Raw genomic sequence first — 122888 nt, 5'->3', positions numbered from 1 at the left:
AAAACCTTCTTCTGGTTTTATGAATATTTCATGTGCTGCTGGTTTTTAGATCTAGTCTGTTTAGATATTGTAAAAACATTTTCATTATTGTCACACAACTCAATAATCAGTAGCTGTTTCCTAAGTCACTCCCTTGTTCACTCATTCACTGCTCCTATATAATAAACACTCAATTGTTTACTCACTAGTACGCAATAAGTTCAGATTCAGACACTTATCTGAGAGAGCATAACAAGCTTAAATGCTACTTCTTTAATTCAGCACATTTAAAACATGATGTTGTCAGGGAGCTCTGGTTGTAAATAAAACTATCTATTTTTTTAGCCTTTGAGATGTAAAATTTATATTATATTGATTTTGCGTCATACAGCCCAGATCTAAATGCTCTGTGAAAAATTTTATTTCTTATTCCCTGTATTTACATGAATTAAGTCTCAACATTTTCCCCTCTTTTGCCCAAAAGCAGCACAGCTACTTGAATTTTGTGCAAGCAAGCAGCTAACATAAAAAATCCAAGAGATGGCATCAGGAGTCATTTGGTACGGTTGAAGCCTCAGGCAGAATCTCGTACAGGGTTGATTAGCAATTCAGGGCTCATGTGTCTGGTCTGTGCTGATGCCAATCACTGTTTCTGACTCTGTTCAGTGAGGTCAGACGTCTCTCAAATCAAGGACTTTTTCTGGTAGCTGTGAATAATTTCCTGCAACACGTTCATTTACTTTCACATGAGGCTATATTTAAAAGCAAGACATCAATACCTATAAAAAGTCAGGAACATTTTTGTTCTCATTAAACCTTGTGAGTCACTGCCGCAAGCTTTGACACTGATTTGTCAAGTAAAGCTCTCACCAAACACTTGTGAATAATGCAGGCGACACGGGTATGTTTGTGCTTTCTGAAAGTAGATAACACCTGAGGTCTTGTCTTTCTTCACAATCCTGGAGAAAGCTGGATGCCCCTCAGGTGTGAGTCATGCTGCTGTTGTGTGTGTGTGAATGAGGTCAGCAGCACCTTACTGACAAAAAACAATCGGGGAGTGTTTGACTACAACCACCTGCCAGCCTAATGCTGATTATCCTAAATCAGGGAGCCGCCTTCATCGACTGTTCCTGTTACCCTGTTCGACAGAGGAAGCAAACTGTCCTGATGAAAGAGTGTATATGTGTGTCTCCCTCACACTGACTCATGTTCTAATACTGACGAGGGGTTAGCAAGCTTTACTCATATGGCTTGGATGCATCATGCTATCTGCTAGACAACACCAGCGTTTGTCGTGCATAGTGTCTGTGTCCTTTTTTATATAAATACACCAGTGCCGCCCGTCTGTCATGTCTGCCACTCAAACATATCTGTCCTGTGGTTTCTTCTAATAGGCATTCAGAAGGTATCACAACCCCCTACCTCCATGGCAGCGTGGAGACATCTGAGTGAGGTTGTTCAATTTCAAAAGTTAGATCAAACTTTGACAAGAATTTTCTTTATAGGGGTGTTTTTGCTTTTGAAAATACTTCAAAATGCAATCTTCAAATCAGTATGCAGGTCCTTAGTGATGTGACTGCCCCCCTCTGGAAGCAACAAGTATATTGTGTCAAATTATCTCAACTTAAAATGCAAATACTATTGAATAACATAAACCCTAATTGAAGTCAATTAAGAAGATGAGGCAAAAATAAAGACAGTCTAATTAGAGACTGTAATGAGTTTTTTTCAATAAAACTATATAATGGTACCTGCTCTGACTTCAATTTGGGTGTTATTTCCCATTAGATAACAAAAACAAAAATCTCCCCTCTTGGATTCTAATTTACTTTAGATATATTGTATGTATGTGTGGGGCGTTTACAACGTGCTGTTGTATTTCAGCTGGAAACGCTGCAAACGTAGAAAAGGCTTTTGAGATATTCAACAAAATCCATTTCAGTATCTTGTTTATGACATTTACTAACAAAGAAAGATGATAGAGGTGACGGTGATAACAAATACGATGAGAGAGTTGTTATAAAATACCAAGAAAACCTTTGTGTTGGTAAAGACTTTGAATGTAGCCTAAGGGAAGTAAAAGGACGAAGTCAGGTCAGAGCCATGTTGGCAAACAACAACAGTACATGTTTGTTACAGTGACGCACAGTGTGACATCTGCTCACAATCAGGCAGATGTGTACACACACACACACAGATACAGAGATGAAGGATAACTCAGGAACCTCAAAACATGCTAATCCAGTTTTCTTGAAAAACCCTCCCAGCTGCCATCAAGATACGGTTACAAAGGGGTGAAACATTAAGCTGTGGGGCAGAGGAGGAGAGAGGGGCACACAAGAGAAGCTCTGTTACCTCGTCAGCACTTTGAAATCCCAGGATTTACCACAGAGCAGGTTTCCTCTGGACCGAACCGCAACAAAGACAACAGGACAGTGGATTAACTTTAATCCTATCAGTGTTTCTTATGTAGGACCCTGTTAACCAACACCTGCATTACGAATTACCAGGAGGAAACGACTCCAAGTGAACCATGACACATGGCCTCTCTGGCCCACTTCCTCAGACAGTCCAGTAACCGGTTGGGTTTCTGCTGGTAACCACATTATCAGGTCTGCATGGAAGGCACATCATGGCCACAGCATGATGCAACTGACAAAAGAGATATTTTGCTGGACAAAAGCGGCTGAGGACGAACACGCTGAGCTGCGGGGAGATTTTCACAACAATGCCTGACAGAAGACGAAACCCAGGAGGAGAGGAAAATGAAAAGATCATCAACGCTTTGGACTGACACGCGATATTTCAGGCACCTGGATGTTTTTCTTTTTGAATGGTTATATCGTGAGTCACAGAGAAGTCCTTTTGAGGTTATAGGTGGACTATGTTGCTGTGCTTCGGGAGTCGCAGACGAGCTCGAAACCACCAAATCCAATGGAGTGAAAAGGACTGTTTGCTTGATGATGAGCCTCAGATCGTTCCAAATCCCTGCTTCGTAGACACAGGTAAAGGCCAGCACAGTGAGCTTTGACGGCTTAACTTTAGACCTAACTTCACTGTCAAGGCGTCTTGACATTTTACTGGTAATACTGAATACTCCCTCTCAGAAGAAACATCAAGATTTTCCTGATTGTGCGCATGTGTGGTTACAATGCATGCTTAAAAGTAAAGCACTGGGTTTCCTGGAATAATACCTTTTTAAATATTTTGAATAGTTTTCATTCTAACACACTAAGTCAGCTGATAAGAACACAAAAGGAAAACAATGCACCAAGAAACGCCTCCAATAGCAGTGCTCACAAACCCTAAATGGTATGAAATGGCAAAGGCCTTGATTCAGACAAGCTTAAACTAATGTCATTTTGAAGCATGTTTTTCCTTCAACCTGAGGGAATCAGCAGCGCTTCAGCTATTTGAGTGTTTTATGAATAACAAGTTTTTTTTTAAATCAACTGCTGGTGAGAATCAGCTTTTGGCACAAAGCTGCTGTGACACTCGCACTGCAACTTCCAGCTTCATGGTTACACTGGATTTCCCAGAGTGACGCACTCTGAGAATGGGCAGTCAGTGTTGCCATTTTGTTCTCCGGTTTTCTCTGCCAAAAACCCTCATGAGCCGTAATGTGAAATTCTGATCATGCACCTGTTTTCGGGGGTTTGTATTTAATATAGGAAATGTTGTAATGAGAGGTTTCAGTATGATATCCAAACATAAAGAGGGGTGTTCTGAACTTGTGTCATAAAAACATTGTTCAGGCAAATTATACCAATGTTAATGTTTGCCAAATCAGTCTAACCTCTAACCTAAATTTCCCCTAGTTTTCTGTTTTCTACCAGCCTACCCAGCATTTTTCTGTTTTTGACCACAAAGGGGCAGTGTTTCCGCCTTGACCGCACTGTAAATGGGGTGCTGCAGACTCGAGCAGGCAAAATATGGCTTGATTCAGATGATGCTCTTTATAGTACATGGCCCTATATTTGATGGCTCAATTTCAGCTCACTTGTGCATTATAGAGCACCACACCTCTGAAAACGAGGAAATGGAACAGGAAAATGTAAAGGCTGCTTGGTCCATTAAGCTTTAGCTCTCCCACTGTGTGTAGGCTGTGTAGTGGGAGCTACTGGAAGCGTGGTGTGTAGTTATGTGGATACTCCATGTTACTAACACAGATATTTGCATTTGTGTTCTCTTAGGTCCTGCAGTGAGAGGCAGGCATTTCTTTTATATATTGTATAATTTGTTCCCTTTCAAAGATATCTGAGTACAACTAAGCAGTGTAGTTATGGTAGACTCCTCAGTTTAATACAAGTTGGTGGTCACTAAAACGTGGATTAATAAACAAAGTGCCCATTCATGGCTGGTGGTCTTTGTTGATTACAACAGTGTGTAATCAGCTCAGTCTTCTCTCAAATCCATGTTCACTTTTGTCTGTTTATGTCTCTCGGGGCTACTAGCAGCTCTGGAGAAATCAGGAGGGCGTGTTTAATGCCTGTGGGATCCACTCCTTGTTTTCCATGTGTCCCGGGGGTTGGAAGGCAGCTGAAAGTTCAAACAGAGACTCACTCCCTCATGCTCTGCATGGCAAGAGCTCAGAGATTAAGGGGTTTGTCTGCACCGCCAACAACAAGGATTGCTCACAGTTCGTAACTTGCCAAAGAGGAAGGATGATTCATTGTTTTTTAAGTGGCAACTTTTGCAGCTATCACAGATATGACTTTGTTGCAAAACAAGCAGTGGATAACCAGTTTTTCTTTTGTTCATCTGCCTGTGCAGGACAGGTAGAACAAAGTGTGGGGAGAAAGTAGCTACCATCTAAATGCCTGTGTGAGTCTGCTGAGTAAAGGAGCCAGAGGATGCAGGTGGCAGCAAGGCTTTGCTCTAACTTGTTTGAAGTTTTTTTTCCCATGTCAAAGGTGAAGGATTATGCCTGGCATAGGAATTTAGTCATCAAATGAAGGACTTATGAGCTGAATCTCAACAACTCCCGTGCCGAATGTGAACATTGGCTTGTGCTACGGGCTTGTATTGGTGTGTGAAAGAGGATGTACTTGTGAATCAGTTTTAGTGAAGTGCCATGCTATTCCTTAGCAGTAGGACCGTGGATGCGACCCCAAGGAGTACAGCTATTGGCCAACAGCAGCAGGGGAAAACCGTTTACCACATCTCTGTAATCCTGAAAGAAACCCAGGGAGATGCGCCGGTGTCGAAGCTGGAAATGGGCCGGGTCACCCACACCCTGGTGGAGAATTGCCAGCCAGGAGGAGAGATGATTAGTGTTGTGCCAATGGAGAACAGCCCCAGGCTGGGTAGGGCACGGCAGGAGCTCGATAGGTGGCCCTCCCTCAACTGCACAGGTAGAGTTGGGAGGCAAAGAGAGGAGGTAGTTGTGGAGGAGAATGAGGAGGAGTTGGAGGAGGTGGAGGGAAAAATGAAGACAGACAGGTTTTTGAAACAGCCCTCCAAGAACTCAGGTAACTCCTCACAGCAAGACAGAGACGTGGCAGAGTTAGCTGCTCAGACAGACACCCAGGAGCAACACATTCGGAGTTCAACATTACGCTCTGTCACCGCTCATGCTAAAGGTTCTGTCTTTGGGGAACATGGCACTGTTGCAGGACACAGCTCTCTCCCCCGGGCCGTGTTGCGAAGGCCACGTCAGGATGAGGCCCCGCTGGGTAGGAAAACGGTGAGCATGTATGGCGAGTCAGTCAAGCAGCAAAGAGATTCTCAACCTGAGCAAGAAAGACGGCTGCGGAGGCCTAGGAGTGTGTGCATGCTGGCAGGCCCAGGCCCAGTCGTGTCTGAGCCCCAGACCCAGCACCCCTTCAATAGGGCAGGCATTTTAGAAAACAACCAGCAGTACAGGAGCAGGAAGGCAGAGTTGAGGGCTGTGGATGGCCTCAATCCTGTCGTGGCTCAGCGGCCTTTGGTCCCTGCAGAGGTGACCCCCAGAGTTCGCCAGAGGAGCTGGAAGCCGAGGCCTGTCAGTATGACAGTACTGGAGCTAAGAAAGGGGGGCTCTGATGATGACCTAGACAGCCAGAGGAGCTGCAGCCACACAGACAGCGATGGAGGAGGCTTTCTCAAAGGGGGCTTCCGTTGGAGGCTTTTTGGAAAATTACCTCAGGATAAGAGGAAGGAGAGGGAAGGTGACAAAGATGCAAAATCTTCTCCCAAATCCAGCAAATCTGATTCTCCTAAAGGTACACTAAGCTCCTTAAGACGGAGCCTCAGTCTGCGAATCAGGAGGACTCGGCCCCGGGACAAAGTTACTTTAGGGTCTGAAAGGGAGTCAAAGGAGTGCTCTTGGACTCAAAGTACGGCTGAGGAGACAACAATGCCTCCGCGGCCTTTCTCGTACCTTACAGGAAGAACACTTCCAACTTCCAGTGAACATATAGAGGATGGAGGCACGCAGTACATTCAGTACCACAGCAGGGGGATGGTCAAGGTAATGGAGGTACCCCTCTGTCCAACAAAACTGTCTTCCAAACCAGTGCAGGAAGAACCAAGCATATGGCAACTCATAGCCAGCCGTTTCAGGAGGAAAGAGCAGCCATGCAGTGGTAAATGTGAATCCCAGCAGTCCCAGAGCAAAGACACAGGCCAATATCCCCTGGCCGGGAATAATAAGTCACAGCCAGTCGCCATAGAGACTCTGGCAGGCATTGACTCCCACAAAGGTCAAGGTAAGACCTGCAAGATTGCTGAATTTATTTCTCAGCCCAGTTCTCCATTTATAGCCCCTCCTTCACTGCACAGAAAGTTACAGCTCAAGAGAAACAAGGAAGTTTTTTTTTAGAAGGACGGGCAAATGAAAAACACATGGGGAATTGTGAGTTTGGATGGCATTCAAAAACGTCTGGTTCCAGAGAGTCCTTTTGGAATTTCTATTTTGGGTGCTTTCTTTCTCCAGTGTTTTTGAGCCGCCTGTGTGTGCACTTACAAAGCAATTAATTTGTCTTACATAAGATTTTTGAAATTCTAAAAAATGAGTAGGTAAGTATAGTAAACTCAAATCAACAGTGACTGATAAGAACACATTATAAAGGCTTGTTTTACAGTGGTGTAACTGTGGTTTAACCCAGTCCCGGTACTGTATCTGTGTTACCCAGAGACAGGATATGGGAGTCTTGATAATGCTGTCTGTTGGCCTCACAGAGACACAGCTTAAAGCAGTAGCATTAAAGCAGTTAGTGGCTGTAATGGGGATGCGGTTGGCAGCCTAGCAGTGCTAAATTAAGAGGGCTTACATGCTATAATGATGGGGAGAAGAGAAGACGGCTTAAGCACTGTGTTTAAAGGTTAACTCTGACAGTGGAGTGTGTTTGTCCAGTTTCCTGGAAGAGCAGGCAGAGAGTGGCAAATATTTGTAACTATCTGAATTAATAGCTGTGATTTTGCTACGTTTTGTGTGTCAAGCTCCCAATTTCACACCTTCACATGAAGACCTAATTAGCCGCCCGTGACAACTTAATGACTTCTACTAATGTCAGGTCACACATATCGTGTATTCATTCTCATTAAGCCAAGCTTTGAACCAGCAAAGCAGACTTTTCATTCTCATGCTAGCATAATGCTCGTAATGGGTCCTGAGGTCAACCATGTTGATCTCTCCAGTCTATTTGTATTCTCACATGATATGTTACCAAGGATACCTATTCCTGTGGTGGAGTGTCGAGCAGTATTTGTCCATTTATTCTTCTGCAGAGTCAGTCAGTCAGGCATTAGGAATGTAGGTGTGCCGATCGGCCTGAGTAAAGTTAGGTGTTCAGTGCCCTGGGTGGGACTCTGCGCCTGTTGCTACCTGCCTAAATTAAATCCAGAAAGCTGAAGCCCTGCCCTAAACTAAACACACACACTCAGTTCAAGTGTTTCCTGACTTCTAAATCTTGTGTGTGTGAGTGTGAGTGAGGTTTGGGGGAAGGGAGATACAGGATGAGGGGTTTGAGGTGTGCAGACTGCGTCCCCACCCCCACCTGTGGATGAACAAAGCCACTCTGTCGTGCCCGTGGAGGCATGAGTGATCAGTGAACCATGTGCTGAGATGGTGCTGAGCTCTCTGGGGATCTTTGGGTTGGAGGAGGGGTGGCTGGTCGTGAGGCCTAGGTGGTCAGCAGTGCTCTGATCTAGTGAAGGTTGAAATATTGGGAATGGGACTGTAGATAGAACTCAGTATAAGGTGTCAGCGGGAACCAGCAGACAGAAAAGTGCTCACTGATGCGTATTTATTCTGACTTGCCTTGACTTGCCATTACCTATTGACAATTTGAAGAAAATCCCTCGTGTGTGATCCATCCTCCTTTATCTTGAATCTGACATAAAATGTATTCATGAGGATGGAATTCCCTTTGCTTCTTTCCCCTACTATGCCTCATTTGATACCACTTCCTGTGAATTCCTGCCAACAATATTTCCTGTATCAACTTTACCTTGTAGTAGAATTTAGTCTGCCTATGTCAAACTCTGCAGATTGAACATTAATTTAAAAGATGCATTTGCTTATTCCATTCATACCAACAGCGGTGACTGAGCCAAACTCCCAGAAGGTAATTATGTTCAAGACAAATAGACACTTTCAATAAAATTGAGACAAACGGTAACACTGTGATAATGCCCTCTCACCTGCTGCAGGAGAAACGGGGAGGCAAATATTCAAGATATTGAATAACCACTGAGTGATACAGTGTGAGCATGAGCAGAGGGAGATCTGTTAAGAACTGAATATAACTCATATTTGAGCGTCTGCCACTGCAAATCTCAGCTAGGGTACATTTTGTTCTTCAGGATTGTGGTTCAGGATGTGAGCAGCATCTCGCTGTTCTAGAAACAGTTAGCTTGTTACCAACAAGTCTACAATCTCTTGTTTGTTTGAAGTGTGACTTAGGGTCTACAATTTGTAGATCTTCCATAACTTTGTATACAGTTTTTCTCTTTAATTCATGGCTGATTGATTCCATCAGTTTGTTCACTTGCACTGTTTTGGGTCGTAGAAAAGAGAAGCTAAATCTGACACATTCTTCTCTTAACTCTACAAATTGAGTCAATCAACCTGGGCATTATACTCCAAGACGTCTCAGAACCAAATTAGCAAAGCCCATGTTAGATGAGAATCCTGTTTGAACCGGGATGTCCAATTTGTTTTTCAGGTGAAGTGATCAATGCCTGTCTGCAGACAACAACAGGCTTTAAGAGCTTTAAGTAGGACAGGCCATCCAGGCCGCATTAGACTGGCATGGCATAAGGATTTTTACCTCGTTCTCTGCCCATTGTTTGTCACTTACCTCCTTTGATCGAAATAACAGGTTGGTGTTTGGGAGCTCAGAAGAGCTCCGACAGGGTTGTTGGTTCTGGAAAGCACACAAAAGGAAGATGATATAGGATCATTTTGTCAAGACGGGCATGATAAAATTAGTCAGACGGGGAATGTTGGTTGGTCATGAGGTTGGCAAATAAGGGAAGTAGAAATACTGATTGCTAGCTAAATTCTCACTCTGTAATTTATGAGAGTGGGAAAGCACGGTTGGAAAGTCAGTCAGAGCTAGAGTGGAAATTTAGACCTCAAGGTTGTCCTCTCTCATTCCAAAAACCACTTCAGATTCACTGCACGTAGAAATATTCTCATGTATGCACACGCACACACACTCAAACAACCATATGCACTGGGTTTTCGCTCACATCGCATTTTCTTTTCTCATGAAATGGAATAAGTGGGGGGCGATTGTGCTTCGCTACCCTCAGACTGAATGGTCATTTTTATCTGAGTAGACATGAGCAGTGAAGTGAAAACCCTAACAAACAAGCTGGCAACGCAGTTTTCCCCTCGCAGAGACAAAGACACTGGTGTCCTCTCTAGCATCACAAATGCCGGGGCTTTCTGTTTCCATAGGCATTCTGGGACACAGTAATGTGGGGATGCTCATTTTTAAAGGATGACCTAACACAGAGCACATGGATTCAATTAGGGCTTTTTTTTTTTAGCAGGATACCAAAATGGTTGTACTGTATCTGCTCCAAGGATGGCAAAAGTTGGGCATCTTCTCTATGTTGCAATTTAGTATGGGTGTGTTCATGAGAGGGAATATATGATTTGATTATTATGAAAAGTGCACAGGTGTTCAGTCCTGTCCAGTTTTGTGTAAAAGCTTCTCATTTCCTCTTCCTTTCTTCTTTTTGGTGTTTTTATGTCCTTGAAAGCGTAAGTGGCGTTGTGATCAATAATAAGGGAGTGTGCTGTTCCAGAAATGCGGCTCTCATCAGAAGCCAACACTCCATTTCTATGTTGGCCTTTAATGACATTTAATTTTCCTGCGTGGTTATCTATGGATTGGCCTTCATGTGAATGTGTCCCTATTATGGAAGTTTGATTATGTATGTGGACAAATGTGAGGAGTGCATCTGGCTGCTTTTTTCTATTTCTGTTTCTGTTTAATTCTCTATTCACTGATTAATTGGTAGTTATGACTGTTATATTTTATCAACCAGAAATAACATAATATAAATAAAAATCATCATATCAAGTACAGAGAATACATCTGGAAATAAATAGGTCTGTACAAAACAACAGGGAATCCAAGAAAATGAGGTAACAACCTTATCTGATATCGTCTCAGGGCGCTGTGACCTGCATTTAGCTTCCTGCACTGAAAAACTGAATCAGAGTGTCTTCGCTCATGCTCTGACATGTCAAACCCACACTGAGAGGGCTTAACATGAGGCGTGCTGTTCAAAGACTACTCTGCTCCACACAATGCTTGATGAAAGGCCCTTCTGTTAGGGATGCACTTTTCTCCTCTCCCACAACAAGTGAGACATCCAGAGCAGCACGAGGCTCTTTGTAAATGGAGGTCAGAAATAAGTAAACATTTTAGCTGAGGGGCTATAAATCCAATTGTTGTAGGTAAAGGAATTTTTGGCCTATGTTTGCTATGAGTCATGTGTGCTTTTAGCATACATTTTCCAGAGAAAATAGAAACGTGTTGCTACCTTACAGTTTATGCTGTCATTCTTTTCATTTTAGAATCGCCTTGGGCACGAAGGGAAACCACCATTGCTTCAACAAACAGGCTTACTGTAATAATGACTCCCTGTTTTGTGTGTGAGCGCTTTAATTGTTATGGTTTAAACATGGGGAGGGAGTGTAGGGGGTTCACCTGGTATTACACACCTTGTTGCCTGGAGACGGGGAGTCTACACTCCCGTATTAGATATGGTATCTGCTTCTTGGGGGGTTCAGATGGTGAGAAAGCCATGATCCAAAGATGGAAGGTGGTCTTTGTTCTAATAGCTGTTATGACACATTGTTGTGTACTTCCCATCTCTGTGGGAAACAGGCACAGCTTGTGGAGTTGTCATTTGTGTTCTTTAGTTCTGAGAGTTTGTATTGTTCCTCATAGTGCTCTTTCCCACTACACGATTATCTAGTCAAAGTTTCCAAATGTCACTGGAACAAACAAGTTGTATCAAGCCTGATAATGGCTGTCTTTTAACAATGGAGTAGCTAAAACCCGTTCAGGATATCACCGTGTTGAAATAGCCTGCATAGATTAGACTTACCATAGGTGTTTCACAATTTCTTATTGGCAGTTATGTGTTTTATAAGTACAAAACAGGACATGAGCACATTTGAGAAATCTTTACTGACTGGTTGTTTATTATTTTTGGTCGCAATCAATGATTAGTTTCAATTTACCTTCTCGACTAATTGTTTGATTGATAAAATGTCAGAAAATGGTGAAAGATGCCCCAAAAATGAACATAAGCAATCTGAATAATGGGCTGTGGAACGAACAACTGTCCATAATCCAAAGTTGTTCTATTTACTATCATAGAAAAATAAGAAAACCAGCCAATATCCAAATTTCATATGGTGAAACCACTGTTGATTGACTAATTGTTGCAGCTCTAATGTGTTAAGTTGTTTGTTTTTTGATCATATAGTTTGAATATTTGGGGGGGAGGGGGGGGGGGGGATTCAATGAGAACTGGGAAAAGAGCAATTTCCTCGCCCTTAAGGTATGGCATAAATATAGGTCAAAGTTTTTCCAGTTTGAAAGGCTATAACTTTCTAACCATTTGACCCTTTTAACTTCAGTAAGCTTCAGCACAGTACTGAACATCTACACTAAACTCCAAGTTTGACACAAGTTTTGTGTGCAGGAAATAAAAGATGATTGAAAGCAAACTAGTTGAAATGACACTGAACATTCACAGAAATCGATCCCCCAGTAGGTCAAATTGTAATAAATACCTGACCAGACTGTAGGCATTTGTCATATCTATACGACAGCTGCACAATCCATCATAAAACATGTTGCACACTCTACAGATAGTCAATAAACTGTAGCTGTAAAGTCACTTTGCCATCATCCAATGGGACACAAACAGATCGATTACCTTTCAATGCTTCTGGACTTATTTTGTTTTTTTGTCTTATTTCTTTTTAGACTCTTTCGTCAACAGCCAGGAATGGACATTGAGTCGGTCAGTGCCAGAGCTGAAAGTGGTGAGTAACTTTTTTATTTCTTAACAGTCCCTCTGTTGACTCTGCTTCATCTTACTTATGGATCTAAATGTCAGTGGGAAAGCATGTTCTGTCCATGTAACACTGGTTTTGCATTTTACATGAGAGGGAACAGTTGAGGAATTGGCTGGACTTTTCTCCCTGGCATGTATTGAGTGATTTTTTTTTTTTTTTTTAATGAGATGCGTTGGCATGGAGATGCAGGGTGGCTTGCAGCAGGACGCGAGATGAGTGACAGTTCTGGGCTAGACTAGTGACACATCCTGGGTCTGATCCCACCCGCCAGTGAAGCGCGCACACACACAGCCGCTGCCAAATGCACAACTAACATCCTCACATGATTTACTGTCTTCTACCCATAAAGACTAGCAGCCTTGAAAAACTGCACTCCACCATTCTGACAGATGATATAATGTTTCCGTGTTAGGTGAATTCATTGTTGTGGCACGTTTGCAAAAAGAGAAAACTTCAATGGAATGAAAAGGGGAGAATTCACAGGGAGCTCAAAGACAAACTTGCTTTTTTGGCTTCAAACACTTAAAATGCGTCTGTTTCCCTTTTTATGTTTCTAAGGTGTTAATTGGCCGCTTCCACACAGGGGTTTGTTAAATGGACCTGGAAAGACCGAATTAAGTATCTCAAAATATCTATCATGCCTTTCAAAATGTTCAAAGAATTGCTGTTGAGCAACAAGGTCATTCTGAAAAGAAGTTGGTCATGTGCCTCAGAAAATCAGTTCCTCCTTTCTTGTGCTTCAGTAATAATGACAGGAACTGGGGTCAAAACATTTTCCTACAGATTAGTGAAATCATGATAGGGGAAGGAAACCTCTAAAACATCTGCTACGACAGTGAGCTGCTATTGTAGTTTCTAAACTGTGGTCAAACCTTATTTTATTGCCATCTTTTGATCATCAAATCCACACTCTTTAATAATCCCAGATCAAATCTAAACATCTACAAAGAGGAGTGGAAGTGCTTTGTACTGGAGTAGTGCTGATACAGCCATCTGATTTCATGAAGGCTATATACCAGCAGGTCACAAAGCCGAACAGTTAAAACAGCAGGAACACTGCTTCAGTGGTACATTCAAAGTCGATTTTTGTTGACTCATAGCTTTCACTGCACACAGCCTACAACTTTTGCTAACTTAAAGCTTATTCATAGTTTATTCTGCTGGGGTACCTCATGGTGTGTGTGTATATATATACTTCAATTATAGAGAGGGTTGGCTGGGAAAGGCCTTAAACATATCTTTTCTCTTGTGCCTCAAACGTCCCTATAATTAGAACCATACCTGACTTTAACACCCACTAATGATCTAAAGAAGAAGAGGGCGACGGTGGGTAGAGGAGGAGGAGGAGAAGAGGGAGGAGATGAGGCATGTTGCAGCCTTTTGTTCTTCCCAGACATGCTGGCATCATCAGCCCACCCTCCGCCATGCATCACCCTGAAGGCGCTGTAGTTAGGTCTGGTCTAGACACCAGGGAGAGGAAGCAGGGGGAAGATTGCAACCAAACCAATGTATGTTGGAGGACTTTCCTCGCAATGTTTCAGTCTGCGCAAAGGACCAAAATCGTTTTAACTTAAAACCATATGAATTCTCCATTACTGCCCACCATTTTCTAAGCACACCACAAGTTTTTTTTATTTGATTTTCTACCTTCCAGGCAGCAGCTTGCTTCAGTTCACACCAGTATGAAATTAAAATCTACTTACAGAGAAGCGACCCATCACAGGGAAAATTGAGTCACCTTCCTTTTTTTGTGTGACAGTTGCATAACTTTGCATGGTAATTACAGCCCCACCAATACTGCGTTTTTGTAGCAGATACTAATATAATATAGTTTAGAATATGAATGGAGCCAATATTCACTTTACACATTATACACATAAAATAATAAATAATTATTTTGGGATAAGAATCCCTTAAATTTGTTTGTTAAAGACTTGTGAATAAGACATGTACTGAGTGGGACATTTTACAGTTCATAAATAAACTTGTCTGTGCTTAGTGACGGCTACTGAAAACATTTCTTCTTCTTTATACAACAATTTCTTGTAACTTAGACTTATACAATCATACATATGCGCCAATATAAATATGTTAAATAAAACTAATATAAATCAATATGTCTATATGCCTTTGAGTTATCAGTTGGGCTCTAATGCTGCTGTGATCAGGAAGTGTTTTGAAAACTTTGCCTGCGTGGTGCATTCAAAGAAACTCATACAACTAAGATTTGATACTTGTCAGCCAAACAGTAACTTTTTAATGAAAGAAACTACCCAATGTCTGTTATTCTTTTCACACGGCCAGTGGGAAAATTGTTTTGTTGGCTGTGATAAAAAATAAACTCTTAAAAATGTTTTAGATAATGGGCTAAAACCTGAGCTTGAAGATTCATTCTTAACCTTGGAAACAAAAAACTCCACTAACCTTATATTTCCGAAGCTTTCAACCACATTTTGTGGCCTTACTTAGCAGATGGAGTTGCTGAGTAAGTTTGAAAACTACGGAAACACAAAGCACGGGGACCATGTGCTGAGTATTTTTTTGTCAGGTCGCCATTACGGCCCTTTAAGTCTACATATGCTAGTGGTTTGTACCTGTCATGTCATGCCTGTCAGTGATAATCACAGTGTTTTGCTCTTGACCTTGCAGGGCATTGTGGGAAATCTGTCCAGTGGGAAGTCTGCCTTGGTCCACCGGTACTTGACAGGCACATATGTGCAGGAGGAGTCTCCTGAAGGTAAGAGCCTGCTGTTGGAGGTGTGGGTCAGGAGGTGATAATAAACATGTCAGATCCTCAAAGAAAATCACAAAGATTAAAGCAGCATGTTTACTCTGGCTCTCATGGCCTTAATGTCACACTGATAATTTACCTCACAACTTGTCATATAAAATGCACAGTCGCTGACGGGTGAGAATAGTGTCAGTCTCGCACATGAAGAGAAGCCTTGTTATTAGCTTGATGACAATCTGATGTGTTTTTAAAAGCATTTGATAAGTGGAATTATGCAGAAACCTGCTGGCTGGTAAATTTGCTTTCTTAGTTTTTCACATGAAGATAATCAAGCATGTTGGCTCTGATCGCTACGCTGTACAGAGGGATAACCATTTTTCTAATTAGTTTGTATATAAAAAAATGTTGTTTGATATCAGTATTCTGGATGGCAAAAGTGATAATTGGCTGAGTTCATTTCCTTTTTACTCCTCCACTAAAACTGGCCAGATAATGAAAAAGTATAACATTTCCAGTAAATTAGTGCTGTGAAGATTACTCATTACTCATTGTTAATGAAGCCGCATCATTTCTCTGGGAGAAATTTTATCACAGTTTACTTCCTGTCCTGATGGAGAATGAGCCAGTTTACCATGTTTTAGGAGGGTCTCTCTCCAGAAAAGGGACCCCTCATCATTTTAATTCACACTCTGAGATTTGAAAATCAGATATTCTTGAGTTTATCAGCAGAATCATAATGAGAATGCCCCCTTCTGGCCTGAGAGGTAAGTTCTCCTCTCAGAAATCCACAAAGATGTTGGCAAACCCAGAGTTAACTGATGATCTTTGAGGGGTTTTGCAGTGTTTCATTTTAGTGTAATTATGGTGAGGATGAGACATGAAGCGCATAATTAGTTTTCTGGCATTTTGCTGCAACAAGGGAGAAAAATCCTCATAGCTTAATTAGTCCTTGAGAAATCAATGCTGGAAATGCTGGAAAAACAGGACGAGCATTGTTGCTGTAATCAAGGAAACATGTCAGCTCAAATATGTGTTGCTGAGATACGACATACCTGTCTCATGATTAGCAGCTCCTCAGGCTCTCTTTGTTGTGTTGTTTTTATGTGCTTTAACACTGGCTCGACTCCAGATCGGGTATTTACATTGCAGAAGAGTTGCCCGGCAGAGTAAGGTTCAGCGATGGCTGTTTCTTCAGCGTTTTGTTCCTGGGCTTTTGCTATGATATCTGAAAAAAAAGGTACTGGGGTGTGTTGCCATGGCAACACCGGATGGAGCTCCATTGGATTGTGGCTCTGTGTCAAGGTCTAAGCCTCCGTGTAAGCAGAGTATGCTTACTGCGTGTTAACCATGCCTACCAACTTACTGTCTCTCTCTGTAGGCTGTCTGCAAGGTTATTAGTCGTCTCTTTTTTGTGTAAGCTTGAGTAACACGTTCAAATAATTCATAATTAATTTTCATCAAGATGAAGGAAAGAGTACGATAGTCTACCTCATTTATTCACAGGGTTTTTTCTTTGGATGCATTGTAGCGGCTCTAAATAAAGACAACAGCATCCTGGATGATTATGTAACTGATATGTTTACTTCAGATTCCATCCATGTTTTCACCCGAGCCGTATGCTTTCATTACCGATGCTGATCTCTGAGAGACTTTCCATAATCTGCTCTGGCGTATGTACATGCTGCCAAGCTCCATATAAACTCTGCATTCTGATAAATCTTTGGTTTTCAGTGCCGTTCTGATCCAGTCTTTCTCACTGTGTAATGAGATCCTGCTCATCTCTTTTCCCTTTTTTTAAACAGGATTCAGAGACATCCAGACACATAGTTTCTCAGTCATTTGTCTGAATCTCCAAAGCTCTGTGACTTTAGTTTAAAAAAAAAAAAAAGCTGGCTGGTGGTACGTGAATCTCTCTCTCTGTTACACAACCAGCATCCAGCAGAGCTTGAGAGCCTGTGCTAAAGGCTGGAAGAATCCCCTATTTGCCAAGCAGGCTAAAGTGGACTTAACAGGGTGGAAGTGTGGCTCAAGTGGATATGTATTGCTTGCTGAGACAGGAATACTGTCCGCCTATTAAAAACTACAGGGCTACTGTACAGCCCTTATAGCTCTTCTGTGATGTGAGATCTGTAGCTCCTGATATGCTGGTTGAACAGCATGCTCTCCGACGCTCTATTATCTAATCATATGAAGTTCTTAACCAACATGTCTGCTTATGAAACTCACAGTAAATGTGTAAAGTCTAACAGGTGTACTTTTATTCTGCGTGCACGTCTGCTGTCTTCAGCATCATTTTTTTTATACATTTCATGATCATTCCTAGGCCTTCTCAAATTTGTGAATTATTCAATTTAGTTAGCTTTCAGCATATATTCGTATTCATAAGTCACCGTTCTCACTCCCAGGGACATCTCTAGCCTCACTACTTTCTCATTTGAATGTTTTTAATCTCCACAGTATCTCAAACCATTCAAATGATATGCGAAATCTAATTTACTGCGTAGTTCTCCCATTGGTCTCCTCTTTATCTGCAGCCAGCTTTGCTAGCGGCAAGGAATATGCATTTGTATTAGAAAAGAAATTATGAAAATGGGAGAGAAACTCAAGGCTGCATGGGGACTAAGTGTTGGCTCCTTACGACCATCCTGTGGACATGGTGTGACCTAAGGCACACCAGTTCGGAATCTTTTTTTTTTGTTATCTCCATTCACTTCCTTTCCTCTCTTTCAGTCTCTGTGCTAAAATTATTCTCCTTGTCTTATCATTTCATTGCAAAGCATAATGTGTTCATGTCTTTAATGTTGTGAAAACCAATCTTCGACCCTACCGTAGCTCATGCAGTGACATGATGGAGACTGAACGTGCAGTCTGATAATGGTTTGCGAAGGGAAAGTTTGGCCTTTCCAGGACTTGTGACAGTGGCACTGAACTTGTTCCCTCAGCAGCTGTGTATTAGACACACTAAATGGCAATTTCTCGCCCACATAATTGGCTCCAGAGAGACCTGGTTTCCTGTCGGCATATGATCCTAACAGCAGCACATTCAGGAGGTCTAAAATGAGAACTGTGTTTTGATGCTAAATTTGGTTTATCTGGTAAATCCTCAGTGCTTTTATGATTATTGAGTGCAAAATGTGTCTGCAGTCTTTTTCTCCTTGGGAAACCCCTGGTGCTCAGTCATTATTATATCTTAAGAAAGGCAATTTTCCATTATCATCTTGTACCAGCACTAGACCGGACTTAACATGTTACAAGAATGACCTTGGAACAAACTCAACTGAATAAATGTCTCTTCCTCAGGCGGACGGTTCAAGAAAGAAATAGTGGTGGATGGACAGAGCTACCTACTTCTGATCAGAGATGAAGGAGGGCCTCCAGAACTGCAGGTGAGAGTGTTGATCCTTGAAAAAAATAGGACTCATCTTTACTCTAAAGCTGCAAGATGCGCCAGACAGAAACTGTCACGCAGACAGGAAGTGTTTAGAGACAGACCATTACTTCTCCGCAGGACTGTTTTGAAGCAGTGTGACGGCACTCTGTGGTTGTTCTACCAAAGCACTTAAGGGGCAGCAACAGATCGATGATTAAGCCTAGCCAAAATCATTTCCATGGTCAAATGGACCACGCAGCACCTAATCGCCCTATTATGTACTTTGGGAAATATGAAGAGTAATGGAGCTACTGTTTCATCCAAAGTGGGCTTTGCTAAGTCTTCACAAGTGAACATGCTTGATATTCTGATACTGAAACTCTGTTCTTAAAATAAACCAAACCTAAATAGATTCAATGAGGTATTAGAAAGGATTCAGATTTAATAAGCAGATTCAATAAAATGTGAACAAACCCCAACACTCGCGTATACAAACAGACTTGCTTCTGGCTTCATTCATAAGATTCTATGTTTCTGGTCACATGTAAGCTCCGTGTAAACTCACCATGCGTTTCTAATGGCGGCTACTGATACCTGGCTTGGCAAAGCTCTGATTTACGCTTGCATTGCGCTCTGTGACATTAGGGAATAGGAATGAGTTTGTCTCAGTTGTCAGCTGCCTGTATAATTAGTGGCATGATTAAAAGCCTCTGTTATATTCACACTCGCAGGAAGCTGAGCAGAGTTGTGGCTCAGAGGCTTGATTTTGCCATTCATTCCCTATGGGGGTCTGGGCGAGATGCGAAAGCTGAATGAAGAAGAGGGCAATACGGGGGAATAGTTATCACTTGATTGTCACTGTTAGTACTGCTCTAGCTTCTGCTTAGCTTCTTTCCTACAATGGATGGTGATTAGGATTGATTTCCTCTACTCGAGGGAAACCTCTCTCCCCCGTTTGATCATAAACTACGCAGAAATAATGAATGTATGTATGTATGATGCAGCAAATACAAAGATTCCTAGATTATGATAGCAGTGGGAATACTGAAAACCGATAAGGATGCAGTAGTAGAGATTAATCATTCACTGTCATTCCACCTAGTGCTGGTGCTTTGCCTGAAAATGAGACACTCAGTGGACTATGGCTGTTGCTACACTGCCCCCTTCTGTCTGTATATATTAACCTCAAAAGAAGTACTGCAACACCTGACAGTAACAACACAGCCTATTTCAGGGATCCACTATAAGAGCAAACTGTATTCATTAAAAACATGGTTTAAGACCTACAAATATTTCTAATTATTTGTCTCTCACATAGTTTGTAGTAGAACTTCAATTCCCTTGTTAAAAATGTTTAAATTTACAGTCCAATTTCAGTTTATGTGCGCTGGAGGTTTCAAGTTCCAACATCACACCTGTGTACGTCGCATATTGGACTTGGATTGGCTTCCAAACTAGTCGTAATGTCAAGTAGCTGTTGGTGCGCACAAGTCTTAAAGTCAGATTTAAGGTCAGCACAGAGAAACTTCACCTCACGTCATTCTGCACAGAGATCAAACATCCAAGTAAAGTAACAATAAGCCAAACACAATTTTGAATGGAGGGTACTTTTAAGTTCCAGGTGCAGCCTATGACTAAAGTGGAAGCAATGGTTCTGAGGCAAAAAAAAGAAAAGAAAGGCAGCTTATATTTCACAGTGCTTCAGCAAACCACCTCTGCTCTGTCCTCAGTTTGCTGCCTGGGTGGATGCGGTGGTTTTCGTCTTTAGCCTGGAGGATGAGATCAGCTTCCAGACAGTCTACAATTACTTCTTGCGCCTATCCAGCTACAGGAACACAGCTGAGGTCCCCATGGTCCTCGTTGGAACACAAGGTGCTTGTCCTACATTTGATATATATTGTATGTTTTGTCAAGATATTGCTTCCTCCAAAATGGAGTTACACACTTTACACAGGAAGTTCTCTATGTTCTTACACTGTCTTTACACTTATTTATTCAAATGTTATTAAAGGATAAGTTTGGCATATTAAATGTTTTTCTTACAATCAATGAAGCTCATGAAAAGACCATAACTAAATCTTATGTACACCATCCTGCTGATCTCACTGTTCTACTCACTAACACATCAAGTGTGTATTAATCCGCCACTGAAAATAGTCCTGAACAAATGTACTATTTACTCCTGTTTTATTGACGTTTTTAAAAAAACTACAGTGCCCAGCTGTTTTAGGAAAGGATTTAGCCTGTGTTCAACATGAAAGTGTACAGTTTATTTGTGACTTGTTGTTTTTTGGTCTTATTATTTAAATGAAATGTTTGAGCACTATGGTTTCTTACCCTATTCTCTCAGATGCAATCAGCGCTGCTAACCCCAGAGTGATTGATGACTCGCGGGCCAGAAAGCTGTCAAACGACTTGAAGCGCTGCACATATTATGAGACCTGCTCCACCTATGGCCTGAATGTGGAGAGAGTCTTCCAGGACGGTGAGATGGGTGTTAAAAAAAAATGTGTTAGACAGGAAGTACATGGTGCTGCTTGAATATGATGATGGTTTAAAGTACAGCCCACTTCCCTACTGGCACATGAGACGTATTTGACAAGTTGGCTGTCCTGAGCTGTATTCTTTCCCTTTGATTGGCATTGCTTTCAGTGGAACTAAAGTTGATTTACAGATTATTAATCTGGAACTATTCTTATACTTGATTAATTTAGGTAATTTGTAAAGGAAAAGTGCCAAAAACAACCAATGTTGGGCTGAATAATTGGTTGGTTGCAGCCGAAGTCTTTTGCCTCATCCTCATGCCTCACTCAAGGCTAATCCAAAGGCTGTATTTATTAATTGATCAAAATTATTGCCAAGACTACAGGGGCAAAAGAGCAAACAAGCAGCATTTTGTGTGAATGATTCAAACACAACTAGGACTCTTTTCACCTTCTTCCCATTTCAAGAAAAGTGGTCAAATTAGGTCTAACTTAGATGTGCAACAAACTGGAGTAATTCATCAGTTATGCCCTCTGACAAAACATTAGATCTACGCGATAATCCTGGAGCAACACTTTTCTCTGACAATGTCTGTGTGCCACTCTAAAATTCACTAATTATGAGTTTCGGTCCTCTTTACTCCGAGCTAATTGTAAAGTGCTTCATGCTGTTCATGAGTTATTGCTAGCAACATGCATAAATGCCTGTGCAAGTTTGACTCATGCAGAGGGGTGTATATACACATTAATATTTTTATGCTGTGTGCTCAGCAGCTATGATTGGCAGTATACTTTGTGAACAGTAGAATTAATGATACAACAGGCATTTTAAATTGTCAATTGTGTAAAATCATGATGTAGGATTTCGCACAACGTATTCATAGAGGACCAGTTAAATTATTCAGTTGTGTATAAATGGTGAAATACCATCTTAATGTCCTTTTTAAAAGTATTTGGAAACTGAGTTTTTCAAGGAATCCATAATTGAAGTCGTGAAACTGTCATTTGGAAACTCGGCTGCTTCAACCCTGGCATATTATCCCCTAAGGCTGTAGCTCCTTTTGAAAAGCCTGTCATCCCTTCACAATACATCTGAATATGTAACACAACGTTCACTTTGCATTTCATTGACTTGATGCGCGGGCACGTTGTCTTCCCTCCCTGCCTTAATTGCTTCCTGAAGCCCAATTTGAAATAATTAAAGGAGATGAAGGAGTGTTGGCTGTCTGGAGAAGTCGCTCTGTATCACTCTTGCCTTCTTTCTCTATTTGCCATGCTGCAGCAGGCAGCCGGGCGTTATGGTCCCAGCTGTCAGCGCAACTTCAAATCATCTCTCTTTCCCTCGGTGCTAATTCACGTCACGCAGCCATGAACATCACCTCCCTCCCTCCCTCTCCACACAGTCCCTCATTCGAGTGTGCCGTGAATTAAATGATGGGTTGCACCAATAGCATAGAAAATCAGGTTCAGATTGTGACAATAGCCTCATTTGGCTAACATCACTCTGTAGAGCTCCGTTCATAACAGAAAAAAATTGCAAGTATCATTTTGTGTGATTACTTTTCTTGGAAATAGAGGTACCTTTTTCCCCCAGGAGATATGCATAATCCACCTTGCAGTATGTTGCTTATTACCTGACTGGAAAACAAATGGCTCGAGGTGGTTTGTGATTATGTGCTCATATGCCTCTTTGTCTATCTGGAATTAGCTTTGCTTACTTTGTTGAGCTTCATTTGATTAGTGCAGTGTTAGTGTTCGGTTCATAAAGAGAACAATCATATCCTCTCTCTATTTTAAGGACTTTATGAAGGCTTTATTGACATGTCCTAACACTATGTATACCTGTAAACCTGCAGACATAATATGCTCACATCTACAGCAGCCTTAAATTAAGGTAGCAATTGTCATCTTTAAAATATCCCATATGCTCTGTTAGTTACAAGAAAATGCAAAAAATCAGGCAGCTTGAACATTTTGTTTTGTGTTAAAATAACAGTGGGATGAAAAATGTTAATATACAGGCTACCGTCACACTGCATTGACTGAGGCTACAGATAAATATGTTTTCTACACCTCTGAAGCCTTTTGACGATACCACCGGCACATTGTCTCATAGTTACCCAAAAGAACATAAGAAGTACTTTTAAACATCTGTGTGTTCCTGGCAGATGGTTTACACCAGTCCTCCATGCTAACACTTACCAAGCAAAGTATGAAATGGGCCAGTTCACCCAACTTATAACTAACTTATTCTAACATTGTAAATAAAACCAAAACCTACTTAAGCAATCTTTCTCCATGGCTAGTTACTAGAGTTACATAAGTCGATATGTTATTTGGGTGAGCTGACCCTTTTAAGTGATGGCTATTATGTGATTTTATGTTGGAACTGTTACTGCAAAGTTGCTTTTACACACTAGTTGGAACAACCACCTGCTTATCTACTGTGTAGTGATTTTTGTCTGTACACTCACCACATTCATTTGTCAGGAAAACAAAAGTCTTTTGGAGAAGGAAGATAGTTTCCGGTTGTTAAAAACATTTTATTTTAGCAGTTTTTGTTGAATAAATGTGTCCAGTCTCCGACCCAAGAATAACAGATGCTTATTATTTCATTATGTAGCAGGTTTGTAGCTGATACAAGTAGTGTTAGTCTCAAAATGGAGCAACATAACTAACAATCTGTATGTATAATTCTAGTTTCTATGTTCTCATTGCTTAATTAACCAGAAACTCTCTGAATTCCTTTTGCTGGGAATGATTCATATCAAGAAGATTTTGACAGATTAATGAATAATCCGTTACTGTTACTTTGCCACTCTCCTCTTCTCCAGTTGCCCAGAAGGTTGTGGCCATGAGGAAAAAGCAGCAGCTCTCTATTGGTCCATGCAAATCTCTCCCCAACTCTCCCAGCCACTCATCGGTCCCCGCTGCATCCATCCCCTCTGTTCACATTAACCAGGTGAGAGCCACATCATCAGAGACAGCACACTGTTTTACTTAGTGATCATGGAGTTACTTTGAATATTAATAAGAGCTTTCTGCTGTTATGTAAAGACATCTCCAACACACTCGATTTATGTAATTCTTCTCATAATCATTACTTCTTTTATAAGTGTAGGAACATGAATAGAAAGTCCCCTCATTATAAATCTACAGTATCTTAAATTAACCTGCTTGTTCATTGTTTTTATTCCTTCTCCTTTTCTGTCTCTCTGACTTTACAATCTCTCTCCTCTCTCTTCCTCCCTCCATCTCCTCTGATTCTGCCGCTTCCTCTTAATCTCTCTCGCTCCCCAGGCGGCCAATGGTGGGGGTGCATTCAGCGACTACTCCTCCTCTGTTCCCTCCACCCCCAGCATAAGTCAGCGGGAGATGCGCATTGAGACCATCGCTGCCTCCAACACACCCACGCCCATCCGCAAGCAGTCAAAGCGCCGCTCCAACATTTTCACAGTAAGTATGCGACAGCTGATGCAAAGCAACACCCACTCACACTACTAGAAGGCATGTTGCCAAGCACACTTTGTCCACCAGAGGGAGACAGGTAGCTCGAAAATGCATCAAAGCCACCTCTCCTGCCTCCGCTGCAGGCAAAGAAAGCGTCTTGTTCACACAGCACAATGGGCAAAGGAGAAAAAGACTAAACAGAAATTATATTAGATCCCCGAAATGCTCCAAAAAAATAAACCCTTCTTCTTTCAAAGCAAATATCAAAGATAAACACTGTGGAAAAAAACATCTTTTCATGTCCTTTTTCTTTTCTAATTGGATGTAGTAAGTGCGCATGGATTAAGTTTCTCATCTCACCCATGACAAACTAGGCCCTCTGCACTGTCTAAATCTTTGACCTCCCTCCCCCCACCCCTCTTATTTTTTACTAGATCCTTTCTTTGCAGTGACTTCCCTTTTTGGGAAGAGACGGCATCAACAAAAACCCGCCAATGCTTCTTCTCCTGCCCGACCAAGCTAAACTAAAAGTTCGAGCCAGCCAATGCCCTGTTTACACGCTGCTAATAACGCATGCCCGCACACCCTCCAACACCCCCCAGCTCTAGATAGAAATGCTCACCCAGCCACTAACCATCTCGCTGAGTCTAGACAACTCCCCAATCCTTACCCCATTTACTTATACTGTGGCCCAAATCCCAAATCTCGACCACCAAGATTCACTACCACACCAGTATCCCGACCCCTGTGTGCCTGCTCTTTACCCCATGTCCTGTCGTATTTGCCCTTTGCTCTAACCAATAGCATATGTGTGCACTAACCACTCTAATTTCCTTAGCTGTCCTAAGCTTGTCTTTTACTTGTAGCCTCTGCCCTCTTCTTCTACCCAGCCTGCTCCCCCCTTTCCTCCTCTCTCTGCCCTCCTACACCAGCCTTCTTCTTTGCTGCTAAGCCTTTCCTAATCTCACACAGCCAGACCTCTGCCTCTTCAAGCTCAGGGAGGTCTGCAGAAATGCTACCAAAAAATGGCGTTGTTATTCTTCAAATCAGTGAAGTAATTCTGTTTTTACGTGTGTTTTCAAACTCACAGCTAACTGAATGGCCGAGTCAGCTTTTTCAAAGGTTTAGTTATCTCAGTTTTTTCCAGCTTTTCTCGTTTTGTTTTTTTTTTCCTTCTCCAGAACTTTGTGAGCTTTATGAGACCAAGATCAGACTATGTGAGATTACTTCTTCCTTCCCTGGTACATCTACCCAAATGTCCCTCCTCCTCCTCCCTCTCACCTATTTCCTCTGTTGCCCTCTCACCCCTGTCTCCTACCTCCTGCCTTCTTCTCTCCCCCATCTCTTTCGAACTAACTCCTTCTCTAACCTCCCTGTCTACGCCCCCACCCCCTCCTCCTCCTCCTGCTCTATTTCTCCTACTGCCTTCACTCTGTTACCCCAGCTGCTGTGGAAGCCGCAGGCTTTGTGGCCTCCGAGCAGTACAGGCTGTGTGCTAGCTCCCCTTGTTGTCTCCCTTCCCCCCTGCTAGGTAGTGACTAACCATGTCCACCAGAGAAATGAGCCTCTCCCCGTCCGCGTCATGGAGATGCCGAAGCACGCCACCTACCCAGTGTGGGTGCCGGAGTGGCAAGCCGAGCGGGAGTTTCAGCTCATGACCTTCTGAGGAGCAGCGAGCCGAGGGTGGGAGGAGGGAGGGAGGGTGAGGGAGGAAAGAAGGAGGAGAAGGAAGCAGAGGAGGAGAAAGAGGAGGAGAAAGAGGAGGAGGAGAGTTAACGGGGCGATGTCGACATTTCTTCAGTGACACTTGAAGAGTGCAATGGGCTAAGGAGAGGAAGACTTGCAGTGCCAACCTTTTCGCCATTTTACAAAACAACAGAAAGAGAAAATATTCCATCAACTCAACAATATCGAGGATGTCCCTTTCATAGCTTTGTCTGTTTTTAAAAATAAATTGACATCTGTGTTACACAGTAAAAGTTCTCTAAAAGTCCTGCTACTCACTGATGGACAGCCATTCAAAAAGCCTGTCTTGTTTTCTAACCACACTCTTGTAAGTAGTGCATTTTATGTTGATTTGGGGAGTTTGAAGAGAAATACTCAATGAAAGAAAATATGCCTTAATGTCATCAGTAGACAAGCTTTGACAGACCAATGTCAGACTCCCTTTAGTCATTACACACAAGGTATTTTGTTCCAATATTACAGAGGAGAACATTTCTGCAAGAAATGAATCTAGTCCAGTTTGTAATCGGATATAAAAGTAATATTTGTCACATTTGTAGCACTGGCATTGGGAAATTTAAGAAAATCCCTTGCAGTGTGCAGTTTAGTTAACAGTGTTGGAGAGTAAAAATAATGGGTTCAGATTTTTTGGCCCAAATTTAATCTGACTAAAAAAAACATCAGTTGTAATTTATTACAAAAGCCCCTTGAAATAGGTGAATCCTTTTTTAATAATACATTAGTTTGGCCATTTTTTGAAGTAAGCAAAGAAAACTCAAAGCTTTACTACAGAAGATCTTATCACTCCGTCTTTTCACCGCCCTCACAAATCGATTTCACCAACCACAATCATTTCAAGCCGGTTTTTACCATAACTGTCCTCGGCCACTAGGTGTCAGCACAGTACACATTATTCTTTCCTAGTGCTTCCATGGTCAATAACTCTAAACGATGTGTTTTGTAATCTGTCTGTGGATCCCTGACGTCTTCAGGCTGTCTGTCCCTTTTTGTGTTGAAAAGCACACTGTTTAGGAATTTAGATGAATACTACGGCATTTTTTATACTTAACTCCATCCCACTCATCCCTTCATATTCATTTAATCCGTTTATTAATGTCTGCCATTCGGTGTTTCTCCCATTTCATGTTTTTAGTCCCTTGACTTGTTACTGCAACTCCACGTATGAAACAAAACATAACCAAAACAAACAAACAAACAAAAAAATAACCATTTGACACTGTTTTTCAATATTTGCAGATTTGTGCTTCTGTTTCCAACCTTTCTTCAACAAAAAGGGCTTTCCAACTCCTTCCGAATTAGAAGAGCATGATGGTTTAAAAAAAAAAGAGTCCCCCTGCTTTGCCAATCCTGATAGAGAGGAGAGTATTTATTGAGGACGTACGGCTTGTCGCTGCTTTACCCTCTGTGCTTTATCGCATTTAGGGTAATGCATAGAACTTGCACTATACGGAAACCATAGGACTTTTGCGTCAAACGCTGCCTAAAGTCGAGTCCATTTGAGTGTTTGAGCGCACTCAAAGTAGACTGTCAAATATCACGAAGTGAGACAAACTGTAGGGACTCTTCTGGAAATGCCCCGTCCACCCCTGCCCGACCCCCCCCTCTCCCTCCCCACCCCCAACTCTCATTCAGACATCCCATACAAAAACATGCTGTACAGTCAAGTCACTCTTGGAACTGTTATCCAGCCACCCAAAGGACACGACCTTTCCTTACATGACATCACACTGCCTTTTGCCATAAATGAGGACTCAAGGACTAGAGGTGCCAAGTTGTTTTTTGTTCTTCCTTTTAGATTTTCCTACATTCATTTGATCCGTTTTTAATTGATTCCTTCTTATTTTCCAGGGAGTATTGAAGTTTTGAATGGAATTGAAAATGTGGTATAAATGTCTTTATCATGGAGGTATTTTAGATCAGAGTAACTTGGGGTAATTTTATGAAGGCCTTCATAAAAATCAGGGTAGAGTGTGTCAGGGTGTTGAGGTATTACAGAGCGATATTATACTGAAAGTTGCCAACAAATGAAACTGGGTTGCACCGACTTGTATGAATGTAGTTAAACTTAACATTGGTTTTCCTTTTTATTTATTTTAAGTTATTTATTTTTGCACATTCAATTGTTTTTTTGAATTCATTTATTTATTTTTGTTTTTCTCAATTTAGGTTTGGTACAGAGATTATGAACTCTTGCATAATCGCTTTTCTATCATGAACGGATTGACGAAAATATAGACTGCTGTATATCTTGTATTGTATTTTATTTACAATGGTACTCTATACAAAGTACATACATATAAGGAGTATATGAAATAATGCCTTTATTGTCCATCCTATATTTTGTGGGAACTGCAATGTTTGGCTCAATCTGTTGAATATTTTGAAGTGAATTTGTGACTTGCTTTGTATGGTGTCTGTATAGAAGCTAAACAAGTCATCATTAAAAAAAAATAAAATGTTGGAAAAAATATAAACACCAGAGTTGGTTTACTTGAACTCAGACTCTACCTCTCCTCCATTGGTGACTGGACATTTCTCATGTTCTGAGTGAGACCATACACACTCATGTCTGTCCCTGCCTGTATCTCATCTCTTTATTTGTTTTTGGGGTGGGAAGGTTATTTTTAAATGATTTATTTCCATGTAAGGGTTATATTTACTGTCTTAACCATTGTTTCCCTACACAGGCACGACCAGAAACTTGAAATGTTCATGAAATGTTGACACTTAAATTGTTTGATATTTGCCAAATAATTGTATGTCCCACCAGGTTTTTGCAGGTCAAAGGTCTGAGGAAGCTACTTGAACTGAATTTTGTTTTAAAATAACCATTTTCCCTTCTCTCCCTTTTTAACCTGTTGTGAACTTTTAATGTATTTATCGTGCTGTAAAAGCGCTTATCAGTGCAACTATGCTAAAGGCACAGCTGAAGTGTCACTGGTATAGCAGCAGTTGGTCTGCAGGTCCACTAAGGGCCCGCTCTGGGTCTCAAACAGAGGGAAGGATCCCCCAAAGGGTTTCAGGGCTGAGTCATGACTCAATTTGTGGTCGTCCTTGGTCTCCTGTGTTGAAACGTGTCTATTGTGGTCTTGGTTTGGTCTTTTTTAATTTTTTTTTTTTTGAACTTGCACGTCGGTGTTACTGCTGTTTGTTCCGCTGGTCTGCTTGTCTGTTAATTTCGAGCTTCTTTTGAGACTTTTATTTTGCAACGTCGAGTTCCTCCACAAATACTGCAAATGCTCAAAACACAAACCCTCACCTCCCCCCTCTGACCCCCACTCTCTCTCTTTCCCTCACACACACTCACCCCGACATACACAACTATGCCCAAAAACTCATCTCACACCCCACAACTCCCACTCTGCTTTGCCGTCAGTGTGTCGTTTCTGTTGCTGACTCACTTTCTTGTTTTTTTGCAGTCACGGAAAGCCAGTGAGCAAGCAAAGAGCGTTGACAGTAAAACAGACAGCATAGGCAGTGGAAGGGCCATACCTATCAAACAGGTAAGCAGATTTTCTCATTTTCACCCTACATTTCTCATAGTTACCTGGGTAAGTATGATCCCTTCTTGTGACATTAGATGTTCTGTTCTGTTTAATGTTGACATGCTGTGTTAAACGTTTAATCACAGTGGCTAGGCAAAGTAATGTGTTACTGTAACCACTAGATGGCGACATAATACAACATAACAAATGTACCTCAACAGTACAAGTGTGGCTGAGCAGAAGTACAAGAGAGGAGAAGGCTGAGTGTTTAGACATAACATCAGAAAGGTTATAAAAGAAATGGCCCTGTTTAAGAATAAAAAACAGAGAGGTTTTCATTAAAAGGCACAATCGGTTAATTTCTGACCTCATAAATTGTTATCTTACGAATAATAACAATAAACATTTTGTGTGTTTCTATAATGACCACAACTGAAAATATAGGTTTGTTTTAATTGTATGTTTACAAACATGACCAATGCAAGTAAACTTATCACAGGTTCAGAAAACACAATACATTTGTGGACTTTTTAGCATTATTGCGTAGTATTGTTAGTCCATTTCTTCAAAGTCATGTCAATTAATTTGGGACAGATGATTCCAATCCTGCGATCAGTTTTGATAATAATCCTACATTTTGGATCATGGATTGCACCTTTTAATATAAAAACGTTTGGTCCCTGTGGAAATGTTATTATTGCTCGTAAGTGTGTGTGTGTGGGTAGTATTTTTGCATAAAAGTTAAGTCATGCATAGCCTTTATAATCTACTTTGACAGCTTTGATCAGCTGAAATTTATATTAGATATCTCAAAAGACATAATTGTCTTTACCCTGGCTATTTGTTTTTGAGGTAATTTCATAATCTGTTACACGTTGTTCCATTAAATATTGCACACTTCCTGACATCACAGTGATTTCTATTTTAACATAATTACATTTTTTTCCCATCATAAAAGTCTTCTTTATTATTTTTCTTTTTTATGTATTCATGCATTTCTTTAAACTACCAGTTGCATAGTGCAGAACACTGAATCACACATCTGAGCAGGGATCATTTCTAAAGGTCCGACTGTAACCGAAGGAGAGGTAATTGACACATTGATTAGTAATCACTCGTGATTATATGAGGGCTTTTGAAAATGGGTCAGCATCTTTATATTATCCTCTTTACCTGCCAATGATAGAAGATAATGTCCTTTTAGGAAAATGTTGAGCCCGACCTTCTCATTCCCTTTGAAAGAAAATTGCCACTGCTTGGGTCCAGCTGAAATAATGGCAGGGTGACGCTTCCAAGCCCCCTCACTCAATCAGAAAATGGCGCTTTGGGGGAACCAGTTTATCAGATACAGTATCTGTCGCTCGACCTGTCTGTCACTGATAGTAGACGTTCACGTAACAGATACAAACTTTTTTATTATATTATGAAATTAATGAAGCAGTGTTACGTTTCTTTTACATCAAAGTCATACTTAATTACACGCCAGAAGTTTAAATTATGGAAAATGGCAAAGAAATACCAACAAAAAGCAACATAGAAATGTAAAGCTTCATGGTGGCCATTCTACCAGCATGTAATTTCTATTTGATCTCTGTAAAGCTCTTGGTTTTTATATAGATTAGTGTAATTCCCTGCAGAAACTGGCAAATCTGGTGAGTGCAGATGAGCAGGAGGTTGGTTTTTAGAGATTAGAAAAGAATCCCCTCTGAGCAATCTTTACTGTAAACTCTCCCATTCTTATCCAACACATTATCTGAAGTCCTGGGCCAGTTTCCCTGAGTATCATGGCAACTTTTGACAAGATAAGCCACCCCCCTCTTTAATCTACAAAGGGTCTTTTTTGGGGGGGAGGGGTTGGCTATACAGATGTGGAGGGAGGGATGGAGGGGGGTTACTGGTGTGACTTGCTGATCTCCAGGCCAGTCAAATGCACAATCAAGGAGATCAAAGTGTCAATGTGAGCTTAATTACCCCCCACCCCCCCACCCCCTCACCCCATCAGGCCAAATTACACACCACATGCCCCCCCCCCCCCCTCCTACCGCCCTCCCATCTATAAAAATAGTGAGTGAGGGTAACAATGCACTCAGGAGCTGTTGGCAGCTCCTCAGCAGTGCATTCTTGCCCCATCACCGACACCCCCCACCCACCTCCAACCCAACACACAGACACCAACACACACTTTTTTTCCCCCCCATGTCACAAAAGACCAGCCTATCAGTCAGCCACAGTGGCAGGATGCAGCCTTTCTCCTGGTCGTCTGACAAAAGAAGGGACAGACACTATCTCCTCTGTGTAGATATGACAATTGTGTGGACACAGAGAGCGCGTCTGACGATCGGCCTGTTTCCTTATGTCGCCCAGGCTGAACACACTCATCTCTTTATATATGTGTGTGTAGGGAAGCACAGGGCTCCACACATGTTGCCGTTTGATGTCACACAATCATGTAAAGAGCACACTGCTCGATCCAATGTGGCGAACGATTGAACAATTATGATAAATTATCTCAAATCATTTGTCAAGCTTCCAATTACTGGAAGTCACGCTGTATGAAAGATATATCACAGCCATAACGGGCAACCGTTCAGATGAAACAACAGAAAAATGAGTCTGCACGTGTAAAGATTTTCACATTATTGTCTCAGTATCTTTATTGATCTGCTTCGCATTTCTGATAAATATATGAAGCTCCGCACTGATTGCATGTATAGATTTATCTATGCTTCAGTAAGGCCACGAGATGAGCAACATATTTGCTTGTAAAACATGCATTATAAAGTCGCCAGAGGCCCTGTGACTGGATCATTTACTCTGTATGATTAGAGAGCCATTTAAAAAGTGTTTACAGTTCTTTTATTGACTAAATTGAGAAGAGTCTGGGCAGTCAGCAACTTATTGATAGAAGGACACAATGTTTCTTCCTGAGAAATCATCACAAGTGTCAATAGATAAAAAATAGTTCACCAATCATTTAAATGCATGACTATTACTTTTGATCATGGTCTTTTTATTAAACAAAATAGAGACAACATATCAAATATACTTTCCTGCCCACAAGGACAAGATAATTTCTCTTTATTCTCTTTATTTTATTGCAATGCCCAACAAGTTATACTACTAATTACTACTAATACAAATGTATTAAGCTTCAGCTACACAGAGACAACAGTGATGTTGCTCTGATTCTCAGTGGCCTCTAAAGACTTTTTTTTTCCATTTTACGATAAGATGACAGTCTGCAACTTGATTTTAGTAGATTTTAGATGTAGTTGAGTAGATTTAAAGAAAATGTTTGAGCCATATTTTAAGTCCCGTTCTAATGAGAAGCTATAAACAGGCAGGTATATAGATACGATATGAAGAAGACCAAACTCTTGAGTCCCAGCATGCAGCCAGCAGTCAGTACTTGCCCCCCCCCCCCCCCCCCCTCTTTTTTTTTTAGATGAATCAGGGTTCGGATTAGGATGATTGTCGGCAAACAGCCTGGTGCCCAGGTCACCGAGGGTCAACTCTTCCTGATGTGTTAATCAGGATTAAAGCCTGCAGGATGGGCCTGGCTAGCAAAACTACCCCTTTAACCCCCCCTTTTCAGCTCACATACACACACACACACTTGCAGGCCCTGGCTGTAAAAGCACAAACATTGCCCCGGCTTAATCCCCTAATTAAGCGGGCCCCTCCTCACTATTTAACCCCAGAGAGCCTCCTGGCCCTTGCACTCAGCAGCGTTTGGTCACCTCCAGCTGAGGAACTGCATTGTTTACCAGTGGATTTACTCAGCAGATAAGGAAACCATCTGAGGCCCCTAAAAGGCCCCAGAAGATAAAGTAGAATAGAATAAGAGCCGAATGGGCTTTGAAGAGGGGAGATCACACTCCCTAATCCCAGGATTGAGAGGTCCTCCAGAGTTCAGCATGTTATGTGTATGAATGCAGGGAGGAGGTCTGGCAAATTGGATTGTCTCTCCCTCTGAATGGCCTCTGTGCCGGAGGAACTTGGCCAACTTTGGAGGTTCAAATGGTCACAATAGATAAACTAACATATCATTAAACCTGTCAGCCAACAGATTACAATAAAGAATGAAAGTTTAACAATAGCACCTTCAGACCACATCAAATTCCTTGTAATGTATGTTACTTGGCAATAAACAGTTTCTGATTCTGATTCTGATTCTGATTTAAGGGGATTTCATTACTATTACCGTTGGGTTTTCATATTTCTGTATGTAATCACTTCCATACTGTTTCATAATTGTCACTTAAAATGATGTTTGTTTGCTTTATGAGTCACCACAAAGAAAATGCTCATAAGGAATCTGTAATAACAATGATAATAATAATAATGCTGTTTTATGGTATTTAACATCCATAATGGCTCATATCATCCACCATGCTGCTTTGAGAAGAGCATATGCTCACCGTGATGCCTTGTCTCTTACAGGGAATCCTTCTGAAGCGAAGTGGCAAATCCCTCAACAAGGAGTGGAAAAAGAAATATGTCACACTGTGTGATAATGGCGTCCTTACTTACCACCCCAGTTTACATGTGAGTCTCAACCTCCCCCCTCCCCCTCCCTCTCCCTCTTCTTCTCTTCCCATTTCTTTTCCAATCGGCTTTATGTGTTTGTTACACTACTGTTTGTACTCAAGGGTGCTGCTGGAGGTTTTTAATGTAGGACTTCTTCAACCGCTGAGCGCGATTCTCTTGATGCGATTACACTCACCACAACTGCTGTAGTGAAAACTGGATTACAACCATATAGGCTCACGATTTCTACAGAGACTTATCACTGTATATAATAGCTATATTAGCTAAGCATGTGACTTTAAGCTTAGTGTTAAGAAACAGGGTGTCCTAGTGGTCATCTCCGCCGCCCCTACTCTGTGGTGCCCATCCCCGGTGCCGGGTAATGGAGACATGGCTGTGCTGCTGCGTGCCCGCTGCGCCCAGACTCCACGCTGGCTTGTATTTATAATGGTTCTCACCGCATGGCAGCAGAGCCTGACCAGCCTCCCACATCCATCTTTGTCAGAATCCCGCTGGGCCGCTAATACCTCTTAAACACTCGGCTGGCTGGCAGCAGACAGCTCAGGAGCCCGGTGCCACACTCAGAAATGCCCGTCTTTCTCCAAAAAAAACCCTTTCAGTTCCCCAATCACTCTCTGATTCTTTCAGTCATGTGTTTTGAGAGGTAATTTGGCAAAAGTAAAATGAAAGATATTGGCAACATCTTGTGTCTGAGGAGACAGCTCAAACTTTGAACACAAGCCCAACAGTTAGACGTGAACCTTGTGTGTGGCCTTGTTGCACTGACAGTGTGTTAGTGGTTTAATTTACAAGCGGTTATTAGTAGAGCAGTGCTGTGCTACAGTGATGTATGTAATTGACTGAACAGGCTATCTCTTGATCATTACAGCTATTACAGGTCATCAGGGCAATCTATGAATCTATGAATCTGTTGACTTACGGAGGGAGGTGAAATAAGGGAGACAGTTACATTAGCGCGGTAACAGCTCGAGCTCATTTTGAGCAGCGGAGCAGAGAAAGAGTAAGAAAGGGGAAGAGAGATTGAGGAGAGGAGAGAGGGAGGAAGAACGAGGGAGGGAGGCAGACTGAGAGTGGAAGAGGGGAACCTTTAATTTCGCAGTCAGCCAAGCCATCCACACAATCACCTTCTGTTAATTCTATCTGCTACATCAATTAAATTGTTTGTAGAAACTAATTGAATGTGGCTTAATCACACATCTTAATAGCTTTGCACGCTTCGATCTGGCTGTTAATTCCAGCAATAAAATGAAATGAGAGCGCTCACTGGGTAATTAGCGAGGAGGCTTGGGAAAGAAATGAGTGCTTTATGACACGGTAATAAAGCAGAGGAGCCGGTGGGGGGACGGCAAAGGCCGAGCTCGCCTCTATCTGGGTCTTTTTCTGCTGAGCCCAATGATTTTCACCTTGGCTTCCCACATTTGGGCAGTAGTCGCTTTAAACCAAATCAAATGCCCAAATTGAAAGAGAATGAGACTGTTTGCATTCATTAAGCCTAACATCTCGCCATTTGGAGAGACGGCGTGGGCACAGGTGATGTATAATGACTTTACAATCATTTTTTTTCCCACTATCACACACCCTTAGTGGAAGGTCTGAGATGGGTTGTGACTAATGGAGATGGAAATTGAATAGTCTTTTAATTTGTTTTTCTTCCATAATTCCTGGATTCTTGTTGGTCTGCTGTGTATAATCAGCTCCCTGAATTGAGGGAAATATTTGGAAATATTCGGACTCTTGAGTAGAGGGCAGACCTTTCCTAACTATTGTCATGTTCTTTTTTCCCACTTTCTATAGGACTACATGCAGAATGTGCACGGGAAAGAGATAGACTTGCTGAGGACAACAGTCAAGATTCCCGGGAAGCGACCCCCCCGAGCCGTGGCCACCGTCGCCCCCACTGCTAGTCCCAAAACCAACGGGCTGACCAAGGACCGCAGCACCTTGCAGCTGGGCATAGGAAACACAGGTACGGTTTACGTCCTTTTATTGTAACAGTGCTTCTTTTGTAATTTTCGTATTTAAGATACAGATTAATGTACAATTTAAGATGTATATTTTATTTTTTATATTTCTGACACTTCTGCCAATGTTATTTCTTGAGTGATTTAACAGGATTGGGATTGGTTCGTTTGTTTACTGTTTTAGCTTCAAGTTAAGTCAGAAAATATAAACTAGGAAATGACCCCACACGAAATATATGATTATGGATCCTTTACCGCCGATAAGAACAGCGCATTTTGCTTCATCAGTCTTGTGAAAACATTCGATGCGTCAAAGGCTTAAATGTGAAATGTGAAAACAACAGTTTGTGTACTAATTGCAGAAAGCACACGGGTGTATATAAAACAAGCTCGACAATCTATTGTAATCAGTAAAAGTGTCATCAAAAACAATATACAAAATATAAAATGTGAGCATGATGAAGAGCTGAGACAAACGTGCTGCTCTTATCAGCCCATAAAAATATGGAATCCAGGATACTTTATTTATACTGAGTGTGTTTTCACCGTCATAAACACGTGTGAGTACATTTTTTTGAGTGCATGTTCATCTTGCAGTTTCCAGCACCTCCAGTTCTGTAGTTCACATGGTGCTTTCTTTTTTACTTTCTCACTTGTAGTTGTGGTATTGAAATGGATACCACATAATAATAATTCAAACTTATATTGGTAAATTGAAAGGATGGACATATATTTCATTTACTACCCAAAACAGTAAACAAATCACAGGTATAATATATAATGGATACTCAATGATTATTACTGTAGTCATTTTCTATGTCCTCAGTTCAGAATTAATCATAAAAATGGCTCCCAACAGGTTAATTATCTACTTTCTATATGGTTCCTTCATGCAAATTAGCTGCCTCATAGTATACACAATGATGACTTAATGAGCGTCTATGAGAAATCTATTAATTCTCTAAATGACTAAAGAGGGAATTAAACATGGTGTTTAAACATCATGCCCCCGTTAAAAAAATATCACAAAAAAAAATTGAGGTTTGTTTATGTTGTACTATTACAACGCTGACCTAGTTATTTTTCATCCGCTATGGTTGTCGGGGTCACAGCAACAAAAACCAGTTTGGTCCTGAGCCTTGTGCCAGGGTTTCTCCACCTTTCAAGTTTAAAAATAGAGCTTCTTCTCCCAGCGAGCTGTGCCACCGGAGGCTGCAGAGAGTCTGGCAGGCTTATAGAGGGGAAGCCAGTGATTGGATTTAGGGGTTAGGATTAAGAGTAATTAATACTAATTAGCAAAGTGATCCCCGGAGGGAGGCGGGGTCCTTCATCGGCTGTGAAATGGGCACAATGTTTCCATCACTCAGGCTAAAGCTAACTGCCTGAGAGTGGGTACAGCGCCAAAGACGGGTCAGCAGGGACCATTAACACTGTCCAGGCAGGTTGCTGTTAAACCTGGCCAAGGTGCTGCAACTGCTGAACGGGTTAATCAGTCAAAAGTACAAAGATGTAGGAGTTTACAAAGCAGAGGACGCTGGATCGAGGTTGTTCCATCCCACAAACCGTTAACCTTGAGCGCTGGGTTGAGGGGAGTCATTGGGGCAGACAAAAGGGCCTTGAAAAACAGGCCAGACCAGGTTTTGGGGAAAGCAACACCAACTGTTTTGTTTTATCTCTTTTTATTTTTTCCAACCCAACAATGTTGTCTCCTCCTGTTGTTCGTTTCTTGCTCTCCTCAATGACAAATTCCCAGCATTTTCAGTTGCCATCCGTTTGTGCATCAGGGAACAATGTGAGGGAGATTTGCCTTAATCTCCACTTAGGAAAAGAAAGGTTACAAATCACATCAGGTCTATCTCTGGGTGGAGGACCCTCTTCTGATTATGTGATCGGGATTTTGATTTCATTAGACGTGCAATTGATGAAGGGAACAAAGGGGTAATTTTTCATTCACGGCGTCCAAATCACAAGCCTTGTCTGTGCCTTTGGTAATTCATTCATTCCTTAGATCTAAAGACCTTTATAATCACTGGGAGAAGAGGGATAGCGACGGAGAGAAGGAGGGGCGGAGTGGATGGGGGGGGGGGACGGGAAGATGAAGAGGAGAGGCTGAGAAGACAGAGAGTAAATGAGAGAACGCATGCGCCCACGAGTTTGCCGAGCGGGCCAGGTTTAATTCCTTCACTGGGTGCTGAGCGGAACCATTTTAAATATGATCCTCCCTGTTAACACGCATCCTGCCGTGTCACCGGCGACAGATACATTGTATCAAAGTATTAATGGGCCCAGTCACTTTGAATCAATCCTGTGGGGGAGAGAGAGAGGTGCATGTGGAAGAGGTGGAGGGTTCAGGAGAGTATTTAGCTCACTCCCTCCTGACTCTGTACCATAACGTCTCCAGCTCTCATCTATAGCACCGTAGAACCAGTGGAACCAGTAGCCACGTACTCACTGACCAGCAGGCCCTGCCAGTACCAGCACTGGTACAATCTGGCCTCTCTTTAGCACAATAGAGTAGTAATTCCTTTATACATAACCAAGTACTCATCCACACCACCCGTCATTTTGAACTGATTTAAAACAGTTTTTTAATGATATAAAAGTGGATATTGTTACAATAGTTATTGGATTGTCAGTGTTTTATGGTTATTATTTTTTAATTTTGTTTTACAGTAGGTTTGGTTGAATTTGTACTACTACCTGTTGTAGTGATAGAAGCTGGATGTTTTAACCATTTATCCAGCACTTTTAGCTGTCCAATTTCATAACTTTTATTTCAAATTACCTGAGCTCTACTCCTCAATCTTTCCATGTGCCCCCTGACAACTGTAGAAGTACCCCCGGGGGTACACGTACCCCTGGTTGGGAATCGGTGGTATAGGGTAATAGTTTGTATCAAGATCTGTTTTGTCTGCAGAAATATTTGTTCTAGCTTCAATTTTGTTTTTTTAAATTACCTAGCTTCATCTCTGAGGAAATGACAGCAAAATTTCATCAAATTCATAGTAAGAGTATGACATTACAGCAGTTATGTGCTGGAAATGTCTGCAAGCATCCTCTGACAATATGAAAACACATTATAAAGCCTAAATGAAGAAAAACTATTCTTCTTAATTTGTCCAAAAAGCAACATGTCTAAGAAAATAGGGTGCAATTGCCACACACAGGGTTAAAGTAGAAATCCTAAAGCTGTTTTAATGCATACAGTTTGTACATGAACGTCTGAGTGACTTATGTGGGGACTGGCAGCAGCAGCAGTATCGGGTGGAGGAGAGACATCTGGGCGTTGGTCAGGATGATGATGGTGGTGGATTACACACAGCCGCAGATGATGTGCTGCCCGGCCCACATTACCATGAATGCTTCATTATCCCACTACTTGTACATAATGGCAACAACTCCACGGAGGGGTCAGGCCTCGTCACGGCTCATCAACCCACTGACGGCCCGGCCTAAAGAGAAATGAGAAGCAAGGCAGCGCTGCTCCCCGCTAATCCATCGCCTCTACTTAACACCCCAGCCCTGGATAGCCTGCAGAACTCACTATATGGCTTTTATTATCTCTTCATACACACGACAATACAGTCAGCAAGAAATGTCCATAATGGTGCTTTGTACTTTTAAGTTTTCATTCATTTAAAAAAGAATTGCAACAGTTAACTATGAAATGTTTTGTTTTAGAAGTATCTGTGCCTCCTTGATAAGAAAAGTATCAGTTTAAATTTAGTTGAACAGGACTTTCTCCTTCTTTAGTGATGTTTTTAATTACAGTATCAAGACACAGTGGTGGAAGAAGTATTCAGGAAGTAAAAGTAGCATTACCACAATTTAAAAATACTAAAAGTGAAAGACCTTCAGAAAAATGTACTTAAAAGTATCAAAAGTGCTCATTATGCAACAGAATGGCTGCTGTCAGTGTTATATCATTCAATATTAGATCATTATTACTGATGCATAAAGGTGTAAGAAGCATTTTAATGTCGTAGCTAGCCGAGATGTTGTTGAGTATCTATAAAAGACTAATCCTATTCCTTGTATGTAAATTCTTAATTTGCAAAGTAACTGGGAACTAAAAAATGAATGTAGTGGAGTAAAAAGTACAATATTACCCTCTGAGATATAGCAGAGTAGAAGTATAAAGTAGTAGAAAAGTACCCTTATAATTAAACTTGTACAGTAATTGTGTAAATTTACTTATTTACTTTATTCATCGTCTACATGTCCTGTAGTTTCACAGTAAAGAGCTCCATTGCTGTTTGAGTTTTTACAGCAACAATAATAATGATACATTCATCAATAGAGACTAGACAAAATTAAGGTTTGGTGTATTCAGAAAATTACAGGAAATCGTCAATTATGTTTCTGTGCCTTTGTGAAACGATGCTTAATGTTTTTGCACTACAAAAGTAACAGTCTTTTTTTTTTTTTACTAAAATGCTGCGTCATAGTTTTTTATTATTCCAAACATTTATTGCCTTAAAATGTAATAACGCTTGATGTATTTGACTCTCAAATCACCCATACGATCACTAAAGTTGTCAACGTTCAGTATTAAATCGAATGCTCTGGGCCTCAGTTTGCAGTTGTCAGGTTCGTCGTTGTCAGTCCACCATAGTGCCTCTGCCTCTGCTGTAAAACGCACTGGAGTCAGGCCTGGCTGGAGCTGCGAGTACAGTGCTCCTTTTAATGCCACAAGCTGATTATTTCTCCACTGTAATTACATTATCCTCCCCTTTATGCAGGAGTGGTCTCTGGGGACTAATGGATACAGCCATGTATAATTCATTAATCATTAGCATCCAATTTGACAATTAGACTTGATTGTTGAATTTTAAATATCAATCGAAGTTGCTTTGTAGTTATCTAACAGTTTTTTTTGTTCTCTTTTTTTTTAAGGCGTCAAAGAGTCAAACTGCACACTTTTAGGTGTCACACAATTAGGTTATTAAACATTTATCTGTATAATATGGGGTCTGTGCTGGAAGCAAAATGACACAAATCACATTTGTAAATATTCCTTCTTTTTCAATTCAGTAATCATAAAAGCAACCAAAAGCATTTTTACAGAGCTTATTTTATGTATCACTTTTAAAAAAAATAAAGTTTCATATTTTCTTTTCAGTACCCCTACTCCTCGGCTCTACAACCCCCCCCCCCCACACACACACACACACACACCCTCCTCCTCTTCCTCCTCCTCTGCTCTGATTTCAGCATGCTAATTTAGTCAGTGCTCCTCAGCATGATTCCCTCGCTCTCTCTCCCATTCTCGCTGCGATTCTGCTCCCTCCCCTCTGGGACCTGAAGATTAATATTCCTGGGCCCAACAAGATAATTACTGATACTAATTAGACATGATTATGTGAATTTGATACACTTATTACTCTAGATAATGAGTAGGACATATTATCCTAACAAGCACCCGTGCCGCTTAGTTTACTTTACACACGACCCGCACACTATATTTTCTGTTATTGTCACCTCAATCAGAAACTGATATTCTCTTGTAATTATTGAATAAAAGGCCTTGATGTGTGATACCTGTAAGATGAGAAAGCATTGTTGAGAAACTCAGAGATATGGCTTGTTTTCCAAAACAAAACATCTGAAATTTTAACCTTTCGGTGTCAAATCGAGGTCTATTTACCTCCATTAAATTTTATTGTTTTTAGGATGTAGTTGTACAGCCTGTAAAGGAGTTATTGTGTCAACTTTTAGGGAAAAAATACTGTGAAAATTAACTTTTTGGTGGCAATTTCTTTTATAAACAACCCATCTTTTCTTGTAAATATGTTCTCATTAGTGTAACGTTGCTTTAAATTCAGCCAAGCTTCTTTTCAGAATAAAATCACACAATTATTGGAACAAATAATTGTATTACGCAGTTATATTCACTTAGATGCATTTTAAAGCTTAACGAGTTCATCTGACTCCCCTCACGTGGAGGTGTATCGATGAGTTTTTCAGAGTAGTTAGGGATGTGTTGTAGTGACTGCTCGCGAACAGGAGGGAAGGACCCCACATGGCGCAGCCTAGCCCATGAATTAGTAAAGAGAGCCAGGCATCCGTGGCTCGCCTGATTGGAAGTTAGGGAGAGAACGCCTGCTGACGCCAGTGGAGATCGATGTGGCAGTCAGAGGGATGAGGCGAGATAATTAGCGTTCAGAGTGTATCTTGTTAATTAAGGGCTAATTAGAGGCAGAGGCGGAGGGAGAGGGGTTTTGTGTGTGTCTGTGTGAGGGGGGTTGGTTGACAGAGGGATGTGCACAAATAAGGTGGCAGCAGCATTGCAGTGCTGTAGAAACTACTAAAAACTGTTAACTCAATTACACCATTATCCCTTCTTTGCTCTTTTTGTTTAATAAGTGCAGAATTCAAATGACTGTAGAGAACATAAGAAATCAGGATTCATTTTCTTGTGTCTGTCACTTGTTTTCCAGGCGCTCCTCACTCCAACAGCAGCACATCCCTCCAGACGGGCGGGTCGGTGTTTGGCGGCAGTAAAGATGGCATGCACCAGCGCTCCTTCTCCGTGTCCAGCGCCGACCAGTGGAATGAAGCCATCAACACCAGTACAAGCAGCGGAGCCCGTAAGACCTCCACCCTCACTCACCTTCTTCACCTTCACAATGCATAGTGCAGTCAAAATTCACATATTACTCCTGCAAAGACAAAGAGTGAATTAAAACAAAAATGAAGGGATCTGATCTAGAGGTGTGGTGCGATGGAGATGCCAGGTGGAACAAGCCTCATTTTCATGATTGGGTGATCAGGGCGGTGATCGCTGTGACCTTTTCTGGCTGCCGCTCTTTGGTAGAAGCTCCGTGTTCAGAGGAGAGGAACAGTGAAGGTTAACTTTCTGCCATCGATGCATCTCCACTTACTGCCTCCGTGTCACATTGCACCTTGTCACTGTACTTGAGTGAAGTAAGATAATATATTCACCATGCATGTCTACACACCCCCCCTCCACCCATCCTGTCTTTACCTTCCATCTTACACTTATGCCCCCCCCCTCGTCTGTTTTCCTCTCTTTTCTTCCGAAGAGGAAAATGAATGCTTTTTGTGGGTACCATTCATCACCAGTTATTTCCCTCTCTTTGTGGTTGGCAGTAAAAAAGCACTTAAATGCACATCAACAGAATAACAGTCATTTCCATGCATGTTTGCACTCTGGTAGTTCTCATTAGCACGGCGGCGGCTCCCCCCCTCCCCATGGGCTCCCAGGGGCCCCGGCAGTTTAAAGAGCGCACTTTACGAGCGCTGCTGGAGTCCAACTGCACGGCCCTCGTGGTTCCGCAGACAAGCCTGTCTCTCATTTGGAGCTGCCAAACGATCAATTCTGCCTGGACGCAGGCACTTCCATCACCCCCTACCCCCGTCTCCCATCAGCAGCATGCCCAAAGCAGAATTACTTAGATTCGTGGGGCCCTCAAATAAATGAGTGCGAGTGTGTGTGTGTGTGTTCTCGCTGATTTTTTTTTTTGTGTGTAGCTGTTTGTATGTGATTTTTTTCCACAGAGCATGTTTGCGTCTGTATTACAATGTGTGTATGAGAGAGAAAACAGGCTTCATACTGGATGTTTGTGAACGAGCGTTTGGCGGCCGGTCTGCAGAGGACAAATAGGAATTCCTCAGCGTTGTTGCTGTGAAAATAAGGAGGCCCAGTAGAATTTCCCATTTTCATGTTTGGTAAACTGAAAAGCCCTCAATATTAACATAGCTCATTAACCAGCATCCAGTCTTCAACTAAATCAGATCCACAATTTGCTCCATTATTCTACTTTCTTCAATTATTTTCATGCTACTCTTAAGGTAACCACAAATGAGCTTGAATGGGGCAAATGAGCTGAAAACAATAGTAGAAACGTTGTCAGATGATAGATATGTTGCTCGTCCTCGGGAAGGAGTGTCCCTGTAATCAGTGCACAGTCAGTGCAGACAGTTTAAGGAAGAAGAAGCAACATCTTTGCAGCTCAAAAACTTTCTCTGAATATCTTGTTTTTACGTCTCCTAACAATTTAAGGACTTGAATTACAGCAGCAGAATATGTCTATAGTGTAAAGTGAGACTGCACTATCAGAAAGCATAAACTTGATTGAAATGCGACCCCCTTATCTTTTATCCTAATGTGCCTTCAATAATCAATAGAGGGTGTTCCACAGTGAAGGGTGCTCATATTTTGCCATTTGAATTGACTTGAACCAAAGCCCAATCACTCCATTATCCTTGGTGAAGGTTGCAGGTTAACATAAAATGTGATTCTGAGATGCAAAAACAGCAGATTGATGATTCACTGGAGAATAATGCATCTTAGCCAGGTAACCATTTCCATATTATTTAAAGAATGTCCTCATTTGTAAACCTATTGAGCAAAGGCAGAAGCAGAGGTAGTAACGTCTCTTGAATATTGAGCGCAGATTTTTGATTAAATCCCGGCCCAATTTTTCTATTGCTTGCATTCATAAAGACACCCATTCTTAATGCACCGGATGCTTGTTTAGATCCTGCTCTCCTTGGTACACCTCAATCTTTGAACCTGAATTAAAAGCAAGAGGCTCAAACAGTCGTCTGTGCAATGTGATGGGCTCGCTGATGACAATGACTTAAGTCGTGGTCAAACTGTGAGTGATGTCACATTTCCGAAGGCAAAAGATTACTGTAGATCAGTGCTCTCTGTAGGTAATGATTCAATAATTAATTCAATATTATCGTGAGAAGATTGATATATCTAGGTTCACAGTTCTCATGGCCAGAAAAATATACAACAAGTTAGATTATGCTAAACTCGATTAGTCATTTTTAACAAACATTCACAGTTTATTTTTCTATTTCACTGCATTTTATGGGGGAAAAAACATTAATTATGAAAATAATTGAGAGATTAATCCATGAAAATAATTATTAGTTGCAGTTCTAATAGGAGGAGAAATATTTGTTACTATATGAGTTTTAATACAAAACATCATTACATATGAATCATTCTGCGCTTATTGTTACAATATTATTTCTGTTCATATTGCCCACCCGTAGCCCTCCATGAAAAGTTTGCATCACTGTCTTTTTTTTCTTCCCATCCTCCACGACGTTTATGCTGCAACTCTGTTCTGCTTTGTGGTAATTTATATATAAGTGCCTTTTCTCCTCTAAGTTTGCATATCAGGACGCAGGTAGTTAACGCACAGATAGCCTTTTCCTGTGGCACCGTGTTTTATACCTTGGCCTCCCGATGCGAGGGTGATAGCATGTGGGGCGTTTGATTTCTACGCCAGGCCGTAATGAAGTTTGACATTTAGTTTGGAGAGAGCAGCAGAGCGCGATCAGGCCTTGATTAGTACGCTCTAATTGAGGATAATAAGGGGGAGGCGGTGATTGTTTCTAATTTTTGCCATTAATTGCAGCCGTTGGCTTTGATTGAGGACAGGCAGGGCTGCCATGTCAAGGGGCCTGGTGGAATCATAGTGCTCCTCACCCGGAGCCTCTTGAATAACAATGAAATGCCCCCCCCCCCCCCCCCCCCCCCCCCACACACACACACACACACACACACACCCCCACCCCTCCTCTGCCTCTCTCTCTCTCACCCTTTTTTCATTCTCATTCATTCTCAGTGTTGCATTGGTAAAGGCAGGAAGCTGTTAGCAGCCCCCTCTTTGTCTCACCCATAGTTTTCATCCTGAAGCATGTTTAAACTGTCATCCCCATGGTGGGAGTGTAATACACTGTAATCACAGGTTAGGCTGATACCTATTCTGCTGCCCAGGTGATCTTGGCTGAGTGGGAAAGAGACTCCTGATCCCCAGTGTGCTTCATTACAAAGCTTGGTCCTGATGGCCCTTGTACACACTAACAGCTAGCTAATAATGCCTTAGTGAATTCTCTGCTTGCAGAATCGGTCCAATTCTAACTTCATAATTCTCAACTTAAGAAATATAATCTACCAGTCATGCATAGTTTAGAGCTGAGAACCACTTAGGGGCAGGAGACTTTACATTATATACAACCATTAGGTTTCAGGTGCTTTGATATTATTGCTCAGTGATGTGTGCTAGTTTTATTTTCTTGCACCTATACCTTCATGTTACAGACTTCTTAAAGTCTGATTGGTGCAAACAAAGGGAGGTGTATCACCCCGTATATGTTTCAGATGCAGGAGGTGCAGGATGAGCAGGGCCAGGGTCATTTTCCACAACATTAGGGGCAGAAATTGATAATTAGAGGTGTTTATGACACGGTTGGGGCCCCTGAGGGGCAGCCCTCCCCTTTAACCTCAAGCGACATTAAACAAATGCTGGCTGTCACCTCGGAGGCAGGTTGGAGCTCAAGTCTTCCACCCGCCATACGGAGCTGTGCTGGCGGGACAGACGCTGGGATGGAGAGGGAGGAGGAAGCAGAGGGTGGGGTGGGGGTAGGGGGTGGGGGGGTGGGGGGCACATGGAGGACCCCTGTGCCCCCAGCTGTCTGAGCCAGCTAATGACTCGTCTCAGGGGGGCTGTTGTAAGAGAGCAGGGAAATTGAAACAGACGCCTCGACTAGGAGCTGCTACATGTGTGGCTGCGTGCTGCCATTCAAAACACCAGAGAGCTTAATGTATGTAGTCCAGCTCAAGCACCAATGTTATGTTTATTAATGTGATGGCATATAATCACTATTATTATTTTCCAAGTAGCACTTTGCTACTTATGCTGAAATATTACTACTATGTCTAAAGATGGTCCCTTATTTTCTAACAAATTAAAGATACCGGTAGTTTTAACTTTTTTTTTCCGGTAAAGACATTCTTGTTTGTATACATTGACTCAAAATTAAATCAAGATTAATGTCCAAGTCGAGTACAGGCATAACAGTGTGTGTCTCAGGTGTTGTCTCCTAGATTTTGCCCACGCTCAGACAATGCGTCCCGGGGCCCTCTGAGCTCCACTCTCCCCCCACGTTAGCATCTTCAATCCCCTGCTGAGCCCATCTTACTCCTCCAAGACAGCCCCATCTCCCTAAAGGTAATGACCGAATTAGGCCTAATGTTGTACACTGGCTAATGGCACAGTGCCGCACATTATAGCATGTGCAACTGGCAACGACAACAGCAATAATCCCTGAGCCCCTTGTCCTCCTGCACTCCACCCCTGGGGCTGGGACGGTGCACAGGGAAATGAATGGAGTTTGCCACACTACAATGAGCTTTTGATGGGAAACAATGGAGGAGGCTGCCAGCGCCACACAGGGTGGTAAGAGGAGAGCAATATGGGGCCCATCTACCGGCCCTCCCTCCCTGCTTCCCCAAGGCCCCTGGCCCCCGCTCCCAGATTCATAATGGCATCCGGAGGGGGAAAGAAGGGAAAGTGATGTCAAATGTCAGGAAATCAGAAAGATGGCAAGCTGACAACCCCCTCCTATCGTCCCATCCCTCCTATCCCTTTGCCCAACGGTAGCACAGGTTAATATCACATTTATAAAATCACTTACAAGAAACAAAGCCGGCTCTTAGCCCCCTGTCACTCTCAGACAGTCATATAGAGAGCTTTGCCGCAGGCTAACTTAGGTAACCATTTGTTCACTGATAGCCCCATACCTGTCCTTCACTCTGTCTAAAGCTGGAGCCGCACAGTTACTTTTGGAGCACTCAAAGCCATTTCCAACTCTTCCTGCTGTAGACACATTTTTCGGATGTGACAAGTTTGCCTCTGCTTTGCATGAAGCTTTCAAAAATGATGATAATGTCATTCATTATTCATGGCTCAGTGTCATTTCACAGTGATTCATGCATTCATACATTTGATACATAATGATACAGACCCTCTTGGATTAAAGTTAAATTGAAGCTGCCAGTTTAGTTGTTTTTTTTTAAAGGAACAGTTTCACATTTTTCAAATTTGTCTCCTCCCGTGTAACACATATGTGGTTTCTTGCAGCTTCAGTTAAAAGCAATTAATGCAATTAATAGCAGACTAATCAACAGTCCTCATTAAGCACTTAAAATCATCCAGAGCCAACATGATGCTACAGCACTCTGCCAGAGCAATTTCTATTCTGTTTTTAAATTGGGCAAATGCTCTTCATCCATCTTATGCAGTTCTTTATGGTTCGTCATAGCAGTAAATATGACCCAATTAACCCTAAGTTTCTTTATTTCAGTGTTTCCCTTCATTTTTCTCCTTGATAGTTTTAAAGTTAGACAAAACACGTGGTCATTGATTCATTACTTCCTTGTTTCTAAAACTCTTAAAGCTTAAAGTTAAAGTAAACTGTCAAATCCAAGTGATGTTTTTGAGGACAGTTTTCTACATGCTTCCCTGCCTAAAAATGTTTCAGTGTTTTGAAAAAAGATCTGGTCTAGAATTTGATGGGTCTAAAGAAAGCTTAGTACCCTTGTAAATATGACTCCATCAATGGGATAGGTGCATTTAAAGAGGTTTATATAACTTTTATATAACTACTTTAATTCACGAAAGACTCCTGTAGCATCATAATTGCTTTGGTGTGTTTTTATGTCACCGAGCAAAGCTTGTGGATTTGTACCCAGTTAGTATTGAACTATAAATACCAAGCTGAAGCTGTGACAGTGACACTTAGCTACATGGGCAGTAAATATAAAACAGAGACAAACTTAAAAAATCCAACCTACCCTATTTATTTAACATAACAAAAATACTAATTGTTTTCTCTGTCTGTGTTTTTTCAGCCAATGGGATGAGTGATCCTGCAAGTTCCAGTGTGGGCAGCGCCACGAGTCCTAAACTTGAGCCACCTCCTTCGCCACACGCCAACCGCAAGAAACACAGACGGAAAAAGAGCACAGGCATCACAAAGCCAGACGGCTTATCTGCAGGCAATGAAGGTACAACACAATCACTCTGCTACAGTACTGACACGACCAAACTCTCTATAACAAATAGGAAATTGTCCAAACATTTACCTACCTATAGGTACGTTTCCATCCACCTGTCTTTATGCACATAATGCATAAAAATAGCAGCAGCTAGAAACATCCGATCTGTGTGGATCACTGAGGAGGCTGTAACAATCCTCAAATTAATACATGAAATGCCATATTTCCATCACATTTTCTACATTGTTTTCCACTGTTCCACTGTGGTTTGACCAGCGCTCTAATTACACTATCCCATTGCACCATTCTCTTCTGTAATGGTTTAATGGCACCTGACTGATGAATAAATGCCACAAGCTGTTAATCTCAATGAACCAGCTCCTAATATTCACATAAAAGTGTTGGTTGGAAACCCACATTAATAAGCATTTAATTTGGTTAAAAGTTGTGCTAAATTGGGATGAAAACGTGGCTAATGTAGAGGCCCAAGTTTATCTGAATTGATTTATTTATACGTTTCTATGTGCTGCACAAAGGTGTAAAGCCTATAGATGTTTCCACTATTTGGTTGTGCTTGCCAACCAACAAAATTAGCATTTTTTGCTGTCGGGAAGCCAATGAGGGATCACAGCCGTGAAGGTGCACAAGCAACTCCTATTGGTTGGTTTGTATGCCTGCACAGAGGTGGGTGGGATTCTGTGAAGCTCCTGACTGGCAGGTGAAAGGAAGTGGTAGATGACATGTAGACTCATGTAGCTGTCTTAAGGCAGGCTTTAATGCTGTCATGTTACGTTCTATGCATTTACTCATTTGTTATTGAATTAAAGATATGTCAGCCATAAAGCAGCCGCACTCTGACTCAGTGATCCACTTCGAATTCAACTTGTCACACTGATCAGATTTCTCCAGTCGTTATGACAAAAGAGCACATGATCTTCTATATTCTGATTGAACATGCCCATGAAGTACATAAAGGTGTGTAGTTTTGTATCTCTATGTGGCCCCCTGCACAGTGCACCCTCACAGCACCCCCATTCCTTTTACCGCCGTCTGAATGGCCTGATCTCCAGAAGCCGTGGCCCTCCTCAGCAGGGGAGTGGCAGTCGGCTCTCCACCCAATTAATAATGATTCTCCAGCCCAATGATGAATGGAGTGCCCTAATTGGATGGCATTGTGAAAACACTGGGACGCATTTCAGAGGCCATAAAACTGATGTCACTAGAGTGGGATGATCAATCAACAAGATTGATACGCTGGATAACAACAACAATGGCATTGACGCCTCCTAAATGGGGCTAAGCATTTATAATCATTATACTTTTTTATCATGGTCTCTGACAGCTTCTCTTTAAAGTCTCAATGGGTCTGTTGACCACATTGTTGTTTAGAGTGAACATCATGAGTGGTGCTGTTTTTTGTTGTTAGAGTAGTATTTGGTCACATCAGGATACTGGTGAAAGTTAATCTCAGATCTGATCACTTTGTAGTTTCAGTGTGCTCACTCACAGTTGCAATGCATGTACAGAAGCAGCTGGCAGCTCCCAGCTTAGTTTTAAAGTGCAGTCTATTCAAGATGTCCATTACTTCTGTTTTATTTGACATTACTTAGCTCTTAATGGGACTCTCCTGGCAGAGTTACACAGTCGCATTAAATCCTTGAATGAGCGATGGCTGGCATTATCAAACATCATCAAATCTCATCTATGAATGCCCTACACAGGAGTAATTTAAGTCCGATTACTCCTGGACTTCCTGAGGAGGAAATCTAAGAGTAATCAGACTGGAGGAGGCACACTCTGAATGTTTCTCACGTCATCAAACACGCACATTGTTTTCTATCTCTTTCGTGGTTCTCTGCAAGGTTTTCTATTAGCATCACCTTGTCTGTTCTGCTGAATGCTCTGGAATACAGACATATCGCTTAAATATTGGACTCACCCAAGTCTGGGATGTGTCTCCTAAACAGAAGAGAGAGAGAGAGAGAGGAGAAGAAAGGAAAGGAGAGGAGAGGTGGGATCCTTGAATAAATTGCTATCAGTTTATCTCATTTACGGGGCAATCAGAAGCGTGCAATGCAGGCTGAAATTGAATTTTAGTAGTTGTGAAGCATCATAAATCAAAACAGCATGCACGTCTTAAGGTGAGAAATCATTTTGGTCAACGTGGGACGTGTAGGATGTAGGAAACTGTTGCTGCACCATCATTTCAAATATGGTACTACAGTACTTAGCGAAACTCTTCTACATGGCCGCTGAAATAGGAGAAAATCTTAGACATATTTTATAACCTCAAGTTCATTACTGTGATTATGGCTAAATGACAAACAGAAATAATATATTTTGAGTAAACTTTCAAGTAGGCTTTAGTCAAGCTTTAAAATCACACTTGTATTAGCTTTAAAATGTATTTATTTCTAATTAATTTAAAGCCGTATTTGGATAATGTATGAATTCTCCGTTATGTCTACGGTGCTACACTTCCATCAAGGATATGCACAGTGGACACAGTCCCTAATATCCTATGCACTATCAGAGCTGTGTGGTGTAATGAACTTCTCATGTGCTTAAAGAATGATGCAGGATGCATGGCGAGACAACTGACAGCCCCGTAATGCGTTTCCCAGCAGCCGCCCGGCGACGAGCTTTCTCGGTGTGTCGCTCGCCATAAACCCACTGGAAAATCGATGGCCGATAAAGAGTTGTGTTCAGGGGGAGCCCCCTCTGATTAATGCAGACTGTCAGGGAGCATCATTAATGTATTTCTCTTTTAAAGAAAGTGTATCAAATGCTCATTGTTTTGGGGTTTGTAGCTTTTCCAGTGTGAGCAGAAAGGGAGGTGCAGCAATGGAGGGAAATAGTGACGAGAGGCATCTTCCTGATGGATGAAGATATTTACTCGTGCTAAGGTCACAGAAATCAAGGAGAAGACAAGAGCCAAGTGTTTGTCTTTAGTGTAAATCTTTATTTACATCTCCATCACAAGATTTGATTCGAAGCAAGTCTATAGACAGAACCAAATCGCATCAAACTACTTGCATTTTTGCACATTTTGAGCAGAAATGCAACAAGCCTACAGTTCTAGAAGAAGATAACAAACTAATGGAAGCTTTACTCGTACTGCAAGGCATGCACTCTCTGAGCTGCAATGAAGTCTGCAGAGCAGAGTGGGGTCTACATTTTTTTTATCAAATATCTTAAATTGGTTTATATACCACTCATTTAATGAATTTATATTCAATAATGGATTTTAATCAAGTAGTTTTAAAGTTTTAAATTGATTTGATTTTAAAGTGGTTGAAAGGACTCTATCAGCAATTAGAGGAGGACAGTGAATTTATTTTTACGTGTAGAGAAAGTTAACTCCTAAACTTAAAACAGAATCCTAAAAGGACAGCGCTAATGTTAGATTTTTGTCACATAGTAGCTGAGGAATACACGATCTGCCACTGTGAAATCAGCGTAAATAAAAAAAGAACTAATTTGCTCAATAGGAATAAGATGTTGACATTAATGCACGACTGTAGTAGGAGGAACACTGGTGGAATGTGACCAGACATGAAAGTCTGTCCATGACTTACTGAGTGAGTTACACCGTTGGTCGGTCGAGTGATGGAGTTTCCCCATTGGTCGTTGCTCTTTCAAAATGAACAGGCTCGAACGTTAGTTACGAACCGGAACTCCAGGTTATAGTATTATAGTATAGGCGTAGCCCTCTAAGCTGTGGACCCCACTGGTTCCTCTAACTAGCTGAAGAAAAAGCTGTTTTGTAGAGCCGATTGTCTCAGCTAAACTCCTACACAAGGTGGGACCGAGGTGAGGCCCAAGTAAGTTAGCCTAAAAGTCTTCAGTGGTGTACGAGCGAGGAATGAAGCCTCCAGCGACAGCCACTCACTCTGACAAAACACTCAAAACCGCGTGACTCATAGAAAAACAAGAGACATCCTGCAGAGAGAAATGAATGAAAGAGCAGAGGCAGTTAATAAATTATTATAATAGTCATAATTAGAATTAGAATAAGTTCTCTTTCAAATCAAACATCTTAAGATAAGAGTGGAAAGTTTTGTCCTTGCAACTTTATTTATAACTTTTTACTCAAACGTAGCTTAACCATGTCATGTGATATTATACTTAAGTACACTTCAAGAACAAATATTACTTGGACAACTACAGAAAATTGCAGATGAACATTTGATATCCATTATAGACACCGCTGACTATCCGTGTAACAATTTGCACATTGACCATACATGGTCCGGCCATATAATAGGTTTCGACCTAGTCTTGTTTAAAATGAATGTCATGTCATTCTTCTGCAACTTTGCTGACCTACCAGTGTCTTTAAATGAACATATGAATATTAAGAATATAACAGAAATGTCTAAATAAGCAAAAGTTGAACCGTAGTTTGGCTTTAGTGTTTGAGCTCACAGTCTTCATCAGGATTACAGAAGATGGAAGCGGTTGGAAAACATAATTTACTAATAGATAAGGCCACATCATACACAAAATAATGTGGGTCCACTGGGATCAATGGTGTAACTGGACAAAGAAGAAGTAGAATTGTCATGTACAGAGTAAACACCACCTTAATGTAACAAAAGGAGGAGAGATCGCCGGCGACAACGCTGGTAATTTAATTTAACCAGTTATCTATTCATTCATTCATCCATTTATTTTTTCAACTTTTCTTACTCTACGTCTGCTCTTGGATTTTGTTCACTGCACTCACACTACATAAGTTCTGCGGGTTAATATAAGAAGAAAACAATGTTTGTTGTTGTTCCTGACTCATCTACAGACTGACTGGAACAAGGAATCGTGGTCTTTCTGCACGCACGTTACAGGTTAACCTGCATCGATCAAAAACAGTTAAGAGTTATCCATTGTCTGTCCAACTTAACCCAGTATCCTTTTGTCCTGCACCTTGGTAAACTAAGGGTTAATATCCTCTGGAGTCCAGCTGAGGATTAGGAAATGGAGGTTTAACTGCCTGTGCTAATGGTGGGTGTTTATCTCAATACTTTGTTTTGTCACTCCCCGACTCGCTCTCATTTCCGAAAGCTGTCCCTGGAGCCTCCACTCTTGTAATGGCTTAGCTTTCTGAGCGCCACAGTATGGAGGGAAAGGAATAACAAGATTCTCATTTGGGCTCCATACACACTGCCCACAGATACATGTATAATTGGCCCTGTTTTCATTCTGCTCTGTTGTTAAATGCACTAGCTATTAGCGTAGTGGTATTGGTGCTGATTTCATGTGTTTGTTTATTGTTGGAAGGTGTGTTGTGCGCTTTGTTTGTTTGTGCGTGTGCATGCAAAAGTGTGCAGAAGTGTGTGTGTGCGTGTGTCAGATAGATAAAGAGTGTGCTCTATCTCTCTCTCCCTCCTCGTTCTCGTCTTTCTGAGTTTGGTCGTGGTTCCCCTGGGGCCCCTGTCGCAGTAATGGCCTGCTCCTGATTGCTCTGATACAGGTTAGGAATATTGGCTTTAATGATGTGTAAAATGAGCAAGCAGTGCCTGTGACATTTACAGATGGCACCGCCTTGGCCTGTTCTTCCCAACTGCTCGTTAATTCACGGGAACGGCAAGCACTTCTTTAAGTGACTGCCTGATGCATGCATACGACACAACACAACACAACACATCCTACACACCGAAACAATAGCTCACCTCTGCACCTTGTCATCATTTCAGCCAAGTGTTCACACAAATTGATAAAAAAAACAGGAGTCCTCAAGGCTAAGAACCGTTTGCTAAGTCCTTTCTAAGGGTTCGTCACACTGGTCTCCAGAGGTCTTTGAGAGGCTTAGACAGAATAGATGCTGCGTTGCTGCCTTCCGTATAGACAGCACAGCTGGGCTCAGCACCAAACCCCCCAGGTGCTAATCTGGTCCACAGGTCCTCGGCGGTGCATCTGCTGCACATACACAGCAATAGAGGGATCACCGTCCTCAGGTCACCCTCCTTTCTTTCTGGTTCCACTTTGATTTTCAGGTCAAGCAAACACCTTTTAGAGGTGTTAACATTTGACGTACAGCACCTAAAAAAAGATTTAAAAAGTGGAGGACTTTCTTTTAATGACAGCCAGTCAGTGGTGGAAGGAGTACTCGTACAAATACAAATACACACCCTGCATTCAAAAGCCCACTTAAGTAAAAGTACAGAAGTATTATCAGCTAAATGAACTTAAAGTATCAAAGTAATTATATATGCAATTATTCGATTGTTAGTATTGATGCATCTAGTAGCATTTTACTGTTGTAGCTGGTTGCGGTGGAGATAGTATTTTATATACAGTTCTGTATTTTAGTCCAGTGGTTCCCTACCTAGGGGTTGGGCCCCCTCCAAAGGGTCACATGATAAATCTGAGGAGCCGTGAGATGATTAATGGTGTTGGGAAGGAGGAAAAACAAAGTTCTGCTGCACAAATTTTAATTTCTTTTTGCTAGCTTTGTAATACTTTGAAGTATTTGATAAGTTAGCCTCTTTGGGTCGGTTTATTTTATTTAACGGTTTACATTTAAATGAAACCATCTGAGAGGTTTAAAGGTGAAACTACTCTTTGGTTGAACTGCTAATAACTCATAGATACCATTGGTTTAATCCTTTACAATTAATTAATTTATAATTTTATAATCTTATATGTTTTTTTATGTAAAAAGTAACTAGTATCTATAGCTGTCAGATATACGTAGTTGAGTAAAAATTACAATATTTTCCTCTAATGTGGTGGAATATGGAGTAGTAGTATAAATTAGTGTAAAGTACTTTATACTAGTACAGTACTAACCCTTGAGTAAATAAGTGTAGTTTCTTTCACAGCAGCCATGCAGAGATGCATTTATCATCAATTTTTTTTTATCTTGAAGCAATCATTTATTATTGGTGAAACATTGTGCTTATTAAAGTGTTCCCGCTAGAAGCCGTCAAGTATCTGATGAATAACATCTGTAACCGAGAGATTCCCGAACAGTTTTATGATCCATGTAAATGGTGGACGAAGATGTGTATCTTCATCTGTTCCTTCCTCTTTGTAGCTCTGTGGCCATTACACTCTAATTTCCTTTTTATTATGCCATGTTAATTAAGGAAAATCATATTTTGCTCATTCTTCACAGTTGGTTCCTCCGTTGGCTTTAAATTGTGTTCTTCCTTGTCCGCCCACTGGCAGAGCTGTGTTAATTTATTTCTAATTGGCAAGAACTTGTTGATTGTAGGCTCGCAGATAGATTTGGTCAGGAGGTTAATGCTCATGTTAATGTGACAAGGTGATCGTTCCTCTGCTAGCCATGTGCTAACTGCGACCATTGAGCAATAACAGAAGCGCTAATGGCCCTTTTACAAGCTCATCATGGCAGGTGCCTGTAAGATAGCGGCGATACCTTTGACACATTGTTCATGCTCAGATTTACTGTCTCTGAGAGGACCACTTTGACCTCAGTATCATGCTTACATGCAGCAGAATTACTTTGGCTTATGGGGCTGAATTGCCACACTGTGGACGGCATTAAAAAGCAATATCAATGTACTAGAGCTGCATGTAATGACGATACCTGTATCACACACAAAGATTCCTGCTGCACATGGTCCTCTGTCTCTTTAGTGGCTACAGTGTGTCTTGTGTGTGCATTACTATGCATGGAGAATTAGATTTGTTTTCCCTTGTATACTCATCAGTTTAAGAAACCAGCCATCCGTTGCTTTTTTAATCTCCATAATGAAAGTGTTTTAATGCCTCCAATTTATTGCCTGGGCAGCCAACAGAATAATTAGCTTTGTTCGGGTTTTTTAAAAAGATGAAAACACAAGTATAACAGCGTTTGAGTCCGGGAACCACAAATTATAATCAAATGCATTAGTTATTGTACCTGAAGTTATATTGGACAAGAAACAGTTTATCTCTACTGTATGTATTCCTATTAATAAAGCTTTTTTTATTTAATTATTGCTTTTATTTTCACTTTTAGGTTCCTTTTAAGTTGACCATTTTGATTCTGTCATATATATGTTTGAATCCCCAGTGCTTTAAAATGTCACACCCACATAAAGACTTTTTCACTGTAAGTCTAAATAAAGGGGCTTCCAAGCCTTTATTGATTCTCTGTGACCTGTAGTCGATTCCACAAACTAAATCAGATAATTGAAGTTGGTGTCGAGCTAATTGGATTATTGCTTTCCCCCTGAAGAGATGGCCCTCCGCCGCAGCACAGGGATTGCTACATTAGTGGCGTCCGTCAGACATCTGTCATTTAACAGCACAGGGCTGTGTCTCGCACCAAGGAGGGCGAATTGATTAGAAATATAAAGTGTCGTCATTTCTTTGATTTAGATTTGTCTGAAGATCTTCTCATCATCAGATTGGCATCATTTATAACTCATACAGTGTTGATTTAATGTTGAAAATATCACGCATCAAATGTCAGAATGGATGACAATAGAAGTATAAATATATTTTGTACATTCAACTCATGTTTTTAATATTAAATATGTAATAATGTTTTTAATATTTAAACTTCTATTAATGATTAGTAAAGAGCTACACAGTAAAAAGCATTCCCCTCATGTCTACTTGCCTCCAGTCCTCCAAACATGGTTTATGCAAATGAGATGACTATTTGCATAGACATAATTAGGTAATTACAAATCATTTGGCTATGAGCTCAAGCATGTGCACAGACCAGAGATGTTACACGAGTCACACTGTACAGTACGGAGTTAATGAATTGCTTCTGAGCAGCAGAGGCATTATAGCATGTGTTGGAACATATGTCGTGTCAGACCTCTTGTTTGAAAACGACAGGTGACATTTTCATGATTCTTAGTTAAACACAAAGAGTGAGAGAGAATAAAAAAACGCAGCCGGCTCACAATTTTCAAAGCCAGTTTGAAGCAAAATTTGTTTTCTTTATATCAAAAAAACAACAAATGCATTTAAGAAAAAATGCATGTATACAAGACTTGTGTTGTTTTTGAGCTGTTGGCAAATCTAGTTGAATATGGACATAGTAGCTAAGTAGCTAAGAGCAGGTGGAAGCTAAAGAATACAGTGTTGGATAAATGGATAATACAATCTGCATCAGCATTCTGAATTTGCCACCACTCTGATTGCCTGCTTCTCCATGGCAACGGCGGTCGGAGCTCTTGGGCATAGTAGTATTTACACCCAGTATTTACTAGCATTTATGAGTCGGAGATTTTGAGGCGTCATCAAACAAAGCAGCAGTGCCAGGGAGCACAGGAGGTACCAAGAAGTCATTTGAGTGTTGCTGAGTTTAACAGAAGCCCTTTCCATCATGCATTCATGCACCACACTAAGACAGGTGTGTTGCTTAAGTACTAATTTATTGTTTATTTATGGTTTCCAGAGCAAGAGGATTCCTTTGAGTTCATCATTGTGTCGTTGACGGGTCAGACGTGGAACTTCGAAGCATCTACGTATGAGGAGCGGGAACTGTGGGTCCAAGCCATTGAGAGCCAGATCTTTGCCAGCCTGCAGTCTTGTGAGAGCATAAAGAACAAGGTACAGGAGGTCATGAAAGATGTCAGCAGGACTGAGCAGGACTGGCAACTGTCATCTAATCACAGCATCGTCATCGTCCCACAATTCTGCTGCTTCATTTACATTCCTCTTTTTCCCCTTCTTTCCAACCTGTATTGCACGTTTACCCTCCCCCGCCCCTCCTCACCCTCTTCAAGCTGTCACATGTGGGAGGTTGTCAGACAGGTGCACCGCAGTGTGGGGGATCTCTTATTAGAACTGACAGACATCAGAGATAGAACACGGCTTGTGTCAGCATACTGGGGAGACACGGCCTCATTTTCATATTCATATTTTCTCTGCCTCAGTCTTTTCCTAAGACTTTGAAAAACCTCTTCCCTCCCTCTCCTTGCTGGTTGTCTATGATTTGAGTCCAGCTATAATTGTTTGCCTTCTCTTACTCTTGCAATAATTAGTTCCCGTGTTATTCTCTCCCTCATTTCTTACAGTCTCGGTTAGGCAGCCAAAGTGATGCAATGGCCATTCAGTCCATACGAAACGTGAGGGGGAACAGCTTCTGTGTGGACTGTGATGCACCCAGTGAGTATAATTCTTCACCACAGCAGCTGATTTCTCATTGATAAAGGTCTTGTATCGTAGGACACAAAGATATCTATATGAAAACATTCTCAAATATATAATTATAGTATAATAAGTATAGCCAATGGAACACAACTGAACTCGATTGCTCACTCTCACTAAGTTATTAAGTGTTATGGGTTATCAAGGATTTGACCTGCAATTACACAAGTACATACATTTTTATCATTCACTACTGTTGTTACTAGAGACAGAATATCCAAATTTGGGCAGCTGGGTGGAGCTGAAGTCAGATGAGCAAACAGCAGCCACGATGGCTGTCTGATAAGCTGTAACACCTTTTGTCATTATGTTATGATGCAGCCTATTGTAACTTAGTATCTGCAGTACTTAAGAGTGTTTTTTCAAAAATGGTATCAGTGTAATGGGGTCTATTTGACGTTTTCATTCTGTCGTAGTGGTTAAGATTGCATTTTATTGTACCAGCCCACTCTGTGCATATTAGATATGGCTGTAACAGCCAGTAACACATAAGTCAAACTTGCACAATAACTGTGGGACATCAGGATTAAGCGGCGACAGTATGAAACTTGGTTTTACCATATACAGTCTCCGCGCTTAGGCGTTATCAGACATTTGCACCAGTTTACCTCAATCTAGAGGTGTGAGAGCCAGTATCTAGCGTCATTTACAGGAACTGCATCTTAAGGCTTTTGCTTGTTGGCGTCCATACTCAGCCGTGATGGATACTGCTTGTTCTATCCTTGCCCTAAAAACAAAATCAATTTAATAATGTAAGATGTTCAAAACAAAGATCCAAGTTTAAAGCTAAAAATCCTTAAAATTAAATTAGTATCAAGTTAAGATTCCTTAACTTGAAGCAGTGTAATCCTTACAAAACCTTTTCTCCAAGAGAGGTTACCGAGATAAGAAAAAAGCTCATCATAAATCTCCTGTTTTTATAATTTATAAAGCTTCTGTTGTTACTTCTCTAACTCTATTGTTGTGTGATTGTTTCTTATCTTTCCGTCATGCAGACCCAGACTGGGCCAGTCTCAACCTGGGCGCCTTGATGTGCATTGAGTGCTCCGGGATCCACAGAAACTTGGGCACCCACCTGTCTCGTGTCCGCTCCCTGGACCTGGACGACTGGCCGGTGGAGCTCAGCATGGTGATGACGGCCATCGGCAACGCGATGGCCAACAGCGTGTGGGAGGGCGCTTTGGAGGGCTACACCAAGCCGGGGAGCGACAGCACCAGGTTAGCATCCCTCTACAAATAAAGGTGCTGCTTAATGAAGCATACAGAGATTATAGAATGAGAAGGCAGCACCGTCTTCTCTCCATTAGCTGCCGTTTATTAGCCACCCACATTTCAGCACAGGCAGTTCACACCACAAAATGCTCCATAAGAAGCACCAGGGGTCCATAAATGTCAGTCTACTGAGCCACGAACACAGTATTTTGTGTTTGAGCATCAGTCCATTCCTGTATATATTGATTGCAAAGCCTCTGTTTTATTTGAGTCAGAACTTTGTCGGCATCTATATCCTGCTGTCTCTTCATTTTAGGATATAATATCTAATATTTCCACCAGAGTATCTGTTGACTTGTGCATCTGTCCCTCCACTGACTTGAAAACCATAATTCATGAAAGGAGTGTCGTGTGTGACATAATTTCACACTTACCTGATAAATGCCCTGACCAGCTTCAAATCCATCAAGTTTGTCACTTGGCATGTTAGCACTAATCAAGAAAAGACCACATCTGAGACCAGCCCAAGCCTTTTGTTCCTGCTCGATATCAGTGTACAGAGATGAGTTTAATAGGAAGTAGGTGTTCAGAACGTATACAAGTTACTTAAGCAGTTTTCCTTTTTTACTTTTGGAACCTAACCGCAGTCCATCTTTTTAATATGTATCTCTTAAATTATGCTTTGCCACTTACCCCATATTGCCCTGCCCTAACTTACCCCCATGACTATCTGCTCCCTTTCCTCTGAGGTACCCAGATCTATCTGGTTGGAGGATTGTTTATCTCTTGGTGACAGGTGAGACCTAGCGTCCCAGTCTGACTAATGACCTGCTGTGTGGCTGTGCAGGTAATTAAGCACACCATTATGGCTAAACCCCACCCCAAGAGCCAGGCCCTCGGGCCCCAAGCTGCCGTGTCACATATCCATCACATGGGGCCGGGTCATCACTCTGTCTGTCACAGCAAAGACTGTCTGTAGGGTCTCCCTGGTGGCATTAAATTGTTTTAACATCACAGCTTTGTAACTTTGTTAAGAAAAGTGATATACCAACAGAGAAACATAGCTGGTTTCTTTGTTTACTTCTAATACTGCTGCTGTTGCTGCTGCGGCTGTTATGGCTAAAACATAATATAAATATGATATAAATACAATCTTAAGGCTTTACTAAGGACAATGTTGTATTGCTGGCTAATTGCTTGAGATGTTATTGATACCACATAGACAATACTTCATGTATTTTAGCAGTTTGAGCAGCAGGTCTGTTTGTTTCCTGTCATGTTTATTCCTTACCAGGATACCTCAAAAACGTTCACACCAAATTTCGCTGAAATTTGTCAAACATTGGGGCCATAAGCCGCAGAACAAGTGACTAGTTTTACATTTTAATGTTGTGGATTGTGCAGTCTTGATGGAGGTATGCATCCTCTGAGTGCTTTTTGTCTTTATGTTGTAAGTTTAATCTAGTGCTGAAACATTGAGTGGATTTATACAAAACAATGCAATACAACTTGTATTGTATGTCAATTGTATGTATTGTATTTTCATCACTTTTCTTCATTTCCTTGCCAAAAAATTACAAGTACTCTAAAATGATATTAAAACCATGAAATGTCAGGAGAAAACTACCCCTTGAATCCCAAAACTAAGGAAGTCAGGGTTTGTAGCTTTTTAAGGCCTCTACCACTCACCCACCATAACTGTTTGATGGCAGAGATAGAATATTAAAGTCAGTGTATAATGAAAAGTAAAGAATCGATTCACATTCAAGACGTGATTATTTCATTAAAGTATTGTTTGTGTGCAGAAACTGAAATGGTTGAAAGGATTTTACAGCATGTATATATAAAGTAGAGCCGCCATCTTATCAGCAGAGGACAGCCTGACTGACTGCAGGCTAATTTGCCAAACCTGACCCTAATAATGACACAAATTCATATTCCATAATTTGTTTTTGTGGACTTTTACTCGTCATTCATAACCAGAAACATGAGGGACGAGTTTGACCTTTTCCCACATCACAGTCACACTAACTCATGGCTCTAGTTATGACAGCATCCATTTAATGAGGAACTGAGTACATTTCATGGTTTTGAACTTGCAGCACTACAGCACATGAGGCTCACTTAACGGTGCAAAAGCTCTTTTTTTTGCCAATGGAGCAGTTTCAGCATACACTTCTGCACAAAACCACAGCTCATACAGATTACTGTGAGAGACTTTTTTTTGTGGCCACACTGGGATCATTTTAAAAACTGTTGACCAAAAAACGCTGTGTCAGTTTGCTAATGAACAGTTTTTCATTGTGTTTTTCATTCTGCTGGTTGTCTCGGGCCTTTTCCTCTTGAATCCATCCTGCGCTCTCCGTCCAGTTCAGAACTGAATGATGGCCTACAGTTATTTATTGAATGGTATGTGCGCTAAAGTGCTCCACTGTGGACTTGATGAAAGATTATTGATGTTGATTCCTCTCCCTACCTCTGTCAGTCCCCACGTCGCCTCGAGCAGGAAGGTTCTTCATTGTCTAAAAAAATCCGATCTTATCCCGCAGCAGCATCTCTATTAGTTTTCACTGTCAAACAATAAATCTCATTTGCAGCATAACTAATCTTCAGACAAAAAACTGCAGTTGTAAATATCATATATGGCCACTGGTTATCGAGATGCTGATGATTTTGATAGAACAATGTACCCTTGTGGGGTAAACGCTGGTATCAAATTATTTTGCTTTATCATGAATGATGAATTATAACCAACTTAATGGGATGTATATTTTTTATTTCTTTCTTTTAACACCATAAATCCTGACCTGACTCCCTTTCTGTGAATGCTCCTCTTAACTCGAGCGGAGCACATATGAGAGGATTTTAATTGTGTCACATCGGTGACATGTAGCAGCTTTGTGATGGCACCCAGGCAGGCAGTGTATGGCTCCCGAGTCCCACTAAACATTAGTGACACCTAATCTAAACGATTCAGTAACTACCTGAATATCAACTCAGTGTCTGATTGAATGTCTCCTGCAAGACTAGTTTTGCCCCTTTTTACATTTTTGAGATTTAACTTAAAAGCATTCATCCACAAGATTGGTTTAGCTTATGATATTCTGGATCGAAAGAACACAATATATAGATTTGTCGTATGCAGAGGCGCACAACAAAGCTAAAAATTACTGGTGTACATCAGACTGATCACAGGCTTCATAATGGGAAGCATGTTTATGTCTATGCATATGTGCTTATATGTATGTCTAATCACCTGTTTTTAGACCTTGTAGAAGAATACATGAAACCACTTTCTAATAAGACATCCTTTTAAGTTAAGTTGTAGTAACTAATGCCATTATTAATGGTTAATAAATCATTTGCTAATGCTTTTTAGATCCATTATAAGCCAACAACATTTTGGATGGGCAGGTTGTAAAAAATCCCTTTTGGCTGGTGTTGCCTTTCTGTTTGGTAATAATGCAGTTATAAATTTGTTTAATTCATTAATAAATGTGTATGTGTTTCACTTAATAATAAGCCACCAAACCTGCAGTTCTAAAGGTTAAAATAAGACTAATAAAGGCTTTTAATCATTAAGTCTGCAGTTGTAAGTGCTAATATTTAAAAAGGGTATTTTGGTCGAGATCGTGAAAGCCGATTTGTCACAACCCGGCATCCCAGAGGTTGTTCTTATTCATGGCTTATAACTGATCTACAACAAGTTAATGGTATATTAACTCATAATAAAGCCATTAATTGCAATTAATAAGTTATTTATAAAGGATGCCTAATTAAAAAAGAAGTCAGACCTGTCTAAACTACAGTTAAATACAAATACAAAAACTGTTAATACAGTTAATAAATGTGTGTGAGCCCTGCATCATGGCTGATCTCTGCAGTCAGCATATTGGAGGGGAGTTGTTCTTTTAATTAGCGCCTGGGAGTCGTTGTGTTTTGCACGTCACCTCTAATTGTTTGGCGTGTTCGTGATAGAAAACACCACAGACTGTTTTTGACGGATACTGTGGGGGGAGGTCCAACAGCTAACTTTACCCCTTATCTTCTACTGGCACACACACACACACACACACACACACACACAGACACCAGTTCTCATTTGGGGGAGATGTCCTGGAGCGTGGACGGATGTGGACGGCTATCCCTCACTGGCGCGGGCCTCTCACTGTCACCCTCTGTAGGCTCCGCGCCGCCCTCGGCCACAGGCAGGTAATAGCTCTGATGAGAGCCCTCCACTTTGTTTCAGAAATAATTTGCCACTCCTGCCGCCTGCAGGGGCTGCGTGGTAATAAAAATGAATCACACCGCTAACCTCTCCAAACCTGGCCCCGCTGCCTCTTTTAACCCCTTCTGCTCCGGCAGTGGCATCCTGGCTCGTCCTCCCAAACTGTTTACAACATCAGCGCTGCGGCCATCAGATTCCTGTTCTAGGATTTGTCCACAGCGGCCTCTGTCCTCCACGTTAGTCCCCAAAGCGCAGGGCAAAGCTTACGGGCTACTCACAGGTTAGGAGGGCTGGAGCACCAACTCTCAAAAGAGCTTTTAGAATAGCCGGCCTTGCCAGGAGCCCTGGTGGAGGAAGAGTAATTAATTAAGACAAATGAATGACTGGGTCTTCCCATGTCCTCCCTCTCTCTCTCTTTCTCTCTCTCTAAATGAAACCCACAGGTCAGTAATTAGCCCTGTGTGGGAGAAGTGGTACCACAGTCACTAATTGCCCACATGCCACGGGTTTCAGGCCCAGGTAGAAGCAAAGGAAGGACTGATTATGGCGACAGTTTATTTAACCGTGCAATTTAGTTTTAGCATTATTAGCGTTACAAAATCATAACAAAAAGTTCTCGTCCGATGACGTGAACAAAAAAAGGATCCAGGACCGTCCCTTTATGTGACCGAGATGTTGAAATATGTATGTACGTGAAGCAGGCTGCATGCATAAGCAGGGCATGTGCTATCGTCCCCTCAGCTTTGTGTGCGAGGCGAGGGTTCAGCAGGGGTTAACAGCATGAGCATTTAAGGGTGTTAGTCTTGCTGGCACAAAAACACAGCCACTCCATCACGAGGAGTCTGACAACCTCATTAATGTCACAATATATTCAACTCATCCTTCTGCCTGCCTACGGCATCCAGATGCTCTCCCATTGGCCTCTCTATAGAGCTCAACACAAAACAACCTTTTGAATTTTGGTCATCTGTTCGGACCACGCTCTGGAAGCAAGAAAAGTGGGATCTATTCCACTTGTAAAAATATTTGTCTTGATTCTTTTGCAGCTGTTCTTCTCAGAGCGGAGCATACCATGTCTACACTGTACCCGCTGGACCACAGGGGGCCTTATTTAGCACTTTTGCTGCGGCGTTTACTGTGTTGCTCCTTCATTTCTCACCCTTAGCAACCTTTGATGCTTTGGGGCCCAGCTTTCTTTCCCTGTTGTGTGCGCTTTTTTTCATCTCTGTCGTTTCCCTCCGAGCCCCCTTCTCTGTCTTTCTGCCGCTGTCCCTCTTCCTCACTCCCAGTCTTTTCCCTCCCCTCGGTTTGTGGAAGTGAAGCTGCTGGCTGCATGGGAATCGGTCCCATACAAGTTGCCCACCCCCACTGTGAGTTCTGTTCAGGCTGGTCAAACCCCAAGACCCCCCCCAACCCTCCAACCCTCCAACACCACCATCATTTCTCCCCTTCACTGCGTCTATTTGATGTGTCCGCAGTGAATTTGGATCCTCGGGGAAGAGTAGGAGGGGCCCTAGCAGCTTTGATTGTTTAGGAGGACTCAGTATGTGTTTGAAAGATGGGCGAGTGGTGGGACAGACATCCTCCTCTTCCTATGGACCAATGCACCTTTATTGCAGGCAGTCGGATTGGTCATTTTGTGGCTACTGCACCGCTGGCTCCACCCCCGCCGTCTCAGTTTCCCTTCCCGTCTTATAAATTCCCGTTCGCCTTTGTCTTTCAGGCTTGACTAATTATCCTTGTTTGTCCCTCTTTATTTGAATTCAGTCATGTGTTCTTGACTCCGTGGGCTGGGTTTAGGAGAATCATTCCGCCATTTGCCACTTAATTAAGTCAGGGTCAGGATCCATTGCTCAACGGAGAGCTGAAAGGACAGAGCTCTAATAGAATTATAAAAGAGGCCTTTCTCTACTGTTAAGGCTGCCTTTATCTAGGTGGGCTCTGCGTAGGCAAATGAAAGGGGACACCAGTTCTGGACAGGAGCCCATTTCCACTTTAAACTCAGTAAGCATGTTGATGTTTGCCCAAGATTTCTTTCAACTAAAATTCAACGATGGAAAGTTAAACAGTGATTATCAGCTGTGAGATAACTCTTAATGATGGAGGAAGTTTTTGCGGCAAAGCAAACACCGCTTGTTTTCAGTCGAAAGAGACACAGGCATTTTTATTGGGAACCTTAAGCTCCCCTCTGTCCCCCAAGCAACAGAGAAATTTAGAACAAGTATGCACTCAATTCAGGGTGGGGAAATTGGTGTCTGTTGGTGCCCATGCCTGAGTGTGTGTGTGTGTGTGTGTGTGTGTGTGTGTGTGTGTGTGTGTGTGTGTGTGTGTGTGTGTGTGTGTGTGTGTGTGTAGAGTAACCATCAGTTCAATTTCCTAAATATCCCCCCATGCTGTGAAAATTCACTCTCCTTTCCCTCTCCACCTTCCCCTCCTATTCTGTCCTGGCACTTTGACATGCTAAATCTCCTGATTTTATTTTTCTTCCTCCTGCGGTGAGGAAGTGTCCTTTTCAAGGGTCTCAGTTTTCCCCCCTGACTGTCTAAACCCTGTTTGGATTGTTTTTCTATTTCAAACAAAAGACACAGGCGGGATTACCATTTCACTTCCTTTCACACTCTTTCTTTCAAGTGGCAGCAGTTTAGGATTTTTTAAAAACCACTGCCTGGCTGCTTTTGCTTTTTATTTTCTTATTTTTTTTAAGTAGACTGTGGTTGAATTTAGAGCTCAGCATCAGCAAGTGAGTGAGGCCTTTTTCCTGCAGGACTTCTGGGCTGATTTTGTAGCGGAGTGTCCTCAGGGCTCCTTTCTGAGATGTTGACGTCTTCTTAATGGCTCTCCTCAGCCTTTTTGTTTCACATCTTGGTGCTAACTTTCTGCCTCATTTAGCTCCTATCAATTCACTGGGCTCTACAGATTCAGCATCTCATTCATGGTCTAGCTTTCTGAAACAAACTTTGGACAATAGCTCTCAGTGATTGTTTTTAACCACGCTCAGATTTTTGTTAAAGGTTGTAGATTTTTTTTTGCCTTGAGGATTACAGTTTGTTACGGAGTTTGCAGACATACTTTATCCTCTTTGGCAGTTAAAAAAAAAAAAGAGTTATTTTCAAAGAGTCCACCGGAAATCAGAGGGGAGGGCAGGACGGCCCCTTCCTGTTTTGAGCAGTCCACTGGTTCTAAGGCCAATTGATTTGCTAACAGGCTTGTCCACACATAATGACTGAGTAGGGATTGATGGAGGTCTTACACCATAAAACTCTGGGCCACTGCAATTGCCTGCCATTAGGGCTGTATTGTTGCTCACATAATACCCTCATCCTTAAGAAAAGATTTTCTTATGGTTTAGTGGGGTGAAGGACTTTCTCCTACTTTTTCCTTGAGGTCATAACAAAAATGTACCCATATGCTTATAAATGTATTAGTTTTAAGGCTATTTTAATATGTGGTTAAGTTACTTTATGAGCTTCCAGTGGTGTTTTGCAGTTAATCAATCTGATAAAGACCTGCACCTCTTCCATCACATCTTTAACTCCTGTAGTTTGGGCCAGTGCCAGGCTGCTCTGTGCAAGACAGACTGCTCTGTGAAGTGAGCCTGGCAGCTGACATATGAGTCTGAAAATGGTTGCTGTCTGTGGTAAGTTGGCAGCCTTGACACCTGGCTGCTAAGGTCGTAATAAAGGAGAGTGACTAATGTTGAACTGGTTACTATTGTTAAAACGGCTGCAGTAATTGAAAATTAGCTATTTGGGGATATGCTCAGGGTCAGTTCACACACATTACAAAAGAAAATATTTTCTTTTTTATCTCTCTTTCGCCCAACAGCAGGTTTTGATATATCTAGATATCTGTGGTTATCTTTGGAGCCACAGACGGGGTCGGCAAGACGGAGGGTATTGAAAGAAGGACACATGGTTGACTTTGGTCTTTTCAACGGATTCGTTAACAACAAAAAGAATATAGAATAACATCAGCTTTATCCTTTAAATATCATTTTGCAAACCTGTGAGCACCACGCATGAAATTCAATTAATCTCCATTGTATCGAGGTGGAAACAGAAATCTCAAGGATGGATAGAATCAGATAAAACCAAAAGTGTCTGTGCGGTTAAATACTACTTTTGTAATTTGGGTGAACCATCCCTTTAATATATATTGATAAATGGTATAGTAATATTAATTTACCTGGGGGGGCTTTACAATCTGTACAGCATACATCATCTTCTGTCCTCAGACCCTTGATTTGGATTAAGAAAAACTCCCCAAAAAACCCTTTTAACTGGAAATTATATAATTTTGGTAATTAAGTTGTACTGTTGGAGTTTGTTGTCACTGTGATTATGATTGAATTGAATCAAAGTGAATTAGATTGTCAGTTTCTACTTGCTGCTAAAGCCTCAGCCCGTTGATAGAGAGTCCCATGAGGGCCTTGTCACTCTAGCCAGCGTCGCCGCCTTAACGTATCCGTACAAACCTTCTCCTTTCTGTCACTCACCCACAAATCCAAACAACGGCCTCTTTCTGCTCCCCTTATCACACCGGCTGACAGGGTCACGAGGTTAGTGCCACACTGGGCATGCTCAGTCATTCACATATTGATATTGATTTTTTTTTTTCTTTCTTATTTGGACAGTTTGTATGTGGGCAGAGAATGAAACGGGGGGTCAAGATGGAGAGCAATAGATAGAATTCTGCCTGGCGATAGAGGATGGAGCCTTCCCTCAGTCTCTATTCTCTGCCGCAGGCTGGAGTGAAGGAGCCCCACATCCCCACCGTCCCTCTCTGGCTGCCATTCAGCCCCATCGATCTGACTCAGGGCCCAGCCACCCCAAGGGAGACTGGGGCTCGGAGACACACTGCCTCTTTTGTGGAGGGGATCCTCCAGTTCAGACTGACAGCCGACAGCGCTGATAAAAATACGTCCCCCTCCTTCCTGTATTGTCCGCAGCAGACATGCTGTTCAAGATGTGTAACCTTTAGAAAGCTGGCCAGGCTCTAACCGTCTTGCTGTCGACCGTAATCACTAGAAAGTGGAATATTGCCCAAAGCGTCACACCCTTTGGCATTCTCTCATCTCTGCAGCCAATCTCACTGTGTTATTTCCCACTGTGATAGAGGAGGCTAGTGGGTGCCTTTGCTCTAATAATTTAGAAATGTCTCTTTACACCAGTGAGTCTCTTCGGCCAATTACTGAAATACTTCCCTTGTGTGTCTACATTCTACCTTTTGCACATGGCTTTCTCTTAAAATCGCTGCCTCTGAATTATGAGATATGCGCTGAAAGTTCTTTAACTTAGGTGCTAAATTGCTCGTAGCATGTTCAGCATGTTTCACCCTGCCTGACCTGTAGCGTCCCTGTCATTTCCTTCTCTCCAGGGAGGAGAAGGAGCGCTGGATCCGAGCCAAGTATGAGCAGAAGCTGTTCCTGGTGGGGCTGCCCCAGTCGGACGTGCCCCTGGGGCAGCAGCTGCTTCGGGCGGTGGTGGAGGATGACCTCAGGTTGGTGGTGGTGCTGCTGGCCCACGGCACCAAGGAGGAGGTTAACGAGACCTACGGGGACGGAGATGGACGCACCGCTCTGCACCTCTCCTGCGCAATGGCCAACGTGGTCATCACACAGCTGCTCATCTGGGTGAGTCGGCTCCTCTGGCTTTGAGGGCAACAGTCAGAGATGGATGAACACTGTTATTGTAGGCATTTAGTGTTTGGGCATGTGAAAAGAAAAGATTTCCAAACAACCATTTCTTTAGCCTCTTTAACCTTGCCAGATGTGCCAGTTTCTCATTACAAGTCCCCTCCCAGACACCAAGTGTCTCAAAATGTTTAATTATTTGGATTTTTGTAAAAGGAGCAGTTGCTTCAAGGAAATTCCTCTGGAAATCAGTAACTGCCTGAAAGAAAAACACAACTAAACTCTTTAACTAAAATAGCTGCCTCCGCTACAATTAGTATTAGATTACACACTTCTTTCCAAGAAACACCCTAGGAAAGTACTGATCTACAGACCCATAAAATAAAGTGTTACCATTTATTTCCCAACATGACAGTTTAAATGTTGTGTGTTGTTTTAAAGCCCCCTCCACGCTGTTTCACAACATGTTGTGTGGCAAGTATTGCTCAAAATCACAAAACTCTATTTTAAATTCTAGTTAAGATTCAAGAGATCCAACATTGACCAAGATACTGAATATGCTGGTATGGTATGGACAAGATGTCGAGGATATATCCATGTAATGTTAAGTACCTGCCATGAGAAGTACTGCAGCAATGTGGGTTTGAATATTTCACCGAATATACACATTATATACTGCAGTTTTTAGTTAAGTAGAAACTAAAGAGAAAAATGGTGGAAAATCCAATGAAATACTGTCTATGCACTGAGTAGAAATAGAGAAAATAGCGTAACTACAGAGTGAAACCTTATATCTGAGCTGCCTTTCATACCCGTCATTTTGTCCACAGTACGGTGTGGATGTGAAGAGTCGGGATGCTCGCGGCCAGACTACGCTGTCCTATGCTCGGCGAGCCGGCAGCCAGGAGTGCGCAGACATCTTACTTCAGCACGGTTGCCCCAACGACACAAGCAGCCTGACGTCCGTGCCCACGCCCAACATGAGCCGCCGCAACCCCAACCCCAACATCAACAACAACAACGCCCAGTGTGAGCTCAACCGCAGTATCAGCATCATGTAGGAGCCGGAGAGCAGCCGCAGACAAACACACAAATCCCCCGAACCCGCCGCCATCTCTTCCCAGTACTTCCTCCTCTGTTTCACACTGTGTAACCCAGAATCAGTACCAACGGAGAGATATCAGGAGTGATGGACTCATTGTTGATATTCCACTACGCCGAAAGATGTAGGCGTTTGGGGTTCGGACATTGTATATTGTTTGTTTTTTATATTATTATTTTTTATTTGTTTTGTTGTTGAATTCATTCAATCTTGGTCTGAAATGATCATGATCAGCTTTAAGCTTTTTGTTTCTTAAGCGTCAACCAAACAAATGACTTACTTTGGCATTCATACCTACCCTACGAAAAGCATTTCCTTAATGCTTGAACATTTCCTTTTTATGTCTTCCCCTTCTGCGACATGAACTGATTTTATAATGAGCGTGAATGAGAAACTTCCTTCAAATTTCCAAGCCTAAGCGTAATAACATAAAACTGTGAGGAATAGTTGTACAAGTGACAAAACAATGATGTGGGAAAGAAACTAAATCTTCCATGATATCAGTGGCTGTTACATCTTTAGTAATGATGCATGTCTTCAACACAGCTATCAAACTCTTGACATACTATTCATACACAAAGGCAGAGCAATTATAGTTGAAGAGTCCAAATGATTTAGATACTAAATTCACAGGAAAATGGGTCCAGATCATCATAAAGGAGTTGATTGCAGAATTCCTATTGGGGTGAAAGTGAGTCATTTCCTTCACCACCCTTATCGTGATCCTCCAGTAAAAGTGTCCATGACTGTAAGGGAATTATGGGGCTTAATGTTTTATGACCACTGAGCCACATGGCTTTGTAAGCATGCCTCTTCAATCAGAATTCATTCAAATTCAAAAGTTTGATTGAAACAGTGAAATTGTACCATTAAGATGTCTTTGTTGGAGGAATTTGCGGATTGACTAGATTGTGTTGATAATTGTTTGACATAGATTCACACAATTTCAAACCATAAGCGTACTGGAATATCCATTCACCTCCCGCAGCTGAAGGCTGTGAAAGCGGTACTCCCGAGAGCATTTGTTGCTGTGAAATACATATATGGTGCTGTGTGTGTGTGTGTGTGTGTGTGTGTGTGTGTGTGTGTGTGTGTGTGTGTGTGTGTGTGTGTGTGTGTGTGTGTGTGTGTGTGTGTGTGTGTGTGTGTGTGTGTGTGTGTGTGTGCCTCCGTACATAACTGTATGATACGTGCGTGCTTATGTCTTCGTCTGTAACCGTGTGCAGCAGAGAGCGACCGGGCATTTCTATTCATAAACATTGGAGCGAGGACACTGGAGAGAAGACGCCTACAGTGAAGATTTGGGGACATAACTGTGTTTTAATGTACAGACGTCTGTAAAAAGTAGTTATTGTTCCTTCACCTTATTCCTTATAAGAACAGTTTGAACTAACTCTGACTTTTAGAGGGAAAAAAAAAACAACCCTTTCCTTTTCCTTGAACCTATGTGCCCTCCCCCGTCCTGAGAACCTGTCAGTCTAAAAGCAGTTAGTTAACAAAATGCATTTAGGGATTAAAATGAACAAGGAGGTTCATAGAGGGAAGTATAACTAGTTTGACTCTCTTTGCATTAATACAAATGTACATTATTCCACAGACATGATAAGCCAATTCATTTATATTTAATAGGAAATTAATTCAGGTGGGCACAGTGTCTACACAGTATAGTATCCCTTTTATTCAACTGCCATTTTTTTGATTTTATGAGTTTACAAAGGCAGGATGTATGTTTACAGAGCAAGTTATTAACTTGGTACCTTCTCTTCACGATTCTGTTGTTGCTTTAGAGTATTCCTGTTTTCAGAGCCCACAGTGAATGAATATGTGGTCAAAAGAGGATGTTTGTAAATGGAAATACACTTATTTGCTTTCTTGATCAGAAGATCGACACCACTCTCACATCTGTGCGTTATATGTACCATTAGCCTGGCTTAGCAAAAGGTTGCATCACGTAACTCCCTCTAAAAACCCAAATTGTTTTTTTTGTTTTTTTACATTTTTACGTTTCTGTTTTTGGGTTAGCCCCCCCCCCCCCCACTCCCGGCTTCCTGTCAACATGCTACTGACATACTTGACGCACAGGGTGGTTTTGATCTTTTCATCTAACTCTTAGCAAGAAAGCTAATAAGCATATTTACCAAAATGACGATTTTCTCAAGACATCCCAAAACCAGCCATAAATTTGACCAGATACTTTTGAATTTACTGTGCCATGGTACTAGCCTTATTTCTGATTTCTACTTGACCAACTTATTTTAATAAGTACAGTTCAGTGTCAGAGGGAATTACTTACTGAGAGGAGTTTAATGTGTATACTGATTACCTGAACCCTTATTTACATACTGTAGATGCTGAAAGAAAACACTAGAAACCTGCCTGTTTTTTTCCCCCCAAACACAACATGAAGTGTAAATATTAGCTTAATGCTTTTATCTGAAGACAAGCTCCTCCTAGAGAAACAAACTAAACTGGTTTTAGGTCAACAGTCCCCTTGACCCACGAACCATATTTTGATATGTTGGTTTTTGTTTCTCTTTAGGCATATTTTTAAGGTACTTCTGTTTGGTCTCGACATAAACCGACCATCTTTGGTACTTGTGTATAATGTTGTACATTTGACATATTTATAATGCAGTATGTAAATATCTTTTTTGTTTTGTTTTGTTTTTGTTCAAGTTAATTTTCCTATTGTAATTCCTTTTACGTTCAGAACGTGAAACAAAGCAAAAGCTAAAGAGTAACATGTTGTACGCTTGGATGCTTGGCTGACTGTTGACCTATTAATAAACACTCAAATAAAACGATGTAGCCTTCCCTGCATTTAGGGAAATCAACACATTTGTCTTGTGCACGTGTTGTTCATTCATCCTCCATCACGCCCCTGTCGCTTCTGTACATGACCTGCCCGAAGCCTAACTGGCGAGGTGAGACTCTCTTTCAAATTAAAAGTCTCACCATCACTTCAACAAGTACTGCCATTTCATGTTCGTCCCCTTTTTGCGTGTTCCTTCGTCAAAGCTCATGGAGAAATTCAACATCACTGGGACAGACTCCATCCTGTTAATGTGTCCAAGACAAGCCTGTCTGGAGGTAAGTAAAGCAACCTCTCCGCTTCCTGCTCGTGGGACCCCCCAACAGTTGCTGAAAGAGGATTAAGATAAAGAGCCGGGCTTAGTGTCAGGCAGCACAACACCGTGGGGAAAAGTGAAAGGTCTCAGTGTTCAGAGGAGTCAAGCCCTCACTAATCCACTTCTTATTTCCTGCTAATCTTGTCTCAGCATATCTTCATCCCCTTCCTCTCACTGTTTGCCGGCATTGTTTTGAGCTTTATCACCTGGTTCCTCTTTAGTGTTTCCTCTTCCTCCCTCGGCGCTGGCTTGACATGGAGACACAATGCACATGTCGCGCTTAAAGGCCCTGAAAAATGTATTTTAACAATCAGCTTCCTTACTACTTCCTACATGAGCACACTGTTTTCTGCCTAAATTAAGACCGTTTTAGTTATTTCACATGAAAGTTAAAAAATTCCTGTATTTCTTTTTCTTTTCTCTGCTTTTCTCACTGGTTTGAAGTGAGCGAGGCTCATTTAGAAAAAGCTGATGTGACATATCCCTGCACCAATCAGGGTTGAGCAACATTTGAATCAGAATCTGATGACAGCTGATGGGTTTCTTCAGTTACTATCAAACAAATCTGATCAAACCACACCCACAAACAGATCTATTGTAGCAGATTAGCTGAGTTTTGAGCAGCTACTAAACTATTGATAAAACTTTTTTTTTACTTCGATTTTTTCTTATTTGGTCAAGAATATTCAGTGTTACAGCAAATAATTTAAACCTCCATTAATTGATTTCAGAGCAGCCGGAGCAAGCTGTAAAAACATCATCACCTTTTTAGTTGCCATGTCAAATAGTTATGTAATACTAACAGTAATGCTATTTACACATCCAGCAGATGTGGAGAAATGTCATCCTTAATTTGGAGTTGTGCAATATTCACTCTCCTTTTAGCTCTGTTTTTGGCCTCCACCAACTCCTGAGGGAAATGTCTGGCTCTGTAGCTGCTAAATGCTCAACTGTGTTTACCAGCTAGTCGCTAACTTTGTCTGTCTGCCGTTTGGTGCTGGGCAGATATTTCCAGTAAGTTTTCTGCTGAGAGTGAAGCAAAACAGTGAGATAAAAGACGCTAAAAAACACTCTAGAGGTTCTGCTCTGAAGGGAACTGCAGGGTCAGGTGAGTTTGTCACTACAAGCAACCTCTTTCATATAAACCTATTAATGTGATCCATTGTTAATACAAACATATTGATTATAGCAGCTCACGTTTTGAAGCCAAGTCTTCAGGGGCTTCAAATGTCCATGGCCTTGCTTGAATTAACCTAAACTGAATTGTATTTATTCCACATCTCTTGAGAAATATCACAGAAAGAATGTGTCCTGTAATTTATTACCACACCTCACGCCTTAGCAGACCCCGGCCACTTGTGTTTGTTGTGGTGAGACTAGAGTGCTTGCTTGCACTGCTGTGTGTTTTGATATTTCATCAGGGCCTGCTAAACAGTGAGGAGGGCTCTCTGCCGCCCACCTCTTCTCAGACAAATTGCCTCCAAGATTGCAGAGGTGGGTCTGAGGCTGATGGATGGGTACACAAAGACCTGACGAGACCATATTTGCAAACATTAAATCCATATTTCCATAACATGTAGGAGCTGCTTGGCCACAGGCCACTTTAACAGCCTGTTTAGCAAGCAGCTAGTGATCGTGCCCGGTCGTAACATAAATGTTGCTTTAAGGTGGTTTGTCTTACATGTTTGTGTCAGCCTGTCTTGATTTGGACAGGTTACTGTTGCGCCCTGTTTTTTCCTCCTCCCTTCACCCTTTTAACCTCTTTAACCAGTAATTACATCCACTCTGCTCCTTCTTTCTGACCACCTCTCCTCTCCCGAATCCCCCCAGACTCGAACATCCATTTATCAATTTCAGCTCCATCACGTCTGACCAGCACACCCATGTTGCACCTTGCCCTTTTTGACCGCCCCAAACTCATGTCTCCATCCTCATTTCATATCCTTGAACCTCTCGCTAATCAGCACATCCCTGCCTCTCTTTCTCCCTCCTGCTGCCAACCTCGCTGTTTCATTCCCACCATGCCATCTTCCTCTTCACGCTCCTCTCTCTCTCCTTTGTCTTACATAAACGCTCTGTTCCCATCGCTCTGTCCCATTCTCCCCCCTTCTCTTCTTCCCTCTCTCTTCCTCTCCCCTTCCCCGTTGGCTTTTGCCTGCATTTCTCTGTTAATTTGCCTGAGAATGCATTAGCTGTAATGAAGGCTGAGGGCCGAGGGAATCCTCCAGGGTTCCATTAATCATCCCCCCTCAGACAGGCAACCTTGATTACAAGTGGCAAGAAATTCATTAGAGCTGGGCCTCTGACAACTCTTATCTCCGCCACTAGATCTGACTCATTAGGCAGCCAAATTAAAGCTATGATGGCCCTGATGAAACTCATCGCTTGTTTATCTTGTGCGATTTGATGCATCTGCCCATACATCACTGTAGCCACGACCGTCCGGACCCTCCCAAGAAGTCAGGCCTCCAGTCGGCGCTGAGCAGCCTGCACTCACACAACCAGCAAGTAATGAGGTCCCTCACTATCCTCTCTCTCTCTCTCTCTCTCTCTCTCTCTCTCTCTCTCTCTCTCTCTCTCTCTCTCTCTCCAGGTGGGACTGTGGAAATGGTTTAATGTCTTTGCTGGAGAGAACTTCTGATATTTCAATTTGTGACTCAAGCAGCAGAATGATACAGATACTGTCTTGAGACTGAGGTGTTTTCACTTAAGGTGTCGCTTTAATGGAAGAGAGATTATTAAAACTCACAAACAACTAAGTCAAAAAATACACAATCTATTATAGCCAAATAAAGTGACATGACATTAACTGTTTTGAATAAGCAAATACGATAAAATGTCACCTTTTTTAGTTAATAATTTCACTGATGATTAATTTTTCCTGTTTTACAAGCAGAGAAACTCAGTTTGGAATAAAACTGGAAATGAAGTAGTCCCACTCCCAGGATCTTGATAATAACAACCAACATGAACTTAGCTTAACTGAGCTGTGTCATGGCTCCTCGTTGTCACCTCCGCCATGCAGCTCATGGGGACCGAAATAGCTTTTTGCACTCTGGCACAATGTCGTGGAATTGACCGTCTATATTAGTCAGCTCTTGGACCATAATAAAACTTCCACTGCTCCGTCACACGATCATCGCTCCTTGAATCCCCATCCGAGTGTCACAGTCTTGATGTATGAGGTGGACGGTGAAATAAACTTTACTACTCATGGGTGCCCAGGTCATGAAATTGTCTGTCTGTTCTCTGAGGTCAAAGTGAGAGAAAATGATTTCCACTGTGTGCATCCATGAGAGGCTTGAGGGAAATTAAATGTAAGAAAATAATGTTTCCTGCGTATTCAAGAAGATTTTTTGTCACCCAAATCCAACATATTTTGGCTAAATACTAATTAAGAAGAGGGCTGGTTAATTTAATTAAATATTAATAAAGTATTTGAAGAATCTGCCCCTATCATCATACTTCAACAGGTGCTGCTGCAGTAGCTTAAACATGGCTTGAGGCCTGAGTCTATTTTGGAAAGAGGAAAACCAATCACTTTCTCTCATCTGAGGTGAAGTGAAATTATTCCAACATGAGCCTTTTCTGGAAACAGTTCAGAGAAACCACGTAAAGCCAGCACCACGAGTATGAAAGTTTGCATAAAACATCTAGTTCCAGTTTTCCCTTTCCTGTAACTGGATAGCCATGTGGCCAGACATTATTTTAGTTGCAGATTATTTTAATAGTGCTGCTCTGTAATTTTACATTGCCATATAAGTTTCCTTATTTGGTCTAGGTGGAGTGAACAAGCTGTGGCATTAATTTGCTTATGTCCCTGTAGTCTTGCAGATGAGGTCTGTTAGTGTAAATAGTTATGTAGCTATAGAAAAATACTGTATTTATTAGCGATAAGTCCTATGTTGGCTCTTGTTTTCTTGTTTTTATCAAAATTCATGAAATATTCTCCCGTTGGAGCATTCATACCTCATTTTATTTTTATTTTTCAAGGATTCTCCTCAGGTGATTTCTGATATCAAATCAACTCTCGAGAAATCAGTTCTCTAAAGAAAATGATACATTATTTAAGAAAAGTCTTGTATCCATTATGTGATATACTGTGATATGCCACAGAAATAACATTATCTTTTTTTAACAGGTTTCATAGTTAGATCTGAAGCATCTATATGTGCTTTTTAAATTACTTCTTGTTTGGATTTATATTTTTGCAGAATACATTTTTTTTTTTTTTTTTTTTTTACCAAAATAAAATGTTTAGCTCTCAGATCGGTTTGGTTCTCCCTCTGCAGTGACTGATAGATAAGTTCATTACAGTGTGTTGAATGTGCCCAGTCTAATGAGGATCCATCAGTCCACTTGAGACAACATGGCCTCCTAAAGAGAAATCAATCACTGCTGCTATTTAGAAAAAAAAAAGAAAAAGACACCATCTACCTTTCAGGTTTTGGTGTTTTGAAAAGAAATTGTAATAATGTAACACCAAGGGATTCAAACTAACAAATGTGTAAACGAAGCTACGTTTTACTGTGAAAGCCTTCATACATTTAGAAATGATAAAGAAATATTCTCATTATAAAATTAAAAATAATGTCTTCAGGATTCAATAAAACGTGAGAATTTTAATTTAAAATGTGATGTAATGATAATAATAATATCGGGATAGCCGCCTGACAGGAGCTTGTGCTGTGAGCTTCAAAATGAATCGTTATGTTTAAACACTGTTGGTCACATTTCTTTCATTTTAGAAAGATAAAATAATTCTAAGATAATAATTTCAGCAAACATAAAAACATAGTTACTCTACTCTCTGAACAACAATGATTCAATCTGGATCCCAACGTTCGTATAAAGCGATTTATTAGGCCAATATACTTTACAGTTGTCCCTTGTTTGGTCATTATTTTCCTTCACATCTTTTCTCTCTTTTTTTTTTTTAAATTTCACAAATAGTTGTCAAAGGTGGTTCCTACAGTTGCCAAAACAAAATGTAAAAACGTCTTTACATGCAAAATGTGCTCAACAAATTGTACGAAACACAAAACAAAACGTCACCAAATGAGGACATGCACATAACCAACAGAACATTTTGGCCCTACATATAAATACTTAAAAAATCTTTACAGTCTCATCTCATAGTGCCCATTTGTACCAGTTTTTTTTTTACCCATTTATATTTACATATTCACAGAACAATAAATAAAAATGACAGCATATTGCCAAATAACTGATCAGTCTGCGAGCTTCTCCTCTGCTCAGTCTCACCTCTCAGACAAAATATTCGAATCCTCCTTTTTGTGCTTCATGCGTTCAACAAATCAGCGGAACATAGAGTCTCAATGTAAGTGTTTCTTTATTGTTAATATTTTTAGATTTTTCATCTGAGTTCAGGGCCTGGTCCCTTGCTCTATTTGTTGATGCTGACTCCTCACAGCAAACCTGTTGACGTGCACGGGGATGGGGACCACGATTTTGGGGTTTCTCACCGGTTCTCCTGACCGGTTGTTAACGTTGCCGGCTTTGATCCGTTTCCATTTGGCCCTGCGGTTCTGAAACCAGATCTTCACCTGCACCTCGCTCAGTTTAAGTGCATGTGCAATCTGGGAGCGTTCAGTCAGAGAAAGGTACTTTTTACAGTGAAACTCCTTTTCAAGTTCGAGCAGCTGCTCGCTGGTAAAAGCTGTTCGTCTCCTCCGGCTCTTCCCCGCTGAGCTGCCGGTCGGTAGCGCGTCCTGCGAGCCGGTTTTTAGTTTGCTCTTCTGGGACAGGGAGCCACAGTTGTTCCCGTCCGAGAAACTCTCGTTCTCGCTGTCTGCGGAGCTGTCCTCTCGGTCACTACACACCGTGTCTGCTGATTTTAGGTCCAGCTTCTCGTCGTCTGAGCTGTACAGTTTGGTCTCACCTAAAAAAGGAAGGGAAAAAAAACAGAACAAACACATTAACATTGAGTCACTTGTTCATGAGCCTGCAAGCCACAAGCGACCATTACGCAAAGTCTCACAATGTTAGACATCAATCATGGCGTTTTTAGTAGGCTGGTAGAGATAATAGCCAAGAACAGCATTGCTGAAAAACACTCAAAATGTTGTTGTTGTTTTTTTTTTTTTTGTTATGTTATGTTAGTAACATTAACTGAACTCATGTTGTGGCATTACAGCTGTCCTGTTTGCAAACACTGAGTTGTTCTGTCAAGTTTTTGGCAACTTAGAACAGGTTTAATTTCATCTCCTTACAAAATAATTCTACTGAAGTTTTCTTAAAATGTGGTTAAGCATGCTCTCAAATCTGTTATCATTATAATACCTTGAAGAACAGTTCAGAAATAATTTCAGATACAGCCTGTTTTTAAAACATGAATTTATCTGGAACCACAGATTTCATAGTTTAACTGTCATCAGGTTGCATCAACAAGAATTTGGGCTGTAACACACGTGTCGTTAATATTTCTGTCACCCTGCAACGGTGACAAAACTCATATAAGATGGGTTTTACTTTTCATTTGAGTGTATCTCTGAGGCCAAACACCAACAATCTCAGCTTTAACGCACTTTACGCACAGTGGTCACATTTTACGCAACAGCCTTGAGGTTTGGATCTGATAAAACACCATAAATAAGTAATGAGGCCGAGCTTACCTGATATTGTTTGAAAAGTTTCCGAGAAGTTGAGCAGCTCAGAGCCCTTGTCCCGGCTGTGCAGTTCGTCAGAGTGCGGACTTTCCTGCCTCCTCGCTCCGGGATCGGCGGCGCTTAGACGGGGACCTGGGAGTTCTTGTGGTGGGTAGAAACTGTCCGGAGGATCCGAGAAACTCGGCATCGTCGTGGTGAGCGCAACCATGGAGGGCACCCCCTGTCCCAAACTGGCACAGAACGTGTTGGTGAGCCGTCCCGCAAAAGAAGCCAAAGGCGCGAGTGGAGGTATACCAGACGATAAAGGCGAGTGGGATAAAGCTTGTGGGATTACCAAAGGTCTGTACGGCATGAACATAGGGTAGCCCGTGTAGAGCAGGTGTCCCGGTCTGGGCTGTGGGGTCCCTATCAGGGAATCGATTGAAAACGCCGTCCCTTGGCCGCCTGGTCTCTGCATGTTGCAGGCGAACACTTTTTATTTGGTGGAAACTTGAAAGCAGGTGTCCTTTCCTCTGCGACGAGCAAAACTTTCAGAGCAAAGACGGAGCGGATTGAAAGTAGATCCTCTGCCGTGTTGTCATCCCTGTGAGTGGACCGCTCCTCCGGATCTCTGCACTCTTTATGCGTCAGTCAGTCGGGCGCTTTGTTGTGTGCCCCACCGCTACCTTTTCCCTCTTATTTGTCACACACTGAGACATAAACACACGCTCTCTCTATCTATCTACCTCTCCCCTCGTTGCAACTCCTCCCTCCGCCCCTCTCCGCTGCACCGTGTGTGTGTGTGTGTGTGTGCGCGCAGAGAGAGAGAGAGGGCGAGAGCGCATTGGTTATCATCTGCAATACAAGAGGAATGAAAAGGGGGTGTTTCCCTGGGGGCTCATCCATCTTCCTCAAATTACGCTTCATTTCCTTATTCAGCCTCTGACTTTTTGGCCGTCTTGAGAGGCGGTAGTTTCCCAGTGGAGACCAAATAGACGGGTCGCACCCCCCCTCCAGCCCTCCTCCCTTTTTTGCCAGGTTCACCATTGACTGCAAAACGGTGTGAGAGACTGCTCCAGCCCTTCCCCTTCTATAATCGTTGACCACACCAACCCAATCAGCTATTATTAATTTTGATTGATGATAAGTAATTACTCTGGATTCAAGGGACAGCGTAAAACAACGGTGGCTTTTGTTGAAATATTGGGGCCGATGGGCATCAGAGTCAGGAGGGGAGGAGAGGCAGATGTTTCTCCGCTCTCTGTCCTTTTCTCCGCGGCTAAAAACAATACGTTTGAGCTTCAGGGGAAAAAAAGAAGTGCCGCAACAATTGTTCCCTGGAGAGAGATACTCTGCGCGAAATTAGATTCAGATAAAAGACGTTTATGCGAGGTCAACTGCAGGGTGGACACGGACACACAGTGGCCAAAGTCAGATTTGTTTGAACCCGGGGGAATTTATTAAAAAAAGAAAAAAAAAAAAGCTGTGAATTATAAACTTCAACGTCTCTTACTGATTATCTGTCAACCAAATGACCCCCAAAGGATTGTTTTTTAAATAAATTAAATAATGCACACATTTTGCTTTGCGCTTTGGGAGTTGTAATTTATCCCTGATCAAAAATGCATGTGGAGAAAGAAGAGAAAAAAAAATCACTTTTCTCTTTTCTTTAAGCACTGGTTTAATCGCAGATCATTTCACCTTTTAAACGGCAATGGGAGCTGATGATGATTAGCCCTATTGAGTCCTGGGTGCCCGGGCTCTCCAACTGGTCGTCTGATTGCATGAGGGCATAAACATATCGCCACCGACTCTGATTAGCAGTGGAGGGCCAGGCCAGGCTAATTCTTATAATTGCAAGTGACTTCAGCAGCACCTCTCTTTGATCTATTGAAACCATTTGCCGAGCTCCTCTCTCCCCCTTTCTTTCTGATGTTGCACAGCTCCTCTTTAACACATTTTAAGTAACATACACATTTACATTAATAAGGGGTTTTCATAATTTTGATGTATTTTTCTGGCTTTTTAAATATTTAAGTCTAACATTGGATGACTTAAGTAGGCCTAATTAAAAAAAAATGCCTTCTACAAGCTGTTCTAACAAAATAGTTTTTTTTTTTTAAATAAGGTGAATTGATCTGCAGATAATTGTCATTTTTGCTACAAGTTAACTTTTTTGTTCGCAAATGCCTGATGGGAGATTGACAGGTGCAACTTACTGACTTTTTGTCGTTTGTCTTTTTGTCGTTTTCGACAAAACTTGTCATTGATTTCTGAATCAAATAAGCAGGTTAAAGAGGAATAACATGATCGGATTGTCTTGATAAAAGCACAAATTACAATCGGTATTCATCATTTTCAGCATTTAATGTATTTTTGTTTTGTTTTGAACTTTCTACTTGCCTTTTTTTTTTAATTAAATGTTGTTTGAACACAAAGGCACCATCTGAATTTGTTATTTTGTTTTGCATTTTCTATATTAATATTCTTTCCAAAAACAACCGTGAGTAGAAAAACGACACTGAGCAGTAAACAGGGGCATCAGAGAAGAAAGAGAGAAAATTAAAAAGACTGAAAACAATAAAAGAACAATGACTAGATTACATGGCCATAGTGGAATATCTTATTTTATATCAAGCCTATTTTTGTTATAAAACACCTAATTACAATCATATCAATAACTATTTATGCAAACATTTTCTAGCAATCCTCAGTGTACAACACATCATCACTATGCACATTAACATCAAACCACCATGATAATTATTATGTATAAAAATACAAGCATCTGAGCATCTTTACTATCAAGTGCAGAAGTAAAAAAAAAAAACCCAATGTGATCATGAAATAAATCAAATATAAAACATACAATTGCTTACCTGCTAAATACTGCATCAACTCTAGTCTATAGCTCCCTCTTGTGGTGCAAAATCAAACAATGTAACAATGGAACTGCTGAAAGATTGATCTGGAATAAAAGTGGCAGAGAACAAGCAGCTGTTTCTGTTTATGTGTGGCACAAATATTTAAAAATATTGAGTGCACTGGTGTATAGTGCTACAGTTATGATCTTGACTGTTATTAATATTGTGAACAGTTACTCCTTCCTCACATGTAGCAGCACTCAACCTTCATCAGGACTCTAACACACTAACACAAGACTACACAAAGTGCTTTCAGTGGACATAGCCTCTGTACTCCAGGAGCAGGTAGTTCTTGACAAAGGTGGGCAGATCAAGTTTGGGGACCACCTTGTGTACCCGGCCCTCCAGGAAGGTCCTGAGTTGGCAGCGTGCCAAGTGCTGCAGGGAGCGAGGAGTCAGCACCAAGGAGAAGACTGACTCATAGAACTCTTTGTGCTCCTGGTTGGATAAAAACACAGATGAACATGAGATCATTTGGTACTGAACTGATAGTATGTGTCTCACTTTACAGTAAATCCTGGTAGTAGTTTGAAATGAATCAGCAGTAATGATTACATAAACGTTCAGTAAGGAACTACTGTAGATATTGGACCTTTGTGAGTATCAAATATCGCTCAGTTTGTGTGGTCCATATTTTGATTTATTCATAATATCATCCTGATGTTTTTGCAAATGTATCCTGTGTTTAAAGGTCAAACGTATCTCAGAGTTTCTCCCAACATTGAATATATATGGTGGGTCACCTGAAGTTTAAGAGCTGTTAAACTATCAGAACTAATTTAATTAGTATTGATTATTTTAGTGGAATATGAAATGAAAGAAGAAAAAGAAGATTTCAATTAAAGGCACATGGTACAATATAAAAAACATAACATATAATTGTCTTGAAACACCCACACTGGTTAAACCCTACTCATGAATTCACTATTCAACGAGCTTGCCTTAAACACCTCCGATGACACGGCCTCGACCCAGGTATCTGTGACTTTGAGCCGACTATAGGCGTTCAGAAGAACCTCGATGGTGCGTGGAGATTCAGAGCAGTGCTTCAAAACCTAAAAAGGAACGCAACAACACAGAGCAAAGCGATTCATATAATCATCATCTAAGTTCATGAGCGAGCTTGTGACTCCATAGAACTGAAGAAATAAAGTAATTAAACACTTGTGAAATGAACAGATTGGTCTTCCCTCCAGGGGTTTAACTGGAAATTATGCAATTAGTGCTAATTAATCTCCTATTAACACTTGCCTAATTAGGAACCAGGCATTTTGTCTAGTGCACGTGGGTTCACTGATAGTTGTAGTCTGTTTCCCGCAGAGAGTGCAACACTTCATGTTGTGTCATGAAATGTGAATGATTTGAATGTGAAGTTGTGAAGTCTTGGATACTGCAAGGAACAATTTAGTGTTTCAAGACTCTTTCTCAAGGTGTTACATGTGCAGTACTTGCTAATTATGCAAAATGAGCCACCTTGATGAGTAATTGGTTCAGACTGCAAATACAGTATATGGCTACAAACCAAGCTGGAATGCTTTAGCCCACATGAAATGCAGGTGCACACGTTTTATCCTTCAGTATTTTTAGATAACATGTAGTTTCTTATGTCCTACCATGGGCAGAGCTCCAGGCCACACCCGAATGGAGCCATGGTTGAGCAGAGCACGGACAATCCTCTCAGGGTGATGGGAAACCTTGTAGCACACCACCTTCAGGATGTTGTGCATGGGAGCTTCACCACCGTAGTCCATTTCATTAACGCAGGCCCCATTAGCCAGGAGCACATCCACTATGTCTGGATTTACATTCTTACAGGCCATGTGCAAAGGACTGTGTTTGTCCTGGTCCACAGCGTGGACGTCAGCTCCTTCCCCCAGCAGCATCTGGCACACCTTGAAGTAACGTTCAAGGTCCTTCACCTCCTGGGGTTGTGAACAAGCAGCGTTCAGGGGTGTGAGACCCTCCTCATTCTGTTTGTTCACAGCAGCTCCATAGCCCAGGTAGAGCTCAGTGTGGTGTGGGAGGCCGTTCCTGGCCGCCACATGTAAGGGAGTGTCGCCTTCATCTGTGGTGCGACCATTGATGGCTGCACCATACTGAAGGAGGTATTTGGCACATCTGCAGACAGAATTACAGAGCCTTGTTTTGTAATATAACCCAAGTTGTATTCCCATGTATATGTTAGATCAGTGGTTCCCAGCCTTTTTTGTCTGACTCACAGTCCTATCAGATGAGCTCAAGTACCCCCTCATCAACACCACACACCAGGTCCCAAACATGTTCATTTAACACCATTGCTTATTTAAAAGTGGATATTGTTACAATAATTTTCTTACAAGACAGTGATCCTGAAATGGTATATGTTTAGGCTGGGCCATTTTTTTGTCAGCAGGTTAGATCCAGTTACCTTTATCCCGTAAATGTCACTCATGCCTGCAGTTGCTGCTAAACACCAAATCCTAATTTCTCTTTTTTCAAATTAGCTGAGCTATTCCACAATCTTTCTACATACCCACTGGCAACTGTGGAAGTGCCCCCGCGGGTGCAAGTACCCTTAGTTGAGAATCACTGAATTAGATGAAGCACTGACATACACTTAGTTTTGTTCTGCGTTACTCACTCAAGGGATTCAGGGCTTGTACAAACATGCAAAGGCATAACGCCGTCGTCAGAGACAGCATTGGCGTTGGCGCCATGGATCAGCAGCAGTTTGGTACACTCTGGCTGGCAGTTTTCACAGGACTCATGTAGGGCGGTGGTGCCCCCAGGTGCCAGGTCTACATTGGCCCCACGCTGCAGCAGGAGCCTCAGGCAGTCTGTGAAACCTCGTCCAGCTGTGATGTGAAGTGGTGTGGTCAGCTCCTGCTCATAATTCAGTGACCATAGTCCTGCCAGCAGGGAGTAAAAAGTTAACTGTGAGCTCAACCCTTAGGATCACTATAAATAGGCAGACATGTCAGGTATAAGTATTTTGTGGTATTATTTCTAGTATTACTGGTTGCATGACTCAAGAAAATACTCAATAACACTCAATGAAAGACCTTGGTACCCTAGAGCATAACTTTTGTTCTGTAACTGTAGCCAGTTTGATATAAAATAAAAGCTGTGATAAACCTACGCAGGCCTCTGTAGTTAAATCTGAAGTTCTTCCATTCCTCTATGTTGCTTGTGTCATAAATGGCATCAATAAGGTAGTCATACTCGTCGTCGTCCACAATGCTGAGAATCGTCAGCTCATCGCCCACAAGCAGAGAGTTCCAGAACTGCAGGACACAACCTGAGGCCTTGGCTGTGGCGATCACGTCGTTGCGGTACGTCTTTTGTTTGCGCCACTTAATCTTAGGTGCTGAATACGCCATACCAGAGCAAACTAGATTGTTTTTTAAAGTTTATGTTGGGTGGTTTCTCCTGAAGGAAATAAGCGCTTATGCAGGTTGTTTGTGCAGACAGGGCTATTTCAGGGTGGTGTTATATGATATTTTGGTTGACCCAGTGAACCTTTCCAGTGCAGTGGTATGGGAACCAATGACTGGTGAGTTAAATTTCACCTGCCCACTGATTCAGCTAATCCACTGAAGTCAACGGACAAGGCTGTGTTACATTCGAGACATTTAGGAGAAACACATTGTTCTGACAAATAGAATGCTTCTGGTAACATCCAAACTTTTAACTTGGAGTCTGGAACCTTAACTTCCAGGCTCATCAAGCCAAAACTGACAAAATGTTAGTCTTCCGCAAAATAAAAAAGGAAACAGCTTATTTTGTCCTAAGCAAAAGGCCACAATTGAATCGGATTATGTGGTGGTCATATGATGGTTTCTATAAACATTGTCTGCCGTTCTGTTTCTATAAATATTGCATCAGTGTCTTTAAATACTGCCTCAGGGTGAGATGCACCAGTTGCATATCAAAATCATTTTAAAGCAGTGATTTACTTTCTCTCTTTTCCACAACAACACAGGTAATGTCTGTCACTTCTGTTAAAATAAAAAGTACTTTTAGAAGTCCTAATTTCCAATGATAATCTCCAGGAAATACAATAAAGCTACCTAGCTGCGCCAAATCCTATGAATTCCTGAATGAATTCCTGAAGCCAGATGTTGTCTCCTACCTTCCCCTGTGGCCACCCAGCGCATTTCACCTCCCTGTGGCTCAATGATGAGGTTTGCTGTGGATCCTCTAGGAAAGAGGTGCTGCATAGCCTCCAAGTCTCCTGTATACACCGCGTTCTGGACGACCACATCTTGGCAGACAGTTGGTGGTAGGGCAGTGCTGTACCTTGGCGGTGCCCTGGCCTCCTTCTTCAACATGTAGCTGTTGAGGTGATGGGAGGCCAGTTGCTTCTTGTACTTGTATCTCTCCAGCATGTCCTCATCAAGTTCAAGAGAGCGTAAGGCCATGGGTGTGAAGACAAAGCTGCCTTGCGACATGCTGAATGGCTTGCCTCTCACGGAGAAAAGTAGTTGTGTAAGATGTGTATGATAAAGTGAGGGAGGCCCGTCTAAAAAGGCTTGTCTCTCTGTTTCTGTTGTGTTTCCCTCTCTCTGGCTAATGTCCACTGTGTGCCTGCCGGCTGTTCACAGGGTTGGTTCATAGAGTTGTTTTGATATTCAGTATGAGACACTCCCTGCAGTGTGACAAGTAATGCTATTTTTATGTCTCACGTGCAGCCACTTGAGCCTCTCCTATTTGCCTCCAGTAAAGTTACAGCCATGAAGAGTGTCTGTCAGGCTGCAAGTATTAAATGAGTTGAATAAACATATGTTTTGGAACTGCTATGCATGCTGCTTTTGGGGTGATAGAACATGGTTTTTTTTTATATTACACAGTATCTTATTTGAAAAACCTTGAATCAGAAGCAAATGGGAGGATAACATTACATGTACATATTTTAAAGTTCAGCACAAAAATATGGCTCATTCCAGATATATTTAATGTGTTACCACCTCTCCTACTCTAAAAGTGCTGAGCAAGAATAGTCCATATAAAGGGGCAAGTCACTGGATCATAAACTTTAACCATTCCCAGCAGAGCTTTCACTGATAAACTCAAAAACAACTTGTATTATAAAATGGTGTCTTGACATTTTCTTTAGAGGAAGAGCAAATAAGAATGCCCTATTGTAAGCCCCTGTGAGTGTGTGTTTGCAAAATGTCTTTTTCTGCTCAATATTTTTTTTCAAGAGCTTTAATGGATTTTATGTATCCACATGGCTCCCTGCATTAGAACATTAGGCTGAATGACTGGCATCCGCTGTGCCACTCTGCCGCACGTGTAGTGTTCTGATGGTGGAGGGACGGCGCATAATTACGCCTCTTAAGCCTACTCACTAGGCATCTGACAAACATCTCTTTTGACTGATAGACCACTATTTTCCACTGCTGGTAGAATTTGTACCCAGTAGCAAAACTGGTCCCATTTTTACCTCTCTAGGCACCAAGGATAGGTGTTCACGGCTGGCAAGGGTGACTCAGTTACCTTTTATTTTCCATATATGGAGACTGCATAACTTCACTATCACCATCCATTAACATGTGCTGTATTGGACACACAACGGATTACAACACACATATTTTCATGTCTTTTTATCCACCAGTCCATCAAGATGCCTGCAAGCTCTGTGGAAAACAAGGTCTGCACCACAGGTGGAGAAATACATGATATTTGTGGAGAGGTTTTACCTTCTCTCCCATCTGAAATCACAGAGGCATCGCTGCATCTCATCTATACCATAATGACTGGTATGGAAATCAAGGTCATTTATTTTATGTTACAGTTTGGTAATAGATGCCACATTAAACTGAAGGCGAGTAAGAGTTTCAACTTTGAAAACACACATTACCAGAGAGAAACTAGGAATATTGTTTTTGCGGCTGGAGTACATCCTTTTAAATGATATACATAATGAGTTTATAATATGCATCTGGGCTACCTCCTCTCTACTTTGATGTCTTCCAAATGGCCCGGGTGTCATCAGCAAAACATGTAGGCACTTTCCCGCCTCATTGACTCCCAAATGTATTTTAAATATCATTCCTGGTAACGCAATTATTTAAAACGCTGAACTAAACACTTACTAATGGGGAAAAAGACAGCGACTTCGATAAATTCATTTCTCAAATGGTGGGCATTCATGTTTCTTTCTTTTCTTTTTTTTTTTTTCCTCTGTGAAGCGAAGGCAACTCTGATGACAACAAGAAACATCAGCAGTAGTAACATCCCCTGCCCTCACAGCCCCCCGTGGACATATTAAATCTTTGGTTTCCTCACATTACCCACCAGTAGCTGTCTCTCCAAGGTTTTCTGCATTGTGGTCAACTGCCTTCCTCTCCCAAGGCGGTAAGAGGCTGGACATCAGCAACAGCCCTGATGAGAGTGAGGCACTTCATTTATGCAATCATAGGCAATTAGTTCCCTCTGATTATGTGCCTCTTAATGCTGTTTTGAGTACTGTGGCACACAGTAATACAGAAAGAGATTAAACTATAGCCCTCCCTCCACACTGAGCAGCCATTTAATATACTGAGAACATAATGAAATGTACACAGTAATTACAGTAATATTAAATGCTAATGGGTTTGCAATTGGATCTGTTGTTAGTTTAAGACAGAGTCAGTGCACCCAAAGAAAGTCTAAGTTTAGAGAGAGCGTCACCATGACATCAGAGCACTCAATCATCCATCAGGTGCTTCTTATTTTAATGATTTATGTGATCATGTCTGGAATATGGGCAATTCTGTGCAGAGCAATTAATATGCAATTTACACATTTCAGTTCACACCTAGGGAGTTAAAGAGAAACAGGGTCTGAAGTTTGTATACTGGTGGCAGAATAACTGCAAGGTCACCATGGAAACATGATAAGAGATAATGAGCATGTTTAATTGGCTAACGACATTATCTGAAGGGAAGCTAGTTGCTGCGTTCATGCTTTTGTCTACTGGCTCTGATTTATATCTGGGCTTATTGTAATTTTCTTAATTTTCTTCATATTGACTCCGACATTCCATTCGGACACATTAAATTAGACACACACAGTCTGCTTTAAGTCGTCGATGCCATTAAAGCGCCTTTGATAACAATCAGTACTGGTTTACTTCCATATATATGGCTCATCAGAGCCCACAACAGGGCTTAGGCAAGGTGCCCTGTTTGCAAATCTCCCCCAGGTCTCATCACGATGCTTGAGATGTTGGTGGAGACCCTAAATGAATTTATAGAGCCTTGAATTGAACAGTAGCTCCAAACTATTCTGTGGAAGCATGATTACTTTTTCTGTACTCTTTCAGCTCTGAGCCCACTACCTATAATGTATTGTATCGGTCTTTGCAGATTCCAATTGTCTCTCAATGCACTGATCACCACGCAAATAGCCCTCTGTTTCATCATGACAATTGAGAGGTTCATATTTCAACCTAATAGTCCTGTATAACTTTAACCATCTATCACAACCTCATTTCATTGCGGTTGCAGTTAATACGCGCTTCCCTGCCAAGTGGAACATTTTCTAATGATGCACTCTCACACGAAAACAAGGCAAGCCAGCCCGTGCTCTGCATCACTCACTAATGCACCCATCCATAATGTGTTCATAGCAGTCTGCCTAAAGGAGACAGCGATGACTACCATGAGGCACGGGCATGAGAGGGGATATGGGGAAGGGTGCAAGATACAAAACCTAAATGGCCATGATAATCATGAACAAAGTCACTGCCATCAAAGACTGTATCACCCTCATAATAACATCTGTAGATTTCATGTCATTACCAAGAATACTGGGAAACATCTAAAATGGGTCTCTCAACAATAACAGTCAGTGGGGGGAGTCACCTCCAAGTGCATTATCACAGTGAGCCCGGCTTTGTAGGATGCTGACAAGGGTCGCCTAATAGGTGTATGTAAAGCCTGATGTAAACACCATCCTAATTAGAGAGACCTTTATCAGTTCCTCCATTTTATGCAGATTGGACTGGTGCAAACGCTAGTGTCATTATCCCGTAATCAAGTACTATTCAGTTGACAGTCTCGTCTTTTAGACGGCTGATTAGAATACATAACAAGGATATAATGTTGCATTATTTCCTCTGTCAGTTTATAAATATGTCAATTTTAAAGCTAACTGAATAATGGATCTTGTCAGGGTTTGGATGAATGCGTCAGAGATGAAACAGATTACTTTTAAAACAGACCATTGCTGTATTTTAAAACCTAATAATTATCTAAAACAGTTTTTTTTACTTCTCATTGTCTTCACATGTGAGATAAATGTTGATAGCAATTGAGTCAAACATAAAAGCCAAACTTTGAAAAACTGCAGGTTGTTTTTCAACACTTACCCCAGTTTTAAAGACATCTCTAGATCCCTGGAAGACTATCCAGCTGGCACAAACGTATTCTTGACCAGTTTCTCATATTGTGGCTCTCTTGTTCAGCCAAGTATAGATATATACTCTCTTTTCTCATCTTGCTGGACAAATCACCCAAATTAATTTATCATTTTGTTCCTGTATCAGTTGGTATTTCTTGTGGCCCAGCAAACGAGCAAGAAATGTCTCTTCTGGTTGCCATCTTTGTTTGAACAGTCCCTTCTTCATATTCAACACATTTGTGTTGTTTTTTTTTACTTGTCGCAGGTGGGATATTTGTTTTGTTGCCGCTGGATAAATATCTTCAAATCATTTGTAAGCGTCGTCAAATGACACTTTTGTTTTTGTTTCAAAGTTTGGCTAGTGTTAACAGATAAACAGCAACGGTAAGTTAGACTTGCGGGCAACCGTGACAACGATGTACGCAATGATGTACGCTAGCTATATTACCGATTCACTTTTGGTGACTTGACATGCTAACTAGCTAGCTAGCTAGCTATAGCCACTGACTTGCCTTGAAGCGAGACACTTTGGGGATGTTTAGTAGTCTCAAAGCTTCTTTCCCATCACACATAAGAGGTCTCTGAATCACTGCAGGGAAGTGCATTCAGGACATGACATGCTAAATTCAAGACGAGATTAACCGACAGTAGCTAAACTTCGATCAAGCTCCGGTTAGTTGTCAACGGTTACCCGTATAATTCCACACCTGTCGGGGCTGGTGTGCTCTCAGTGCACCCTCGTTTATTTGTGTCTCGTCAAGAAACACAAGTGCCTTTTCTTTTGTATTGATAGGAGTGTACGGTGATGTATATACACGTGGGACATATATGAGGATTCAAAACACAGTGGATGACATCAAACTAATTTTCTGCAATCAGGAATACGTTTGACTGATCTCACTCAGCTGAACGCCACTCAGAAGTGTGCTTTTGATGCGTGTAATATTTTCATCTCTGGCAGATTGTGATCCACATCCACTAGGCTCTAAAATATGCACCGACTATAGAGTTACAGCTGTTGTGATCCTCTACCACACGTTTTATGATATGCCAACAGCGTGGGATTATAAAATATGTTAAAAGCAACTGAGTTGATTAAAACTTTGTCAGAATGTGGTGATAGGGATTTTACTGATTTTGGGGCTTGATTAGAAACCTCTTTTAATGTATTAATTGTATGCGTCTTCCATAAACGCTGTTCAAAGAGCATAAACTAAATAGATATTATCAAATAATTGTAATGAGCAAATAAATGCAGTCACACTGAACTCATGCATGTGTGTTTTTGTAACATTATACAGTTGATTTCACCAAATAACTATCTGTTTGCACACAGGAAAACTTACAGCTGTAATGTACAACAAGAGCTTATTTTTTGTAATTGAAACGGCAGCAAATAGAGCTCCCCTGTATGAATGAATGTCACAATATGCGAGTTGCGTTGACAGCACCTTAGGGCTCAGGTTTATAGGTCTGTTTATCAAAGAGTGATTCAATACTCTGAGTAAATATTCCTGTAATATGGCAGGTGTACAATTACCCCATCTAGTGGTTAATACTGACGCCTTACAGCCTTTCCCTCTCAAAGAAAAAAAAATGAGAGGGGATCAAACAATGCAGAGAAAAATCAGCTTTTTATGCATGTACTGAAGTCAACCAGCTTACAAAAGCAACTCATGCACAGGTTTGAAACCCTCGTCATAACAACTTCGAGCGTGTTGAAGTCTTCACTTGGAGCTGGTGTACTTGGTGACAGCTTTGGTGCCCTCAGACACAGCGTGTTTAGCCAGCTCCCCGGGCAGCAGCAGTCTCACTGCAGTTTGCACCTCCCTGCTGGTGATGGTGGAGCGTTTATTGTACTGAGCCAGCCGGGACGCCTCTGTGGCGATCCTCTCGAACAGGTCATTCACGAAGGAGTTCATGATGCTCATGGCTCGGCTTGAAATCCCCGTGTCCGGATGAACCTTCGCAGGCAGAAGAGGGGGGAAAGGTTTGTTAGTTTATTTCAAGATAGGAAAACCGAAGTAGTTAGAGCTCGGTGCGCTTTTTCCACCCACCTGTTTCAAAACTTTATAGATGTACATCGCGTAAGTCTCTCGTCTTTTCGCCTTTCTTTTCGCCTTTTTCTCACCAGAACTCTTCCCCTTCTTTTTAGATATATCATTAGTCATTTTTTAAACTATGTCAAATGTGTGAACTTTGACAATATTAAGTACGCCAAATGCTGTATCAAGTGGTTTAGGAATTATTGTCCCAGTTTTCTGGCTCGTGGACGGCTGTTTATGTAGCACGCGTTAATTAGCGACTGATTTAGCTCACCTGCGCTATTTTTTGGAGCAATGAAACTGCGGCGAAGAGGCCTCCTAAACGTGGTTTTATTCAGGCTGGTAGCGTTGTTGTTGTTGTTGTTGTTGTTGTTTTTGTATTGCAGTCTTGCACGGTAGTAATGTGAGAAATGGAGGATACACTAAGAGGTTATACCATTGCACATAATAATGGTGTCCACTGGGTGGCACACTTGCACCATTTTTAGGCTGCATGAAATCTTACAAGTGGAGTTATATACCTGTAGTAGATTCCACTGTAATCCATTGTAATCTTCCATGTCCCCTGTAGTTTACAAAATATTTTAGACCAAGATGTGTGCTTAGATGCCATAACATTTACAGGAAAACACATGTAGGCACAATTGTGTTTAAGCTCACTCTTGATCTACATGTAGGCCTGCACTTTCTTTCAGATAGATGAATATAAACTGAGGTAATGCATATTAAAAATGTACACTATTATGAGCAGGGCTGGATTAAAGCAGGCACTTGCTCCAGAACCCCATCCCCAAAAAGCCCCAGGTTCATTTTGTCTGATTTAGTGTGTGGCAGTCAGACAATATGCAGATACGTTTGGGAATTTGCACTATTGATATCTTGTCTTGAAGATTTCTAATGTAGTGGAGTGCTGTGTTAAGTGACTGTATTTACTTGGTGCATAAACTATTTGGTGTCTAAACAAACTCCTAATTGGCACTAATTACAAAGGCCTAGTGGTATCTCAGTTTTGTGCTAATGATTGGATTTTTGTTTCCTTGGCAACTCATAATTTAGGCATGTTCTCTGCATATTCTCTCAGCACATTCAGATACCAGAAAAATTCAGATGCTATATATACAGTTTACAATAACTTCAATAGGTACAGCATCAATAGGTGCACAGTGGTAGCAGCTGGTAGTGGAGGTGAGCCGTCTGTAGGTTTTGATCTATGGCCCCCTAGCGTGTTTGTCTGTCCTCTTGACATTGCACACAATGTATTTCAGTTTTAGTTAGTGTTACTATGGTGTGGCTGAATGTGTTAATGGGGCATTTTGTTTGTTAAGTAATGGTGTGTTTGATCCTGGACACGTTTATGTGTACAACATCTTGACAAATGTAAGATTTTCATGCTGATTATTGGGATAAGAATGTTTCTGCCCCAAGCCTGTATTTTCTTTATTAGATTTAGTTGTCATTTTATTTGGGATGAGTGTAACATCTAAATTGGTCCTCTGTGAGTGTGACTGTTCTAGTCATTTAGTATAATAGGACATTTGAGGACCAACTACATCCAGATTTTATTAGAAAACATCTCAGCATCTGCTGACTTTGACCACACATATATATATTTTTTTTATCTTAAAGCAAAGGCTCTTTTTATTCCCCAAATCCCACAATGTTGTCTGATTTTTATATATATAATAAGGATGGGTTTCTTCTCTGCTGCTCTCTGAAATATATCATTATTCTTAGGCTGAATATATATATATCAGTAAAGTATAAGCCAATAACACAATTCAAAGATGTATCTATCTTGTCTGATGTGTGTGTGTGTATAAATATATACTGTATGTTCCAATTCCTGTATCTGTGTGATTGATGAGATCCAAGGAAGGAACTAAACACAAATTATACCTTTTATCGTACAAACACATCTCTCCAAATGGTAAAGCACTTTATCTTTATCTTTACTATGGTACCAAAGCGTGGCGCAGTTGTATTGCCTTTAAACATGCTACTGAGGTCCCACATATCATAAATAATCTTATAATAGGTAAGCAGTGAATGTAAGAAAGTTACTGCAATATCACTCTAACAAGCAGGCTATTTAGGTTGTAGATTGTGACATAAATTGACAGCAGTGTTAAGACAAACACCTGAGAGCTCTAAGCAGTGGAGGTTTGCAATAACAGCTTCATAATGGGTACATTTGGGGTTTTAAATGGCTTTGGACTCATTACTTAGGCTAACACTTTCAGCAACATATTTCTATCTGTCATGGTGTAGACACAAAACACCTCTTACCCCTGTGGTTTAAGCATTAATATATATTCAGCCTAAGAATAATGACGTATTTCAGTGAGCAGCAGAGAAGAAACCCATCCTTATTTTATCCAAATATTTTTATTTCAGCTTTTACATGAAAGGCTTTTGCTGTAAAACTTCACTGACCTTCTGATATTCTCTTTAGATTACTAAATTATCTGCTTTTATTTCGTTTTCTAAAAGAAATGGGTACATTTGTGTTGATGAATGTCACATTAGTGTTACAGTTTGTGTATGTAATTATTTCTAAATCTCTTAGTACATTGCCATTCCTGTGTCCAGGGTCTTGGACTTTTTCTTCCCCTCTCAGTTTTGTTCTCCACAAGCGCACAGCAGATATTGAGCAGTAGATTACATATGAATAGGCTGTTATCTCAGACAGCATTTATGCAAGGTCATTTGCAGCAACTGCCACACACGTTCAATAGCGGCCATTGGTTGACTGTATTGTGAATCTTTTTCTCTGTTGTCTGGCAGATTTCTGCTGTTTGCTTGTTTCATCTGTGAAAAGAAGATGGAAAAAGGTGTGTGAGTGTGTGTGCACATCTGCTGCCTCACTACGTCTGTCTGACAGTCACAGAAAAAGAAAAATGTTCTGTTTATCACAGCCTTTCATATCAACATATTGCTAAAGGCTACAAGGCGTGTTTTTTTCTGCAGGGTTTGCAGCTTAATAGAACAAAGCTTAGCTTGATACCTGCAGTGATTACTCTGTAGTTGCCAAATGCACAAGTTGTTTCAGAGTCTTGTACGCAAATATACTAGTTTGTGATTCTGTGAACATATGCACACTCTAACAAATGTTAGAGCTTTATAATTTTGCCCCTTATTGAAGGAGCAATTCAAAACCTTAAGGTTTTATACAAAATAGTATTTAGTTTATCTTAGCAATATAAGAAATGTGATATTGTACAGATGAAAAGGGGTCAGGAGCATTATTTGCTAACATAAGTACCATTGCGAACAAAATAGTTGTTGTGTACTATTTCTAATATGGGCTCCACATATCTAAACTACTGTAGACTTCAGGTTTACATTGGCGTTTTTGCATTTAAACTGACAACAGTTCCAATCATTGACTTTTTTTGGTTGCAGTGTACTTGTGTCAGCTGCTGAACATTGTATATAGTAAAACAACGTGCTTAGAGGTCACACTTTCAGTCTAATCTGTACTTCAGGTTGTGCTTTTGCTCCCTCAGTGCAGTGTTGTATCTCCGCTGCTCCTTCTCTAACTTCATGATGTATGTGCTCTTAAATGTCGACTGCTTTACTGCAGGGCTCAGTTCCTAACAGGGCAATCTGTCCTCGGAGGTGCTTACCAAATCTACATAACTTGGGTATCACAAAGAATGACTCACTGTAATTGCTCCTTTTAGCTGTACATCATATTAGGGCGGTTTGCTTGTCATAGGAATTTTCAGTGAACTGTAGTAATTATAGCACATTACTTAATATCCAACATCATTTAGATCCAAATAGGGAGAGAGGCAACAGTTCTTTGTTCACTCAATTAAGATGTTTAATTGTCAAATCAGGTTAAACTTTTATATAGAGTATTTTGCCAAAGCTTTTGCAACACAGGAGCAGGGCAGCAGTATGAATCACATTGTGATTGCATTATGGACCAACCAAAACCAAATCAATCTTGTTAAGAAGAAGTAAGTCAGATTAACACTGACTTAAAAGAATTATCAGAAATCCTGTTTTCAGTTAGCGTTCCATACATTAGCTTTTGATCACATTTGATCATTTTAATGTGCATTATCCCAAATACAGCTTTTATGGATTAAAAGACAACAGATTTCTTGGATTTGCAAAAGAGAAATCTGACCTATGCTAATGGAACTGTAAACTAAAAGGTCTAACATTTACACAAAGCATGATCTAATATATAGTACAAAGGAAGACCACAGATTATGATTAAGAGCTGAATTAGGTGTGCTGTATTAGGTAGACGCACATATAAAACATTACTGTGAATTTGTCTAGGATGCATTAGGGTCAACAATCCTGTGTCCATGTATTATTGCATCTTTACAATGTTTTAGTATTTTAGGCCTGAATTTTTCCAGAACATTAGTTGTTGGTTAAAAGTCAAATTCAAAGACCCCCAAAAGAAGAGAGTGCAGTGCTTAGCAGCCCTCAAATATTACTCCTCCTCATTAATATTCACTGCATTATGCTGTGCATTCTACCATCCACTTGAAAGCCAATTACTGTTGAAAAGTCCACCACTTTCATCCTGCAATCTGCAACAACAGACATGCCTGGCAGTGTGAATTTGGAAGTTAAGTTTGTTAATCTTTACACAGGACAACGTTACCCAAATGTAAAGAGAATGCAAATAAACGCGGCGTGACGAGTATTTCCATTCTATTACTGAATATGGAAATTGAATGTCAAATGCAGATTTATGTAACAATGACGACAAGAATCACAATATTCTTACTGAATACTGAATAATTATCAACATGTTAAACGTTTGTTTCACTGAGGACAATTCAGTTATTTATAATCTTTTTACTGAGGTTTTAAACCATTGTTCAGTTACTGTAAAACCATGTACGCAGTATCATCACTGTAGTCACAGGATTTCACCTCAGTGTTTTCTGTTTTTCTTATATGAAGGGTGAGGTTAGTTCTGACGAGACACTTAATATCATGGACACATTAGGTCAGGTTATAGTCAACCCTCTGCACATCCACCACGCTCCACAAACTGATCCAGTACTTGGAGATGGTCCCTTAGACATATCTTTATTGTCTAAGGGACCATTAATGTCTTTTCAGCAAACACCACATTTTGCAGTATACATTTTGTAGGACTCCCTACATATGTATTTATTTGTATGTTTACTTTATTCTCATTGTAGAGTAGTATCTATAAAATATATAACCATTCCAACAAATCTATTCTTGATTTCTGTTTTCTGACTCCTTAGTGAAGGGTTTTTAGTTTATCAGTGTATCTCAGCAACATTGACTTACCTGGCACTGTTTGTGAATGAAGACATTGAAACTCAGTGATGGTCTTATATTATGTTAAATGGGCACAGCATCATCCATCATTGTTAAGTGTTTTTTAGCATGTTAATCATGATCGGTCATGACTGTGAATACAAAGGAGTGCGGCTGAATTTTACATTTTGTAGGAAGGGATTAGCTAACCTTGAGTCAGACATCAACTACTTGTAAATCTTGTAAATTTTAAATTAAGTCAGTGAAATTTTGACAAGGAATAGTATCAGATATATTTAAGGTGTCATGATGTTATTGAAAGTTATTAAAGGTGGCTCAATCCTGTTTTGATTTTAGCTTGTACTGCTTTTGGGTGGAAGAAGCAAAGAAAGGCTCCTGTCTTGTAGTTTTGAAATTGCAATACCTCAGATGTTGTTCTAGTAGACCTATTCTGAGTCTTCCCTGTCAGGTAAAAAGACCACAATAGTCAGGCATCATGTTGCATTTCCTTCTGTGAGCATTTTTTAAATTGCATCTCGACTGTGACAATGTATGGTTGACATTGCATTTCTCAGAAGTTTACGGATGTAATGGTTTACGTAGTTTTATCTGAATTGCATACCTCTATAGTGTTGTGGGTAATGGTTGCTATGGTCTCCGTGCTTGGTTACTAGGGCAGGATATTGATTTAATCCTCAAAGGCTGTGGTCATATCCTTGGCGGTTCACCTATTGTTATGATAATAAGACATCCCTGGGTAGCCAATGAGTGATAATCTTGTTTGGTCCTAGGAGAAATGAAAAGGTTTCTCAGAATGGCGCCGTGACATTTTAACCCCAATAAAATAAGCAACTCCATTACTGGTGAAGCCTGTAAAAAAAAAAAAAAAAAAAAAAAAAAAACTCATGTAGTCACACACCATGGAATCATATCCTGGGACTGCTTTAGCCAGACTGTGAAATGCTTTTGGGATTAGTCTGTTGCTTGGGACTACAAAATAAAGGAAATATTTAACCCATGCTGTCATAAGAGAAGTCAATACTTAAAGAACTGAAATTAAATGGTTAATGAAGCATATGTAATAATGAAGAAAACATTTAACCAGGTGGTTTTGGTTGCTTTTTTATTGCATTTTTATGAAAAGGTTAAAATGTGGACATATCTGGAACTCCATTACGTATGTCAGTGAAATAAACATGCAACCTGTGGCATTCTTGTATGCAAGCAAACATGTTGGCGGCGGAGGCTGTTTGAGCAGATCAGAGAATAATAGCAGTGAAGGTTGTGTCCAGATTGAGAGACTTCCCCTGTGAGCACAGACACACAGGCAAAGCAGCCATTCAGCAGTGGGATGGATCCTGACTACTAAAGAGGAAGAGGGAGAGAGAGGGAGACTGAAAGAGAGAGCGAGAGAGCAAGAAATGGGGGAGTGGTGGGAGAGAGAGGAAGCGAAAAAGAGAGTGAAAGGCTCCACACGGCAGAATATAAATCTGTATGTTAACAGGACTAAAGCTGGAGGTCTCGAAACGGGTTTAGTGGTTCTGCTGGTGGGGGGTGGCCATAAAGCATCAAGAGGTGGTCTTCCCTATTAACAGAGGATCTGTGCAAATAAGGAAGTGGAACCCGTGGAAGCTGTGAACGCCGGTTGTCAAGCACAGTGGTGGGCTGGTCGGAGGTCTCTGACCCCCTCATTTTCATTTCTGGAAGAAAAGAGAAGAGCAAAAGAGACACGAGAGAAAAAGGAAGGTGGCAGCGAGGGACCAGTGAGCCATTTCTCTCTTTATTACCTCCATTCACAAAACCATTGCATCCCATTATCACAGCGATGTAGAGGCATTCTCTCCGATTAGAGGAGGAAGGGTCCCATTGACTGCTGAGGCTTAGCACCTCTCTCCAAACGCTAGCCCTTTTCATTGCAGCCCCCCTCATCTCTCGCCTCTATCCTTACGTCTGCTATTTTCTCTGTTCTTCTCTCTTCTCTTGTCCCTTGTATTCTTGTCCCTTTTCACACCACTCAGGAATCAGGAGGCATTGCGTTTTGGTAGAAGTGGGTGTTTCTGGAGCTGTCATTGTGTTTGGTGCCGCTACAAAGGACAGCTGAGCAGGGAGTGAGAGAGACAGCTTTGGAGATAATAAAATAGCAGCCTGAAAGAAAAGGGGGGACCTGGGACTACAGGAACAGCTGACAACCACTGGAAGGTGAATGGTGATGAAAAGAAAACTGTTACAGAGACTGACAACCATTTTAAGGTAGCTATTTATTGAGCCCATTTCCACTTCTTGAGGGAATAAAGAAGCAGTGTGCCACACCAACACTGCCGGTTGGGTTCTGCTATTGCTGTTGCTAAGCAAAGTCTTTAACCTGAAGTTCTTGGGGAGACAGTCTTGAGCATCACTCTACAGCCATGAAAGGAAGCTCAGAGGAAAGCATTGAAAGCATCAGGCCCTCCAACCTGCAAGCTTTTGCTAACATATCCACCCTACATGGCATGAGTCACATATTCGCCTATGGGCACATGACATTCCGTCGGTTTCTTTGGACTCTTTCCTTCCTTGGTTCACTAGGCTTATTGATGCTGGTCTGCATGGATCGGGTGTCATATTACCTGGAGTATCCTCACGTCACCAAACTGGACGAGGTGGCGGCGACTAACCTCACGTTCCCAGCTGTTACTTTCTGTAACCTCAATGAGTTCCGCTTCTCCAAAATCACCAGAAATGACCTCTATCATGTGGGAGAGCTCCTGGCCCTCCTGAATAATAACTATCAAATAGCCAACCCACACTTGGCTGAGCCCGAAGTTCTGACTGCCCTAAAGGATAAGGCAAACTTCCAGAACTTCAAGCCCAAACTGTTCAACATGACTGATTTCTATAACCGCACAGGTCATGACATCAATGACATGCTACTGCAGTGCACCTTTCGAGGAGAGGATTGCTACCCAGTGAACTTCACCACAGTGAGTATTCATGTGTACATGGTCTCTTAACTTGCTGCAATTCTGCACAGTATGTTTGCTGTTCTATTTCCTGACAGTCTGTCCCTTTTCATTTATGTTCGGATGAGCTTAGAATGAGTTTTAATGTTGCTTTAGCAATTTATTTTAAACAGATGCCTGGCTTAAATGCATTTGGTACTCTATTATAGTCTACTGTTAATGTTGTGGTTGCTATTTCTTACTTACTTACAAAAGCTGTTGTTGTTGGTGTTGCATTGTGTACTGTTGTTGATGCTTGTGATGTGCTGAGAGCAAATAGTGCTTAAAACTTGTGATACGGGTAAGATCTTAAGGTGAAATGCTGCAAAGATTTCTCTTTTTCTTTTGCCATCACTGACTGGCTTAGTTATTTAAGAAGAGGGAAATCATTTTTGTTAGGTGCTGTGTATCCCTGTATCTTGAGGAAACACTTTTTACCCATGAGGTGTTGTACTAAGGTCAAATAGATAGTTTAAGCATGCACACAAGCATTTGTTTTTGCAAATCTGACAGATGCTTTAATAACATTGTTCAAATTGAAGTTCCTGACTGATCATTGTGTTGTTATGAGGTTGGGTTCACTGTGCTGTCTGTTGTCATTATTTGCCCACCTTGTTTATTCTGAATGATTTGTTTCAGGCAAGTTGTTTCTCAGTAGTCAGTGGAAGCAATGTAATGTTTGTTGTTGTGCAAATGTCTAAACAAAACTGATGATCATTCAGAAAAGGTGCTCTGGTGCTGAGTTATCACCAAGCAGTCATACTCTGTGCTTTGATTCATTCTTCACTCCATTTGGCTTTGCATCCAATCAAGAATATCTCTTCATTCACCTCACAGTATGAATGAAGTTCACTAAACTGTAAATGGTTTACTTTTAGTTTTTTGTGTTAACAATGAATCCTCATTCATTTGAATATATTGCACATCGCTGACAATACATGTCCATTTAATGATGGAGTATTAAATTGAAAAGTAGTTTGAAATAGACACAGTAACATGAACCTCATGTGTTGATTAGCAGTAATATAGGAATATATTAGTTATACAAGGGACCTGGATCTAGGTGACATCAGACAATATATCCTCATAAAGATCTTAACACACCCAACTGCTGCAGCTGCATTATAATGTGCACAGTGAGATATGGCTGTATGTAAGTGGCACTTACACAGGGAGTATAGGTAGGCCTTAATGTAAAGGTTGTTTTCTTTTGTAGTTTTACTGAAAAGAAAAATAGTAAAATGTTGTAGTCCCTGAGCCCAACTTTAAAGGGTTAAATTAGTGCTACAGTTAAATCAGGATCCAGAAAAATATAAAGTAAGAAAGTGTGATTATATTACTGTTACTTCACTGTAGGTATCTGAAATTCATGTGCATTATGATGTGCATGCCTGCGTTCTTCACTCTTAGTGCTATAAGTTTGAGTTTAATTCTTCGGTTGCATTACTATTAGCCCAATTTATTTGTGTGAAATAGAGACCCAAAAAGCTGTGTGCAAAGCTTTCTTTGGCGCAGCCTGGATTTTATTTAAACAAGAGTACTGTACATTGGCCAGAAAGGATAAAATAATAAAGGTGCAGTCTAGGGAAAGGCAGCACTGCAATATCACTTGTTTCTGTTTCACTTCCCACTCTTATGTTGAGACCTTTTATTATTCTCACCATGTCTGTGTCCTATATCCCATCTATTAAAGTGTAAGTTTGATGCAGTAACACCTAACTTACTTATCTCTCAATTGATTCTATCCACTCTCAAAAATACGATTTCTTATCTTCGTCGTATCTTTAATCAACCCTGAAAGAAATCCCTGCAGATGGCCAGTTTTTAAGTGACTGACTCTACAATCTTCAGAGTTGATCAAAACTCTCCTCTGCTGTAGAAGGAGATAAAACACTAATTTAATAATGCTGTTCAATCCTGTTTCTTTTCAATTTGTGTCACGAATATTGTGAATTGGGAATGTCCCCATTTACATGTTTGTTTCCAAGCAGCACTCAAGAGTGTCTTGAGAAACAAATCATTCATGGGAAGCTAATTGCCGTTGTATTGCTTGATTGAAAGTTCTTGCAGCGTCAAATGAGCTGGTAGCAACAGTTAATGAATTTGGTTTTGCTGCATGTATACTTTGTGTTTTTGTTGGGCACATTTGGTGGTCTAGCACACTGTGAACTTTCACCTGGCCACAAAATTACTGGCATCAGATTTGAACAGTCTTGTTGATCCCCATCCATCATTGTGGTGTGTTGTTTGGATGGAGCGGTTAAAGCAGTGCCCCACCACGCTGCATTATGCTCTCAGTGGGCAGCAATGTGTTTTGTCAGGACTTGGATGAGTGCCAGTATACCGTACCCATCTAGCTGAGTGTTTGGTGCTGTATCCGATAATAATCTCACGCAACTAACTGCTAACACTGAGGCTTGCTCGCCTATAGAGTAACTGAGTTCATAACCTGTTTCAGTGGGGAAAAAAACATCTCGGCTGTTTATTAGAAACCTTCAGCTGAAAACATGAAATCGAGACATGTTTCTAATATACCAGGTTGTATTTTGTTGACTTTATCTACTAATATGTGTTCATGTTGTGTTTTCTTTTCCAAACATAGAATCACTATTCACTGACAGTATCCTGATATTTAGACGTCTACTACAGGAAATCTTCAATTACCCCACAGACATGTTGAGAGGAAGATTTACAATGCAAAGGACTGTGGGAGTGATGAGCTTTGACCTTGAATAAATGAAGGAAGAATTCCATTAAGTCTGGGTTATGATGCAGTTGGGAAACAAAGCATTCAAAATGTTTTGCATTGTAATGGATGGGTGGGCTAGGGGAGAATGGCAATTTGTATTTCCAATTCCATTAACCACTTTAATCCCTCTTAATGATTTTATAGGGCATATGTTACCAATGTCATGAAAAATATAGATTTTTCTTGTGGACCACAATTTGAGAACATTTTGTACCACCAGTTGAAATTCTAAATAGCGACTTGTCAAAACATGAAACGGTAACAAAGAAGTTAGCTCTCTAGTGCCCTGTCAGGTCTTAGGTCAGGACAAGCTTGTTACATTTTTAAAATCAGCTTCTTTCCAGGGCAGTTGTTATCTTTTTTGAATTTTGTGGTCATCAAATTAGTATATTCTGTAACCTCCAGATTCTTATGTTTGAATTTCTTCCACAGTGAGCTCACTCATCAAAATGATGAAACACATTTAACACAATCTCTCTGGTCATGTGTAAAAATCTACCTTGCAGTCTGAAGTGAACCAGAGTTCAAATCTTCCCCTGAAATCTCACAAAAGCTGCTTTCCATCCCTACTTTAATAATAATCTTAATCTTTTCCTATTTAAAGATCATAGAATTAACCAGATTTTGTCACCATATCAACAGTAATCCACCTAAATAGTTTAATTTAATTTATTGGGGATTATAGGTTTGTACAGCAGATATTTTTAAGGTGGTATTTAAGCTGAAATGGCTGTGTTCCTGTCAACAAAATGACCTTTATCAATATGTATTGACTTGCTGTGGCTCTGAAAGACTGCATGAGTAACTTATGACTAACGCTGTATGTAAATGGAACCTCAGTCCATGATAGACTGCAGCGAGTGAACAAGGGGTTGATTATCATAATCTGATAGTGTGGATGTAGCGCTCCGTTCTTAAGTCTTGACAGGTCATGACAGGTCCCTCTGGGCTACATTTCTGTCCATTTCTTACAGAGTGTGTAAAATCAGTATTCATCATCACATTTTGCTGAAGCTCAGTGTTTAAGATGTGAGTTGTCTTTCATCTTATCATCCAGATGACAGCAGGTGCCAAGGGGATGAAACATGGCTACAGTTGAGACGAGGCTGACTGACACAATGTGACTTGTGGATCTACACATTGGATATTTAAGTTTTTTAACAACATTTGGAGGCTTGTGTCCCCTCTAAGCCGATGGATGCTGGAGTCGGACGATATATTTCTACAGCTCTAATATTGTTGTCTTATCACAGACAGTGTGTCAGCAGTGGTGTGTATGTTGGCTGATTTGCCCACACCGCGTACACAGTGCAGTAAAACTCCCTTTAAATCATTTTAAACAGTCATAATTTCATTGCTTGCAGAGCAGGTTCTTTTGTTGACAATGCTCTGTGTCAGCGGAGTTGGCAGAGTAAAATATCACAGTTCAGCAGATGGTGATGCAGATAACTAACAATAACAGCTAACAATAACTACTAATAATAACTATAATGATTAGCTGTAAGAAACCCTGTAAAATATATATTTGCTCCAACTCTTTGATAACCATATTTAGGATTCCTTGGAAATAACATGTCAGTTTATGAATGTCAGCCAGTAGATCTTTCTGACAGAGGACATATTAACTTGTCAAACAAAGGTGTAACTAATAACCTTAATAACAGCTGCATTTTGTTTGAGTATAGCAGTGCCAGGGCCCTGGACCCTATGGAACCATCATTAAAGCAGCATTTCTGTTTTACTTGGTTGCAGGGGATCAAATTGAAAACTAAATCCTGACATATTAACGGTTGATAAATTTGTTATGGCAAATGTGTTTTCAAACATATGCCTTTTTTCACTCACAGAGCAACATTAGCACATATTTGGAGTCGTGTTCAGGCCATCTTATGCATGTAAGTCCAATATTCCCTCCCCTCTTAGCTCTGTTTTTGGTCTCCACAAAGTTTTTCTATAATCTGAGAAAAGTATCTGGCTCTTAAACTGCTACATGCTCCACAATGTTCACCAGCTAGTTGCTAACTTTGCCAGTCTGCTGTTAAATGCTGGGCAGGTAGAGTACAGTCTGTTTATCAGAGCTTTTTTGCCAACAACAGCTGCCTGAAAGTCGAGTGATAATTCTCTGTAAAGTCATCATATGTGTGGCCCCTTTTATTATTACATGTTGATCCATTAAACAATATTGATTAGTAGAGCTTTAAATATTGGCATTGGCTCAGTCAGGGTCTAATCTATGCACATGCTCAATCTTTTGTTTACATATCTTCTTACCATGTTTACATAGTCATAGGCACAATATACTGAGGCATGCCTGCAGTCAGGAACAGGGCAGCTGACACTGCCACATGATGCCTTATGCACACATACAGGGATACTCAGTGATAGCATGTAACAACACTTCACAAAGCTGCTTCCCATGAAATAGAATTTGTAGTGGTAAACACCAAATCCACAAACTGCTCCAGCAGCCACTGTATGAACCCACTGTTGTCATTTGGTTTTGTTAAGAGGGTATGTGGGCTGACTTTATGGATCAAACCTAACCTCAGAAGAAGAAGCCGCTCCACTGAATAATGTTTCATGAGTTTCTCAAGAGGTGATGAGTTGTGAGAACTTAGCAGAGTGTAGCAGACATACTCTGTATAAACTCAGGAACAGAGGGAGATGGAAAAACAGGAGAGCATGGGCATATCTGGGAAGTAAGATAACTTGTAAATATATACAACAAATAGAGCTACGCTGGGATGCATTTTAGATGAACCATTTTCTATATTTTTCATAGCTGACAAAATATCTCCTTGCCCTTGTTGTGACAGTGGTTTAAGTAGTTTAAACCATTTACTGGGTTGAAGAGATGTTTGACACACTCAGTGGTGCAGGTTCGTGATGTGGAAGCACACATGCAAATGTGTTAAGAGTTATTTCTTTTATGGGCAAATGTCAGCACTAAGTACTTCATTAAACATGCACTGTAAAAACTGTTAGTCATTAAAGAAATATCTTTGGGCAAATAGACATATTTTGTCCCTTGTAATTAATCCTGTCATCTTACATACACACAGTAAACCTGTCAACATTAATGTTGATATGGTCTAAAGGAACAGCATTTATAAGCAACAGTGTGTACATGCTCAACTTCGTTGGTGATAGACAGGGCAGTTCGGCTGCACTTGAATCTGTGGTCTCAGAGGGAACAGTATGTATCCTTATTACATATAGTGGACTCTGTCACACTCTGACATGTTTTAGAGCTGAAATCGCTAAACAGTCCTTAGTCTTTTAAATGACAAGGTCTGTGGATTACCAGTCCCCTGCCAATGTTTACTACTTTACCTGTAACACTGGGGTCTCCATTACTTAGAATAGGTCATGACAGAGACACACAGCGAGAGATTATGTGTGTGTGGTAAACAACAGCATGTCTAAGAGGGAGAAGGATGGTTACAGAAAGTATAGGCCTATTTTTCTCTGCCATCATTTCGTTCACAAGTATCAAACCAAAAATAAATATACAATGCCATAGAAAAAGGCGGGCTGTAAGTGGAAAGAAAAATTGTCATTACATTTAAGGCAGTTACTTTGGAGTTCAGTAATGTTCAGCTAGTGTAGTTTGTGTGAAGCACCTCCTGAAATCTACTATACGCAAGTATACAGTGCACACCCACCTCTGGGTAGATGGATTTACTGATAACCTACCTGAAAATAGCTGGAGATATGTATCATTGTCCGTCTCTCAGAGCAAGGCTGCAACCAATCATTTTACAATCTTTCATGTGATCTATGACGTTAACTGCTCCCAGGAGGCTTTTGTTCCCTTACTTTAGCATTTAAAGCAGTGCCTCCATCCAGGCAGTGTAAGGAACAAAAGTCAAAAACAAAAGTTGCTGTCGTTACCTAACCTGCAAGTTTAATGGAAGGGTATAAAATGTATGTGTAAAGGTTAAACACTATTAGCAGGCTAATTGTGCACATGCACAATTATAAAAGGAGATCTACCCACCTACCAAGACACCACTGCTGCACTGATTGCAGGTGAATTAATGTTGGGACGAGAGTATGGAAGAAATTAGAGACCTTGAGTGTAATCATTTTTATGGTATGTTTTGTCATACCCACTGAATTATCTTGTGATCTTGACCTAACAAGCTTGCTGGTTAGTTTTGTGCGACATGCTGTCCCATCTTATTCAAATAGTTTATTTAATGTGGACATAAAACAGCAAATCTACATTATTTGAACAGCAATTACTGGAGACTGATTCATATGAGCAAGATACGTTTATATTATAACCTACCCAGCATCAGCAATAACATTTTTGCAATATGACAAATATTTGACTGACTTTCACAGTCGTGTCTTGACTGCAGTTTTTGTCATTTTACCCAACCTAAGCTGGCTACTGTCGAATGCATTCCAGCTGGGGTGTCTCAAATGAGCCTAATCTCTGCCTGAGATTGCCTTATGTCACTGCTGATATTTGACATCAGCAGATAACAACATTAGTTATTACAGCCTACTGCTGCTGCAACCAGACGGCAAGTCTGCTGTAATATCCCTTAAATATTCCTTTAAGGACTCATGCTGCCCTGTAGAAATCAAAAGTTAGCTCACAGTGACTATAGATTACACAAAAAGCTATCCCTGACAGGAATTGTCATATGTCTGATGACGATTACAACATGGCAGTCTTGTGATTTTTATCTAGTGATCGTGAAAAGTCAGTTTTGGCTATGTAGAGATAATTGTGATCACAAGAAAACAAGCTTATTATTCTTTGATCATCAGTTCAAAATAATACAAATAATTACAGCCATGGCCTCTGTGTTCCTCTGTACTCTGTTGTTGCTGTGACAGGTGTTACTTTTCCTGGCTTGCTTCAGACTTTGGTCAGAAATAGACGTGGGTGGAATAGGCAAAGTTAATATTGCACTAATTAGCACAGCAGTAGTAATTAGTGCAATGACAGCAGTCTCACTATCAATATGTGAAGATATTTACTAAGATGCTCAAAACATTCATAAAAAGTCAAACTCATGCGGAGCTGCATGTAGAGAGAATCAATATATCATATATACGGATATAAAGGGCATTGGTAGGAAAGTCTAGAGGCAATTTGTATTCTGGTCAATCATTACATTATTCTTCATTGATTTGTATTTGGCTACAAACGCTTTGTTTGCTGTTAGCCATTCTTCTACTGGTCCAATATGTCAAAAAGGCCCCATTTAGCTCCATTAAAACACTGGAAACAGCAAAGCAAACGTGTAACAAAATAAGCAATACTTTTAACTTTTTTTTTTTTTATCACAGTTGTTTGGGGAGAATTTTTCAAAATGTGGATCTAACATGGGGGTGTTGCATGTTGTACAGATAGTAAAGCTCTTTGTGGTGAATTTGTGATTACAGGTTATATAAATAAAATGGACTGGACGTGTTGACAAGGTTTCAGCATTTTAAACCAATAAAGCTGACTAGATAAAGACTTTTGATATAACTTTTCTTTTTGCTCTGCCTGTGCGTTTTCGTTCGGATGGAGACTGAGCTGAACAATAACACATATAGACACTCCCACACACATGGTCGATGCGTCCGTTGCTAGCTAGCTTACAGCTAACGCCTGTATAGTCGATACATTGGCTGTTAAACATGGACTGCACAAACAGTCTGTCTCAACACAGTTTAAGAGTACCTAAAGTGGAACAGTGGAAAACAGTTCATAAACATCAGTTTATTGCCATTCTGTTATATACATTGATTTTGGAAATATATGTTTATTAATACCTCAGTATGCTCTTAACCATAAACCCAGCCCTGCTTCACTTGATAGAAGTAACCAGGGTCCAGCAGTAACATGTGAAACTGAGCGTAATGAGGGTCTTTCAAACATCAAGAGAGAATTTAAAAGTGAATGCTCCAAAAATGAAAAAGTAAAATGTGTTTCTCAAGTATCAAGGGCTCCACACGAGGAAGCTCACATTGTCAGAACTGCAGTTTGAAACTAGAAGATATGCGTTGGTCCATTGCCTCCCTTATATTTGCAAAAAAAAGGAAAAGAGCACATGACTCACTCAATTGTCTTAAAAGTGTTATTGTTATGAATTTGTGATCTCAGGATTAGTAATATCACTTGATTCAATTATTTGTAGAACTATGCATTGTCATTTAAACTCTAAGAAAAAGGTTAATCTAGTTTAATTTATGTTCATGACTTGCCAGTATAGACCAACAGATAAACTGAAGATGATGCTGCTTTTGCAAAACAAGCACTTCTATATTTTTTGGTGCTGCATGGGCACAATGAGCATTTTGCACCTTCTATTTGCAAGAGTGCTTTTTCCATTAAAGTACAGCAACACAATGAGGAAGCACAAATGAATATGTCTCTGAGTAAATCGATTCTGCCTCCTGCATGTTCAGAATGTTTATTAATTCCCACCAAATATTACCCAGAGCTTGAAAACAGGCGACTCCTTTAGTTCCTTACATTTTAGTTTGTCGGACCACTAATCACACAGACAGAATTGTGCTAGAAAACATTTCACCTGTCATTACCTTGATTGTGACCTGCGTCGCACCATCATAAATAGGGCTGCAGTGCTTAACTCATTTACATTCATAGGCTGTGGTGGTTCGTTTATCTTCACCAAGACTGGATTCCTTTTATATGAAGGGCAAATTGTCAATATGTATTGTACAAGCTCGGTTTATGACAGAGTGTAACACTGCTCCAGTTTGTTTATGGGAAACAAAATGTTTCCACTCACACAAGTCTTGTAGGAATAATAAATATACGTAGGAATACCAGAATTTCTTGACTTGTATTTTATCATAATGCTAAAAGAAGTTCCATGTTGTTTGTCTGCTGTGCTTTGATATGAGATAGCTTGCAGTCTTGAATTACCGTTCTAGATTGGTGTGTGCCTCTGAGCTTAACACTGGCTCCTTTTTTCTTCATTAAACCTACTTAGTTTGCTCTTGGTACATAATGTGCTCTGTCATGAGTTGTCCCTTTGTCTTTTAACAACCATGGCCAATACAATTATGTTTCAAAATCCTTTAATTTGTGCTTAATGTTAAATCCAGACTATTCCTTTACCTTACACAAGGGCTTTACATGGACGGCAGTGTTTTACTCTTATTCTTATAGCTCTTGTGTTAGATATTGTATAGCATCATTGGTGCTGCATTTAACAATGTCTGCTGAAATATGTTGAGTAATACATAGTAGGTCAATGGCCCTCAAACAATTCAGTACTTGCGAAAATCCAATCTTACAGAGCCGTGACCAGAAATAGAGACACCATCACCAATGGGCTTTGCAAAAAGTTTATTTCTCTACACTGTTATAGTCTTTGCAGAACATGCTGCAGATACAGATATAAAGCTGTTAGATGATGTGATAGCCCGCGGTCAATGGCCAGGCAGAAGGTCACACCTCTGCTATGAGAGTAACAGGCCACTCCAGCGTTCCTCGGCCTTCTCTGTGTGTAATCATCTGAGCTGACATTTGAATTTTTATTTTGTACACTGATGCCAGGAGTGAATGTTTGACTGTATTTATTGTGCAACCACAGCTTCATGTGTGTGTGATATTTGACGTCTCATGATGGGATTTCACCAGTTGTTTCATACTTAGTGTTGTCGCTCTTCCCTACAACCTAAAAAGATCTAGAGCTGAAACTAATAAGATAATTTTCATTATTGACTAATCTGCCAGTTATTTCATTCATTCATTCATTGAATAATTGATTTATATAAAATCTAAGAACACAGTGAAAAATGCCCATCACAATTCCCCAGAAATCAAGTTGACATACTCGTAATGCTTTTTTTGACCTATCAACGATTCAAAACCCCAGAGGTATTCATTTTAATGTCCAACCAGCAAATATTCACATTTTGAATGGAGAATTTTTGGTATTTTTTCTTAAAAGATGAATTGATTATCAAAATTAATAGCTGATTAAGTTTCTGTCAACTAATTGATAAATCAGCTAAAAAAAATCAGCTTAAAAAAGATCTTGAATACACATGAAAGCATGTAAACCATGAATAATCATTCCAACTTTCAGCAGTGTCTTTATGAAATATATTATCTCATGATTCAAAAAGCTGTCCTTTCTATTTATTTATTTATTTATTTATTTTATCTCTCTCTATCCTGGTAACTAAGATTTCAAAGGATGTAACCAAAGGGAAAGTCATTGCATTGACAAGGGAGTACAGTGTCTGCCCTTTGAAAACTAATCGGATCATAATTATTTTTGTCTCCCTTTACTGGGTCCAGCTAAGGTCACACCAGTTAAACTGATTTTCCATAGACCATCATATCTGCTGCAATGCATGAAACTATTGAATGTCTGTAATTTAATTCGTTAATAGAATTACATAGGACTGCTGATGAACAAACAGTTGTTGTGACTGATTATGTGAGGGTTTTCACAAGGTGTGCTAGCTACAAATTAATAAAGAACAAAAACAATTAAATCTTTATTTCCCATGCTCTGCAAGTGCCATTAGCAATCCTGTACCAATCCATAAACATGGATGGAAAATAAATATTTAAAGCCTGTTTTTCATCAGATCTATGTCTACACACAGATGATAACCTGCCTTTGTTAAACTTTGTTGTCTTTGATCATTAGCTGCTTAAATAGATCAAAGCTTGATACATTGGTTCACCATGAATCTGTTGTCTCATTTCAGTGTGAAATGAAATAAAATGTAGCCCCTTGCTACCTTGGGCCAGTCTGTTGCCATGGCAGTCGTCTGTGAGGCATGCTCCTATGCTGTTATTACGAATCGCATTACTCTACGTTCGGCACAATTACCCGAGTCATCTAACCAGCTCTCAAGGTGCAACAGCACTCTTCCTGTGGTTAACATGGGGTGCAATGCAAACTTCAGCCCAATATCCCACATTTTCTTCTCCCTCTGTTCCAAAGTACTTCTCTGTGCAGCACAGTGGATCACCAACATTTGACCATGTTGACCGCAAAATGACATCTCATTACCCTGCTGATCAATATATTGGATCAGTGAACATAACGACATACTGAAGGAGGCACTCTTCACTCAGAGGGGAATCAATATATGAGCATGGGCACAATGAGATTGGGTTTTTTTTCTGGGAAGATTTTTAGAGAAAAGACTTAATTCTAATTCATGCAGAGGTATTTGTCCTGGCATTAGTATTTAAACTAAAATCAGAAGGTCATCTTAAATAGTAATGCCATTTAAAGAATTATGTGTCAGAAATGTTTGATCAAGTATCACAGTTGTTCATTTTTCATCAGTAGATATGTTGATATTTCATTCACTCTTTTAACTTTGTGGAGAAAGAGACCACAATCAGCACTTCTGTTTGTGTAAGTACATTTTTCTCACTCAATATTACTCAAGGATGAGGAAAGCTGGCACCAGCCCCATGTGACTATCCCTTTTAGTGTTTTGTATGTATACCAAGTAGGATGTGTGGTTTCCTGAGTGAGATTGGTCCCAGATGCCGAGGCACTGCCCATCCCACTTCCTGACTGGCATCCTGAAGATCCTGATTGGAGAGTCACCTGGTCCAGCACTCCAATCCAGGGTGCAGATATATAGAAGGCCAACTTGTTAGTCTTTGATTTAATGTGAACAGCACATCACCGTGCCTCTCGATTTGATTGGTCAGACAGAAATCCGGAATCTAAAGCATGGCAAAAAACATCAGAGAGGATGAAGACACCTGGTTAAAGGCTTTTCACACTGCACTTATCCCCCAGGCTAAGGGAGCTGTTAGCCCCAGGCTAAGAAAGCTTTCCCACTAGCACAAACCTGGAACAATCCAAGTGGGCTAACCAGACTTTAGCCTGGGCTTGCTGGTCCTGCTCCAGAGCAGGGTTAGCCCCGAGTTTGCAGGGTTGTCCCCTGTAAACACGGGGCTAAAAGGTGTCAGTGGGAAACTGGGCTAAGTTAGCCCTGGGCTAAGAATATGCAGTGTGAAAACTAATATTATTTACACTTCCATGCAGTGTGTAGCATCCAGTAAGCTGCTTTGTAGAATGCTGTGCTCCTCTTCATTCATTGAATTCATTTGCTCTTGCGCGTCTTGTGTGAAACTGGCGTTAGGCATTTTTAGCTTGCATTTCCTGTGTACCCTTGTTTGGGGATTGATCCACAATTTGACAACTGTAACAAGTTCCAATTTATTAGCCTTCTTTGTGTTTTGAGGGAGATACTTGTTATTACTATGTACTCCCCTGAGACTCATTATGGCTGTGGAACTGGAGGATATAAAATAATGGTTTCGCTTGGGACATGATTCTCACCGGAAACACATTTTTGGAATGTAAAGCTCCCGTTCCTGTGTGTGTTTGCTTGTTTTGTTTTGTTAAGGTGCTGGACTGTCGCAGTGTGGACACTGAAATGCCAAGTGTGTATTCATGGTCACACCCTTCAAAAGTGCCAAATTGAGTGTTGTCATGGATATCCAAATGTGACTTGGGCTGAGTTCAGAGTTGTAATTCAAAATTACAATGGTTCTCATTTATTAATGGGTTTGAGTGGAAGCCTGCATGCCACCTGTGGATTTTAATGGAGGGCAATCGAAAGTGGGCATTGTGTTATTGCAGAGCGCAGCCAGAAATGCACTGTAGGTGTTGTGAATGTGCTCTCTCAGCTTGCACTCCTGCTAATATTGAGAAAGCGCCATGAATCAGACAGTGTCTGTATCACCACCATGCCAATCTTTATATTTGCAGTGGTTTCAACGATAGCACAATAAATGAGGACCAAAACTGCCACTAAGTGAGCTGGAGGGGTTATGGGGAGGACGTTGACAGAGCTGCAAACCTGCAAGAGATAATGAAACACAATCACACAGTTAGCACAGCACTGTATTCTGTCACTGTATTGTTATCTGTAATTGTAATGACCTTACCTGAAATGTGTTGTTCTGATATGTGCGAGGAGGAGTGGTGACTCATCTAGTTTGCATTTTCTGTAACTGTGCTTATCTCAAAGTGTCTCTATTCTGCAGCACAGTTCGTACCTTCCTGTCTCTGACTCTATACCTGCGGATTAGTAAACCTTTGCTGCTGCTGCTGATTCACACTTTGCCCAACACAACACAATCCACAACTCAGGCTGTTTTGATCAGAAAATGTTAATTTCTTGGCATTATGTCAGTGAAACAAACAGAATAACAGCATATTATTTGATACAAGTGTATACTTAATATCTGTATTATGCATTTTATTATCTACCTCAAACATCTGTGTATGCTCTGTGTTTGTTTTTAGCTGTCTGTATTAGCTCAAATAGACCCCTCTCAGCTCCTTTGGCTGTAAATGCAGATGCTTTGACTCGCTTTGTTTTGAAAATCTCTCACATAAATGAACAGATATTTTAGTGATTATTGGGTGCCTCAGAATACAGTAATTACCAAAATAATGTAGCACTGCACTTACAATATCCTCTTTAACAAATGCAGCAGTCAGATAATTTATTTACCCCAGAAAGCCAAGGGAATCTCTCTTTCTCTCTTACTCTCTCCTCATGTCTTCCTCGTCCCCTCTTGGTTTCATCTCCATCTTCCTCTCCGTCTCTTGCCTCTCTCTTGTATCGGCCGATAAAGTCTATTAGGAGTCTCTATGTATGACAGCCATGGGGGAACATTCCTTTTTGAAGACACTTCACGCTGAACACTTAAAACAGTAATTGTTATTAAGAAACTGCTGCTTTGGTAGCTGAACTAGCTCTCCCTAATGGCTGGTTTTAGGCTACATGTTCCCCAGATGTGGACTCTTGATAATGCTGCGATTGTCTTTTGAAATCCGTGTTTCGCTGTTTACTCTACAAGCCGATGCCATGTGGTAACTGTGAGGTCCAGTGAAGATCATGTTAAGAAGACGTTCTTGCATAGACATTAGAGTCTCCATACGTCAGTGTAGTGCCGCTGCCCAGAGCCGACGCAGATGCGATTCTCTTCAGTGGGTCGTGGGAAGGCTCTCTGCAGACAAGTCAATGTCTCACTCACTCTGCTTAGTCAGGCCTAACACGCCCCAGGCAGATCACTCTCTGCCTGCATATAAATTAAAGCAGATAGCCTTGTCCATGCTTTATTATCTGCTGTGCTGCTGAGTGCTGTTTCAAACTTCTCACTGAGAGGTGGTGCTTATTTCACAGAGGCTAATGACGGGAGCGTCGACCTCATTCGCATGCTTCAAGCTGAGGATGAGTAACGACCACCGTCATGGATTTATGGGAAGCTCTGCAAATGAATGATCAGTGATTCATTGCCGTTCTGTTTTTGCCATGCTTTTATAACGGTTCCAAAGCAACACCTTTGTTTACAGTCGGTACATAAGCCACTGTACATGTGTGCCACATTTTGGAAAGATTGATGTGACTCACACCAATTCATACATCTTACCAAAGGCTCAGTTTTTCCACAAGGTTTTTTTTTTTTTGGTGTTTGGCCCTGCCAGGGCGTGATCACAGGCTTAGTCACATTGCAATTAGCACTTACACACCAGCATCCTGTGTAAATCCTGTGTACAATGTGGCCCATATGTATTTGGATGATGACACATTTTCAGTTGGTTTTCTCTATTCCAGCTTATTGGATTTGAAATAAAACAATAACTATGAGGTTAAAGTGCTGACTTTCAGCTTTGAGGGTATTTAAGGGTGTTCACATCAATACTGGGTGTATTAAGTGTAGGACTATTATATTATTATATACAGTGCTTAACAAATTTATTAGACCACCTGTCATAAAAACGAGAAAACACAAATATTTTAGAAGTCTGTCAAAAACTTGTTTCAAACTAAACATTTTATTGTTATTTGTTAGGCAAATAACAAACTGGAACAGCTAAATAGTCCTTATTCACATATATTAACCAAAAATATATTTTGTATGACCTCCTTTGGTCCTGATAACAGCTTGCATTCTTGCTGGCATTGTTTTTATGTAATTTTCGACAGTCTCTTTTGTTATTGAGTTCCAAATAGTTTCTAGCTGTTCCCAGAGGTTTACTTTGGATGAAACTTTTGTGCAATCTATTTTTGAATTCAATAAATCCCAGATCTGTTCAATAGGATTCAAGTCTGGACTTTGACTCCAGTCCATCAGTTCCAGTACTCCAGATTCCTTTTTCTTGGTCAAGTAGTCTCTGCACAGCTTTGCAGTATGCTTGGGGACATTGTCTTCTTGGTATATGAACCCACGACCAATCAGGTTCAATCCAGAAGGGATTCCATGATGCACCAAGATGTTGTGGTAGACCTTCTTGTTCATGATACCGTCGATTTTAACTAATTTGCCCATGCCGTTTCCACAAATGGAACCCCATACCATAATGGAATCTCCACCGTGTTTCACTGTAGGTGCAATGCATCTAGCATCAAAACGTTCTCCAGCTTTTCTGCGGACATAAACACGACGATGCAGACCGAAGAGTTCAAACTTGGACTCGTCCGTCCAGAGCACCTTCTTCCAGTCATCTACAGTCCAGTGTTTTTGCTCCCTGGCAAATTTTAGGCGTTTTTGGATGTTTGCAGGCCTCAATAATGGCTTCTTAGCAGCTATTCTTCCCTTTAAGCCTTGTTCCTTCAGTCGCCTGCTTATGGTCATTCTGGAGACTTTCTCAGATTCTGATCTAGAAGCATTAATCTCTGCCTGAAGATCAGCAGTGGTCTTCCTTCTGTCTCTAGTACTTAAAATCTTGAGGTGCCTGACATCTGCTTCAGTTAACTTTCGTTTTCGGCCTCTTCCTTGACACATTTTGTAAGTACCAGTCACTGCAATCGAGTCCAAGGCATACTTGACCACACTGTGAGAACACTTTGTGTCTTGCCCTATTTGTCTCAAAGACCATCTAGCATCATGAAGTGCTTTAATTCGGACTCTTTCTTTCTCAGTGAGTTCCCTACGCTTCACCATTTTGAACAGGAGTGAGGATTTTCAAACTGAATTCACGTTTTTATACCCAAATTTGAGCCAACACACTGGAATTCTCTGAGAAGTCAGAAATTAATCAAGAATAACATATAACCACTAAAACAAACTTTTATGTTCAGGAATGCAAGTAAATAACTAATTTGGCATCTCAATCAAAAACTAATAATGTGCTTTACTATTTTTTTCTGCTTTTTTTGTAAAACAGTAAATTAGAAAATTCATGGATAACAACAATAATTATATTTTAGCATTAAAGATATCATTTTGATTAAAGAGCTTGCACATACTGGTGGATTTACCATTACAGAAACATAAAAAAATATTTTGGTAATCAGCAATACTGTTAATTTAGGGCAGCGGTGGCAAACACCTTACACTGGGTGGTGGTCTAATAAATCTGTTAAGCACTGTATATATATATATATATATATATATATATATATATATATATATATATAGCCATTTTTATACATAGTCCTTGATGGATTTCATTGGTTGAAGACCAGACTGAAGGGAAATCCCCCAAAATAATTAAGACGTGAATATGCAGAACAGCATCACAAGTGAAGATACTAAATGATTGGTGATAGGCATTCCAGGCATGGCTCTGCCCAGCTTCAACCAGAGCAGAGGTCTAATCAGCCAGAGTAATTGGAAACACCTGTGTGAGTGCATTTAAAGCCAAGTCTCCCCTTAGACCTCGCAGTCATTGATTTAAAATTCAAGAGGCCAGTTTCACAAGGAGAGACTTCAACCACGGCTCAGACCTCACTAACTTCAGATAGAGGTCTGAAGTCATCCATTGCACAAAGCTGTTGACTATCTAATGTAGGACTAATCTGCCATGAATTCTGGGTAATTTTTTTTTTCAAACTAACTGTCAAACCTCTCAGCTCCCTTCACTCCAGCAGAAAATGTTTGCCTTCTGGAAGAATTCAACAGTTACAAGGACGTTTTACAGGGAAAATTCAGCGAAGAGTGTAACAAAAAACTTTCAGTAGCATAAAATGTCTCACTTTCCAAATACATTTTGCTGTTTTCATCTACATCAGTCTTTTACATTCATTTTACTTCTCAACAGCAATTATTTTGGATACAAGTGTTTTTTAACCTCTGTGCTCTGCAACAGCAATGTCATATCTGCTTTTTTTGAGTCTGTGTTTGGGTTTGCTAATCTAAATTGCTAGCTAGTGGAGGACCTAATACAAGGGTTTAAGATGCAGAATAGAAAATCAGCCTTGGCTCTTTCATTATCCTAATGAACTCATTATGGGTCTGATAATTGTCTTCAGTTGGCACAACTGATTGGAAGCTGTTGGCAGTGATATTTTACAACAAGTTTATGTTCTATATATCAGTATGTTAATACAAGAAAAGCTGTAGCATTGTATAACTACACAGGCATAGTTATTGGCACAGTAATTCTTATTTCCAAGCAATGTAATAGCCATGTTGTCATTGAAGATGCTCCTGTGATTACAGTTTCATAAGGGTTGATTTCATCTCTTAGATCATCTTCCCTTCTCTTGTACATGAATTATTTAAACAGTTAAAAAAAATGATGCAATGAGTTGAACCAGAGAGATGGAACATGTGACAAGATTAGCTAGCTCCGTGGGAATCTGCCCACATGAAATTTGGGAACAACAGTTGTGCTAGTGATTCAAACTGGGGATTTTCAGGACATACCACACATGGAAGGGTTAAGAGTGCTTCACATTGGTTTAGACAGACTTCTGACTGCTGAAAAAATTCTCAAAGGATATTAAAAAAAAAAAGTCTCCCCTAGCTTTGAAATCAGTGAGAAATATGTTTCTGTGGTTGTCTCTGGAAGGGATAAGGAGGGAATAAAAAGAATTGCAGGCAATGCTTGGATGCAGATTGTTATGCAATATTACTCATAGGTGTGCATCTCATTTGAGACCTATGGTTTTTTTTTTAACCTATTATTGGAGGCATTTCTACTCAAGTCAGTGTCTTAGTAGGGGCAATGCTCTCTTAGACTGCTGTTCCTCCTAATTTGCCAGGTTAGGACAGACCTCATGCAGGCTATCTTTCCTCCAGTCCTTTTAAAGAGGATTTCACTCAAACTCATGCCTTCTACCTCTTTCACTCACAGCCCACACCCAATCTCATTTACTAGACCAATTTTCTCCCTCGCCTGCAAACCAGAGCCAATGTGAAGGATGCCATGTTCTTGTCTCTGTGAATGTGAGGGCCCATTCTCTGACATGTTTGGCACATGAAGGCAGAGCCTGGCCTGACACCAAAACATTACTGTGAACACTGCAAGTGATAATAGTACAAGAATATTAATTCTGGCTTCTTTCTAAAAATATACTGTACGTTTCAGTACTGTATGTAAGAGTAGTCTGTAAGACGCTTTATTGTGGTCACATCTTTTATACTCTCGTTTCACTGCTGTAGTGTTTCTGCACTGCACTTCCTGGTCAATTAGTATCATCAATAATCTGATGTGTTTTTCCTTTTGTTTTTCTCTTTGTCTGCTCTGTTTAGAGGTGGTGGTTATTGCTGTTCATGCAAAGTGCCGAGTACTTCTTATTATGTACTCCAAACAATTGCTGCTAGTAGTGTAACATCTGTCACATGCTGTGCAGCAGTGGATTTTCCCTGGAAAACCTACATGTTTAAAAGACCTGTGTATAGACCGACAAACTCTTATATAAATCTAATGATTTAGAGAAACATCAATAAAATCATGACCAACTAAAATAGAAAATAAAATCATAAAGTCTTGCTGGAAATCACAGCGACTTCATAATTCTGAAGTTCAGTTTCTCCCTTCCAGACTTGGTGAAAGTCCCACACGCCACAGGCGTGTTCTGGCAGAAGGGTGCTCGGCTTGTACCAGGGGGTGAGAAACAGCTCCCTCAGCCAGCAGGATAACATTCTCCTCCCCTCCAGTCTCACAAAACCGCCTCCTGCCAAGAGCCTCCTACTGCACTGCCACCTGGTCTTCTGTTGTAAGTCTAATCCTAGCCAGAGACCCATCCATAAGGCAGCCAGGTTTCCTTATGAAGCTGTGGTCCCACCATCAGACCTCAGCAAGGACCCTGGCAACGACTTGTATGAATAAGCGAGCATCAGTGCCAGTGTTTAGCTAATCTTCTTTGTTTAGGTGTGATTGAATTACAGGATTGAATAAGCAGAAAATTAATTGTTGACTTTTAATACCTTCCCCGCAAATGTGTTGGCCAATTAAGGTAGTCATTGATGGAGAGCGTTGCACTTATCAATGAGACAACTTTTTAAATCAAAAGGTCTGTGTCGTAATTCTAAAATCCCAGATCCAGTAGTTAAAAATAAAAGAATCACAGTATAAAAAGGGACATTTGTGTTGATATAACAGAAAGGGGTGTTTTATATTAAACGAAGGCAAAGGCATTTAAGTCAGTTGCATGCTTTTGATACAGGACGCCACAGTCACACAGGGACCCAGACA

At 40.9% G+C, this 122888-nt stretch overlaps 4 protein-coding genes across 7 annotated transcripts; 1 reads left to right on the top strand and 3 right to left on the bottom strand.

Moving 5' to 3' along the window:
- Positions 1-2851: 2851 nt before the first annotated feature.
- Positions 2852-71523, top strand: agap3 (ArfGAP with GTPase domain, ankyrin repeat and PH domain 3). 4 transcript variants are annotated; one of them, XM_070918139.1, is made up of 19 exons: positions 5408-6247; positions 6281-6668; positions 12426-12484; positions 15167-15254; positions 18549-18634; positions 20349-20490; positions 20969-21103; positions 23936-24063; positions 24402-24557; positions 29717-29800; positions 34226-34330; positions 36128-36299; positions 42735-42884; positions 48974-49129; positions 58485-58639; positions 59107-59197; positions 60235-60457; positions 70056-70311; positions 71142-71523. In XM_070918139.1, exons 1-19 carry the CDS (start codon positions 5408-5410, stop codon positions 71370-71372), a joined length of 3645 nt encoding a protein of 1214 aa, XP_070774240.1. In that variant the 3' UTR covers positions 71373-71523. The 4 variants fall into 4 exon arrangements, with proteins under 4 accessions (XP_070774241.1, XP_070774240.1, XP_070774243.1 ...); XM_070918142.1 differs by lacking the exons at positions 5408-6247; positions 6281-6668 and adding exons at positions 38428-38464; positions 42241-42262 and having other exon boundaries at positions 36128-36310; positions 42796-42884; XM_070918140.1 differs by lacking the exons at positions 5408-6247; positions 6281-6668 and adding an exon at positions 2852-2984.
- Positions 71524-79928: 8405 nt separating this feature from the next.
- gbx1 (gastrulation brain homeobox 1) lies at positions 79929-81627 on the bottom strand. Its single transcript, XM_070919586.1, has 2 exons — positions 81177-81627; positions 79929-80443 (listed from the first exon to the last, which is right to left on the bottom strand). The coding sequence occupies exons 1-2, from the start codon at positions 81625-81627 to the stop codon at positions 79929-79931; spliced, it is 966 nt and encodes a 321-aa protein (XP_070775687.1).
- A 2698-nt stretch (positions 81628-84325) lies between these two features.
- Positions 84326-88503, bottom strand: asb10 (ankyrin repeat and SOCS box containing 10). The gene is made up of 5 exons (XM_070919631.1): positions 88185-88503; positions 86694-86961; positions 85687-86191; positions 85015-85128; positions 84326-84511 (listed from the first exon to the last, which is right to left on the bottom strand). The coding sequence occupies exons 1-5, from the start codon at positions 88501-88503 to the stop codon at positions 84326-84328; spliced, it is 1392 nt and encodes a 463-aa protein (XP_070775732.1).
- A 5664-nt stretch (positions 88504-94167) lies between these two features.
- h2bk1 (H2B.K variant histone 1) lies at positions 94168-94611 on the bottom strand. The gene is made up of 2 exons (XM_070918492.1): positions 94498-94611; positions 94168-94404 (listed from the first exon to the last, which is right to left on the bottom strand). The coding sequence occupies exons 1-2, from the start codon at positions 94609-94611 to the stop codon at positions 94168-94170; spliced, it is 351 nt and encodes a 116-aa protein (XP_070774593.1).
- Positions 94612-122888: the final 28277 nt, after the last annotated feature.

This window comes from Enoplosus armatus, chromosome 14 (genome assembly GCF_043641665.1).
Source record: "Enoplosus armatus isolate fEnoArm2 chromosome 14, fEnoArm2.hap1, whole genome shotgun sequence".
NCBI lineage: Eukaryota > Metazoa > Chordata > Actinopteri > Centrarchiformes > Enoplosidae > Enoplosus > Enoplosus armatus.
Note: the sequence above shows the minus strand (reverse complement) of the source record. Positions and strands in the feature narration are given on the sequence as shown.

Bases quoted from the DNA above. Each gene is read 5' to 3' on its own strand.
- asb10 (XM_070919631.1), bottom strand. From the start codon at position 88,503: ATGTCGCAAGGCAGCTTTGTCTTCACACCCATGGCCTTACGCTCTCTT. The intron at 86,962-88,184 runs GTAGGAGACAAC...CCCTGCTGGCAG, and splicing joins CTGGGTGGCCACAGGGGAAG to GACTATGGTCACTGAATTAT. The intron at 84,512-85,014 runs GCAAGCTCGTTG...TTATCCAACCAG, and splicing joins TGTCATCGGAGGTGTTTAAG to GAGCACAAAGAGTTCTATGA.
- gbx1 (XM_070919586.1), bottom strand. From the start codon at position 81,627: ATGCAGAGACCAGGCGGCCAAGGGACGGCGTTTTCAATCGATTCCCTG. The intron at 80,444-81,176 runs GTAAGCTCGGCC...TTCCTTTTTTAG, and splicing joins AACTTTTCAAACAATATCAG to GTGAGACCAAACTGTACAGC.
- h2bk1 (XM_070918492.1), bottom strand. From the start codon at position 94,611: ATGACTAATGATATATCTAAAAAGAAGGGGAAGAGTTCTGGTGAGAAA. The intron at 94,405-94,497 runs GTGGGTGGAAAA...CTGCCTGCGAAG, and splicing joins TCTATAAAGTTTTGAAACAG to GTTCATCCGGACACGGGGAT.
- agap3 (XM_070918139.1), top strand. From the start codon at position 5,408: ATGAAGACAGACAGGTTTTTGAAACAGCCCTCCAAGAACTCAGGTAAC. The intron at 24,558-29,716 runs GTAAGTATGCGA...GTTTTTTTGCAG, and splicing joins GCCGCTCCAACATTTTCACA to TCACGGAAAGCCAGTGAGCA. The intron at 29,801-34,225 runs GTAAGCAGATTT...TGTCTCTTACAG, and splicing joins GGGCCATACCTATCAAACAG to GGAATCCTTCTGAAGCGAAG.